At 40.5% G+C, this 144,179-nt stretch overlaps 1 protein-coding gene across 4 annotated transcripts; it reads left to right on the top strand.

The window, feature by feature from the left end:
- Positions 1 to 32,743: 32,743 nt before the first annotated feature.
- On the top strand, positions 32,744 to 133,195 carry ATG5 (autophagy related 5). Of its 4 annotated transcripts, none has more exons than XM_040983837.1 (8): positions 32,744 to 32,934; positions 43,396 to 43,561; positions 51,152 to 51,279; positions 63,119 to 63,197; positions 72,793 to 72,955; positions 88,982 to 89,076; positions 119,408 to 119,525; positions 132,457 to 133,195. In XM_040983837.1, the coding sequence occupies exons 2-8, from the start codon at positions 43,454 to 43,456 to the stop codon at positions 132,591 to 132,593; spliced, it is 828 nt and encodes a 275-aa protein (XP_040839771.1). In that variant the 5' UTR covers positions 32,744 to 32,934; positions 43,396 to 43,453; the 3' UTR covers positions 132,594 to 133,195. The 4 variants fall into 4 exon arrangements, with proteins under 4 accessions (XP_040839771.1, XP_040839772.1, XP_040839774.1 ...); XM_040983838.1 differs by lacking the exon at positions 32,744 to 32,934 and adding an exon at positions 33,546 to 33,568; XM_040983839.1 differs by lacking the exons at positions 32,744 to 32,934; positions 43,396 to 43,561 and adding an exon at positions 50,559 to 50,872.
- The last annotated feature ends 10,984 nt before the right edge of the window (positions 133,196 to 144,179 follow it).

Genomic DNA, 144,179 nt, shown 5'->3' with positions numbered 1-144,179 from the left:
TATCTTCCATCCACTGGTCCACTCCCTAAATTCCCACAACAACGGGAGCTACACAAGGCTGAAGCCAATACAAGGCAACACATTAGGAAGTCAGTGGGAATAAGTGAACTGGAAGATTCTTCCATAATTTCTGTCTCTGTGCTGTAACTCCATCCACCTGCACTTTCTCATCATACATCTAAGTTTCTGGCACTGGGAAACAGAAGATATTATGAGTGTATTTAAGCTGAACTCCACATGGAGATGCCAGCAAGCTCCCAGAATACTTTTTTTTTTAAAGATTTATTTTTATTATTTTTTTATTGGAAAGGCAGATATACAGAGAGGAAAGACAGAGAGGAAGACCTTTCGTCTGATGATTCACTCCCCAAGTGAGCGCAACGGCCGATACTATGCCGGTACGAAGCCAGGAGCCTCTTCCGGGTCTCCCATGCGGGTGCAGGTTCCCAAAGCTTTGGGCTGTCCTCGACTGCTTTCCCAGGCCATAGGCAGGGAGCTGGAAGGGAAGCGGGGCTGGCGGGATTAGAACCGGTGCCCATATGGGATCCCGGGCGTGCAAGGCGAGGACCTTTAACCACTTGCGCCACCGCGCCGGGCCCGCCCAGAACACTTCATACACACCAAGCCCTGCCCAAATTCCCATCTGATGGTACATTCACATATGGTTCCACATGCTGCACATGGGAGCACTCCTTCTTTTTGGCCTTCCTACTCTTTCCTTCTCCCATTTCTCTCCTTGTAGGCAGCACTTTGGCCCTCCAATGGCAGGCATGTCTCCTTTAGGGTTTCCTGCACTCATGTGTGAGTGTGTATTTACTCTCACTTTAATTGCTTCTCAGCCTTTTGACTAAGATCAAGTTTGTGTACTCCCACTTTAAATAAATCAAGAGCTGAGACTTGAACACAGTTACTGGGCATAGGACATACATATCCCAAATGACACCTTAAATACTAAACAGAATATCTGCCCTATTTTTTCTTTCCACAAGTCCTTTACAGGTATTTGATTTACGGATGAGATTGGAAATTATCTGCCTGAAAAACATTCTCTTCTGCAATTTTCCATGCCATGCTCATTTTCCTTATTAATGGCCAAATCCATTGGCTCTCATTCTGAGTTGCTCAGCTATTGAATGCCTTTAAGATGTAAACCAATGAGCCTCTATTTGATTTCTGGAATTGTTGGAACTACACAAAGATAGGTTGACACACACAGACAGGCAACCAGAAAACTTCTAAGGGAAGTGAATAGATAGATCAATTCCTGTGGAGCATTTTTTATAGTGGGAAAGGGCATGATGATGCAGAATATTTGCTCTGCATCTTTGGCGGTTGTCTCCTAAACCCAGGACTGGCTGTCCCCTTATGAGATTAAACAAGCGAACAAAAACTCCATGGTTTTAACAAAAGCAAAGTGAGAGGAAAAAGTACAATTAAGTGCCAATGCTACATCAGCTAATAAGACTTTCAGATCAAAGACTTTAGATTAAGACTGCTTACAAGGCAAGATTAGGACAACCACAAAATGAAAATTGGCAAAAATCAAACCTCTGAGTTCAAGCCAGACATTCCGTCTTCTTTGGCTTTTATCTTGATTAAAATCCAAAGTCTCATTTTCGACCAGCTTGCTAAGACATGTTTTCTGACATACATGGAAAAGCCAATGTCCTGGTTTCAACCCAAAGCATGCTTCAATGAAGGACTGCTGGTCGATAACTGAGTCTACTTCAGACAAAACAGTTTCAGCTAGCCTAATACCCAAAGAGAATGACTTTGTAGTCTCACCCTTGCAGAAGCTATGCTTTCTTGTTTTGCAGATAGTATCAACCAGTTAGTTCATGGGAGCTGATCAGAAGGGAAGGAAGCCAATATTTGCAAGGCAATAGAGCCAAGAATGGTTGGCAAGATCTGCAGGCTCCACTGCACAGGCTTGAAAAGGGCCGTTTCTTAGGTCTGTATGAAACACATGTGCTGAAGGAGATGCTGCACAGCACAACCATCAACAGCTGCTTCAACTCTCCAATCGTTTTCTCATCACAGATGCAAAAACACAAATGCCAAAACAACCAAGCTGTGCCTTCCTAGAATGTATGTGAATCCACTGATATTATGAACACATTCAAGAGACAAATCATAAACAAAATATATGATGTGTCACAGTATCACTTCATCAAGGCAGCTCTTGAAGCAATATGGGACAATAAGGACAGCTTAATTTTTAAAAGTAATTTATTTGAAAAACAGATTTTTTTAAAAAAGCTTCAATTTAGCAGCTCACATTTCAAATCTGCTGAACTGCCAGGGGCCTGAAGCAAAGAGCTAGCAATTTAAGTTAGGACCTCTGCATGGGTGGACAGAATCAACCACTTGAGCCTCCATGGAGCTATACCAGTGGAAGCCAGTATCAGTAGCGAGAGCCAGGGACCCAAGCCAGGTATGCTGATATGATACATGTCAGTACCAGCCAGCATCTTAGCATCCATGACAAACACCCACATTTTTCTTCCTTTTTTCTCAAAAGTATGAGTTGTTTATGTATCTGCTCATTTTCAGGTGAGATACTGATTACAGTTGAAACCGTCTAAGTATTCAGTATGTCAGTAAGCCAACCACAATAAGTGATTAGTAACTCAGTGTAGGGATCAGACAGGCTTCAAGTTGTCAGCTTATGAAATGAGGGGAAGATTTCCCCGGGGAAAGCCACCAGCAGGTAAGATGAGTCAGTCTGTCTCTTGTCAGACGTGAGTACCAGCCAAGAGCAGAGGTATAATCTTCCATCCAAGAGAGCCCCACCAGAACAAGAAAGCAGAAGCAGAACTTCAGTTTTAATCCTGTTTCCTCCATCTGCAAGACAGTCTATGAACTTCAGGTTCCTTGTCCACAAAATGAGGGCCTTGGTCTGATGTAGAGTCATCCTGATCCTCAATTGGATAGAATAACAATGGTTTTTCATCCTTACAGTGTGAGGTCAACAAAAGGTGGAACCTTTACTCATTGACTCAGAGCCTCTGGCATCCTAAGAGTCTCTACCAGATGTTGAAGCAGGTCCTTGAGGGATCTAAGATCTGCACTCAGCTGAGTCACCCAGGTACCACAGACCTGTGCCTGATAGCCAGTGAGGAACAAGGGAGGCACAGCCTGCACCTGCCTCTTGCCTATGCTGCTTCCCCAAACTCAGGACCTAGACACGATACTTTCATTTACAACAAACATTTCAGAATTTCTATACTTTAAAATCATTTTTTGTCTTCCAATAGTTTAATGTACTCATTTTTCTACAGATTATGTATTTATATATTTTCTCTACAAATTTATATTTTTTTTATAAAAATGAATTTATAAATTACTTAACATCGGAATTGTCTGGTCCAAACACTAACTTGATTTCCTATATATATTTCACTTTCTGCTGATGGGAACTAGAACTCAATATAATTGTGGGAATATACAGAATGCAGCATTAACTGAAGAATTTGCTTGCAGAGATTAACCACTAACAAGGACTCGATACTACCACCTGGGAAATTCCATGCCTACTCCTTACAGATGAATTCTGCGACTTTGGCCAAGTTGTTATACCACTATATGCTTCATTGTTACTCAAAAAGGAAAAAATGACAGTACCTATCTTTCAGAATATTATTAACTATAGTGAGTGAATATTTTTTAATTCATTTTTTTTTATGTTAGAGGCAGAGTTACAGAGAGGAGGAGAGACAAAAAGAGGGAGATCTTCCATCCACTGATTCACTTCCTAAATAGCTGTAATAGAGCTGGGCCGGTCTAAAGCCAGGAGCCAGGAACTTCCTCTGGGTATTCCACATGATTGCAGGGGCTCAAGAACTTGGGCCATTGTTCACTGCTTTCCTAGGGAAATTAGCAAGAAGCTACATCGGAAGTGGAGCAGCTGAGACATGAACCAGTTATTCCTATGTGTTGCCGGGACCACAAACAAAGGCTCGGCCTACTAAATTGTGATGCCAGAATCATGAGTTAGTACTTTCAAGCACTTAGAACAATGTCTGATATTTGCAGTGAATGTCAAACTACATCTTTCAACCAAATCTTGATACAAAACAATGTTTCTCACAGACATGCTTTAAAACTGCTATCATAAACCAAATGCATTATTTTCTTATTTTACAAAAGGACACATGTTGCTCTTAGCTACAGTCTAACCATCAGATTAAGAACCACTCAACTACAGAACGCACCAAAGAAACGAGGAGCTGTTTCTGCTGTTTAGGTATTTCACGCATGGTGTCTTTATGTCAATGTTGGGTAAATCTCTTATATGAGCTGTTGACACTCACCCTAACCGATAGCACAACCCTAACTTTTCCCAAGCCAGACATGAAATGGGTCATCAGTTTGAAATGGCACCCAGCCATCTAATAACCACCACCACCATCACAGAATATTCTGCCAAGCTTTACACTTGCTTATTTTTACTCATCTACCTGCTATTTGTGGGAAGACAAAAAACAAAAGGCCCTTGTAGGCACTGTTTCACTTTGCTGTCAACCACTGGTGCGACCTGTTCTCACTGTGTCTAACTTGTTGGCAAAAGACACTGGGGTCACCACAGATGAACCTCCGTTCTCTGCCTCGCATGTATGTCCTTGGGGGTCAGTTGCTAGTGTGTCAGCATGATCCACTGCTTCTCAGGCTCTCTGTCATAACTTCCCTGCCACCAAATAGGCCAATTGAGCGGACACACAGGACTATAAAGACAGCACTAGAGTGCCCATTCTCATAAAGCTGAACTCAGAGAGGTATTCTGATGAGGATCTGGGTTAGCTCAATGCAGCTCTGTTTTAGGGGAGCTATAAAGGAGCTAATGAGACTCATAAACAATCCATGGTCTCTCTTACCAAACTCCCCACATGTCTAATATCCAGACATGCTGAGATATTTCAAAAAGTTCATAGAAAATAGAACTAAAAGCTAAGTCTTTTTGATGAAAAAAAAAATGTTGAAATCCAATCATATCTACTTTTCAGGAGAGGCATTTTTCTGTGAACTTTAGAAATTTTTTCTAAATGGATGGATTTAAAATTTTTGACACAAAAATAAACTTGTATTTTCATTCCATCTTCCATAAATACTTAAAGTACCCTGGCACTTTACCTTGAAAATTCATTTTTAGATGAGACATTAAATTTCGGGCCCAGGATTCACTTTTCTGAAGTGAATATATGAAAAGACATTTGTTGGAAGTTTCAGGCATTCTGAGTGGCATTTACTGCTAGGAGGGCAAGCAGTTGTGGTGGTGGCTAAGGTGCTAAGTAGGATCCTGTCTGCATCCATGCTCTGGTTCCTGGGCTCCAGGCCTGGCTCCACTCTCCACTCTCCATCCCAGCTTCTTACCAGTGTGCACCTCGGGAGACGGCAAGTGATGACACGGGCAGTTGGATCCCTGACATTCATGTAGGAGACCCAGAAGGAGCTCCGTCTGCTGGCTTCAGTCGGCCTACACACTATAGCAGGCATCTGAGGAATAGACCAGTGGGTGAAAACAAAATCTCCCTCTGTCTCTGTCAAATTAAAAAGAACAAACACAGGCCACTCTGAAAGGAAGAATGCTCTATTTTGAGACCATGGACAATGTCAAACTGTCCTTGAGAAACACTGAAAGAATCATTTCAACAGAGACTGAGCCATCACTTTAGCCTTGTGCCCTTGACATAACCATCTTCAGGTCCACACATCTACTGGGAGGAAAAGTCTAAACTCATTTTCAGTGAATGTTTCTGGCTTTAACATCATGTTTACCTATAATTCCCTTCAAAGTTTTCAAATCCACGTGTTACAATCCAAACCCAATCTTCATTCTGAGGTGTAAACTACAAAAGAAATAGCTGACTAATTACGATCTTAGGCTCTTAGAAATTATTTATGCATAATCTGAAACAGATTGCTCTCTTGGTTTTAAATACCACTGTGAAAATAAAACGTTTCCATGAGCTATCCTTTGGTCTGGTAATTGATACAGCATAAAACAATCATAACCTCAAGATTGGGAGTCTTTGATGATTTCCAGGTTGGAGGAAACCTCATCAATTACCCAACATAAAGAAGCCTTCTTCACAAGAGGAAATAGTTCCTGCTTCTTCAAAGTAACCTGTCTTCTAACCTCAGTGCCTTTGAGTGAGTCTTCTGTTTCTATACCTAACGTCTTATTCTGTGTTCATTTTCATCCATGTGCTCCACTAGGCTACAAGTTTTCTTAGTAGCAGAGATCGCCTGTGCATTCGCTGTTGTATTTCACAATGTCTGATACTTCAGTGCTCAGTGTTTCCTGAATATTAAGAAGCTTTGCTTCAGAATTGATTCCATCAATCTGTCACCTTTACAGCAAGATATAAAAGGAATCTATCAGAGAAAATCCTCTGCTAATCCTAGAAAATGTTTCCAAAGATGAGATTGCATTGTTTTTCATGAACAGGAGCTCTGAGTTACCTACACAATAAGCAGAGGGATGAATGAAGTATTTGGTGACTTATTCAACACAGACAGAAAAGCACACAATTCAAGCTTCAAATGACCTTCTCATGTCAACCAGACACAGATTTTAAGATAAACACATCACTTCTACAGGGACATCCCTGAAACCCAACTGACCCTTAGATGCACTAACCTTCAAGATAGGTCCATGTTTTTAAGTCCATTGTGATGTGGGCATTTGGAATGAGTATCAGCACTTGAAAGAGAATTCAATATCTAACACAGTTACCATATTAATTAACTCATAGGTAAATAATAAAGCAATCATCTGTGGTCCCATCTTACAAGCAAGATTTATAATCAAAGGCTGAAGAAGAAAGCAGTGAAACTAAGTCCTGAAGATCGTATAAGCCTCACAAAAGCGCTTACATCACTTATCACCACTTGTATATGAAATAGATGACGACTGAAAGTGTAGAGAGGGTAGAGATTGATAAACGCACAAGAAGTATCCAATGCTAAGACTTAAAATCTTTTCCAGAGAAACTATTACAATATAACAAGTGAAGTGTATGGGTGACCCTGGCTTCCCAGATAGACATACTAAGACTTCTGAGTCCTGAGAGCATGAAGGGCATCCCTGTTCTAGACTGACATGAACATCGGACACTCAATGCTACTTCATGGCCTGGCAGACCTGGTGCCTTCTTCCAGGTCCCATTCTTGTTTGAGTCCACTTACAAAGTAACAGTATATACTTTTAAAGATTTATTTATTTGTATTGGAAGGTCAGATTTACAGAGATTTATAACTCTCAAAACACAGCTAAGAAATCTGTCAGAAACCCTAAATATGAAGCTTGAGCAGTAAACTCCTACAGGGCTACTAAGCAACAGAGCTAAAATTAAATTCGGAGCTTTGGAGCCAACGTGTAGCAGGTTTTAAGCTAAGGTATGCAAATCTGACATCCCACAGGAACAGCAGTTCAAGTTCCAGCTGCTCTACTTGTAATCCTGAAGGAGAGACGTGCCTTCCAAATAACAACCATTCATCCTCCCAGCATTCTGAGCCCACAGAGAGGACGTTGTTTCCCTTAACGGAAGGAAGACATCCATTCAGGTACTGAAAAACCAAGGGACTATCCGCAGCCTAGGAAACCTGAGTCGGCTCACACCGTCTCCAGGAGACTCTGCACCTGCCCAGGGAGGATGCTCTGCCCTCCAGTGCTGGCTGCACTTTCCTGGACACTGAAACGAGGTCCTGCCCCCTCCAGAGGATTGCAAGGCTCACTCACCACAGGAGTACGTGGCTCCAGTATAGAACATGAATGCTCATTTCGAGGTTGGGATTTGATTTTATTTCAAAGCACTTTGAACTCAATACATCAGATCTTTCACTCTAATGGAAACAGCACAGGGCGACTAAGAGAGAACAGACAGACAGCAAGTACTGTTTTTGTCCAATGGCAGAAAAACATAGGATGGCTACCCACTCCCCGCCCCAAAGGAGGTACAAGCAGGGTGTGAGCAAGAAACCACCTCCACAGAGTGAGCCACTGTTTTGAGTACTTGCTGAGTGCTAACCTGTTTATTTTCATTACTCATTGCTCCCATTTTGTGGATGAGGAAATGGAGGCACAAAGAGATTAATCCGCTGCCCAAGATGACAGAAGTAGGTGTCAGAGCAAGCAGAAGACCTGGGATTTAAACTTGAGCACAGAATCCACCCTCTGAATCCACCCTCTGAATGAGCATAATTGGCAATGTGAAAACCGATGGTCCCACTAATGGCTGCTTAGAGACTGGTCCTGGGTCACACAGCCCTCTCCACCACTGGGCCCCACAGCAACAGGCTAATGTCATGTACAGGAGCCAGCCTGAAGCAGGGGCCAGCAGCTCCATTTCTAGAAAAAATGGCATCATAGTAACATGCATACCAAAATCAAGCTGGGAACAACTGTAAGAGCAAACTTTAGGAAGCAAGATGACGATGCTCAAATGACTTTGCACAAAGATACGCCTAGCGTGGCCCCTCTCAAAGTCACAAACACTGGCAGAATGCAAAAACAAGATTCTTAGTGACTCTACGTTTGGTAGAGTGAGTTTTTCTAGCAACAGAAGTGATTACCCCCTTCTTCCATCAGATCTTCTTTGACAATGAGGAAGATGACGTCATGATGCTCCTGATGATGATGCTGATGACGGCTTCACGTTGACTGGCCTTCTACTTTGTGCTCAACTTTAATGTCTATGGCTGCCCTTCAGCATCAGTGTTACTATGGTCTCCACTTTGTAAATGAGGAAACAGGGAGGTGAAGCCACACAGCCAGGACATACTCATTTGTGTCTGATCTGAAAGCATAATACTGATCATGCAGACTCAGCAGACCAGTTGCCCACCACCCCCCCAGCGTGGCTCCCTCAGTGAGTGCTGCCCTTGCCAGTCACGCGTCCCCACCTCTAGTACCTGGACAGACATGAAGGTCATGGGCAGATGGCTCAAGACAGCTATAGCAACCCAAGGCTGACCAAAACAATACGTGTGCTTCTGCCACTGTCTTTTACTAGAAACAGGTCCACTCGAAGTACATATTTATGACGATGATCTAACCAGAGAAACATCCTGAAGGCAGACCAGTGCCTGTAATCATCAGAACACTGGTGAGGGCAAAGTTCATTATAGATCTGAAGGAAAGAAGGAAGGGCTTCTGGACTGAACCAAGATACAGGAAGCTCAAGGAGAGGAGGAGAGCTGTTACTCCAAGTTTCACATGGAAACATACTTGCAGTTGACTAAATTCTCCACAGCTGCACATCACGACATTGGGCTAGAAGGTAAATGACGGGACAAGGTCAGGTAAAAGAAAACCACAGCGTGCTTTAACATGGCAACGTCTGAAACACCTAGAGGTAATGGGAAAGGTGCTTCAGTGCTGAGTACCTCATGGCTGGGTTATGCATGTTGTTAGAAAGTTCCATCCACAAGGAGGCACACTAAGTGTCCAGAGGAAGAACATGTTCAGCTCCAGCTGATCACCGCTGGGGACTGGAGGACACATGAGAAAAACACACAGCATGTGTCGCAGCACTCCTTCCCCTGTCCCTCTCACAAACCCTGCCTAGAACGCCTCTCTCCTCCCTCCCGTGGGCAACCCATCCTCTTCCACGACAGCTCCTCCCAGCAGCCTCCCCAGACCCACCCCTCACGCTGCCAGCCAACCAGCATTTATCCCACTGTTCACATTTCGGTCTCCACCAGAAAGCAGGAATTCCTTAATGACTGAGAATTCTTATTGTGTTTTAGTATCCTAGCACTTAGTTAAGGGGCCCAATAGAATGTTGGTCGAATGGATAAAAACTGGTTGCAGGAACAGGTGTTTGTAATGAAGACGCCTGCATCCTGGGCCTGGCACTGTGGAGTAGAGGCTTAAACTGCTGGCTCCAGTGTTGGCATCCTGTGTAGACACAGGTTCAGGTCCCTAGGTGCGCCACCTGCAATCTAGCGTTCCTGCTAATGAGTTGGGAAAGCAGCATAGGATGGTCCAAGTATTTGAGTCCCAACATTTATGTGGGAGATGAAACTCCTGGCTCCCGGTGTTGAATCAGCCTAACTGTGCCTGTTGAAGCCATTTTGGTAGTAAAACAGTGGATGGATGTTCTCTGTCTCCGTTCCCCAGCCCCTTCTCTGTAACTCTGCCTTTCAAATGAATAAAATAAATATTATTTTTAAAAGACACTTGTATTGCATCCTGACTCCTCTCCTGATAGCTTCCAGCTTCATGCTAATGTGTACCCTGTCAGGTGGCAGTGATGGTTCAAGTACGTGGTTCCCTGCTACCTGTGTGGGAGACCAAGGTTGAATTCCATTTCTGCCCTGGCCCACTCTCAACTATCATGGGCTTTTGGGAAGTGAACCAGGGGTTGGGTAAACTCTTTCTCTGTTTCCTTTGCTTCTCAAATAAGAAACAATAATAACAAAGGATTGCAACATTAGAACCATTTTTAGAGATAAAAGGAAAATAGCTAACATGTAAACTTTGGGCAAAAATATTATGCTAGCCCCTATTATATATTGTATTTGAAACACAGTTAACAAGAGTCTATTGGATATTGTCATTCATTCATCGCAAAAAGTACTTCACACCTCCAAAGCACATAATCAATCCTGGAGAATACAACTGAGTAATCAACTAAGTAGAATAAAACTACCACACAAGACAAAATGGAAAAGCTTGTCTATGGCGGTTACAGACAATAAATTGTTCCTTGCTGTTCTGTTACTGACCCCCAACGCGGACAAGCCTTTGTGGTCTGGGTTGCTCACTCCTACAGTACCAGTCACCCCCGCCTGTCGCAACCCCGTCCGGGGCACCTGAGCCCGGTTATGGCGCTCTCTTCAGACACCAAAGCAGACCCTGCACTTCTACCCTCCCGCTCTCCACAGTGGCTGGCCCTGGAGACTCCGGCGCAAAATACAGGCCACCTGCGCAGGCACGAGCTCCACTTGCCGGTGCTAGGTCCGACAAGGGCTGCGGCCGGCACCGCATCCGCCTCCACCCGCGAACCCCGAGCCTGCCCCCGGTCCGCCTCGCCCTGCTCCTCGGGGCGTCGTGGGAGGACCGGGGCCAGGGCCCTTAAGGGTCGGCGCTTCCCAGCCTGGGGGAAAGAAGGGTGCGCTGCCCAGTATCCCGGGCCAAGAGGCTTGCTTACCTGTCCTCGCCGACAGGCGCGGGGGCCGGGTGCGGGACGAACACCCCACAGCCCAAAGGCGAAGGAGGCTGTTGCTTCTTTTTAGTGCGCCAGATGTGGAACGTGGCGTACTTCTTAGGAGCCTTGAACTGGCTGGACTCCCTGGGGTCGCCTGGCTGGGGCGGTGATAGCGGCATCTTCTGGCCGGCCTCCGCCTCCTCCTCCTCCGACGGCTCGGACGCTGCCTTGCTGGTCGGTCGGCCCTTGTGGAAGAACATACCTGGGCGCCACCTCGCCCTCGCGCGCCTCTCCCACTCAGCGCGCCGTCGGACCCGCCCCCTCCGCGCGGCTGCTTGGGGACCGCGGACGGTTAAAGGGTAGGGCCGAATGCACTGCGGCCGGTTCCGCAGCCCGAGCTCTTGGGGCGGTGGGCGGAGACCCCGTGGCCGCTGCGCACCCTGGAGCAGCGCACAGCGAGCTCAGGTGAGGAGGCGCGCACCTGCGTGCCCAGGTGAGCAGGACAAGCCCGCGTCCTGGCCGCCGGGCAGCGACACCTGCCGGAAGCCCTGGGAATCGCGTCTTCCCTCTGCTCTGGGTTATGAGTTCAGCAGCCTGGTGCGTGCTTTGCCGTGGCTAACACATCACCCACGTCCTGTCCCAGGCTGGTGAGTGAGTAATATTGAGGCACAAACCCCGCCTGGATCAAGAAGGGAGCTGTACATCCGTGGCTTTTAGTCTATTTGGGCTCTTCTCCTGTGACCCTCGGGTGTCTCGGGCAATACCAGATGCTAGATGGTTGCCAGCTCCTACCCTCTTCTGAGAAGAAGAGTTCAATTTTGTTTACAATCGTAAAATGCAAAAGGGTATTAAAAAAAAAAAGAGGGTGCTAGCCATAGCCCCTAGTTCCAAAAGGAATTATCAGATCCCTCATTGTGCCTTAATCTGCTTGCTTGCTAATGACTAATTTTTCTAAAATTCATGATCAATGTCAAGGCAATTATGTAAGAACAAGCATCCTGAGCAGCATCAGATTGTTACGATGTGAAGAAAAAACCAGTACTTGAAAAGGCAATGCAGTGCAGATCCTTCCTGTGCGGTACTATCTTTCTCTCTGAAGACCCATCTCATTTGTTCATTCACAGCTTCATTCCAGAAACACTGATGTTTATTGTTTTTAATTTACATTTTACAGAGGTCTAAGCTAATAGCACTTGAGAACCCACAAATTCAAAATTTGGCCTAGTTATATGGTTGCCAACATCTTTTTTTAAATGAAAGTTGATAGTGTCCTAGAAAATCCTTCTGTGTATGCATTTTTAAAGGTTTATTTATTTAATTATTTTTTATTGCAAAGGCAGATATACAGAGAGGAGGAGAGACAGAGAGGAAGATCTTCCGTCTGATAATTCTTCCCCAACTGGCCATAATGGCTGGAGCTGAGTCGATCCAAAGCCAGAAGCCAGAAGCCTCTTTTCTTCCATGTTGGCACAGGGTCCCAAGGCTTTGGGCCATCCTCTACTGCTTTCCCAGACCACAAGCAGGGAGCTGGATGGGAAGTGGGGCTGCCAGGATTAGAACTGGCACCCATATGGGATTCCGGCGAGTACACGGTGAGGAATTAAACTGCTAGGTTACCACGCCGGGCCCTGTATGTACATTTTAAATATACCATTCTATAAATATAAAGTATCTCTAAAACTTCAAAAATAGCTGTCCTCTTCCAGGGCTTGGCTCCTCTCTCCTGTAAAAATCACCCGTTATTTTAGCACCTTTCACCAGACTAGTTTTACCTCTTTTTGAACTTCACTTCACTATAATAACATACCTGGTGCATTTAAGTATAACAACAATAATTCTTAAGTATATGACAAATTTTCCTTAATATTAGTCTATGAAAATAATCCATGTTGCAGCTTAGACTTCTATATTTTAAAAAGTGTTGCATACTGTTCCATGATGTCAATGCAACACATATCATTTACCCATTTTATGAGTGGACATGTAAGGTTATTTTTTTTTTTTTGGCATTTGGGATATATTATAAATAAAGAGGATGTAATTGTAAACATAAGAATTTGTTTCTATTGCGGATGCACATGGCACCATACACATAGAAATGTGTCTACCCAGGATTTCAATCTCTTGGTAGTAGAGTAAGTATAATTTCCACTTTGGTGAATTCTGCCACCAGTTTTCACAAAGGGTAGAACTATTATTCTTTCAGCAAAATTTGAAATTTTTGGGTTTTAAAGAACATGATTGTCAACTCTTTGCAGAAGTATGGTTGTATATCATTGCAGGTTTAATTTCTGTTTCCTCTAGAAACATTTGTTGAATATTCCAAGGACTTGTCATGTGCCAGCTCCTGGCTGGATGGGAAGCCCTGGCCACTACAGAGGTGAATACACCAAAGGCTAAGAGAGTTGGCAGAGGTTTATACAGGTCATGGGAGGAGATTAGAAAAGTTCCTAACTCTACCTGGTAAATCAAGGGGGAGACAGGGGAGTGGTCAGTAAAGACGGCCTGGGCCCAGTGCAGTAGCCTAGCAACTAAAGTTCTTGCCTTGAATGCACCAGGACCCCACATGGGCACCTGTTCTAATTCTGGCCTGCCCTGCTTCCCATCCAGCTCCCTGCTTGTGGCCTGGGAAAGCAGGAGAGGACGGCCCAAGGTCTTGCGATCTTGCACGTGCTTGGGAGACCCATAAGAAGCTCCTGGTTCATGGATTTGGATCGGCTCAGATCTGGCCATTGCTGTCACTTGGGGAGTGAATCATCAGATGGAAGATCTTCCTGTCTGTCTCTCCTCCTCTCTGTATATCTGCCTTTCCAATAGAAATAAATAAATAAACAAATAAGCAAGCCAGCCAGCCCTGGAGTGGGAGTGCAAAGGGCCAAAGGACTAGGCAGAGCAGCAAAGGGAAGGGAAAAAGAGAACACATCTACACGTGGCTCTCAGACCTCCCCCTCAGTAAGGCTTCCTCCCTGCCGTTTCTCTCAGCAGGCTCTTATTCCACTCCTTCTTGGTGCCGCTAGTGTGTCAAAAACTTTATTTCTACAATCACACTTTTCATGTTGCATTAAACTGTGGTGGGCAGGGGGTGGAGAATAAGGGCATTGTTGTGGCATAGTGGACAAAACCAATGCCTGCAACATTGACATCCCATATTGGCTCTAGTTTAAGTGCTGACTGCTCCACTTTCAATCCAGGTCCCTGCTAATGCACCTGGAAAAGCAGCAGAAAGTGGCCTGAGTGCTTGGGTCACTCTACCCATGTGAGAGACCTGGGTGAAGCTCTCCTGGCTCCTGCCTGTGTCCTAGCCCAGCCCTGGTCATTGTGGCCATTTAGGGAGTGAACCAAGAGAGCTGAAAAGACAGAATCTGAAACATTTATGACTGCCCCCAAAAGCTTGTCAGGCCAACCTCAGTCTCATCAACGCTGGGCACCAGGGGTGACATACCAGCCACACTGCACTTGTTCAGATCAATTTTGCCAGAACAATCTTCTGCTTCACCTCCCTGGCACACATATTGCCCACATCTAAAAGGAAAAAAAAAAATTTTAGAAGCTTTATACAGACACCACTGACCGGAAGAATCAGGGCCATGTATCTGACTCCCAGCAGTAAAGAGAATTCCAGAAGCCACACATTTGCCAACATACTATAGGTTTACAAAAGAGCCTAAGCATCCAGAAGTAGAAACACAGATCATTGCCTCAGGAAAGGGCAAAAGGCTACAGGAACACAACGCAAGTGACTAACTCGGCATGGAAGATCAGGGAAGTTGTCAGAAGGGAGATGACAGATTTATGAGCTCTAGGTGATGAGTAAGAGTTTAGCAGATGGAGAAGTGAGGACAGACACCCCAAGAAGAGTAAACAATGCGGGGTAAGGCCCGGGATTATACACAGGCATGTGTTGTGGCTGGGGAATAATTAGAAACTGGGTGATGCTGGAGAAGAGAGAGGTGGGGTGAGCCCAAGTGGCAGGAAATGACATAAGTAAAGGAAGGCAGAGCCAGATTGCTCAGCACTTGCTCAGTCATGCTTCTAAGGAGTTTAAATCCATCTTTATGGGCGCTCACAACCTGGTTTATGCATTTTAGAAGAATGACAGAAATAAATTTGAGTTTTATAAAGTTTGGGGTGGGGTAAACTACGGCAAAACCAGTAAAGTGAAGCTGTGCATATCTGAGCACCAGTGCCTTAGTGTAGTGGGCTACTCCCCTGCAACAACAGCATCCCCTGGCTGCTCCACTTCCGATTCAGCGCCCTCTAATGGTGCGTGGAGGCCCCAGCAGCCTTGGAGGAAGCTCCTGGCTCCTGGCTTCCGACCTGCCCAACTCTGAAGGTTGCGGCCACTAAGGAGTGAATTAACAAATAGATCTCTTTCTGTGTCTCGGCCACTAAGGAGTGAATTAACAAATAGATCTCTTTCTGTGTCTCTCCTTCTCTTTAATTTTGACTTTCAAATAAAATATAAATTTTTTTTTAAAAAAGGAATCATTTGTATTTATTGGAAAGTCAGATTTAAAGAGAAAAGGAAAGACAGAGAAAGATCTTCTATCTGCTCATTCACTAAGTAGCCACAATTGCTGGAGCTGAGTCAATCTGAAGCCAGGAGCCAGGAACCAGGACACAGGAGCTTTTTTCAGGTCTTGTATGCAGATGCAGGGTCCCAAGACTTTGGGCCATCCTCTAGTGCTTTTCCAGACCACAATCAGGGATCTGGAAGCAAAGTTGAGCAGCCAGGATGCAAAACCGTACTAGTATGGGATCCTGGCACATGTGAGGTGGAGGAATTTAGCCACTAGGCTACCATGCCAGGCCCCTAAATCTTTTTTTTTTAATGCAATGACTAGCATAAAGTCATTAAACAACATAGTCAGTTTTGAACAACTGCTGCATCAACCAGAGAGATTATAATAAATAGAAACAATGGAAAATCCTGAAGTATAATATAAAGATGTAACTAGGTTCAAGCTACTCGAGAAAAGAAAACACATCTTAACTCAAATTAGTCAAAAACTGTTTTCCTGGGTTAGATGAATTAAAATGTATTTTAAAATTATTTCCATAGAGACAGCGTTGTAGTGAAGTCAGTTGAGCTGTCACCTGTGACACACATATCCCATTTAGGTATCCATTGCCAAGCTAGCTCCCTGCTGACATCTCTGGGAAAGCAATGGAAGATGGCCCAAGTGCTTTGTTTTTGGCCACTGAAGAAGGATACCAGATGGAGCTGTAGGCCTCGGCCATCAGCCTGGCCCACTCTGTCCACTACAGCCATGTGTGGGTTGAGCCAGTGTATGAAAACAAATATCTCTCTTTTTTCTCTCTCTCAAACAAATAATTTTGCCTTTCAGATCAGTAAATAAATCTTTAAAACAAAAGCCAAGGGCCCAGTGTGGTAGCCCAGTGGTCAAAGTCCTCACCTTGCATGTGCAGAGATCCCATATGGTCACAGGTTCTAATCCCAGCAGCCCCGCTTCCCATCCAGCTCCCAGCTTATGGCCTGGGAAAGCAACGGAGGATGGTCCAAAGCCTTGGGATCCTGCACCCATGTAGGAAACCCAGAAGAGATTTCTGGCTCCTGGCTTTGGATCAGCATAGCTCCAGCCGTTGCAGCCACTTGGGGAGTGAATCATCAGACAGAAGGTCTTTTCTGTCTCTCCCCCTCTCTGTGTATCTGACTATTCAATGAAAATAAAATAAGTCTTAAAAACAAAACTAAAATCTTGTTTTAATAGATAAAGCATGGAATTCTTGAGCTGGTCTTAATGTCAGAAACGTGTCAATAGTCCTCTGGCTCTGTATTAGGAGCACAGTGTTCAGTCAGACCACTGAAATGTGGGTGATTATTAGGTACTGGTAAAAAGGCACACACAGATACTAGAGGATTAGAATTTCTTCCTTTTCCACTGTATTACTGTTAACTAGCATCGTAGAAGTCACCAAAGTGCAAATTGCTTGTACTTTGTAAGTTAAAATTTTTAAATATTTATTTATTTTTATCGCAAAGTCAGAAATACAGAGAGGAGGAGAGACAGAGAGGAAGATCTTCCATCTGATGATTCACTCCCCAAGTGACTGCAATGGCCAGAGCTGAACCAATCCAAATCCATGAATAGGAGCTTCTATGGTTCTCTTCATTAGCATATCGTTAATATTAGTGATATGCAAACTTTGAAATGTGTGCAGTGATTCGTGATTTAATTATAGACAGTCCTCACTACATAATTAAGACCTGAGTATGTAATAAGCAATTTCTCAATATAAAGATTTAATATATTGCAATAATCTTATATTTGTTTTAGTACATTTAAGAATTGCAAAATTTGTTCTTTATGGGTAGTTTTTTTTAAAGCAGAACCAAAAATTACTTACAGACAGATATAGGGAATAAAATAGAAAATCTAACACGCACAGTGTTTTTGAGTGAGCATTGTGCCTACATTTGTAAACTAGTGTGAATTATTTCTCTGATTTATTTCTTTAACTGACTCTAAAGACAGTCATAAAAAACTTTCTTGATATTTTCAGTAATTATTGTGTAACAAGTGTGTGAGCTTCTGCAGTTCTAACTTTGACAAAGAACAATATATTTTATGTTGCATTGTATTTGCTCAGCAGTAAGTCACCTAGCTTTATGAAAAGTTAATTCATAAAATCAACTCAAGGAATTCACTGGAAAATTCCAAACAGTGAAATTTTCAGGTTAATGTGACACCCATAACACTTTTGGTGAATTTTTAGATATAGTTAGATACAAAGGACTAATAAATGTCAAATGGATAGAGGATAAAATTTAAAAGTTGCTGTTTTAATATGAAATTTTGTCATTTACCATTTGCTAAGTCTAGTACACAAAAACGAATCATGCATGCTGTTTTCGTCACATTTTTTGGCCACACTTTGGTTCCTGTTACTCGTCCTCTCATCCTTGCTTGGCCTAGATAACTAAAGAGGCAACACCCACACCTGATTTCTTACGACATTTGCATAGCTTGGATGAAGTCCTATGCTGAAACTAACATGTGACCATTCCCATACCACACAGGTTAAGCATTGCCTACCCATTGCAAATTAAAGACATTATATAAATTCTTCTAGATGAGTGAGGATTTTGCAAGAGAGGATATTAGATGAAGAAATAAAAACACCAATCTTTCTTCTCATTTGCAATGTTCATTAAGTTGTGTGGGTTATTTATTATTGGATCGTTTATTCATATTCATGTTCCGAAAAGGTACTTCAAGTTGATTATTGAAGACAAATCGTGCAGAAGCATCTTTGTGGGATTATGTCCTTCCCCAGAAGCATAGAGTATATGTCACACAGTGAGGTACTACCATCGTGAAGGTAGCTTAGGTGTAAGCAGTCAGCTGCAGACACTGCTCTACCTAATCAAATAAATCCTACGCTGATGCAAAAGGGGATGAAAGGGATGTGGTTTAGTCCAGGAATAAAAGGGCAAAGAGAAGTGACATTAAAAAATGCAGGAATTCAGGTGTAATTCATGATGAATATCTTTACCCTGTGAGTGCCTCAGTAGCTTGTATGAGTGTCAGAAACTAAACATCATGAAGGGAATAGGAATGGCAGGAAATGGGCCAGGAAAAAGCAAACTACACACCGCTCTTCAGAACCCCTTCATTACCAAGCGCAGTTTATAACACTGGAGTTGCATTTAAACTGATGCGTGAGGGCTTTCAAAAATTTACATTATAAAAAAACTGAATGTTGATGTCAGAATTTTTCACCAAAATAAACTTATCTTTTAATTTTAACCTCCAGGAGCTTTTTGAACGTGTCTCTCTCTCTCTCTTTCCTTCCCTGTCTCGCTCTCTCTCTCACACACACACACACAAGATTTAATTTATTTGAATTAATTTTTTTTCAAAGGTAGAGTAAGAGAAACAGAGATTTTTCAGCCACTAGTTCACTTCCCAAATGGCCACAATGACCAAAGCTGTGTCAAGCCTAAGCTAGGAAAACTGCCCCATTCAGGTCTCATGATGCCAGAAGGCCAAGTACTTGGACCATCATTTGCTGCCTTCCCAGGAGGAAATGAGATCAGAAGTGAAGCAGTGTGATTCAAACCAGCACTGTAAATGGGAAGTCAGTGTTGCAAGTGGCAGCTTCATCCACTGAGCCATAACTCCAGGCTCTCTATATCTAGTAAAACACAGTGAATATGAGTGTTTACCCATTAATGTGTGGGTAGGGCTCCATGAGACCACCAGAGACCACCACTGGGAATGAGAACAACTGACCAAGGGTCTAGCAGATGTGCTCTGAAATCCTCCCTTCCGGGTGCAGCTCTTTACTAGTGACTGAGTGTAGCAGAGACTCCAAGGCAGAACTTCCTGCTAAACGTGGAGTTCATCTGACTGATGACTTTGGCTTGGGGATTCCTCAGAATTTCTTACTGCCTTTCCATAGACCACAGCCATGTCCATATACCTGCGATTTGTCTCTTCATGACACTGACTGTTGGCTGTCCCAACCCTTGCCCCCATTGCTCTCCCATGTTCTATCATACAGGTTTCTCCTACTGAGGTCTTTGCATGTTGAATTCCATCCTGGGGCCTGCATCCGGAAGGCCTCTGACTAACACAAGTGATACAGGATTCCATATGACAATGCCTCTTGTCCACAGTTGCATCTTTGACGACAGATGACTTGAACTGTAACCATCAAATTCCACACAAGGAATCTGCACAGGTACTTTTCTGATTACTTTTTTTGGAAATAGTCTGTTTTTCTAGAGCAGTCTAAAATTGAACAGAAGGTGTTGAGGGGTCCCTTAAGTCCACAGTCCATGTCACACATACACAGCACCTCTGTTATCAACATCACCACGAGAGTGGCACATTTTAGTGAATTAACCTACATTTACACATCATTGCCCATAGTTGACATCAGGGTTCTGTCTTGGTTTTGGAAAGGGCGAGTTTGGACAAGTGTGTATTGACATGTGTGTATCAAGATAATGTCATACACAAAGTTTCACTGCCTTCAAACCCCTCTGTGTTCTCTCTCTTCACCCTTCCAGCTTCTCGTCCACTCATCTTTTTTTCCTGGCTTCATAGTTTTGCCTTTTCGAGGATGTCATATGCATTTCAGATAGGCTTCTTTCACTTATTATTATGCATTTATTTCTCTATTCCCTTACTGAAGGACATATCTTAACTGCTTCCCAGCTTGGGAAATTGTGAATAAAGCAGCTACATCATTTGCTTGCATGGGTGCATATTGTGAATTCCCTTGGGTAAACACCGAAGAGTATGACCACTGGGTCATATGGCAAGTCTGTGTGCAGTTTTATAAGGAAGTGATAAAGTGTCTTCAAGTTGCTGTACTGCTTTGCATTCCTGCCATCAACGAATGGTCATTCCTGCTGTTCCACATTCTGACCAGCGTTTGATGCTGTCAGCAGATAGGCTCCCTTTTTTGCATACCTCGGCTTTGGTTAACCAATAAAACATTTCAACTCTCATAAACCTTTTCATTCAACCCCCCAGGAGTCACTGATAGCTTGAAATATTCCCCCAACCCATGCTCTCCTTTCCATGCCACCACCTTTGCTTTTCTCATCATTTCCTACTTGACTGCAGTAGCTACTCAGTTGCTCCAATAGATTCTAGAGACATTGCTGATCAAAAATACCTATCACACTCTCATCTGAAAAATACTTGCAAAACCACAGTCTGAGCATATCACGTTCTTACCTGTCACACCAATGCCTTTCTGTGGGATGAGCAGTAGCTTTGGAACTTTCTGACATGACACTCCCCCAGGAAGAAATACATTCTACATCACAAATTGATACACACAAATTAGTGTACAAAGTTATTCAAGGATGTGCATATGTAGGCATAATATGTGTAGCTGAAATCAAAGTTTTATGAAACAAATGTATCTTTGTTACTTGTGATGCACACTTCTATCTCTTATTCTGTTCTAGAAAATTTTAATTCACATAAGAAACAATGGCAAATTACTAAGTTAAAATCACAGTTCAGGAAGAGATCATCATTTACGATTTGAAAAACGGGCCTAGAGGATGAAGTTTGAAGTCTGGTTTCCAACCCCTTGGCTGTTGGAACCCCAGGTAATAATTCTGGCTTCACTCATTTATTTGTCTCACCAATAAATAGTCACCGAGTGACTACAACGCATCAGTCACTGCACAAAGAATGACAGTGGAGTGAAGTTTCAGCACCCACCAGAGAAAAAGAATGCAGCATTTTGTGGAATGCAAAGTAACAAAAGTCGATAACCACTCAATGACAAGGCAGAAGTAAATGCAGAGTCAGGGCAGCACCAAGGAGTTTAACTCAGGCCATTTTAGTTGTCTAAGGTGGGAATTTATCAGCAAGAAGCAGGCCTGAGAGGAGGCCCCTTAGGCAGAGGAAATAACTTGTGTGTCAGTCCAGAGACAAAAGAGGACCTGACAAGGTAAGAAGTGAACAATGGGTTCTGGCAGCTGGAGGCACAAGAACTGTTGAACATAATGGAGGATACTGGCCACCAGAACTGGGGTTTCAGATTAACTGTCAGGATCCAGGGGCTCCTTGGGGACTGTATGGAGAGGGAAAGCAAAGACCAAGGTGATCCAGCTCTCCTTCTAGCCATCAACCTGAGCAGCAGTGGCAAAGCCATCAAAAAGCATTTGGGAGAAGTGTGAACGATGAACTGCAGGGGAGCCAGACTGACAGATTTCTCAAATAGAGACCAGTAGCAGTAAGGCAGTAACAGCAGGGCAGTAGACTTTAGACAGGAGACAGAAAACACCACTGATGAACACTTACTTGGGTCTCTCAGTGCTTAGAAACCCAGGTAAGTTCATCCTGAGCTGAGCTCACATGATGTTTAACTTCATCACACCCCTAATCTTGTGTTTGTGTGACTTTTGTGCCTGTTTTCTGAAGAGGACCTCTCACGTTACATGAGCTGCTGGCCAACTTTGGGTAGACTATCCAAGAGAGCATTTCAGTTATGACTTCTGACTTTTCTGAAATTTGATGATGACTCTGTTGTCCCTTGGCCACTCCCACTTGGTACTATTGCTGACTCTTGTATAAGGCCTTGTTATCCAGTCCAGCTTGTAAGAGTGTGTAGATGGCAGAACTGTGACTCAGGTGCCCCTGCATCCCTGCAGTCCCAAGGAGGGGGCATTTCTGGTGGAAGGAATGGGGCAAGCAGAGGCCCAGGGATGCCAGCACCAACTGAGAGAGACATGGGCCTCAGGCAGGCGATGAGACAGGAGGTTGGAAAACTGAATTCAGTGAGACTGGGTACTTCAGGTTTACTCTTTAGGCAGGGGTGGGCTGAAGTCACTGCTTGGAATGCCTGCATCCCATTTATTTTTTTTTATTTTTTTTTTATTGTCCAGATAAATTTATTTATTTATTTATTTATTTATTTTTTATTACATTGCATCATGAGACACAGTTTTACAGGCACTGGGATTCCCCCCTCCCCTCCCCAAAACCCGCTCCCCCCCCCCATGGTGGATTCTTCCATCTTGTTTAGAGCCTTACAATTTTACAATTCTTTGATGTAGATCAGAAGCAGTCTACTCATATCGATTATTGATTCCTTGATTACTTCACAATATCTTATTGCATGAGATACAGGTTGTTTGGGGTTGAAATAATATTACTGTTTCAGATTGACATCAATTTATAACAACCACATCAACAACAACACTAACAACATCGACAACAAAGTATATCACCCTGAAAAAAAGTAACACCACTGAATAGCCAACACATGCATGACAAAAAGAAAACACAGAAGTCTCTCGGGAAAAATGGTACCATCATATACTTCATAAGCACATGATGAATTCTACTAGAGAATGAAGATTATTTGGAAGCAACCAAACTGAAGTAAAAACATCAAAAAAACCAGCATAGATTGGACTGTTGGAGTTACCCTTTCCATGTTGGCTTCCTTATATGAGAGAGAATATATGGTATTTGTTCTTTTGTGATTGACTCATTTCACTCAGCATAATGGTTTCTAGTTGGGACCACCTGGTTGTAAATAGAATAATTTTGTTTTTCTTAATAGCTGCATAATATTCCATGGAGTAGATATACCACAGTTTCTTTAACCACTCTTCCTTGGACGCACATCTGGTTTGCTTCCACGTCTTTGCTATTGTAGATTGTGCTGCTATAAATATAGAATTACAGATCCCCTTCTCACAGGCAGATTTCACACCTTTTGGGTATATTCCTAGGAGCGGGATAGCTGGGTCATATGGCAGGTTTATTTGCAATTTTCCCAGCACTCTCCATACTAATTTCCATAGTGGTTGTACTAGCCTACACTCCCACCAGCAGTGAAGGAGGGTACCTTTCTCCCCACATCCACGCCAGCAGGTGTTGTTATTCGAGTTCTGGGTGTAGGCCAGCCTCACTGGAGTTAGGTGGTACCTCAACGTGGTTTTCATTTGTATCTCTCTGATGGCTAGGGAGCCTGAGCATCTTTTCATATGCCTGTTAGCCATTTGAACCTGTTCTTCTGAGAAATGTCTGTTCATTTCTTTTGCCCATTTTGTTACAGGGTTGTTGGTTCTGCTGTCCCTGGGTTTCTGAAGCTCTTTGTAGATCTTGGATATTAGTCCCCTATCACTTGTGTAGTATGCAAAAATTTTCTCCCATTCTGTTGGTTGCTTCTTCACTTTATTAATTGTTTCCTTTGCTGTACAGAAGCTTTTTAGTTTGATGTAGTCCCATTTGTTCATTTTGGATTTAATTGCCTTTGCTTTGGGTGTCTTTTCTAAGAAGTCTTTCCCTGTTCCAATATCTTGGAGTGTGTTTCCTATATTTTCCTTTAATAGTTTGATGGTTTCTGTGTGTAAATTTAGGTCCTTGAGCCAGTTAGAGCTGATTTTTGTATAATGCGACAGGTGTGGGTCTTGCTTCTTTATTCTGCAAGCTGCTATCCAGTTGTCCCAACAGCATTTGTTGAATACACCAGGTATTTTACCTGGATTATTTTCAGTTTTCTTGTCAAAGATTAGGTGAGTATACATGTGTGGATTCCCTCCTGGCGTTTCTATTCTGTTCCACTGATCTTCTTCTCTGTTCCTGTACCAGTACCAGACTGTTTTGATAACCACTGCTCTGTAGTATGTCTTGAGGTCTGGAATTGTGAGTCCTCCAGTTTGATTTCTATTTTTCAGGATAGCTTTAGCTATTCGTGGTCTTTTGTGATTCCAAATGAACTTTTGTATCATCTTTTCTATTTCCGAGAAGAATGTTGTTGGGATTTTGATTGGGATTGCATTGAATCTGTATATTGCTTTTGGTAATATGGTCATTTTGATAATGTTGATCCTGCCAATCCAAGAACATGGTAATGTTCTCCATTTTTCAAGGTCTGCTTCTATTTCCTTCTTAAATGATTTATAGTTTTCATCATAGAGGTCTTTCACATCTTTAGTTAGCTTAATTCCTAGGTATTTAAGATTCCTCTCCTCTATTTTAAAGGGGACAGTACTTACAATTTCCTGCTCAGCCGTGGAATTATTTGCGTACACTAGCGCCATCGATTTGTGTTCATTAATTTTGTATCCTGCCACTCTGCCAAAGTCTCTTATGAGTTCCAATAGTCTCTTGACTGAGTCTTTTGGCTCCCCTATGTAGAGAATCATGTCATCTGCGAATAGTGATAATTTCAATTCTTCATTTCCAATTTCTATACCTTTAATTGCTTTGTCTTGCCTAATAGCTCTGGCTAGGACTTCCAAAACTATATTGAAGAGTAGCGGTGACAGTGGACATCCCTGTCTAGTTCCAGAATTTAGCGGAAAAGCTTCCAATCTTTCCCCATTTAGTATGATGCTGGCATTGGGTTTTTCGTAAATTGCTTCGATTATGTTGTAGAATGTTCCTTCTATGCCTATCTTGCTTAGGGTTTTTAACATGAAGTGGTGTTGGATTTTATCAAATGCCTTCTCTGCATCTATAGAGAGGATCATATGGTTTTTATTTTTCAATTTATTGATGTGGTGTATCACATTTATTGTTTTGCGAATGTTGAACCATCCCTGCATGCCTGGGATGAATCCCACCTGGTCCGGGTGAATGATCTGCCTGATGTGTTGTTGGATCCTATTGGCTAGTATTTTATTAAGGATCTTTGCATCTATGTTCATCAAGGATATTGGTCTGTAGTTCTCTTTTTCTGTTGTTTCTCTCTCTGGCTTTGGTATTAAGGTGATATTAGCTTCATAGAAAGAGCTTGGGAGGATTGCCTCTTTTTCTATTGCTTGAAAAAGCTTGTGTAAGATCGGGGTAAGTTCCTCTTGAACCTGCATCCCATTTTTAAGTGCCTGGTTCAAGTCCTGACGATTCTGCTTCCAATCCAGCTTCTTGCATGCCTTGGTAGGTAGGCAACAGATGGCTCATGGACCTGCATCCCTGCCAACCCATGTGGGAGACCTGGATGAAATGCTGGGCTCCTGAATTCAGCCTGGCCAAGGCTTGACTGTTGTAGGACTTTAGGGGGTGAACCAGCAGAGAGGGCTCTCTGTCTTTTCATATAAAATGAAAATAAATAGTCAACTTGAAGGTCAAAAAAACCCAGGTCTATTAGTGCATTTACTGTTTCTGTAATAGAGTATCTGAGGCAGCGTTTCCTCTAAAGAAGCTTATTTAGCTTGCAATTTTGAAAGTTCAAGTCCAAGGCTAGGTAGGCCCCTCTGCTGAGCTGTGCTTAGGGCCTTGTGTTACAGCACAATGGCAGGAGGGCATGCAGAAATATCATAGGAAGCCAGGCATTGGAGCAGTGGGGAAGATACTACTTGGCATGTACCTCCCATATGGGGTACCTGGGTTTGAGTCTTGGCTCCACATCCAATTCTAACTTCCTGTTCATGTGACTCAGAAGCTTGAATACTATGGGAGACCCAGACTGAGTCCTGGATCATGATGTTAGCTGACCAGCCCTGGTGTTAATAAAAAAACTAGGGAATGAATCAGCTAGATCTGAGATTTCTCACTGTTTCTGTATCTCTCTCTCTCTTTCTGCTTTGTCTCCTTGTCTTTCAAATAAATACAAATAAAAAAGAAATAGAAAGAAAGGAAGAAAGGATGTGGGAGATCGCCCCTGGGTCTCTGCCTGGTGGGCATGGCTCACAGCTTACCTGCCCGTGACCTGAAGCACAGCTTCCAGCCCTGTATGTAGAATGTGACCTCTGACATGACTGGAGGGTCTCAGGGAAATAGACATGTGGATGCAGATTCCCAAGGCTTTGGGCCATGCCATCCTCGGCAGTTTTCCCAGGCCACGAGCATGGAGCTGGAATGGAAGTGAGGCAGCCATATGGAATGCCCACATGGGATCCCGGTGCATGCAAGACAAGAACTTCAGCCACTAGGCTACTGCACCAGTCCTTGTTATGAGAATTTGTTAAGGGTTTCATAAGAGGTTTTTGCTATGGTCTTAGGCAGCTAGTTCAGGGTCATGGTCGCAAGCCACACCTCCCTCACCTAGATAATCCTTTCTTCCCACCCACAAGTCAAGTAATGCTCACCTATCATCACCTAGAACTTAAAAGGTGGGGGGTATTCAGTTCTGTCACAGCCACTCTCCTTGCAAACCCCCGTAAGGGCCCATGCTGGGGTCCGTGCAGTAGGTGTGGATTGCATGAAGGTGTGAAGAGAACAGCTCCCCTGCTTGGCAGGGCCTGGGGGAGATTCCAGCTGTTTGGCAGGGCCCAGCGGATTTCTCTCTGACCACCTTGACGCAGTCTCACCACCTTTTTGCATGGACACCCAAGCACCCCACTAAGAATTCTGTAATCTATTGAGGCATTGTTTGTTCCTGTGAGATGGCTTTTGCCACCAATGTGAGCTTGAGAGTTAATGTTACTGATAATGTCTTGGTGAGTGGGCCTTTAACTGTGCACAGGAGTACAATTAAACCCATGCCATTTCTGAACATCTTATTCTGTACCTACCCATTGCTCTGAAATCGGGCCCAGACATATAGCATGCCTCCTGGGAACTGGCTTAATAAGAATTTTACAAAGAAATAAAAGTGATGGGAGTGAGAGCTGAAACTGCTATGGCAATAAATACAGTTATTGTTATCTCAAAGGCTAGCTTGTCTTTGCAATTTTTAGGAGTGTAGGAAATGTAATTGTTTTAGCTGCTTTTATAATTTTTAGCTAGAGGAATTAAGGATGCTTTTATTAAAGAAAAATGCTTTTGATTATTGCCTTGTTTATGGGGTTGTAGGAGTCTATAGCTGTAGGGAGATTTAATACTTGAAATTTTTGTTTTAGATTTTAGGTTTTTCCCTTATAACCTATTTTCCCATTAAACGATGGGTAAATTGTAGAAATAGAAATGTGGTAGGAATGTACTACTGATTAGCAGGTTATCTCATGTGCCTTGGCCTTGGAGTCCTGGCTGTTGCTCCATGGTTACTGTTGAAGAATGGCTTGCTTTGAAGAATATGAATACAATATTTTGCAGGATTATCTTTAGGGGCACCTGCTTAGCCCTGAAGTGCAGACAGAGTGACCAAATGTCTGTACATGCCCACTTAGTCTTGAAGTAAAAACAGAAAAATTAGTTGCTTGTGCAGAAGCTTGTGAGGTGTTTTGAGTAAATAAAAAAGACAGCTTTTTCTTGAGCTGTGGTGAGAATGCACCAAGTGTCTGTGTCTTTCTTTATCGCTGACTCCATGCACCCTTCCCGAGCTCCGAACTCGACTGGAGCTGGACTTGGGCAGGCCCATGACAGGGAGGCGCTCTCTGAGCCTTGTGCTTTCAGCACTCTAACACTCTGACTCTTGGCCTTCCCCTGCCTGCTCTCTGGCTTCCCACAGACTCTGAGGACAGGTACACAGGTAGCTCCTGAGCATGGCCCTGTGTGTCTGTATTCCTCACCCTCTGTTCACTGCTTGGGCAAGCCAATGAAGATGCAAATGCTAAAATGCTTTGTATTTCTAATTTATGTACTTTCAAGAGTTCCAGGAGAGGAGAGGCATAGCAGTGATGGAATGTGGACAAAGAAGCCAGGAAGAGGTGAATGTTTATAGCTTTGTAAGTGTGTCCAGGTTGTTTGCCTCACGTTTCTTAGGATAACTTACATTGCTGGGGAAGCTGGAACATATGTCTTTAGTGTAAGTAATGGATTTCATGGTAATAACCATATTCCTCTCACGGTTTCGATTTACACTGGATTGCCGCATCACTTACCATTTACTATTTTCTAGTGGGCTCTGACGTCACAAAGCTTGGTTAATAAAGACTCCTTAGTACATCTAGACTTGTCTGGCATGATCTCTCTTGCACCCTGCAATAATTTTCTGCTGGCAACACCACCTATGACATCATTGAGGGTGCCCTTCACTGGCCTTGCTTCATGGGAACAGGCACCTCAGACCTGACATACTGTGCCACCTGCTGGCAATGATCTGTTACTGCAAGGATTTTGCAGGGGTTCGGGCAGAAGTGGGTTGGTACTTTCATTTTCTAAAGACTTGTACTTTTTACATGGCCTAGTTTATTTTTATTTCAATATTCATTAAAAAAATCAAAAATGTTCTTGAATTATTTATCTTAGTTTATAACAGAAGTGTTTTAGAGAAAACTTCATATGGGAACAAAAGTCTGAGTCACAGATTCTTTTTTTTTTTAAATTGTATTGGAAAGGTAGGTGTAACAGAGACAGAGAAAGACCTCCCATCCACTGGTTCACTCCAAAGTGGAGCTGAGCTGATTCGACATCAGAAGCCAGGAACTTGTTCTGGATTTCCCATGCTGGTGCAGGGTCCCAAGGACTTGAGCCATCCTGTACTGTTTTCTCAGGTCACAAACTGGGAGCTTAAAAGGAAGTGGAGCAGCCGGGACACAAACTGGTGCCCATATGGGATCCCAGTGCATGCAAGGCAAGGATTTAGCCTCTTGGCTGCTGAGCTGGGCCCTGATTCAAAGATACTTTTAGAATAACTTTAATGAAAAATTATGACTCACTTTCTCTGGTCCTTACTTAGTTCCAACTTTGGATCCCCACCCTCTCTTGCAATAACCATCAGGGTTGCTCCGGAGCCCTCCCCCCCCCACCAACACACACACACACACACACACACACACACACACACACACACACATTAGAATAGATAGACAGAGAACAACAAGGAAAGCTTAGAACCAGACAGGAAATGGTCAGCGTGGACTCACACATACCTTACTAGGTAGGACACAAAGATTAGTTACTCCTCACTAAGGTATTGAAGATTTCTCTGCACACCCCTCCTAAAACTGTTCTGCACCTCAATTGTTGACATATGCCTCGTTAGAGTTATAACCCAGTTTAGACTATCCTAGAATCTGCCAAGTTCAGCAAAATTATGCTTCAACACTATAAACTGCTAAATACTAAAATGAAAATAGACACGAAACAACAGAATAGTAACCTATAGCCATTTTAAGGTGAATAGAAGCCGGTAGTATATAAACTAAAACTGAAATGTCAATGAAGTAGTCACAGGATGTGGTGAAAAACTTGCACGTTTTTAACATATTGGTTACTCAATACCATGTCAATTAATTCCATAATGTTGTAAATTGTCGTTGATGTTATGTTGTGGCTTTAAATTGATCAGGATGATATTCTGCCAGCTCTGCCTTCAGACCAGAGAAGGTCTCCCCAAGAAACTGTTGAATTTACCTGTACAATAAGATGCTGGACTCTGCTTGGTATACTCTTGCAATGAGAGAATCTTGACTGAATTTGAAATGTAATACAGCAACAAGGTGGAGGAATCCACCATGGGGGGAGGGTATGGGGAGGGGTTGGGGGAATCCCAGAGCCTATGAAACTGTGTCACATAATGCAATGTAATTAATAAAAAAAATTATATATATATAAAGGAAAATCATGACTCAAACATAAAACAGTTCTGAACATACAAAACTCCTTTTTATCTGGGAAATATGATCCAAAATCCTCAGTGGTAGCCTGAAGCCATGGCTGGGACTGAATTTCAGACACAATATATATGCTATAGTTTAATTTACAAATTAGACTCAATGAGATATTAACAATAATAAAATACAAATTAAAATGCAAAATAATAAAATATAAACATTTTAATAATATACTACATATATATATCTTTCTCAAAACATCTTATTGTACTTTTACCTTTTGTCTTAAAGGATGCACTTGTTATCTTTCCTTTGCCCTAATTGCCAATATCACCACACTTGTACTTTGGATAAAATGTGAAGATTAACATCAGCACCACAATAGCATTATTTAATGAAGTAAAGGTAAGTTGATTACTTCATTCCACACATCAGCACTGCAATATCATGGCAGTTGATCTGATAGCCAAGAAAAGGGAGAAAGAGGCAGCAGGGAGGAAGGTAATAGAGCATGGGACCCTTAGCAAAACAGTAACTGGGTCCAGGCAGCAGTTGGAGTCCTCACCTTGCATACACTAGGATCCCATATGGACGCTGGCTCTAATCCCGGCAGCCCACTTCCCATCCAGCTCCCTGCTTGTGGCCTGGGGAAGCAGTCCAGGATGGCTCAAAACCTTGAGATCCTGCACTTGCGTGGGAGACCCGGAAGAAGCTCCTGGCTCCTGGCTTCGGATTGGTACAGCTCTGGCTATTGTGGCTGCTTAAGGAGTGAATCATTGGATGGAAGTTTTTCCTCTCAGCCTCTCCTCCTATTAAGTAAATCTTTAAAACAAAAATGAAAGCAAAATAGTAACTGTTCCAGGCAGCACAGAGCTGGATAGCTCAACATTCTATCATACCATTTAGAATGAGAGTGAATTTTACAACTTATAAATTGCTCATTTCTGAACATTTACATTTCATAATTTCAGGCTATAGTTAACCAGGGATAACTCAAGCCACAAAAAGCAAAACTGGATATGAGAGACTACCATAAATATTTCTCCAAAGAATATTTGACTCATTAGATCAGAACTGTGGGATCCTGCCTCCAATACCGGCATTCCATATGGAATCCCAGCTGCTCACTTTTGACCCAGCTCCCTAACATGCTTGACGAAGTAGCAGATGGTCCAAGCACCAGCAGTTTCTTCCCATTCTTGCACATGTGCAGAGGCCCAGGGACTTGTGCCATTCTTTGCTGCTTTCACAAGGTGCTGGATGGGAAGTGAAGCAACCCAGATTTGAGCTGGGTTTCTGGCACTGCAAGATGGGGCTTAATTCACTACACCATAGCACCAGGCTTCCAAGAGCTATTGTTTTTTAAATTTTGGAATGATTCTTATTTTTACTAGTTATTTAGAAATGATTATTTATTTGCGAGGCTGGGAGAGAGAGAGAGGAAAAGAGAGAGGGACAGAGAATCTTTTACTGGCTTGTTAACTCCCCGCTTAGCGGGACTGGGGCAGGAAGCCAGCAATGCAAGCCAGGTTGACATTCGATTCTGACAACTTTTTGCCCCCTGTCTTACCCAGTATATATCATGTATGTGTACTGAAGTGAAAATTCCAGGAAACAAGATTTATCCTTTGCACATGTGAAATATACTGAAACTGTTCATTTCATTAAAAACACTATTCATTCTTCATTAACTGGATATGATGGCCCACTAACGGATTGTAATTCGCTTTGGAAAATCACCTTTTGAGCTGTGGACTGGGACACCTGTATTCCATGTCAGAAAGGCCAGAGTTCCCTCCAGTCTACTCGGCTTCCCATCAGCTTCCCACTAAAGCTGACCCTGGCAAGCAGCAGGTGATGGCTCCAGAACTCTAGTTCCCCAACTGCACCCAGCTCCTGGCGTCAGTCTACCTCAGTCCTGAATGTCGCTGCATTTACGGAGCGACCCAGCTAATGAACGGCCTCTCCATTGCTTTCCCTCTTGGGATGGGTAAGTCTTTGGGTTACTAGGACTTGTCCCACCCTCCCAGGGACCCAGAAGCTCTTTTGAGTGCCAGTACAGCACTTCCTTAGCAAGCATGGACTGCTGGCCTGCGTCGTAGCGGGGCAATCTTTGAATGCATGGTAGACTCAATCCAAACATGCTTCAGATTGAACTTCCTTATGGCTTGTTACTTTCAAAAACGGGAAGAGGAAAACACCCACTCTTGGATATAGGGGAGGCTTCAGTTCTCCTGTAGGCTTCTGCCAACAGCCCTTAACGCCTGCTCGGCTTGTAAGAGAGAAGAGTATCAAACGAGAAAATGGAGGTGAAAGACACTTTGAAAACTCATGTTTTATTGATACTGTCAACATGACGCTACAAAGCTACACTGCCATTAAGCTATAGCGAGGCAACGTCTCGTTATTTTTTAAATTCTCTTTTCTTTTGGTACCGTTTCTTTCATCTCCCCAGACACCAATGGCTAGGTCTTGGCCAGAGCTTGTCCTATTATCTACAAGTAGAAGTTACGAACTTGGACTGGCTTCCAAGCGCGCCGCTCAGTCTGCGCATGCCCGAGAAGACGCTCCACGCACCTCGCAGGTTGGGCAGAAGCCGGAGGGCGGGCCGTGACGTCATCTCCGGGCGCCGAGGGTGACTCGACTCGAGGTGGGTTTGCTGGGCTCCGCGGCGGCGCTCGCCGGATCCGGGAGAGGCGGAAGTGCAGCCGGGCGGCGCTGCGACCCGGTGTCGGTGCCGTCTGCGGCTGCGCGGGATCTGGGCGAGCGTCCAGTCCCGGCTGCTGTGCCGGAGCGAGCGTCGGACGGGCAGGCTGTTGTGCTGGCCGCTCGAGCTCGGCTGTCCGAGTGCGGACGCCGCGGGGGAAGCCGGAGGAGCAGCCCGGCGCTTCGGTAGGGCCCCTCCGCCGCCCTGTGGGGAAGCGCCTGGAGCCGGAGGGCTGGCAGCGGCGCCGGGGAGGTGTGGTGAGGAGGGAGAGAGCGGCTGGCAGGGGCAGCGCTGTCCGGGCGGCGATGGCGGTGAAGGTGGCGAGACGCCGCCCCGGGAGCCCTGCGGCCGGCCTGTGCAGTCTTTTGCGGAATACGTCCTTTTTCTTGCCAAGATGGGACATCTAGGATGTAATTGCTGGCTCCGGAGTTAGGGATGGCACTTGACGCTTTCTGTGGAACAGTTCATTGAAAACGTCACTGTTTTCCCAGGGCGGTTCGATTCTGTCCGATTTGGGTACTTCCTGCAGTTTATCTTTTCAGCGTCATTGCTCAAGTCCTCGTTTGAATACAAAGCCGTGTGCTGTGGATCAAGCACTTCGGCATACTTGGGTTACACTTTGAGTTATTTTTACGTATACTTGAACTTGAGAAACCTGAGAAACCAGATTGCTTCTAGATTTTTCGGAAGAGGCAGCAGAGCCTGTCTTTAGTTATCAAAGCTCACAGGCTTATCAAACAGCTGCTGAACTCGCAGGCCTGCCAGCTCACTTGGTAAATCTGAAGCCTTGCAGTCTGAAAGCTGGGATCTGACCTAGGAGTAAGTGACATTTCGTGAATTGTCTGCTCCAACGTTGCTAGTCAGCAGAAGCATGTTGGATCGAGGGGAGCAATTGGGAGAAATTTTAAATTGTATGCCAGATTTAAACAGGTGCTTTGATCTTCAGAGTTGCTGCTAGAGGGCAACATGAACGGACTGTGTGAATGTGGGCTTGACGAGTGTGCCCACTTCTGGTTTGGGTTCATTGGGTTAGTTTCACAAATGCTGAATACCCGGCTTCGTGCCAGACACTGGACAAAACAGTCAGTCAAATGAAAGAGCAGAGGAGAAAACGCTACAAACCTCTATGTCACTTTGGGGGTGGGAGAAGATGTTAATGCAGAAACAAACCTGGCCCGTGTTTAAAAGGGAAATAAAAAAGTAAAGCAATGAAGGGGAATGAGAAAGGTTGGCGGTGTGGGTAGGAGGTCGCTGTGGGGGCCATAGAAAAGACGGTCTTTTCTAAAAGGAGAGTGAAGAGGAGGAAGCCTTCTCAGTCAGTGCCCCAGGGCTCTGGCGCTGAAGGATGCCAGTAGTTTGCTGGAAAAGAACTACTGGTGGAGTTGAGCAGTGCTCACTCGCGTGGGAATGCGGCCGTGTAAGTGTTTAAATGCAGAGTTTTCCTTTGAATGATTTTTTTTTGAAGTGTTTCTTTGGAAGAGCTGTGGAGACATCTTCCTTTGCTGGTTCACACCCCAGGTGGCTGGGGCTGGGCCAGGCTGATGCCAGGAGCCAAGGGGTTTTATCCAGGTCTCCCTCTCAGGTGGCAGGAGCCCAAAACGCGGGCCATCTTCTGCTGCCTTCGCAGATAGCAGGGAGCTGGATCAGAAGAGGGAGCAGCCGGAAAACAAAGCAGCCTGCATGTGAGGTGGCAGCATTGCTGGCTGTGACTTTATCCGGTGTGCCACAGTGTTAGCCCTGTGATGAGTATTGAGTAAGGGGCAATAAAGTGGATCTAATTTGAGTCTTAAAAAAAGACTTGGTTTTGGGGTGGGGCTGGAGTTGTGGCAGAGTGAACAAAGCCTTCACCTGCCCCATATGGGTGCTGGTTTTGCTCCACTTCGATTTCTGCTCAACTTGGATCTAGATCTCTGCTTATGTGCTTGGGAAAGAACTGGAAGATAGCCCAAGAATTTGGATCCCTGTTCTCCCGTGGGGAACCCAAATGAAGCTTCTGATTTGGACTGTCCCAGCTGGCCATTGCGTTATTTGGGGAATGAACTTGTAGATGAAAGACCTCTCTCTGAGGCTGCCTGCCAAGTAAATAAAGATACTGATTTCTGTGTTGACTGTATACAAGCCAGACTGAAGTAGAACTGCTACAGTCTGTTTTCCTTACGGGGGTTGGGGGGAGGGTAGAGGATTAGAGATCAAGGTGACTTTGGATCTGGTTAGTAATCGTGAGGTGGTGAGAAATAACCAGATTTTAGATAATGTTTCTAAACTAGAGCAGTGAGATGGCTAAGACTGGTTAAGGTTGACTCCAAGGTGATTAGAGGGTAGAATTACCACTTAGTGAACTAAGGAGCATCAAGAGTAAGAGAAGATGAAGCAAGATCTAAAATCACTTTCAATTTTGCATATGTTCAGTTTGCAACTGGAAATGTCAGTATGCAGTAAAATATATTAAATGAGTTCAGAAGAGAAGTCTAGGTAATCGTGTGTTAATTATGAATAATGGTGTTTAAACCAACAGATTTCCAAAGGGGTGGCTTAAGGACTGAGCCCTGGGCGTTGCAACAGTTAGAGACTCTTCCCACCCTTCTCACTCTGCCAGGGTGGGGCACCTCACTAAAATCTCTTTTGAGAAACATTGATCCATAGTAAAAGGGCCAGAAGAAATGCAAAGCAAGCTCTTTAGCTGAGAGAAAGGATCGAGTTGTGAAAACTCCAGGGAAGGGAAAGGCATGAGGTAGGAAGGTGGGAGCATAAATGCTTTAGGAAATGTAGGGATGTTGGGCAGTACTCAGTGCCTGTATTTGAGGCTAATGCTCTTAAATGTAAAGGGAGAGCGACTAGCGTAATTCTTTTAGTTTGTTTTCTCTTGAAAGAGGGGGATGAGGAAATGGAGACATAAAGGGCAGCTTGGAGAGATCTGCTACCCACTTCCATCGCTTAAGTGCCTGTCACACCTGGGGCCAAGCTGGCAGCCTGTATCTCAGCTGTTTCCCACATAGGAAACTGGGATTGAGTTCTTGAGCCATCATCTGCTCTCTCCCAGGATGTACACTTGCAGGAAGCTGGACTCAAAAGCAGAACTGGGGCCCTATCCCAGGCACTGCAGTGTGAAATGCCAGCATCCCAAATGACAGCCTAACCATGGCACTCAATTCCTTTTAGATGTTTGCAAACTTACTCTAGTAGATGTTAGATACATTACTTTTTTTTTTTATTGGAAAGGCAGATTTACAGGGAGAAGGAGAGACAGGAAAATCTTCCGTGTTCACTCCTCAAGTGGCTGCAACAGCTGGATAGGAGCCAGGAGTCTCGTGCCTCCTCCGGGTCTCCCACGTGGGAGGTAGAGACAAATACTTGAGCCATCATCTGCTGCCTTTCCAGTTATACTCGGAGGAAAGTGGATCCGAAGCTGAGTAGATGAGACTTAAAGCAGGCACACTGGTGCAGGTGTTCCCCGGTGTTGGTTTAACTGTAAGGTCTCCCGTGATAGTGCATGCTATCAAAGAAGTAATTAGGCTGATAGTAAGCTGACTCGAAGAAAGAGGAATAAGTGCTTGGTCAGAGGGTCTGGAAACGTGAGAGAACTATTAAATATATCCAACATTTATTGAGTGGCTACCAGGTGCTAAAAACCTAGCAACCCTGTGAGAATTGAAATTGTATTCATGTACAGAGAGCAGGTTCAGAGAGGTTGAGTTTGTTGTCCAAGGACATGCAATCAATAGGTGGGAGTCAGGATTTAAACCATGTCAGTCTGATGTCAAAGCCTCTTAACTACTTAACTGTATTGCCTGCTGTCAATTTCCTGTCCTTGTTCTTTTCAAAGGTTTATGTTTATCTATTTAATTTGTTTGAAAGGTGGGGATAGACATAGTGAGCTCCTGTTTGCTCATTCCACAGATGCCTGTAACTGCACAGGCTGAGACAGCCAAAGTCAGGAGTCGGGAAGTGAATGCCTGCCTTGCAGGATGCACAGGGCAGGAAGGAAGTTAGGAAAGAGCTGGAACTTGAACTGGTGCCCTCCAGCATCCCAAATAGTGTTTTAAATTGCTGCACTAGATGCTCTCCTCATCCTTGCTCTTTATCCCACAATCCTTTTGTTCATCCTTCTTTGGAAAGAGTCTGTCTTTCACTGATTGACTGCAGCCGTTCTAAGTTAAGCACTTGTGCCTTAGTTGATGCAATTTCTTCCTGCTTTAGCCTCTCTGACTCAGCTCTTCTGTGCACTGCCACGAAATAATTGTTTTTGTTTTGCTGCTATACAACATCATGAGCTCTTGACCTCCTAGATGAAATGGAGGCCCCAAAAGCTTCCATTTTATATGCTTCTTGCTTTAGTCTTATTTTACATTTATAGATAGGATATTAAAGGCATGGTGATTGCTTACATTTGTAGCGTGTACCATGTGTCCATTACTTGGCAGTATTAATTCCATTTCATAAATGAGGAAATTGGGGCTCAACGCGATAGCATAATGGTTAAGGTCCTCGCTTTGAATGCACTGGGGTCCCATATGGGTGCCGGTTCTAATCCCTGCAGCTCCACTTCCCATCCAGCTCCCTGCTTGTGGCCTGAGAAAAGCAGTGGTGGACCGCCCAAAGCCTTGGGACCCTGCACCCACATGGGAGACCAGGAAAGAAGTTCCTGGCTCCTGGCTTCGGATCGGCATGGCTCCAGCCGTTGCGCCCACTTGGGGAGTGAACCATTGGACAGAAGATCTTCCTCTCTGTCTCTCTTCCTCTCTCTAGAGCTGCCTTTTCAATAAAATAAATAAATCTTTTTTTAAAAAAATGAGGAAATTGAGGTTTAGTGGAGTGAATTTCCTGGGATTACGTGTCCTATTAAAACATGTTACAATGTCAGTTCTTGGCATGAACAAGTCTGGAGAGGGAGGTGGCGCACAATTAGGAAATAAGAAAAGAGACAGTCACAAGATTTAAGATTATGAAAATGTGTGGCCAGGGATTTCTCCTCTTCAGAACAGAGGAACCTGGCAAGCGCTTGCCACATCAGCTTTTTATTGAATTGCTTAGGGAATCAAATTAGAATTGATGCAGCATAAACTTTAATAGCCACACTCCGTGTTCATGTTAACCAGCTAATACTTAATCAGAAAGCAACAAAGTGACCCAAGTGCAGAAGTCAGAATATGACTAGCTAAAGAGTAAGTCTTAAAGCATACAGTTCTGTGGTTTTGGACCGTTGCATGTCAGTCTGCAGACCAGTGCCTGTAGGCCTCAATCTTGGTCCCAGACCGTTGTCCACTGCAGACCGTTGGCTGCCAGCTTTCACCTTGGTCTCCAGTGCCAGCAGTCCAAGATTCCAGACGCAGCCTTCCTGCTCTTCCTTATCAACCACAGCTGACTTGTAATCTGCCTGAGGCAGTCTGCTGCTTCCAACACAATATATCCTGAAAAGTCGATGCATATTTTGCTCTTTACCCTCGTCCTGCTTTTCCTGGTGAAATTTACCTTGCTTGGAATATTTGTCTTCCTCTCCTTGCCTGTCTGTATTCTAGTAATTCTACATTGTCTGAAACTTTTCTTTGCACACTAGTGTATGTTAACAAACACCTGCTCCTTCCTCTGAAAACCCTCACAATGACGTTTACTCTTACTGTGCACATGGATGTTCTGAAGTGGGAAGGGTCATTGGTAATCAGTCTGGTGTTATGCCAAGAACCTGAGATTGGCAGGCTGGAAAGGGTGTGGCATCTGTTGGGTGCTCTGTCCTGTATTAGGCACTAATGATTTATGTCTTCCATTTCAAATTCAGTGTAAAATAGGAACATCCAGGATTGTGTTAAGTATGAATAAGTAAAGTGTATAGTGTTTTTGGAAATTAGAATAACGCATAACCTACTCATCTAATTTTGATTGTCTCACCTGATCTGCTCACATCATGTTTTGGGATTCTGTTTGGTTCTGTGATTCTGTACTCATGTACTGTCTTTCCAACAAACTGAGGTTTAGTAAACAAGTTTTGAGCACCTGTCACAGTCCTGACAAATACCAGAGGTGAGAAGTGAAGTGGAATCTTCTTCCCCAAAGGATTACATCAAAGTCCTCTGGGGGAAAGGCACATATAAATATATCTGCTTGGTGTCAATCAATGTTGTGTAGCAAAAGAGAAGTAAAGATGGAGTGAGAGGGCCAGGAAGACTGCCCGCATCCCATGAAGCAGAAAGACAATTTTTTAACTGCGGCCTGTAAACTAAGGTCAAAGATAAGGTAGTAAAGGGCTGGGGACCCAGTAGCATTAGCAGTAGATGTGGGAAGAAGTGGAAAGTGCATGGCACATCTAGTGGGTGTGGAGATTGGGATGCAAGTGGTGGTGGAGATTTTGGGGAGTTTGCTCTTGCTATTTTATATTCCTACAGCACTTTCTGCAGAGCTGAGCGTTGCTTGCAAAGGTCAAATATTTGTTGATTCTATATTGAATGTCGTTACTAGTTTTGTGCTAATATTTTCCTTTATTAATAATTCCTGTTTTGTTACATAATGCTTTCAATTAGATGTTGAAGTTTTAAATAAAATGTTTGCTTTTATTTATTGAAAAAGTAGAGAGAAGGAAATAGGGAGGAAGATCTGTCTGCTGGTTCACTCCCTAAATGTCTGCAACAGCCAGGGTTGGGCCAGGCTAATAAGTACTCAATCCAAGTCTTCTCACATAGATGGTAGGAAACCTGCCCACTGCCTCCTCTCAGGGTGCAGGAGGCTGAGGCAAACTAAGAATTCTAGTATGGGATATGAATAGCCCATGTGGTATCTTAATGCTGTCTCAAATGCCTGTGTCAATCTTAAACAATTTTTAAGATAAGCTATTGATTCTGTGAATTATTTTTTAAGATTTGTTTATTTTTATTGATAAGGCAGATATACAGAAAGAAGAGACACATCTTCCATCTGCTGGTTCACTCCTCAAATGGCCACAGTGACTGTAGCTGAGCTGATCCAAAGCCAGGAGCCAGGAGCTACTTGCAGGTCTCCCATGTGGGTGTAGAATCCCAAGGCTTTTGACTGTCCTCTGCTGCTTTCCCAGGCCTCAAGCAGGGAGCTGGAAGGGAAGTGGAGCAGCTGGCACACAAACTGGCACCTCTGTGGGATCTTGGCACCTGAAGGGAGAGGATTTAGCCATTGAGCCATCAAGTTCGGCCCTATATATTCAATTCTATATGAAGTGTTAAGTGCTGTTTTCTACTTTATATGAGAAAAACGGAGAAACTTAAGAAGAGTTGAGTTTATCATTGTTAGTGGTAAAGTTTCGTTTTTAAATCCAAGCGTCCTGGCACTTTTAACCACTATGCTACAGTGACTCTCAAAGTAAAAAAAAAAAAAAAATCTGTTTATAAAGAATTATTGAAAACTCATTAATTTTATCTATGCATCACCAATTTTTTTGCACATTTTTATTGCTCACATATATTCACTAGACTAGAGACATGGGTTCTTATGTAATTTATTGTATGTGAACTTGTGCTAATTTTGAAAGAGTAGAGGTTAACCCGCCGCCTACAATGTCAGCTGTCTTATGAGCACTGTTTGGAGTACTGGCTACTCCACCTCTGATCCTGCGCCCTTCAGTGGTGGAGGATGGCTGATGTCCTTGGGTTCCGGCCACCCTGAGGGAGATTGGCTCCCGGCTTCTGCCTGGCCCAGCCCTGAGCATTGTGACCATTGAAAAAGTGAACCAGCGGATAGATCTCTCTCTGGTTTTCCTTCTCTTTCTGTAACTCTGCCTTTCAAATAAGATAAATCATATCTGTTTTAAAAAGGATGAACTATTTAAGATTCTTTAAACTGCATATTTTGAAACAGTAGGTAGTTTTAATAAATCTATTTTGTAGAGTTTTGGTTTTGCAAGATTTCTAACAATTACATTATGTTACATCTTTGACTGCCCTGGCTCTTGGTAAATTCTTCCCTTGAGGTCCACCAGGAGAAAAATGTTAGAAATAATGACATGGGAAATAAAGTATTGATTTATCCTCCACTGGCTTTATACCTAAAATTTACCTGTAGAACTTGTATAAGTTTGACCGAAATACAAGACCTTAATAAAAAGCAAGCCTTGTGTTTGGCACAGCAGTTAAGTTGCTGCCAGAGAGGCCCACACCATTTCAGAATGCCTGCTAATGCTGGCCCTGCTCCCATCAGCTTGCTAATAATGCACGCTCTGGGAGGCGGCAAGTGTTTGGGTCCTTGCCACCCATAAGGGAGACCCAGATTGAGTTTCTGACACCTGGCAGGGTCCAGCTGTAACTGTTCTGGGTAACTGGGGAGTGAACCAGCATATGGCAGATAAATTTCTCTGGATTTCAAAATAAGTGAATAAAATACAAGCCTATATTTTGCATGCTTCTCTCACCTTTGGAATGGGACTCAGAAACTGAAGGCTAAGAAACTAATGTTGCTGTTCCTGACACATGGAAGCAGCAGAAGGAAATGCCGCGAGAGGAAGGCCTGAAGGTCAGGTGTTGCCATTCGAGAGGGAGAAGAGGAGCCACACTTAACACGAAGGGTATTTTGGTCTCCAGTGATCCCTATCTATTAATAAACAGGGCTCGGGTGATGTTCTGGAAGCCAACCAATTAGACTCATTCTTTGGAAGGTCAGGGCTTGGAGAGAAAAACCAGTTAAGATGTCTTTCCTTAGGTGGCCATTCCCACTTTAATTTTGAATAGTTTTGAATTATGTTGTCTGGCTGACTTCTAGAAAAAAAATATTCAATGAAACTATTGATAGTGGCTTTCTAATTTTAAAGATCATAATTTTTCCTAAATGCTGTTAGTAAAGTCGCTGTGTCTCACATTGTTTCTGCCTCTGGAGCAGGGTGGAGATCTTGAAAGTAGCTCTTGGTTAAGCTGATGTATTTTTATGGAAACAACTGCTTAACACCTTTATCAGATTCAGTCTTTAGATTTATTTGCTGTAAACTAGATTTCATTAATTCCTATCACCAGTAAATCCAATGATTTCATATATTTGATCAGAAAGTAGTAAGACCTTTGTTTTTAGTGACTTAATTTTGTATGATTTGTTAACTTGGGATTTTTCTACTGAGTACAGAAATTCAGCATTTGAATTTGAAGCTTGTCAAAATAGAACTATATGAAGTCTACATTTATATATATATGTATTTCAAGATTTGTTTATTTTTATTGGAAAGGCAGATTTACACAGAGGAGGAGAGCTGTCTGATGGTTCATTCCCCAAGTGGCCACAATGGCTGGAGCTATGCCCATCTGGAGCCAGGAACCAGGAGTTTCTTCTTCTGGGTCTCCCACGTGGGTGCAGGGTCCCAAGGCTTTGGCCACCCTCTGCTTTCCCAGGCTCCAAGCAGGGAGCTGGATGAGAAATGGAGCAGCTGGGACACCAGCCTGGAAGCCCATGTGAGATCCCAGTGCTTGCAAGGCAAGGGTTAGCCTTTGAGCCATTGTTCCTGTCCCTTTGTGCCATCTCTTTCAGTTTTTTACCTGAAGATGATACTGTGTCTGACTGACTTTCATCTTTTACTCTCTAATTAATTTGTGTCAATTTTAATGTGCTTATTATTGGTCAGTGGAAGAAAGCAGAAAAGAAAGAGGTTTCTTGAATAATTCGGTGATATTGATTGTATTTGGCAAAATTCATCATTTTAGAATACTTAATAGTGAATGTTAAGATAAATTATAAGTTATTGTCTGGAAAATGAGGAATGTGTGAGTGTATATATTGAGTTTTAAGTAGGTGCTACCTGTTTAGTTATTGTCAGCATTTGTTATCAACAGTACTTATTTCAGCATTTAACCGTGTAGTGTATTGTGTTGAATAGCTGTAGAACATTAGCACTGGAAGACACTTCGTTAATACAAGTAATATTCTTTATCTCCATTTTTTAAATTTATAGATTTAGTACTATATTTATGGTTTAGAATAATAAGCTAGGAGTTGAGATTAGAAGCATTTATTCATTTCCTGGAGCCAGGGAGTGTAAGCCTAGTGTGGACTAGATGAGAGAAGCACACACCGGGCCAGGAGAGGGATGGAGGGGGAACGCGAGGCACAGGGCTTGGGGCAGCACTTGCTAGAGGGTTTATAAAATATATTAGAGTAAATATTGATGGGAGCTAGGAGTGGAAAGGAAAAATTAGAATGAGGAATGAGTTTATGTAAAGATTCTTCCAGAATAAGAGAACATACTTGAAAGAAGAAAGGAGGGATTATCTAGAGAAGGAGGAGGTGACTGTTTTAAATATGTTAATGATTTGAATGTGGCAGTTGTAAGAATGGTGCTTTGGAGTTGAGTTACCAGGGGTCACAGCACATGGGTGTAGCATTCTTTTAGATAAGTGAGCCACTCTTGTGGGCTTAAGGATATTCTAAGAATACATTTGTTTGGACTGGAGTTCATTACTTGAATTTGTAATGAACGATACATATGCAATTTTGAGTTGTGTGATGTTTAAATAAATAGGCACTCTAAGGCTTGGAATGATTTTTAATTTTAATTTTTTTAAACTAAATCAAAGAATCCTGATTACACACAGGGTTTTGTTTTGTTTCTAAGTAAATTATCTTTATTGCATTTTTTGGCCATTTCTTTTATTCCATAGCAGATTCATTCATCCTACTAAGAATCTAACTAACGTTCTTCATTTTATTTTCAGTTTGGCTTTGGTTGGAAAAGGAACTTAGCCTATATGTACTATTTTAACCACTGGAAGAATGACAGATGACAAAGATGTGCTTCGAGATGTGTGGTTTGGACGGATTCCAACTTGCTTCACTCTGGGCCAGGATGAAATAACTGAAAGGGAGGCTGAACCATACTATGTAAGTATGTTGGTCGTGGCAGGCGGGATACTTATCTTCATCCAGTTTTGTAAATAAAGCTCTGAGAATATGTTAGAGGTCTGTAAAGGCTCTTAACTGAGATTTTGGTACAATTAATCCATGCTGTTTTGAGGGAGAAAACAAAAGAAAAACAAATATGCAAAAAAAAAAAAAGGAAATAAAAATCATTCTGAATCCTGTCACCCAGAGGATGTTAACTGGTTGACATGACGACGATTTTTTTTTTCTGTAAGCAGATATAATGTAGGATAATGGAATCACAATATGTGTGCTGTGTTTTTTTTTTTTAAAACGAAACTATTGTGAAAATGGATTCAGACTGGATTTTTAATGTGAGGTGGAGCAGCTGTTTAGCCAAAGGTATTTTCATAGTTCATGAGCATATACACTTTTATACGATTGCTGAGCCACCATGTTATATATGAGCTGATATGAAACTATTTTTAGTTTTTATTTCTTTGGCCAAGTTTATTTGAAAGGTGAGGAAATCAGAGAAACACATTCACAGAGTGGGCAGAGACGAGGAAGGTGGGAGAGAGCCATTTCTACTTTGTTCTTGTGTCCTTGGAGAGAGGGTGCCCAAATTTGCTACCTGCCTGTCCCATTTCATTCCCTACTCACATTTCTGACCCCTGTTCCTAAGAGTTGTGAACAGTGTACTTCCATCCTGTCGTCTGTGGCTATTTCCTGCTGCTGATGGGTATAAGCCTCACGTATCCCAGGTTTGGAAATGTATGCCAGTCTCATCTAATAGATCCACCTCAGTGACTGCGTTTGCTGCATCATCAGCATCACTCCGAGAATCCACAGGTTTCTGCTGGTCCACAGGGGCAGGCTGACTCATGCATTTGGACATAACTCTCTTCTCTGCACAGGATGTGATGTTCTGATATTGGGATCCATGACCCTGTCTCTCGGCCCTGAGACTGTAGGTCATTTTGCATCGGGACATGACAGCCTGCATTTCTTGGGAGTGCCGAATGCTGTCACTGTGATTTGCCCCCAGGACCCTATTCTCAGGGCCGAGCCTGGTATGGTTTCAACCACATAGAACCCACCAGGTTCCTGTCCTGCTTTCCCTAGAACAGCACACTATCATGCAGCAGCTGTGGCCTGCCCAGGGCTTGTCAGGTATCTGGACTGCCAGAAGCCATCAGGGGGCATCCCTGTCTTCACCCTTCTCCTCCTTCCCAGTCTGAACCCCTTAGCCAAGCTCAGTAATACACTGCAGGTGTGACCTGCCTTGGGCCTCAATGTCAGATGTCTGGTCCGCCACTCCCATCCCTGCGTTGTGGTGTACAGCAGGACCCCTAAGGCTCCTGGCCTGCTCGCTCCCAGGCTGGTGCTTTGGTGTGCTTAGGGTTCCACTTCCCAATTATCCATGAGGCCTCTAGTCGGCCTGCTTCCAGCTCATTGCTTTGGCTTGCCATGGTCTGGCATGCTTAGGACTCCAGAATCAAGCTTCTGGCTGGCTCATCCCAGACCAACATGATGGCATGCCACAGGTGCAGCCTGCCCAGGACCCTTAAGCTCTGGCTTAAGGCCTCTTCTAGGGTGCGACTAGACGCAGGCCTGTTCCACTCCCTCCCCCCAAACCCCACCTGTCAACATCTTGAGCTGCCATATCTCAGAACTGTGTAGCTCTGGCCTCAGACCCCATCCAAGGACCCTTGTGCAGTGTGACTCAAGTTGTACGCCATCTCCCAAGCCCTCAGGAAATGAAGGGAACAGAAGAGGAAGATTATGTATTTAGTAATATATATTCTAGATTTTTCTTTTTTCTTCTTCTTTTTTTAATTGGAAAGAGATTTACAGAGAGGAGGAGACACAGAAAAATCTTCCATTCACTGGTTCACTCTCCAAGTGGCTACAATGGCCGGAACTGAGCTGATCCAAAGCCAGGAGCTACGAGCTTCCTCTGGATGTCCCACTCGGGTGCAGGGTCCCAGGACTTTGGGCCCAACTCTACTGCTTTCCCAGGCGACAAGCAGAGAGTTGCTAGAGAAGTGGGACATCCAGTTGGGATCTTCTCCTTGAGGTGTGCCCCTTCCCCACCCTTTCCAAGTACTTGTGTCAGACAGGTTTTTGCATCTGTTAATTAGGTGGTATCCTTTCTTCTTACTGAGTAGTCCTTTTTAGGTGAAGACATTTTCAGTTGTTCTAGTTGTTTCTTTTTCTCATCCGCACACACTGAGATCTACCAGGAGTGGATAATGGTAAGGGGGCAGTGTCGTGATGATGGATGGCTGCTTCCGTTTGGCCTCCCCTTTGCTTTCCTCCATGTCTTCTGTACACAGGGCAGTGGCGCTGCTAGAGGAAGCTGCCTAGGGAACCCGTCCACTCTTTTCACTTTTTATGGTTAAGAACTTCCTCAGCTTCCTAGAGGGCCTGTAGCCGTAGAAACGAAATATGGAAGACCTCCTAGCCTCATGTTTGAAATTTATTTGAAATTATCTGTTTGGATTCTCTTAGTAGCCATGATGACTTTTAGATATTGGGTAGTCTTATTACTGATACTTAAGGTTAAATACATCTGAGTAACTTTAAAAAAATCTCCACAATATTCTCTCTTTAGAAAAACTTCCACAGGTCTAAGTGTGGTCACAATATATTGTTCAATGTATTTTTTCTGTTTTGCTGTAGTATGGGTTAAGATTCCACTTACGTTTTGTTTCTGAATGAATTTTTGTGGTTTTAATTAAAGCTTTTAAATTGGTTAGCTTTATAGAACAGTGCATAACAAAGGAGTATACGTGTGTAGTTGGGTAAAATTGTAAAACTGAGAAATATATAATTGAATTCTATTTGCTTTCCAATCAGGTTTGCATTTGATGTGTTTCCTAGAGTTAGAAATTCAATGTTTTTTTTTCATATTTGAATTTGTTTAAATCTTGTGAGAAATGGGATGTAAGTAGCTTTCTAATCAAATTGGAAATGATAAAAACTCTTGAGGATAACTGTAGAAGAGAGAGGATTATTCTGCCTTATTGGTAGTTCTTTCTAATTAATTCTTTCTAATTGTTCACCCAAAGAAAATTTTACATAGTTCTGCCTTGTATTTTTTAAGAGTATGGATGCTAGTAATTTAGTATATAAATAATAACAAGTAGCAGCAAGGGGGCCTGGTGCACTGATATAACAGATTAATCCTCTGCCAGAAGTGCTAGCATCCCATATGGGCACCGATTCATGTACCGGCTGTTCCACCTCTTGTCTGACTCTCTGCTTATGGCCTAGGAGAGCAATTGAGGATAGCTCAAGGCTTTGGGCCCTTGCACCCACATGGAATGCTGGGAGAAATTTTTAGCTGCCAAGTTTGGATCAGCTCAGCTCAGCTCTGACCATGGCAATCATTTGAGGAGTAAACCAGCAGATGGAAGACCTCTTTCTCTCTCTATGAAAAAACCTGCCTTTTAAGTGAAAATAATTTGTTTTAATTAGGGGTTGAACCTTGTAGTCCAGTCTAAATTTAGGTTTTAAAATGCATATATATGTAAATATATGATAATTCATACCAGAAAGAAATACATTAAAATATTAGCTGTATTAGAATCATAGGTGAACATTTTAGCAACAGTGTAGCTGTTTTGGATATGTTCGATTATGTATTATACTTGAAAATATTTCTAATATTTACCAATAGTTCTATTTTTTCTCCATTTTGATTTGTTGCTTTTGCATGCATGTTGTTTAAATTATTAAGGATTATGTTTATTTTGCAGAGAAGTATTAGGAAGGAAGCTGTTAAGAAGCTAAATAACTTCAGTTTTGGTGTTTCTGTTAAATCCATTTAAAATATTGCTTTTCATTTAGAATGTCAAGTTGTTTTTTAAAATTTATTTTTATGTTTACAGAGAGAGGGAAGACAAAGAGACATGCTATCCATTGGTTTATTCCCTGATTGGTCCTAGCATTTGAATGTAGGAGCATCCTGTGGGTCTCTCGTGTGGGTGCAGGCTGCTGCTTTCTCAGACACATTAGCAGGGAATTGGATAAGATGTAAAGCTGCTAAGATTTGAACCAGCGTCCATATGGATTGTCAGCTCCTTAGGCGGAGGCATAGCCTACTATACCATTGAATGGATAGTTAAAAAATATATAATTTGCATTTTTAAAAGATTTACTTATTTTTATTGGAAAGTTAGATATACAGAGAGGAGGAGAGACAGAGAGGAAGATCTTCATCCAATGTTTCATTCCCCAAGTGGCCACAATAGATGGAGCTGAACCAATAAAATACCAGGAGCTAGGAACTTCTTCCAGGTCTCCCACGTGGGTGTAGGGTCCCAAGGCTTTGGGCTGTCCTCAACTGCCCCCTCCCAACTTCCAGGCCACAAGCAGAGAGCTGAATGGCTTTTATTGGAAGAGAAGATCACATTTATAGAGAGAAGGCGAGACAGAGAGAAAGGTCTTCGTCTTCCACATTCTCATCCTTTGATATTTCCTTCTCCCATACCCCTAACTTTTGATCCATAATTTAGTTCAGCTGATTTTGTATTCAGTACCTCTCAGGCTTGGCTGATTGCTTTCATTCCCCTGCTACAGTTTAATCCAGACCACCATTTAAAAGCTGCTGAATTGCATAGCGATAACCAGTGTTTCTGCTTTCAGTTTTTTCTTCTCTGCATTTTTATTTTGCAGCTAGTATTGATCTTTTGAAAACACAGCTTGTTATTGTCACTTGCCTGCTTATTGGCTTTTTATTATCACCAGGAACTTTAATGTAGTTTAAAAGGTTCTCCATGATCTTCAGTATTAGTTTATCAGAATGCTTTTTCTTCCTTCATATCTTGGCTTTAGTAACAACCGCATGTTGTATGCAATATGAGTTTAATAAATAAGTTGATCTATTGTTCAAAGATGTTTTGCCCATTAAAATGTACTTTATATCTGTTAAATGAATGAAGAGAACTATTTGCTGTTTGGTAAGCAGTGTACTGTTGGGCAGAAAGGCACAGCAAATCCAAACCCTGAAATACAGGCATGATTAGTAACCACTGCTTGTATTCCACCCAAAATGGCCAGCTGTTTGTGACTCCTCCTCGTGGTAACTCTAGTGGACCATACGCTGTGAACCTGTTGGTGTTCTGTCCTGACAGGGCTCTGTTGGAAATCAGCTCTTCACTTCATGTCACGTTCGGCTTCCTAAGAGTTTACTCAGATGTGCCCATTTGTGTGTGTTCTTTCTTTGCCTTAGATGAGTATGTTTTTAATTTTATAATTGACCATTGTTTGATAGAGTAAGACTTGTCATGATTAAGTATGTTATAGCACCTTTTTCAGAGATTAAAACATTTGGTGTAATTGTATAAAATATGTATCCCTTTTAAGCTGTATAGAAGCAGAATGAATCAGTTTCACTATACTAAGTGCTCTATCCCACTGCTAAATGAAGACTGACAACAACAGATTCTGTTGTAGCTGACAAAACCCCAACAGGGCTAATCATTTTCATCCTGCAAGAATAAAAAAAAAAATTTTAAGACATTTTGCTATCTGAAATACACCAGAGGCAAAAGAAGAGGTATTATACGGTGCCACTTACTTAGTGTGCCTAGATAGTCGAACCCATGAAGACAAAACATAGAGTGGTAGCTACCAGGTGCTAGGGAAGGTGGGGTCTGAGCAGTTATTGTTGAATAGCTGTGGTTTTCCTTTGGAGCAGTGCTGCTGAGTTGCAGAGAGGGAGGGAGGTGATGGCTGCATGACATTGTGAACATGCTTGTCTCCCCGAACTGTACAATTACAGGTGGTTAAAATGGATGTTTTTGTGAGGTGTATTTTACCTGAAGAAGATCATAAGGTAAACCAATGAGCTAGAGCTAACATTCAGTGAGGATAGTCTGGAGATAAAAGGCAAGGTGATACCACTGTGCTGTTCTTTGTGTTTTTTACTTTCTAAGTATTTCCTCAATAAATTGTGACTGTGTACTGTCTTGTAGACCTTCTTCAGTTTTAGATATTTTAGTGTTACCATGTCTCTTCCCAGTGGTTATAGATTACACCCAGAAATCAAATTGGAGCAGAAAATTGTAACAGTAATACATTCTAGAGGGTATTCTGCTTTAGAAAAGCATTTTCATTTTTAATGATCATTTTTGGCTCTTTGCCCAGTTAACCTTTCGCACCTCTGATTCACTCAGCAAATATGTACTGCTCACCTGCCATAAAGCAGCCACTGTTGGGGACTGTGGGAATGTGGCCTTGAATAAAACAGTCCTACATTCCTGTCTTATTGGACATTTCACTCCAATATTCTACATTCCTGCTGTGAAGAAATTTCTGTTTCACAAAAATTCGTTTGTGAAACAGACTTCTTTAGCAATTTTGAATGTTGTGCATTGTACATGTTGTGCAGCACTGAGAGTTGTGCTCATTAGCCATAGTGTGTCTTCCCCCTTTACATGGCTATGAAACAGATTACTGTCAAGTGACCAGTAGTCATTAAAGAATAAACTTCTGAATTTACAAATATAGATTGTAATAGGCGAATTGATTGTAATAGTTTATTTTTAAATTGCTAATTTACTATTCTGTTTGGTTTCTCAGAAACTCCGTGTCATTTGTATTGATTTCTGCCTTTTTGAAAGAATCCAATGCATGTATTCTCTGCTCTTTATTTAATAACATGATTTTGACTGGTTTTTTAAACTGTAAAACAGGTTTGTTAAAGAAGCCATTATTTTTTCTTATGTAAATATTGGTTTCCTTTTGTTCCTAGTTAGTAATTTATTTTCTTTAAAGATTTACTTATTTATTTGAAAGAGTTACAGAAAGAGAGGCAGAGACAAAGAAAAAAAATTATTTTTGGCCACGATGGCCAGGACCAAGCCAGGCCAATGTCAGGTGCCAGGAGCTTAATCTGAGTGTCCCATAAGGGTATCTGGGGTCCAGACACTTTCCAGGCCATTAGCAAGGAACTGGATGGGAAGCAGATGGAACAACTGGAACACAAACTCTCACCCTTTTGGGGTGCTGGCATTGCTGACTGTGGCTTAACCCACAAAACTGGCCTTTTGTCATTTCTTTATGAAGGAAGTTATTCTGTCAATCCATAGTATTGGTCCTATCAGATAGCTTCTTTGTACAGTGTTTAGTGCGTTTTATTCCAAACTCGACTTCATCAGCTCTCATATGACTGAATCACTGTTATGTCACTCCACCGAGAGGCTTTACCTAGTGCTGTATTCTCTTCCAGTCTTCAAAACCTGGTGGACTAAGAAGTCCCGATTCAGAAGTCTCCCTGTGTGTTAGGATTGAGCTGATGAACTTCTCAGCACTGTAACTCTGGTGAATTTTACTTTGATTTTGAAGTTAAATTTGGTAGAAATAGTCAATTTCCTATTTGAGGTGATACCTATATTTAAAATCGTTCATTTACAGAAAGATTATAGATTTGTTTCAATAATTCCAGATGTTTATGCTAAAATGTAAGCAGTTAACTTTGTGTGGATACTTGACATAGTGAAGAACATGGCTGTTTTTCCTTAAAATTAAATAAACCTGTTGTATATAGTTTTGGAAAAAATAACTAGTAAGTAAATGTGGTTTTACAAATTTTCATTTCAGTTGCTATTGCCAAGAGTAAGTTATTTGACGTTGGTAACTGACAAAGTGAAAAAGCACTTTCAGAAGGTTATGAGACAAGAAGACATTAGTGAGATATGGTTTGAATATGAAGGCACACCACTGAAATGGTGAGTGAACTCTTTCTGCATTACTGAGCATTACGTTTAGGCCAGCATTGAGAAGGTCCAGTGCCCAGAAGTACCTGTAACAAAGTCTCTACGGAAAAAAATCACTAGTCTGAAGTTTAAATAATGATTAGAATATTTTATTGAAAATATTTTCCTTCCATGTGAATGTGTGAATGACTAGACAAGTTCAAACTTTCAGCAGTGGGTTTTTATGCTACAATAGTGTTTGCTTATGGTTTTTGTTTTTTAAAGAATGTGTTTGAGACTACCTCATGAGCAAGTCATCCCTGGGGTACTGTTCAACATTTTCTTCATCTTCCAACTATGTATATGTACATGATTACCTTCAAAGTGGTATGGCCACATTTAGTTGACCATAATATCCTAATTGCATCTTGGCTAGGCTTGGAGGAGAGTGTTTAAAATATAGATTACCTTTTTATATGATATGAAGAATAATTCTAGTATTATGGCATTTTTAAAGATACTGAAAATAAATCCCAAATCTGGATATACAGGTCTTTTTCATGCTTCTTCTCTTTTTATTTTTTATTTTTTTTGTGTGTGTTTCTTCTGTTATTAGGAGTTTTGTTCATTGCACTTCATAAAAATATTTAATGAAAAGAGAAATTAAAAAGAGCAGACTATGAGGGTGATAGCTTTGAGTATGCTGGAGTGTAGATATTGAAGTACTGCCATTTGTGGGCAGTTCAGTGAAAGAAGATACAGACTAAGTCAAGAAAATAAATAAAAATAGGCTAAAGATGGACTAGCAAGTTGCCTTATTGTAGCATTCTTTTTGTATAATCAAAACATAATGCTTAGCTTCAGGACCATATGTTAGATGCGTTATGCCTCTTGAATACTTACAGACTTCCAGCAGTATCAGTATAGCAGCGTTTCTGTTGCTTTTTATTTCTGTGGAGAAATGGAGGTTTGGGACATTAAAGTGCTTCAAAGATTTGTGAAGATAAGTGATCAGGAACGCAGAGGGAGAGAAAGGAGGGGAAGGATTGTGGGTGGCTGGTAGCAGGATACATCTGTGTTCAGTGGTGCTGTCTGTATTGTAGTTGGATGTTTAAACTGTACTGCTTTCCATGTGTTACAGATTGCCAAGAATTTCTTTGACTGCTAGGACTTTTCAGTTGCAAGGCAGTTTCTCAGCAGGGTCACTGCTGACATTTTGTATTAAATAGTTCTCTATCGGGAGGAACCTTCCTGGTATAGTCTAGGCCATTCAGCAGCAGTCCTGGTCAAGCGCCAAAGCTGGTAGTACTGTCTCCAGTCCTAATCACAGATGTTGATAAATGTCTCCTGCTTTGGGTAGAACCACTCCCAGTTGGCAAACCCTTGACATTCTGCAAAACTTGTTTACTTTGTAACACTCAAGTGATTGCTAAGCCATTTCCTTTCAGTGGCTATTTTATCCTGTGGGATCATTCTTTTGTGTCTAATGTATTGCTTTGTATTCCAGTCATGCCATCAATAAATGTTTGGATTCATTTCTCCCTGGTTCTGTAAAAATATCGTTTTGGCCTAAATGCACCATGTATCCTTCTGAAAATCTTGGGATTGTCGTAGTAGCATGGGAGGCTATTTCTCTACCTGCAGTACCAGCGACACATGGGGCTGATTTGAGGCCTGGCTGCTCACCCTCCAGTCAGATTCTGCTGTGATCTGGGGATGCAGTGGAGGGATGCCCAGGTCCTTAGGCCCTGCACCCACAGGTGGGAGATCTGGAAGAAGCACCTGGCTCCCAGTTTTGGATCAGTTGAGCTTTGGCTGTTGTGACAATTTTGTACTGAACCAGTGGATGCCAGACTCTGTAAGATCTGCCTATCAAATAAAAATAAATAAATCTAATATAAAAAAGGAAAGGATAGCATAAACCTGTGATTCCCTACCACTAAAGCATTGTGATATTTGGGCTGCTGAGATCACATAGGTGTCTGAAAGAGTGTAGAGCATTTATCTGAGTAGGACAAGAGCAATGTTCCTAGATTTGGTTCTTTGGAGTTAAATTTAAGACAACATGGGTTTAGATAATCCGTAACCAAAAGAAGGAAGAGCACAAACTGATATTCCTTCTCCCTTTGCAAACTCATCACTAGTTCTGTTCCCTAATTTGGTGAGTTCAGGTTGTCTTTTCATGTGAGGTGGAAGGTCTTAATTGTGGTAAAACGCAACCAGAAGTCCCAGACAAAATCAGGCCATTTAATGGTAGAAAGTTGACTATCTTTTTTAGGTGGGACATAGAGTATGAGCACTGGGGCCGTGGTTTTCAAAGGAGATGCCTAGTTTTGAAGATTAGTTTTAAAGGAAAATATGTGGGGGCCTGGCGCGATCGCGCAGTGGTTAAGGTCCTCGCCTTGCACGCCCGGGATCCCATATGGGTGCTGGTTCTAATCCCGGCAGCCCCGCTTCCCATCCAGCTCCCTGCCTGTGGCCCAGGAAAGTTGTTGAGGACTACCCAAAGCTTTGGGACCCTGCACCCGCGTGGCAGACCCGGAAGAGGCTCTTAGCTTCGGATTGGCTCAGCTCCAGGCATTGCAGCCGCCTGGGGAGTGAACCATCGGACGGAAGATCTTCCTCTCTGTCTCTCCTCTCTGTATATCCACCTTTCCAATAAAAATTAAAAAAAAAAAAAAAAGGAAAGTATATGAAGTTGAATTAGTAACAGGTAATAGCAGAAGGGAGTGCTCTTAAACCAGGCTGTGTTTCCACTTTACTGTTAATGGTTTGTTATTATCCTTTATTCTCTGTGACTAAAAGATTATGTGAGAAGGGAAGAAATGAAATAGGGCAGAGTGTATATGAAGTACAATTTGTCTGAAGTTTGAGCTTTTTCGTAGTGTGTACAGTTGAGTAACTGCCTTTAAAATGAAAGTAATAGCATATTCTGTTATCTCACAAAGGTCATATGATTCCTTTGTGATCCTTTTGGTAAGTCCTTTTACGCTACCCTCAGCTCCTGGCTCATTTCTTTTAAGCTGATTACAAAATGGCATGCAAATCAAATCATGTCATTAATTTGTATCTGGCATTTTGGGCTCAGATAATGGTTTTGAGACTCATCCTTTTGCATGCGTGTGTGTATCAGTGTTTTTAATGCTGAATATTACTTCATGTATGGCCAGACCCCCACATGTTTATCTGTTCTTTAGTTGGTAGATGTGGGTTGTTTCTTTCAGGGGCTTTTATGCATTTGTTTTTTAAAATGTTACTGCGGACAAATTTGCCACAGCTCTATGTGTGGAGTGGATAAATGCCAATCAATGGATTTAAAAAGAGAAATATTTAGTTTTGGTTTCTGTATGTTGATTATTTTCAGAAATATGGTTGCTTTTCATGTTCTAGGAACTCAGTGAACTATTCATGTTCTAAGAGGGCTTTGTTTGCTTTTTGCTTTACATCCCTTGGGATTTTTCTGTGAGTATAAGTGGCTTTTCTTTCTTTTCAATCTTTAGACTTTTGTTTCTCTTTCCTGTGTTTCTTCCTGGAGTGCACTGTATGGAATATGTTCTGAAAAGCGGGCAGCATCTTTTGTAAGAGGGAAAATACTAGTTTTTCACAGTTAAATATGTTCTTAGCTGTAGGGTCTTTTGGTAGATGATTTTTTTTTAATCAAAGTTAAGTAATTTTCTTCATAAGTTGCTAAGAAATTCTGCTTGTGTGTTAGGCTGTGTCAGCTATGGGTGTTTTTTTTTTTTTTTTTTTTTGACTCATTACAGATTGAGTATCCCTTATCTGAAATACTTGGGTCCAGAAATAAATCTCTGTTTTTGGATTATTTGCCTGTACAGGAGATGTCTTTGGCACAAAATTCCTGTATGATGTGCTATGTACAGCTAGTACGCATAGATTGGAGATGGTTCATGGTGCTTTCTGTGTGTACATCTGTTTGACGTGGCAGGCCCATCAAGTGAGATCAGGTGTGGAATTGTCTACTTGCAACATGCATTCAAAGAGTTGCAGATTTTGTAGGGTTTTTTTCTAATATTTGGAATGCTCAGAGCAGAACATTTGAATATGACTTAGTGTGTTGCTACAATAGTATGTTCACATGGTTTTGGTGTTAGACTGGTCTTGAATAGCTTTTGTAAAACTTACTTGGTCATAGTATGTAATTTTATACAGTGATTCTGTTTAATGTTATTTAATTGAGGATTTTTATTTCTTAATTTTTTAATGATTTATTTTTATTGGAAAAACAGATTTACTAAGAGATAAGTAGAGAAAAACCTTCCATCTCTGCTGGTTTACCCCTGAAATGGCCACTATGGCTGGAGCTAAGCTGATCCAAAGCCTGGAGGCAGGAGCCTCTTTCAGGTCTTCCATGTGGGTGCAGGGTTCCAAGGCTTGGGGCATTCCCTGCTGCTTTCCAAGGCCACAGGCAGGGAGCTGAATAGAAAGTGGAGCAGCTGGGACACTAACTGATACTTGTTTGGGATCCTGGTACCTGAAGGCGGGGGATTAGCCAGCTGAGCCATTGCGGCAGGCCCTATTTCTTAATCTTGTGATGAGATATTTTTTGTGCTGCCTTTGACTGTCATAATGCTGCCCTGAAAAAAATGGGTAGGGAAGTATTCTGGCTTTGTGTTTTTCTGGGAAAGACTGTATTAAAATGGTATACATTCGTCATTAAATGCTTGGTGGAAATCTCAATTGAAGTTTTCTGTTCCTGGAGGTTCATTTTTGGGGGAACATTTTCTAGCAAATTTAATTTGATGTATTTGACATGCATGCTTTCGAGTTTTTTTGTAATAAAGTATACTTTTAAAATATTTTCTCCTTTTTTTTGGTAAAGATTTATTTATTTATTTATTTTTGCAAAATCAGATATACAGAGAGGAGGAGAGACAGAGAGGAAGATCTTCTCTCTGATGATTCACTCCCCAAGTGGCAGCAACAGCCAGTCTGAGCCATTCCAAAGCCAGGAGCCAGGAACCTCCTCCAGGTCTCCTCTGTGGGGACAGGGTCCCAAGGCTTTGGACCGTCTTTGATTGCTCCTCACCCCCCACCCCCGACCACAAGCAGGGAGCTGGATGGGAAGCGGGAGCTGCTGGGACTAGAACCTGCACCCATATTGGATCCCAGTGCGTTCAAGACGAGGACTTTAGCTGCTAGACCACCATGCCGTGCCCCTGAAGTATTCTCTTAAATGTATTTAAGAATTTACTTCATGGACTTTTTAAGGACTTTTTTAAAAAAATATTTTGTGGGAAATTATCCCGAGGTGTCTGCCTACTACCTGGTGTGTGTGACCTAGAGCTTTCTGCCCTGATCTAGGGTGTGGCTCCAAACCCTGCAAATAGAATGTGACCTCTGATATGATTGCGAGGTCAACAGGATTGGGTGTGCCTTTCATCCAATCACAGTGTCATTGTTGGGTGAAGGGACTACCTGAAAACACCAGATGGCGCTGATGTGAGATCTTTTCTTAGACCTTTATAAACCTGGAACTTGGGCTGAATAGACATTCCTCAACAGCTTGTCTCCGGTGTTTCTTGTGACCAAAGAGCACCATCACCTCACTCTCAGTGACCCTAGGTGCTGCTGGCAGGACTAAACCCCGAGAACTGACGCCTGAACAAAGACACCTTGATGTCTGGGCCTTGCTGGTGGGATAAAAACCCGAGAATATATATTTTTTTAATTTTTATTGGGAAGTCAGATGTACAGAAAGGAGAGACCGAAAGATCTTCCATCTGCTGGTTCACTCCCCAAGTAGTCACAATGGCCAGATTTGAGCCAATTCCAAAACTAGGAGCCAGAAGCCAGGATCTTCTTTGGGGTCTCCCACACAGTTGTAGGGTCCCAAGGTTTTGGGTTGTCCTCGACTGCTTTCTCAGGACACAGAAAGAGATTAAAGGGAAGTGGAGCAGCCGGGACACCAGATGGCGTACATATGAGATCCTGGATGTTCAAGACAAGGACTTTAGCCACTAGACTACCATGTCGGGCCCCGAAATACTTTTATAAGTATATTTAGTACATCTATCTTATCTTGGTTGAATATTAATTGATTGTAATTTTTCAGAAGTTGGTCATTTCTTCTCAGTTGAATTTATGAATGCAAAGCTTACGTAGCACAAATAGCTCAAATATATGAAATAACTTCTCAAGCTCAGGGATGTAGGTTTTCAGAGCTCTTGATACCACACCTGCTTACATTCTGTTTTGTAATCCCCTGTTTTAATTACAGATGTTGACTTGTCCAGATTGGAGTAGAAAAATCTTAACGTCAGTGGTGTACACATAATGAATGTTTGATAAACACATTGTTATTAATTTAGAGAGAGCTTTATATCTGAAACTTTAGAGTTACCTGGCAAGTGGTAAGGCAGCCCTAACTGAAAGTAAGCTTCTGCTTTTTGAAGAATGATTCGATCCGTCAGCAGAGGGTGCTCTAACATTACATTTTAAGGGAGAGGCCTCAGCTCAACCTTAGTGTCACTTTCATGTTAGGGTGCTTTTGAGAAAACAGTCTTCTATTGAATACACTGTTAACATCTGTATGAGTATCCAGGTACAAAATTTAGAAACTGATTTCTTTGTATCAAATATGAAGCAAATGTATGTAGTGAGAAATTCGTTTTGCCGAAATTGGCTTTTTCAGGATGAATTGTGAAAATAATCTGGAACTACCTTTTACTTTTTAGATTTATTTATTTGAAAGGCAAAATTACAGAGGGAGGGAGTTCTTTTCAAGACTACTCTTTGATTTGAAAACAGAAAGGAAATATTAAGGATGGCATTGTCATCGTGGGGTGAGCCACCTGCTTGCTCTCCATTCCCTGCTACTGCCAGGGAAAGCAGTAGAGACAGATCAAGTACAAGGGATGGTGGCCCATGGGAGACCTGAGTGGAGCTGGAGTTCCTGGCTCTTGGTCTTGGCCTTGCCCAGCTTAAACCTTTGTGTGCATTTGAGAAGTGAAATGGTGAATGTTAGCTTTCTCCTTTGAACTCTGCCTTTTAAATAAAAAGTATTTTTTTTTCCTTCTGTAAAAGCAAATGTTGAGGATCATGACTATAATAAAGAGACTTAGACTTTAATATTAAAATTGAGTTTAGGGACTGTCACGATGGCCTGACGGCAAAATTCCTCACCTTGAATGTGCCAAGATCCCATATAAGTGCCGGTTCTGATCCCAGCCGCCCCCACTTCCCATCCAGCTCCCTGCTTGTGGCCATGGGTGAGGGGTTGAGGGACAATCGAGGATGGCCCAAAGCCTTGGGACCCTGCGCCTGCGTGGGAGACCTGGGGTAAGTTCCTGGCTCCTGGCTTCAGATTAGCACAGACTGACCATTGCTGTCACTTGGGGAGTGAGTCATCAGACAGAAGATCTTCCCCTCTGTCTTTCCTTCTCTCTGTATATCTGACTTTGCAATAAAAATAAAAATAAAAAAGGAAGTAACTCAGCAAAATTCAAAAGAAAAAACTGAGTTCAGTAAATTTTGTTTATAATTCTTCCTTTAAAAATCAAATAATGTTTAAATGAAATCTTATATGGGTCTTTCCCTTGTTTCCAGTCATACGTATTTTTTTGTTATGTTGTGATTTACTGGACTTACATATTCTGTAAAATAATGTTCAGTTTTGAGTTATATCGCATTTTATGTGTAGGTTATCTCTGGTTATTTTTGTTTTTTCATATGTAGGAGTATGCATAGAAAGTCATGAAAACATTGCTGCTCCACCTGCTGTGGCACATAGTGAGGCAAACAGGATTATAATCATTAAGTTGCTTTGTTATGCCTTTGTAAGTATTCTGGTTTTTTTAAACTCAGTGAAATGAAATCCTGTTGCCAGTGAATCACCACTAAGGTAGCAAATTTCAGAATAGGATGCTTGTTTCAGTGGAGTGGACTGAGAGCAGTGCTGGTGGCTGGTACAGATACTTTCAATGGTGAAACATGCAGTCCCTAGTATGCCTCCTAAAGAGAGCCGTGTCAACTGGAGTTTGCTTCCTTCTGAGCCTGTCCATGTTAGCGGCACTGAGCCACCACTTGCAAATCAATATATATGAGCAACTGGAAAAAGACAAACAAGGAAAAAATTTTAAATTACGTTAGTCTTAGCAGCTAAGTTTAGGAAATACTAGAACAGTGTACAAAGAGAAAGAAAAGTGTGAAAATAGATATAGTACAACAGTTTTATAGAATAATCGAGAAAATTTTGGTAGACTGAACCTTTAATTCATAGGGTCCTCCTCTCCTGGGATATACACATATTTCTGCATTTCCTTTTCTATTAAACTTACATTAGATTGCAGAAATAGCAGCCTATAAGCCAAATGACTACATTATAATTTACTTATAGTTATGGTTTATGTGGTTTCTGTGTTGTGGGTTAGGGGCCTGACAAAACTATGTACTGCTGTATGAATTAGTACTTTTGAAATCCTTGACGTAAGTCAGATTACAATGTGTATATTTTTGTCAGTCACATTTTCTTATAGATTTTTTTTTAATGTTAATAGGTCAGTCAGAAATTGTGGAACCAGCTAATTCAGACGAGATCTTTGTGCATAGAAATTCTGACAAACATCTGCGTTGAATCACAAGAGAATTACAGAATTTGATAATAGATATGTTATCCTCAGTTTTGTGCATCAGTTTTTTTCAATATTGCATCATAATCATTAGCCAATGTTTGTGATGGTACTTTATATATATGTGTAATTTAAATTTTTAAAAATTTATTTGAAAGCCAGAATTACAGAGAAGAGGAAGAGACAGAGCGTGCAAGATACATAGTCCATCTGCTACTTCACTGCCCAGATAGTCACTGTGTCCAGGGCTAGGCCAGGCTAGGGACAGGACTCAGAAACTTCACCGTGTCCAGGACTAGTAGGCCATGTTGGGGACAGGACTCAGAAACTTTACAGTATCCTGGGCTAGGCCATGCTAGGGACAGGACTCAGACACCTCTGGTCTCACATGTGTGTTGGCAGGGGATCAGAACCTGAACCATCCTCTGCTGCTTTTCCCAGTCTTTTAGCAGGGGGCTGCATTGGAAAGTGGAACATCTGGACGTGAACCAGTGCCCAGATGATATGCCAGGGTAGAAGCTTAACCCACTATACCACAAAATTGACCTTGTATTTTCATTTAAATATAAATTTATACCTGGTCCCTTTATAGGTGATAGGATCCCATCTTCTTGGGCTGTTTTCTGGGGCTTCCTAAGCTTGTTAAGAGAAAACTGACTTGCAAGTGAAGTAACCAGGACTGCAAGTGACACTTCAGCATGGGAGGTGGGTGTCACAACAGTGGCTGACTACTGGTTTGTTTTAAGGATTTGCTTTTGAGGTGTGGGAGACCTGCATGAAACTCCTGCCTCCTGATTCCAGCCTGGCCCGGCCAGGCCTGGCTTTGGCCATGTGGTCATTGAAATGGCTTCAGTAATGAACAAAATCCTTCAAGTAGGTGACTGAATTTTTATTTTCTGTTTTTAAAACCATTAAATTGTCATGTCTACGTCTTTTAGCTTCTCTTAAAAAAAGTACAAGTCATGATTCACAAGTAGCAGCATTTCAAGGAAATAACATAAACCAAGCGGTAAAAATTGGACGTTAGAGGCATAATGCCAGTTCTTTGTAAGTGGAAGAAACACTTGCCCTTTAAGAGAACCAGAAGGTGCAGTTTTTTGTGCTCTGAGATGTTATATGTACAAGTACAAATACAAGGCCGTAAGCAAATCATCTGTACTGACAATAACTTGGATATTTTCTCTCCTCCTGTTTTCTTTCTCATGTGAACCAGTAGGATTATGTTAATTCATACTTTGTTTTTACTTAAGATATTATTAAATCCTTTTAAAAATACTGAAAGAAACACATGCAAGACTTAAGCTTTCCCATCTTGCTGATTTATTTTTATCAATAGGGCATTAATCTTAAACTAACTGTAAGTAAGCACATGACCTGAGCCTGGGGTTGTGGTGCTGTGGTCTAACCTGGCATACCACGTGATCACCAGTTGAGTTCTACCTGCTTCACTTCCAGTTCAGCTCCCTGCCAACGCACTTGGGAAAGCAGCAGAAGATGGGACAAGTTTTTGGGCCCTCTGCCACCCACATGGAAGACCTGGATGGAATTCCAGGCTCCTCCTTACTGGGCAGTAAACCCGCAGTTGGAAGATATCACTCTCTCTCTCTTCCTTTCTATCTCTGTAACTCAATAATGTGAAAAGAAAACAAAACAAAGGTTACAATACGGTGTAACTGATGCATTTTGTAGGGTTACGTTATATAGAATTAAGGCAACATAAATATTAGCTTACATCTTTTGTTTTCAAAGGATATGTGGAAAACAGGTGGTACCAAAAAATATGGGTAAAGCTCAAAATAAACACAGCTTTATTTTAAACATAGCTTTTAATTCCATTTCTCCATAAACTTTTGGAGAAACCTTTATGTTTGAACGTTGATCAGGTGTTTCATTGTGGTTGCAATTAAGAGTTGTTTCTGGACTTTGCAGCTCTTACATCTAAAAGTCAGTCAATAATAGATACAGTTAAAAACCAGATGGTATGTAATACTATATATGCTTCCTTTTTTCTTTTCATTTGTTAAATCATTTACTTTCTGTTCCCTTAACAATCACAGACTTAACCCTCCATTGGGTAAAAAATTCAACAAATAGCAAATAGAAAAAAAAGCACTTCCTCCAGAGTACAGAGGAAGACTGTAAACAATAAATTTCAAAATGCCAATTGCACTCCTATAGAGTACATATTTTTGTCTTTTGTATTTTAGGTAGCCCACATCAGGGACAACATGATGGTTGTATTTCTAGGACTGGTTTATTTCACTAAGCATAATGGTTTCTAGTTGCATCCATTTCAATGGAAAAGACACTCCTTTTTATGTCTGAATAGTATTCTGTAGTATGAATATAGCATGCTTTATCCAGTCATCAATTGATAGATATATTATTCATTTTTATTTCGAAGTAATTTGTTTCAGCATCAGTTAATGTTGTTAGGAAGTATTCACTTGTTTGGGAAGGCCAAAATTTATTTCTTACAAATAACATAAAGGGGGGGCACTAGGCTTCGTGGATAAAACTGCTGCCCATGACACAAGCAGCTCCTGTGGGCACTGCTGACTGTCCTGGCTGCTCTGCTTTTGATCTGGTTCTCTGCTAATGGCCTGGGAAAAGCCTCAGAAGACAGCCCAGGTCCATGGGCCCCTGCTTCCATCTGGGAGACCTGGAAGAAGCTCGTGGCTCCTGGCTTGGGCCTAACTCAGCCATGATTCACACTCTTTTCTTCTTCCTGTCTCTCTCCTGACTCTTTAATTCTGTAAAATTTAGGTTTCAAAATAATAGTCAATAACTTGGAATGTTGATGTTTTAATTTTGTGTACAGAAAAAAGAGCAGATTTTATTAGATGTAAGGAATATTCCTGAGCCATGTTTAGATATATATGCAGACAGAAGGCTATACATTTATACTCGGTAATATTAGTATTAACTACAGTCTATGTAATTGACATGGTTTTGAGGTGCTTGTTTTATTCTTAAAATTTTTGAAAATTGTAAATTCATTTAAAAGCAAAGTTAATTTCAAGAAAAACAATTATTTTAAGGCTAAAATGGTAATTAGATGCTACATCATGGAGAAATAACAATGTAACTGACAAATTTTTTTGTGGACAATTTTGTAGGTAAGGAAACTAATGACTGCACAGGGTTTCATGTTAACTTGGGCCTTGTAATTTGTGATATGGTTAATGATATTTAGTGTTAGAACATGGGCTGAAAATTTATTCTGGAGTTATAGTTAAAATTTTTGCATATTTTTTTCTGTTAAAATGTACTCTCATTTTTAGGCATTACCCAATCGGTTTGCTGTTTGATCTTCTTGCATCAAGTTCAGCTCTTCCCTGGAACATCACAGTGCATTTTAAGGTATAGTTTAATAGCATTTCTGATTTGTCCCACTTGTGCTGCATAGGTAGTGTAGACCATTATTAAAAAATTGAAGTTAATGTTTTTCTAATGATACAGTTGTATTTGCTAAGCTTCACTATCTATTAAATGTTTTTGAATTTTAACCTAATTCTTAGATTTTAGGTTTGCTTTCTCATAATGGGTACCATCCAAAGGCTGTCCACCTGCTTTTCCTTTGATGCTTCTTCATTTACTGTACTTTTGCACTACTACAAGTAAATACTGTTCCAGTATTTACACAGAGAAGAGAAATAGATCTTCTGTCTGCTGGTTCACTCCCCAAGAGGTCACGGTGGCTGAGCTGGGTTGGTCTGAAGCCAGGAACCTGGCTCATCCTCTGGGTTTCCTGCATGGGTGCGGAGGATCAGGGACTTGGGCCATCCTCTGCTGCTTTCCCAAGCCATCTCCAAGGAGCTAGATTGGAAGCCGAACACCTGGGACTCAGTGCCCATATGGGATGCCGGCACTACAATTGGAAGCTTAAGCTAATATGCCGTAGTGCTGGACCCCTATAAACAATTTAAACTTAATGTGGCTTAAAGATAAAACCATCTCAAGCATATTGAGGATATTGTTTAACAAGTCTTTTATGTTAGCTTCAGAAAATAATAAAATAGTTACAATAGATAGTTTATTTATGTTTGTGAGACACAGATTCTGAAAAAGGCTGAAATTTGGATTAGAACTTATTGTAGTTTTCCATCCATCCATATGTTCTTGTTGGTTCTTGATTCTGTGTGTCAGTAAGGCCGTTGAAGAAGCTCGGCATGTATTTTACTTGCTTCTACTACTGTGCTCCCTTTGTAACTATACATATTTGTGGCTAATTGGTTATCTATTTTTGTGGATAAGTTGCTGCAAATGTAGCAGCTTAAAGGAGTTTAGATTGATTCTCAGTTTCTCTGGATTGGGAGTTTGGGCACGGTTTATGTAGGTTTTGTCTGCTTGGAGTCTCCTGAGTCTGCAGTGAAAGGTGTGGGTGTATGTGACTACATTCTTGAGGATTGATCTGTCTCTTTCCCCCCTCTGACTCTGATTTTCCAGTAAATCATTTTCTGGAAAAAAAATCCTAATTTTTTAACAGGAGAAAAACTGTTTAAAGCTAAAAAAATATGAGGGATCTTTAAAAAGTTAATAAAAATACACATTTTAACATGTTATTTATTTTAAAAGCAGAGAGAGAAATATCCCATCCACTGAATGATTCTCCAGATGCCCACAGTTCCTGGAGTTGAGCTAGGCTAACGTTGAGAGCCAAGAAGGGTTTTTTTTTTCCTTTTTTCCCTTTCTTTCTTTATTTAAAATATTTAGAAGAAATCTTCCACTTGCTGGTGGCTACAATGGCTAGGGCTAGGAAGAAGCCAAGAGCTTCTTCTGCTTCTGTAGGGGTGCAGGGACTCAACAAATTGGACAGTCTTCTGCTGCTTTCCTGAGTGCATTAGCAGGAAGCTGGATGAGAAAGGGAACATCTGGGACTCGAACCAGTACCCATATGAGATACTAGCACTCCAGGCAACAGCTTAACTCACCGTGCTACAGCCCTGGCCCAAGGAACTAGTAACTTAATCCAGATCTTTATGGCAAGATACTCTGGTACTGAGCTGGTTATCTACTACTCAGTAGGAACAGAGCTAGCAGAAAACTGGAATCAGGTGCGAGCTGGAATTCAAACCTAGACACTCCAGTATGGGATTCAGGTATCCATGCAGCGTCAATTGCCTACTCTTGCTTTCTTTTTATTCAATTTTTTTAATGAGTGTTTCAAAGCACGTTTACTGTGAGTCTCTCATAGTATAGGTAAGGACTGTAATTATCCAAAGGATGGCTAATTCTGGAGTGCCTCAGTTATCCTTGGATTAGAAACTTGATTGAGGAAATTAAAAATATTTCAAAGAATTGTAGGATTCACCTAAAATAATGCTTAGAGGGAATGAGACTGTTTTATATCCTGTGATTGAAAACACAATTTGCTTAGGACAGAAAGATAGTAAATTACAGTTAATACCGTGGCTATTAAAAGAATAACAGGGAATATGAGTGGTCTTCATTAATGGAAAATCTGTACTTTGAAAAAACATACACATGTATTTCTTATTTCTTTTTTGGTACCAGGGTAAAAATTTTTAGTACCAATTACTGTAGTATGTCTTGCTTGAGGCACTAAGAAGGATACTAGATTAAGGAATCCCTACCAGAGTAACATAATTTCTGCTAAATTTGAAGCAAAAAGACATTCAAATGATGAGGAAGATAGGGGAAGATAGGTAAAATCATTGGTATTTTGCAAAATGGATTATAGGGACAGTGACCCAAAGAAATAATAAGTTTACAAATGGATAACTTGCTTTAAGAAAGGACGTGATAGTGTTGAAGATGAAGTTTGTAGTGACAGACCATCCATCAGTTTGTGAAGATACAATGAACTTCATTCATGTTCAAATTTAAAAGGGTCAGTAATTAGCATTAGAACTAGTAGTTGATACTGTGAAACATTGCAGTGGAGCTGGCTTCCTACTCTGAGAGTGCTAAAACTGTCAGGTCAATATCAGCTGCAGATTAAGAGCAGAACTTTCTGTAGAAATTTGAAGCAGATGCAATCAAGACTAGCAAGAGGTGGAAGTGGTGCTGGCAATGCAAATGCAGAACAGTCAGGAGCAAAGATCATAGCTGCGGGTTTGTGGGGTTCGTCAGGCCAGTTTGCCTGTCGACTTTCTGCTTATTAGGGTTTTGAAAAACTGAGCCAAAACTTTAGCAGAATATGTAGGAAAGCATCAGGGAGTCCTTTTCCACAGTAACAATGTTCCTGCTCACATCTCACCCAACAATTTTGTAAGAATTTTGGTGGGAAATCATTACACATTTGACTTGGTTTTTTGTGTCTTTTTCAATTGTAATTAAGAACTTTTTCAAGGACACCTTTTTCCCCCTAGTTATTACATTGAAAAGACTACATTGATAAGATTAATTTTCCCATAGGAATGGATATTTAAGTTTGGTGTTAGCACTTACAAAATTTTCTGTGGTTTATGTTGAGAAATAAAAATCTTATTTTTTTGTCTTTTAGCTTCATCTTCCACAAACTTTTCCATGAACTTTGTGAAGTCACCTTGTATTATGAATAACTTTATTGGCAATTCTTGGTCAACAAATTTGACACATAGACAAATTCATGGAAAGTATACTTTATCAACACTGATGCAAGAATAACAGAATTGAATAGTGTTTTTCTATAAAGAAGTTGAATTTGTACTGTGAAACTTCTCAAATAAGTAGACTTTTGTGGTGAATTGTATAACATTTAAGGAATAGCTTTTATTTGTCTTTTTACAGTTTTTTTCCAGAAAAGAGAAGGGAGGCAAGCAAGCACTTCCTTGTTCGAACATGGAACTTGAACTTGTTTTACAAGCTGTACTGTAGTGCTAAGACCTACTAACTTCTTTAAAAGGGAAGTGCAAGCTAATATCCCTTATGAGCACTGACAGTAAAGTATGGATATTTCCATACTGAGTCCGTCAGGATAGAAAAAGGACAGTACACACCACGACTCAGCTGAGTTTACACTAGGAATGCTGTATTGATTCAGTTACCAGTCAGCATAATTCACTGAGTAAGCAGAAAATAGAAAAATTGTATAATAAAATCCATAGAATCAGGAAAAACCATAATTGGAATTCAGTACCCATTTATCATTAGAACTGTCTGCAAGCTTGAGAATGGAGGGGAATTTCATCTATCTGACAAATGCTGCAATTGAATGGTGGTTTACTGACTTATTTTACCCTAAGGACAAAACAAATATATCGGTTATTGTTCCCATTCCATCTGTTGATATTTCTGCTCTAATGTATCATACATTGTTGAAAATCATTGTTACTAAAAATGTTCTGAAGAGAAAAACCATTGGATGTATAACAAAAGGGGAGCAGAGTATTAAAAACTTGCAGTGACAGAAATAATGCAGGGGTATGTTGAAAACCATTATCACAGATTTATCCATATTAAATGGTTAAGGAAAATATAAATGTTATAATAAATGTGATGCTTCATATTGAAAAAGCCCAGAAATTTATTAAAGTGCATTGGAAGAGTGGTAGCTTCTCAGTTGTAAAATAATGGAAGCTGGGTTATCCTACAATCAGAAAATTGTAGCATCTTAACTGGTATATGTGAAATTCCTCTTACTGAATTTATTTACTAGTCTGTTTTGTAGGTGTGTAACTGGGTACAGTCTTTGAATTAAACTCCCGTTTCTAGTTGACAGTATGCTAGTAAACCCAGAAGTTTACTTTAGGTTCTATTTATTTCCTAACAAATTTATTGTTTTGGAAAAAATACAGAAGATTGCAGTGGACAGTAAGCACCTGTAAAGGGCTTAGCCTCACTAGGCACCAGAGACATGTAAATTAAAAATCACAATTACGTATTGGTCTCATGCAATCACTAAGGCGAGAAAGAACTTAAATACATTTGTTAGAATATTCATTTATTTTTATTAGAATGTCAGATATACAGAGAGGAGGAGAGACAAAGAAGATCTTCCATCTGCTGGTTCACTCCCCAAGTGGCCACATGTGGCCACAATGGCTGGAGCTGAACTGATCTGAAGCCAGGAGCTTGTTGCAGGTCTCCCAATGCTTTGGGTCATCCTCCACTGCTTTCCCAGGCCTCAAGCAGGGAGCTGGATGCGAAGTGGGGCCACCGGGACATGAACTGTCGCACAAATGGGATCCTGGTGCATGCAAGGGAAGGACTCCAGCCACTAGGCTACCATGCCAGGCCCACTTGTGTAAATCTTATATGAAAGGTAGAAATTGCATTAACCATTTTGAAAAATTTGCAGCTAGTTTTTGAGGTATGCTTATTTATTAGAAAGAAAGATGTAGAAAGAGCAGGTCGCTATCCCAGTTGCTGATTAACTTTCCAAATGCCCACATTGGAAGTTGGGTCAGCTGACAGGCAAGAACCTAGAATTCAGGCTAAATCTCTAATGTGTGTGATAGGAACTCAAGTATTTGTGCCTTCACCTGCTGCCTGTCAGTATTTTCAGTAAGATGGAGTTAGGAGTACACCAGGACTTGAGACCCATGTGAAATCTTCGTAGATAGGTATGAGCTTGAAGGTAATGAGAAGGATCTTGTTGGGAGACAGATAATGAGGCCCAGTCCATACATGCTAAGCAAGAAGGTAAGGATGATAAAATAGAAAACTGGAAACCAGAACAATCACAATATATAAAGAGGAAGAAGCAAAATAAGGAAGAGCAATTGGAGGGAAATGTAAAGTGTGATGACTCAGACCTGTGGGTGACTGCTTCCTAGAGGGTAGCGATGTTTGGTTAAGTCTTAAAACAAAAGAATTGAAAGGTATCACTGCTGGTGTTGAAAAGAGAATTTGCAATGGGATGATGAGTGTGATAGGCTGCAGGGAGCCGAAAGTTTGGTAGTTGTCTGTGAAGAGGAGATGAGGTGGCACTACAGAGACAGGAGTTAGGCTAGTAGAAAGGCCCATGATTGCTTGGTTGGTTCATTTTGATTGTTGTTGTTTTAATATGGGAGAAAGCTGATGGAAAATAGTAATGAGAAAATTGGTAAAGATACTGTTGCAGGAAGAGACGGGAGTAATTAACTGAGCCGTATTCCAAAGATTAAGCAAATGGCATTTAGGTAGCAGGATGGCAGAGATCCGTCAGGTTGTAAAAGGAATGAATGCAATGATTGCAGATTTTTTGATTGTATCTTGTTAGAATTAGAAAATTTAAGAGAGTTGAGCAAGATAGCAGGTTTTAGCTTTAGTGTTGAGTCAGTTTATTTCTTTAAGCTTCTTTTTTATAGCATGCTTCCTTGTATCCTGAAAATGATACTTTGGGAGAAATACTTGAAAATTTTCTCTTGTTCTAGTCTAACTTGTACATATAAGTGAACATTTAGATGTTGTATAAAAGCAAGCTATTTAACTCTTTTTATTTTCTGTAAAGTGTAGAGTGCACTTACCAGAGGTGATTCAGTAATGAAATAACATTGCTGTGACAACTTCTGCATGTTTAATCGGTTGTTGAATTCTCTATGGGTCATATGGAAAAGATGTTTATAGCTCTGCTCTTTTATCGTGCCCTAACCTTTCAGTATTGCTGACAGATTATCCAAAATTACTGTTTTCACTTAGTTGTAAATGTGTGTTAGATTAGAAGAGTAATGAAGCAGAATCTAGCATGATTTTGTAGGGAAGGTCTTTAAAGAATGCTGTCCTACTCCCACCTTCCAGCCCTTGGTGATGTGAAGAGCACTGCAGGGACAGGAGCTGGGCTGGCGTTCAGTGGCTGACACGGCGGTCCCTTTCCTCACGGCCACATGGTTCAGGCCACATGGTGATTGCTCTCTCCTTGTGTTGCGTCTGAACTGTCACTGAAGATTTCCCCTGCTCAACCTAGGCTTTCTCTGTTGTCATTACCTGCTGTCTTGTGACCCCTTATACCCCAAACCAGTCGTCTGTAGCTGGCTGTCAGTTATGGATGTCAGGATTTTTTAATCTTAGGAACATGTGGAGCAACGTGCATGAAGCAAATGCACCAAATCATCATTTTCTTCAAATTCCTCAAGACAATTTACACTGATTGATACTCTTTTCCCCTGCCGTTAGGGTTTGCAATAGTTTTTAAAAATTTGAACAGAACCTAAGTTAAATAATTAAAAATTCAAGCTCTTTATGTTTTCTTTGGAGCATGAGCATTTGTATTTACAGCTACTCATTCCTATCTAAACAGTATCTAAAAAACCCTTTTAGATTTTCTTGATGAATAAAAATTATGTAAAAGTCTGTTGTGATCATTTCTTGATTTTTTTTAAATTTACATCTCTAGAGGGCTGGTACTGTGATAGAGCAGATGAAGTAGCTGCTTGCAACAGAAGAGAAAGAATAACATTGAAATATGTCACTATTCCTAATTTTAAAAAAAGAGATTTATTTATTTCTATTGAAAAGATGGATTTACAGAAAGAAGGGGGGACAGAGAGAGAAAGATTGTCGAACAGCTGGTTCATTTGCCAAGTTGCCGCAAGCTTCTTTTGCGTCTCCCATGCGGGTGCAGTGTCCCACGGTCTTGGGTTATCCTCAACTGCTTTCCCAGGCTGCAAGCAGAGAACTGGATGGGAAGTGGAGCAACCAGGATACGAATTGGTGCCCATATGGGATCCTGACGCATGGAAGGCGAGGACTTGAGCAACTAGGCTACATGCCAGGCCCTATTCCTAATTTTTCAGTCATATGGTAGAAGTGATCGTTGTTTGGGGGTTCAAAGTTGAGAGGCACACTAATCTCAAATCCTATCTCTGCTACTTGCAAATTCGGGAAGTCTTTAGAATCTGGTCATCATTCTCTGAGCTACAATCTTTTTTTTTTTTTTTTAATAGAAAGGAAGTTTCCATTTACTTCATAGATACAGTTTTTTTTTTTTAAGATTTATTTATTTTTATTGCAAAGTCAGATATACAGAGAGGAGGAGAGACAGAGAGGAAGATCTTCTGTCCGATGGTTCACTCCCCAATTAGCTGCAATGGCTGGAGCTATGCCAATCCGAAGCCAGGAGCCAGGAGCTCTTCCAGGTCTCCCATGCAGGTGTAGGAGGCTCTTGGACCATCCTCAACTGCTTTCCCAAGCCACAAGCAGGGAGCTGGATGGGAAGCTGGGCTGCTGGGAATAAAACCCGTGCCCATATTGAGATCCCAGCGTGTTCAAGGCAAGGACCTTAGCCATTAGGCCACCATGCCAGGCCCCTACAATCGTGTGTGTGTGTGTGTGTGTGTGTGTGTGTGTGAAATAGCAGTAATTTATCTAGCATTTTTGTGAGGAACGAACTGAATGATCAATATAAAAAATAATAGTAAATTGTGTTCATGTATTCAGTAAGTGTTAGCTCTTGGTTTCTGTGGAAAAGCTCATTAGTCATCTCATTTCCATAACTTCTTATCTCTGCAGTCATTGCTTCAGCTGTCTTAAAAGATTCTGAGAAGTTATGGGACAAAATTTTAGCTTTCTGACTTTCAAAGCTACTTTTCCACCTCACCAGTATATTTTATTCTTGAATTTTATATTAGTATAGGAATAAAGATTGTCCACTAATGAAATATTATAAGTAAATTTAAATGTGCAATATAACAGATTGGGTAACTACAACACCTGATACTTATTTTATACTAGTGTGGATAAACTAGTAATTTTCAGAAAGACTAAGCTCCCTGATTTTTATTTATAAACATTATAATTATAAAGAATAATAAAACCTAACCCAAATAAACATGCTCTTAAAGATATAAAGATAAAGAGCAAATCCCACAGAGATAAAAAAATACAAGAAACTGGGCCCGGCGGGATGGCACAGTGGTTAAGGTCCTCACCTTGCATGCCCGGGATCCCATATGGGCGCCAGTTCTAATCCCGCCAGCCCCGCTTCCCATCCAGCTCCCTGCCTGTGGCCCAGGAGAGCAGTCGAGGATGGCCCGAAGCTTTGGGACCCTACACCCGCGTGGGAGACCCGGAAGAGGCTCCTGGCTTCAGATTGGCATAGCATCGGCCGTTGTGCTCACTTGGGGAGTGAATCATCGGATGGAAGATCTTCCTCTCTGTCTCTCCTCTCTGTATATCCGCCTTTCCAATAAAAATTAAAGAATAAATCTTTTTAAAAAATTTTTTAAAAATACAAGAAACTGAAGCCTGGAGATGTCTGTGTAACAATTCTTGGGAATTTTTAGTTAATAAAAAATTTGGATTTAGGTTTTAAAGCCCATGTAGAGTTGGGAGATGAGGTTAAAAGCTACTTTCTGACAGCTCAATGACTTCTGATTGACTTAAACTATGCAGATTCGAAGTGTATGCTTTAGTAAGTTTATACCATAATGTATTTATCCATAAATTTATGTATTTTATGTATGAATTATGTCTGAATGCACAATTTCTGTGTTCAAGTGTATGTTTCTTATTTCTGACTGTTTAATAATAGGGTGGTTGTGAATATTTGTGTACAAGTCTATACATAGACAGAAGAGCTGAATGCTTACTTGTAGAATAGCTGGACCCTGTGGCAGGTGTGTGTTTATCTCTTTAAAAAGCAACTGCCACAATGTTTCCCAAAGTGGTCATACATTTCTACATTCCCATCAGCAGTATGTGCCAATTATGTTTCATATTTTTGATGGTTCTTAGTATGGGCAGTTAAATGAAGAGGGTATTTCAAAGTCCATGGAAAAATGGAATTAAAAGACAAATTTATTTTGTTTAAGAAAACTCTGAAAGTTCATGCATATGTTTCCATAATACATATTTCCTATGAATTTTTAAAGATTTCTCATATTTTGAATTTTTTTTACTGTTTTATTCTATGTTGTAAAACATCATGTGAGATTATTTGAGAAAAGCATAGTACATCGAAGTGGGCAGTTGTTTTCAAGAACCATTTACATTTGTAGTAGTGGCTATAGATGATTGATGATAAGACTACAGTTCTTTAATAGCTAATTTTACAATGTGTCTACCTATTTTATATGTGTTTTTTCTTTGATAGAGTTTTCCAGAAAAGGACCTTCTCCACTGTCCGTCTAAGGATGCAATCGAAGCTCATTTTATGTCTTGTATGAAAGAAGCTGATGCTTTAAAGCATAAAAGTCAAGTAATTAATGAAATGCAGAAAAAAGATCACAAGCAGCTCTGGATGGGATTACAAAATGGTAACTATAGCAGTTTTTTATTTCATTTTACTACTTCAGGAAATGCAACATAACCATATCCCTGTGAGTCATTGACACATTGTAGAATTGGTAATATGAACTTTTTGTCATTCTTCCCGTTAGACTTTCCAGCATTCCTGTGTTGGTGAATTTTCTAGCATTTGACTGATTGCTTAGCCATAGCATGTCATAGGATACATTTTGAGTTTAGCATTTTGAAGGAAATGCTATTACTAATAGTTCTTGTTCTTCAGGCATGTCCCTTATGGGGCCACAACTGAAAACCCTGGATGTATAGCAAAACAACTGTGCTTGGTCAGGACTTAAACTCCAACCTCTATTTTCTTAGAACAGTAGACTTTGCTTGGTCTTTGGATCTGCTTTTTCTTGTGATTTGGAAAGTACCCCAAAGAAAGAAGCTTAGGAGACCAGGGAACTTGTCTGGTGTATTTGATAATCCTCATCCTTAATGTATTCTTCACTGATTGCTTTAAAATGCTTCAGGCAGTTGTTGAATACACAGAGTCCTCTCGTGGTATTTCTAGTATGCATGTGTTTATTTTTTACCATGGCTTAGGTAAGTATCATGAGTTGCCCAAATATGAGTTTCAAATTTAAGTTATTATGTTTACTGTAAATAATCAGATATAATATAAATTTGCTAGCCTTTCACTTTAGAAATCATCACATAATAACAAATATGCTTATGATCAGTGACAAATCAGCAAATGGTGTCATTCATTCAGTGTCTGCTGCTCTTTGGTCATGATACATCTGTTGCTTATTTCACCCTTGCAGCAAAACATGTGGTTGTATTATTCTGTGTCTTCTGAAATAAGCCCTGGATCATGGTATAAAAATGGGTCATTGAAAAGGGTAATTGATCAAAAAATATGGATGAAAACCAAAACACAAACATACACACACAGGCCAGTTGATGATATGGAAAATGAAATTTGGCGATAAGGTCATGTAGAAATAATGACTTTGGGAATATTAGCATGGCTGCCTTGCAAGAGACTAGAAATGTAGCCAGTAAAACAGTGTGAAGGTAAACTGACATAATTAAGGAAGAAAGCTGTGACAAAAAGGACACAAATGTCTTGGAGGAAGTTGATGCTATAAAACACAATTCGTATTCAGAAAAGTTTCAAATATCTCATGACATTGAAAGCACGAACAATAAAATGTGGGAAATTGATTAAAACATAATTCTTTTAGTTCATTAATGCATGAGAAAGATTATTGTCGTGGGTTACACACTGAGAGAAAGCCAGCACTCGTAGGTGATAGTTAAGTTTACTGCAAAGACATAAAACACACTAGTTCTTATGTTTATAATACTTTAAATTATTTCTTTTGTATTTTGAGATTTATTTTTTGCTCGAATGTCAGAGTTAGGAGAAACAGAGATCTTCCATCTGCTGATTCACTCCCCTAATGGCCACAGTGGCCTGTGCTAGGTTAGTCCAAATGTTGGAGCCAGGAACTTCTGGGTCTCTCACTTTGGTGATAGAACCAAGGATGTGGGTCATCTTACACTACTTTCTCAAACTATTAACGGGGAGCTTGATCAGAAGCAGAGCATCTGGGACTCAAGTCACCCACGTGGAATTACCAATGTCACAGGCTTAGGGTTAGCTTGCTATACCATGGTGCCAGGTCCTAATGTTTTGCATTTCTGGGTACTCAGTATTGTTTTATTTTTATTTTTCTTCCTTTTTAAAATAAAATTTATTTATTTTTATTGGAAAATTAGATTTACAGAGAGAAAGACAGAGAAGAGGAAGATCTTCCATTTGCTGGTTTACTCTCAAGTGGCCACAATGTCTGGGGCTGAGCTGATCTGAAGTCAGGAGCCAGGAGCTTCCTCTGGGTCTCCCACCTGGGTGTAGGGTCCTAAGACTTTTGGCCATTCTCTGCTGATTTCCCAGACCGCAAGCAGGGAGCTGCATGGGAAATACAGCATACACACACACACACACACGTACACAGATATATGTACATGTACATATATGTACATAGAAACATGTGTGTATATACATGTGTATACATATATGTTTGTTTATAATCAAATAGTAATTGGGTAAAATTTTTGTAAGGGTCATGAAACCATCATCATTTTTCCCATCAATACAGGCCATATTTCAGTTTTAACTTCTATGGTCTCTTTTCTGCCATCCCAAACTACAGCATTCTGTGTTTTATTTACATTTGATAATTTTTTTGCTGGGAAGTTAAAGCACAATAAGTTCTGTTATTTCAGTGACTAGAATAAAATAGAAAAGCCCCAGTCTCCTAAAACATAATTTTTCACAATTGTGAATCAGTTTTAGTTTTAAACTATATTATTAGAGAGGTAACTATAATTTAATACAGAGTAAATTTCATTAAGAATAATTCAGGGCCCAATGTCAAGTAAGGAACATAATTCATAATAGCCTGTAATATAAATTTTATCAACTCATTTATTATTTCTTTTTTTTAATAAGTTATACAAAGTTGGTGCTTAGTTTGAAAGTCCAGTGTTTCTCGGCACCTCACAATCATTTGGTCATTTATATTATTGAGCCCAAAACTATTGCTGTGATGAAAGTAACTGTCACCTCCTTGAAAAGGTCCCCTTCCCTTCTTTTGCTTGCTATCTGGAGATTATGTATTTGGTGATATGGGAATAATAAAACAGTTTAAAAAAAGAGGATTCAGGAGGGGGAAAGCATTTAAGAATAATTTGACTTAAGAATTGAAATAAATGATGTGAATGGAAAACAAAACAAAAGAAAGTGTTCTTGAAGTCTCTTGTGGACTTGGTAAATCTTCCCTAAAATCACAGAGATTACTTTTTACAGGGGATTCTAAAATTGAAATGTTTCTGTTGGGACATTAGAAGATTTGGGTGTGAAGGAGAATAAATGGTTATGGAAGGAACAAAGGCTCATTTTTTTAATGCTCAGCTTTACTAGCAATAGTTCAAGTCACACAATTCATTAATCTTTTTTTTTTCCAAACAACAAGAGAGTACTTGCCTTAATGGTGTCTGCAAAGACTGTAATGAAACACTGAGATAGCTCATGTGAAAGTGTTTGAAAGGAAGTAAAACTGTCTTAATGAAAGAATTACTGGAGAGTCTCAGTGAGTCTCTAGGATGTGGATAGTAAACTGTGGTTGTGGGTTAGCCACCTGTTTTTATGAAGATTGGCAGAAATTCAGCCACCTTAACTGCATTTATATGTTGTCCGCGATGCTGTCATGCCATGCAACAGTCATATAGTGGTGATAGGGAACATGTGGTCCAAAAGCCCCCAAAAATTATTACCTTGTCATTTCAGACAACGTTTACCAAACCCAAGACTGAATGTCACTCAAAATGTTAGGTATCTAGGGCAGACATTTTCCTAGATGGTAAAATGCTTCTTAAGATAACAACATCCCATGTGCCTGGCGTGGTAGCCTGATGGCTAAAGCCCTTGCCTTGTATGCACCGGGATTCCTTATGGGTACCAGTTTGTATCCCGGCTGCTCCACTTTCCTTCCAGCTCCCTGCTTGTGGCCTGGGAAAGCAGTAAAAGATGGCTCAGATCTGTGGGACCCCGCACTCAATGTGGGAAACCGGGAAGAAGCCCCTGGCTCCTGGCTTTGGATTGTCTTGGCTCCGACCATTGTGGCCACTTGGGGAATGAACCAGTGGATGGACAATCTTTTTTCTGTATCTCCTCTTTATAAAATCTTTCCAATAAAAAAAAAAAAAACACCAGCATCATAGGTCTGAGTGCTGGCTCCTGTTTCCAGGTGTTTAATATTCTGTATTCTGGTCAAATGCAAGGTATAGCTCTAGTGTTTGGGTCCCTGCCAATCCTGGAAGAGACCCAGGTTGAGTTCATGGCTTCCTGCTTCTTGCTGACACAGCCTCTGCTGTCACAAGCATTTGGGGAACAAGCTATTTATTGGGATCTCCCTCTTATTAAAGTTCTAGCTAAAATGCCTTTTCCCTCCATAGTTATCCATTTAATTGCAACTCATTAAAAAAAAAAAAACCTGTTTTATTTGCAAAGTGCAGAAAGAAAAAGGAAAAACTCCCATCTACTGGTTCATTCCTCAAGCCTTTGTATACCAGACTAGACCAGGTTGAAGCCAACAGCCAGGAACTTAGCCTGGGCCTCTGGGTGAGTGGCAGGGACCCAACTCGTTGAGTCACCACCTGCTGACTCCTAAGGTATACATTGGAAAGAAGCTGAAATTGGGAGTAGAGCCAAGACTCAAACCCCAGGTACTTTGATAATGGGTGTGAATGTCCCAGTGGTGTCTTAACCATTGTGGCATATGCCTGCCAACATCTCCTGTGCTTCTAATGCCTGCTTCTTTCCACTTTCTGTGTGAAGTCTTCCTTTATATGATTAGTTTGCAAATATTTATAGAATACTCAACATGTGCCTGACACCGTGTGAAAGGCTGCTGAACTTCCAGCGCTGATTGACTGCACAAGCACAGTCTCTTCCTGGAGCTCGCAGACCCATGTTGTGGTTATTGCTGTTCCCATTTGTATCCGTTTTGCTCTTGTATTTGAGCACACTCTGGTATGGTTATGTGGTTTATGTGTTCTGCTAGCCTAGCACTCCTTCTTGGAGAATATCTTAGATTTTTAAATTCCTCACCACCTACTATGGTTGTAGGCAGAGAGCAGAGAAAATAATCACTGAATGCCTTCTTTATTGTATTTCTAACATCACTAGGAAGTGATAGAGCTTTCCAGGAGTTTAAGAAAAGTATAAAATGGAGCAATGCTTTAGTTCAGTTTTTTCATGAAAGTAGATTTTTTTGTTTAAAAATTTTTATATGTGAAAGATGATGCTATCGGTTTGTGAAGTCAGTAGTTCACCTTGTTAGTGTAATTATAAATTTGTCAAAATAGTGACAAAGCAGATGACAAATTTCATTCAGAGTTGCACCTGTAGTGGAACTAAAGATTTAAGCAATTTTTGAATGCTTTCAAATGCTAATTTTAATTTTGCAGGCCTCTGTGAAAGAGAAATAAGAAAAGCTTATGAAACCAAGAAAACTCATTTAAGACATACTGTGCCTTTCAGTATTTTTTATGGATTTTCATTTTAGGTACAGAAACATCTCACCTCCCTGTGAAACAAGATTATTACCACAAAAACGAAAAGAAAGTCATTTAATTTGTGAAGAGTTGTCACTACATGTACTGGCTGATTTCTGTTGAATGTCAAACCTTTTTTTTTATAAGCTGGAGAGTTGCAGAAATCTGTATTTGACATGATTTAATTTTCATTCTTGCTCTTCTGAGAATACTAGGATGCTTGAAATTAAAGCAAGGCCATTTACATTCCATGTATCTTCAATTAAAGCCAGGTCTAAAATATACATCCTTTCTAAACTGGTCATTCTTTTGTAGATGATTAAAATAAATTAGTTGACAATGTGATATTTTAGCTTAAAACTGCTTTGTAAAAAAGAAGATGTAATTAGCCAATGATTGAAACAAGAAGACTATTTTACAGATACTTCTGTTTGGTAGATAATATGAAAGATAGTTGTACTGGTTCTAGCTCTTTGGAATGAGACAGGTGGGTTGAATTGGCCTTGTTTTTGTTACATGTTGTCAAATATTAAACTGAGTATTGGTCTCAGGTAAAGCAGCACACGCACCTACCAGTGCATGAACATGGTAAATCTCTTTTATCTCTAAGTTGGAATGTCTTTTTAAAGATTTATTGATTTTTATTGGAAAGTCAACTCAACAGAGAAAGGAGAAACAGAGAGAAAGATCTTATACCTGCTGGTTCACTCCCCAAGTGGCTACAACAGTTGGAGCTGAGCCTGTCCGAAGCCGCGAGCCAGGAGCTTTTTCTGGGCCTCCATCATGAGTGCAGGTTCCCAAGGCTTTAGGCTGTCTTCCACTGCCTTCCCAGGCCACAAGCAGGGAGCTGGAGGGGAAGTGGAGCAGCCAGGATATGAACTGGTCCCCATATGTGATCACGGTGTGTGCAAGGCAAGGACTTTAGCCACTAGGCTACCGCACCTTTTTTTTTTTTTTTTAAGGAAAAAATGTTTTATTTATTTTAAAGAGATAATATAGATAATAGATAGTTACATTTCACCCACTGGTTCAGTCTATTTCCCAAATGACCACACTAGCTGGGTTTGGAGCAGACTGAAGCCAGGAGTGTGGGACCAAATTCAGGTCTCTTGTGTAATAGAAAAAAACTGCAACACTAAAGCCATCACTAGCAGCCCCTTGGGATGTGCAGTATCAGGAACCTGGAATTGGGAGCTGACCAAGAAACCAGATCTAGGTGTTTCAGTATTCGGTTTTAATATCCCAAACCTGTTAACTTTTTTTTTCAAAAGATTTATTTATTTTTATTGGAAGGACAAATTTACTGAGAGGAAATACTGTGATATCTTAGCAAGGCTACAAAAGCAAAGACAGGTTTTAATCCCATTGAAGCCATTGTCTATGTGTGCACCTGGAAGTTTTGATTTTCGTGATTTTGTTACTGTATAAGGTGCTATTTTAGGTGTTGGTAGTGTAAGATTTCTAGAAGTACAGTAGTCAGAAAGTGTAAGTAGTCTTCTTGTGCCTTTTATCTTCAATGAAAGGCTCTTATTTGATAGCCTTCCTTTTATGATATCTTTAGATACGAAAAAATTTGCCGGACATGAGATCAATTAGGGTTGTATTATATAAATAAGAGCAGAAAAAGTATAGTGACAATCAACATCAGTAGGTACTAGTATTGCTGGTCTTTAATCTGCGTTCCTGGAAATTTTTATTCTTCCATCGATACAAATATTGGTCACAGATTTATATTATTTGCATTTTTATGTTAATCAAATCTTTTTTTTTTTTTAAGATTTATTTTTATTATTTTTTCATTGGAAAGGCGGATATACAGAGAGAGGAGAGACAGAGAGGAAGATCTTCCATCCGATGATTCACTCCCCAAGTGAGCGCAACGGGCCGATACTTTGCCGATCCGAAGCCAGGAGCCTCTTCCGGGTCTCCCACGCGGGTGCAGGTTCCCAAAGCTTTGGGCCGTCCTCGACTGCTTTCCCAGGCCACAGGCAGGGAGCTGGAAGGGAAGCGGGGCTGCCGGGATTAGAACCGGCGCCCATATGGGATCCCGGGCGTGCAAGGCGAGGACCTTTAACCACTTGCGCCACCGCGCCGGGCCCGTTAATCAAATCTTGAGAGCTGCATTCATTGGTTCCCATCTTCATGGTGATGAATTGAGTCTTCACTATAGGAATGTCGTGTGCAGAATATGGTACTATGGGTTGGCTGGAATATACCATGTGCCAAATTCTGTGCAAGGAACAGGATATTCTTTGGTGAATGACACTCATGACCTCTTCCTTCACTGTAGTAGGAGAAACAAATAGCCTTTACATAATTATTACATTGAAAACTGAGGCTATAAAGAAAGAAGAAAGGGGTAGAAAACAGGTGGTTTTCATGAAAGTATTTTAAGTTAAGGGAGTGATCTGGACTGCTCTCACAAGCAGAATTTAAATTCTGGGAACCAAAAAATGTCATCCTTTTTTCCTTTAAAAAATTTTTGTGTGTTTTTAATGGACAGAGTTTTTTGTTTAGTTTAGTTTTTTTTAACCCTTTGGTTCACTTTCCAGTTGGCCACATTGGGCTGGGCCAAGCTTAAATTAGGAACTCCCATTTGGGATTCCTGCAAAGGTACAGGGGGCCCAAAGGCTTCGAACATCCTCTACTGTTTGCCAAACACATTAGCAGAGAGCTAAGTTTGAAGAGGAGCAGCCACATCTTGGACTAGTACCCATATGGAGTGCAAGCATCACAGGTAGAGGCTAAGCTTATTACTGTACAGCTTCAGCCCCAGCACTTGATCATTCATATGAATAATCATTGGCAACACAATGGCAATCAAAAAATTGATTCACAGTGCAAAATGGAGATCATACTATTTGTGGAATTTCTATTCCATCAGAACTTGGTAACTAGTACTTCTAGTTGTTGCACTGACTCATTTTCCTATGCTTGGAACTGTATTTTTTTTTTTAAGCAAAAAGGAATTTGGCGTGTAAACAAAATTGTTACTCTAACTGGATATTGCTCATAGACAAACTTTTTATAAACATAACCATAATTGTTCATGAACAAAAAGCAATTAGTAGTGATGAGGCAGCCAAGTATGAATTGGTAAATTTATCAGGCCTGCATAATGTGGATGTTTTGTTTATTGCCACTGTTGGTCAGCCTAATCTTCTTACCTACTTTTCAGTGAGGTGTCTGAGCTGTTGTCAATCTCTGCCATTTGAGGAAATAGGGTTGGGTTGGTGGAGGGTACTTGAACTATCAAGTGTTCCTAGTACAAATAAAGGACTAGGCTAATAATTTTTATTAGATAGTGTGATTGCTTTATATTTCAGTTTGGCTTTGCCGGCTACATATTAAGTGAATGAAGAAGTTAGTTTTGTGCTTGAGTTTTTCATTCTCTGTAGCTCCTCATATTCATTTGGGTTCTTAATAGGAACAAATAGTTGGATAGATTTTACTCTACACAAATTCTTAAAATAAAAACTTGATTAAGCATGCTTTTTCCTTCTGAGTGCCTAGAGTTAAGGTATAGTATTGTAATACGAGTGTTTTCAATTTGGGAACTCCTTCTAAAGGGATGTTTTCTGTGTAGCCATTATAGAAAAATGAAATGGGTTTGATATAGAAAATAATTTACTTAGGGCTTACTAAATTTACTGAACACCGAATATATTCTCACTTCAATAATTCCTCACAGGAATTAGCTAAGTATTATCACAAGAATTAGCTAAGTATGATCAGCTTTGCAGATGAGAAAAATTAGCTTCTAGGATTAATAGGTGGAACTGGATTTGAATTAGATCTCTCATACTGAAGTGAATATATTTTCCATTACACTTCGCAGTTGCTGCCTTGGGCTACATGTTAGGGTCCTCTGGAGAACGTTCAGCAAGTCTCAGTGTAGGGCATGAGGACATTGGTCTGTGCAGACCTCTGCTTTTGTGTATTGTTCCTCAGTTGATCCTGGTGAGCTGCCAAAGTTGGGAAATGGTGCTGTATATACTGCAGTGCCAGCTACCATTGGGGGCACCTTGGGAGGGAAGCTTTTTCACTTGCCAGTAGTCATGGATAGTTTTTCCTGATTTATGGTTAAAATATAGTGATTGAATCCAACTTAAAAATTTGAATTCCCTGGGTTTGAGTCTCAGCTCTGCATTTGATTCCAGGTTCCTGCAGGTACACAAGCAGGGAGGCAGAAAGATCGGGTCGTTAGGTATTATAAAGCATTACAGCTGAGTGGTGTTAGAGCTCTCAGTCTCACCACTAGTTGCACAGTATCAAAGGCTGCTCAGTCATGTAACTATAGCAGGCAGCATTCTTGCAGATATTGTCATTTCGCAATCCCAAGCCAAACACCATGGGTATGAGGTTTGAGACAGGACTTTGGTCCTGGCAGTGCATTGACTAACCATGTGAAATCTTGAAGCTTGCTCAGGCAAACTAGAGAGAAATGATAAGGCAAACGCTGCTGTAGATAATACTTACTTTGTGTTGGACATGCTTGAAATAACTTCGTATGTATCCTCTCCTTTTAATTTTTTTTTTGATTTGTTCTATTCATATCTTCACTTGATAAAAGAAGAAGCGGAAATGTGGAATTTTATGTGTATTGTTCAATGTTACCTACCCTTAAACTGGTAAAGGTGAGCTATACACTACCACCATTTGGCTTCAATGGAATGCATGCTTTTTTCCACCATGCCACATGTGATACTACATTTGCACTTCCTTCTTTTGGTTGTCTTCATTTGCCTATATTCATGGTTTTTTTAAATCGCTAAAAAAAAACTTTAAAATAAAATTTTATTACAACGTTGAAGGGGTTCCAGACCCATATGGCCCTCCAGTTCCAATTAGGATGGAGAAGGTGGAAGTGCCTATATTCATGTTTCACTTCATTATTTAGTCATTAGCAAACATTTGTTGAGTAGATACTGTGTGCTTTGGTTCTCACTCTCGTAGAACTTGATATGTTAATTGAGGGAGAGACAACTAAATAATAAAATGTGTCAATAGGCATATTCAAATAAGTGTCTAGGCTCTCAGGTTTTGAGGAATGAGTGCAGAGTGGGGCTTGTTAGCTAGGTGACGTAGGCAATCTGCCAAGGAGATGCACCTCCCGAGGAGGCTTGACATCCGAGGAGGAAGATGCTGTGTGATGATCAGGGGCTCCAGGTGGCTGAAGCCATGAGCTTGGCATTCTCTAGGGCTCAAAAGTTGTTGTCCTGGGAACCGGGTAAGGCAGTAAGGTAGGAAGTTGGTAAGTTAGTAAGTTGGGCAGGCTGGAACCATAGAATTCCTGGGGATGGATGGTGCATTGGTTAATAGAAGCGTGTGCTTGTACAGGCACAGCATGCTTGATTATGGACATGCTGGCTGCTTGCCATGCTGAGTTAGGGCAGGGATTGTGAGCCCAGTGGTAAGCAGAAGTGTGCTAGAAAATATTCATCTTTATGACCATTGGAAAATAGTTGGAAATTTACTCATTAGTGATGTATTAATGAGTTTTGAAAGACTGTATAAGAAGCCATGGTGTGATTCATATGAGAGATGACTTAGATGAATGTGCAGCAGTGACCATGGGGGGAAGTAACTGCACTCTAAATATCTTTATATGTATTGGCTTCTCTCCAGATGGGAGCACTTACATACTAGGGCAAGAGAATAAATGCTTCCATTTCTTCTTCACAGTCCAGGTCAAGGATGTCCTGGGATCTAAGTTTTTATTGTTCAATCAAGCCAGAAAATTCCCCTGTGCACAGTCTCATTTGACCTAGGAGTGTGTAAGTCCAGGCTTAGGACGGCTTTCTGCAGGACCAGCACTCCTCAGCCTTGATGCAGAGGCCTGTCCACTTCTGTGCTCCCTGGAACTTCCAGGGCCCTTGGAGCCTTTTCAGGGGCACTCTGCTTTGCTTAGAAACTCTCCATCAGATATGTGTCAGAAGTATTTGATCCCAAGCAGTGGCTCTAATTCTCTGCCAAGGCAAAAAGCTACCTTGGGGATTTAGAATTGTTTGAAATTACCTTCAGGCAGACAACAAATGGTCCAGAAGGTACAGGTTTGTTACTTAACATCTGCTTTAAGCAGTCTACTAATCATTACTGTTCTTTCTTTTTTCCTGCTGTTTTGTCTCACAAAGATGTATAAGTATTGTGTATGAAAAAAATTAATTCACACAGGTCTATATTTAGATATGTTTTCCGTTACATATCTTGAAAGCCTCTGGTTAAAACAGTACATATATTACACGGCAACTTGTAGTATTGATTTGAATATTGTTCTTGATCAGTGTGAAGTCTTGTGTGGTTCTCTTAGTAGTGGCTTTTAGCCGTTTGCTTTGCTTCAGAGACTGGGGTGTACTTGGGGTACTGTAAATTAACTGCTTGTGGATGGTGTGTGCACTCCCCTTTGCTGGTATTTGAGGGCCCAACCAGTTGACTTGGTTCTAAAGTTACCACTCTGTTGTTTTTCCATGTCAGGATCAAAGGATGCAAGTTTCAGGTACGTAGTACAGTGTACATCCACAAAATCAAAATGTTCTTCCTGGATTTTAGAAAATGTCCAGGAGCAATATTAATTTTAACAAGTTTAACTGAATAAGAGAGGAAAAAATGGGGGCCACTTAGGTTTGGAGAAACTGTCTTTGAACTAGTTCATTTCTGGCCCAGCGCAGTAAGGCCTAGTGGCTAAAGTCCTCACCTTGCATGTGCGGGGACCCCATATAGCCACTGGTTCTAATCCTGGAACCCACCTCCCATCCTGTTCCCTTCTTGTGGCCTGGAAAAGCAGTATAGGACGGCCCAAGACCTCGGGACCCTGCACCCACATGGGAGACCCAGAAGAGGCTACGAGCTCCAGAAGCCTTTGTGGCCACTTGGGGAGTGAATCAGCAGACAGAAGATCTTTATCTCTACTCTCCTCCTCTCTGTATATTTGCTTTTCCAGTAAAAATTAAAAATACATCTTTAACAACAAAAGGGCCTGGCAGTGTGGCCTAGCGGCTAAAGTCCTCCCCTGGAACACACCGGGATCCCATATGGGCACCATTTTTAATCCCGGCAGCCCAGTTTCCCATCCAGCTCCCTGCCTGTGGCCTGGAAAAGCAGTTGAGGATGGCCCAAAGCTTTGGGACCCTGCACCCGCGTGGGAGACCCAGAAGAGGCTCCTGGCTTCAGATCAACCAAGCACCGGATGTTGTGCTCACTTGGGGAGTGAATCATCGGACAGAAGATGTTTCTCTCTGTGTCTTCTCCTCTCTGTATATCTGACTTTGCAATAAAATAAATAAATAAATAAATCTTTAAAAAAAAACCAAATTTTTTTTTTCTTAAATATGCACTGAATATTTTTCCAAGAACGGCGCTTCAGTTTTTAAAATCAAATCCTTGATTTGGTAATGACTTTTTTAAAGGTTTATTTGAAGGGAAGAATTATAGTTTATAATACAGGAAAGAGACAGAGATCTTCATCTGCTATTCCACTCCCCATATGCCTGCAGTGTCCATTGCTGGGCCGGTCTGAAGTCAGGAGCCAGGAACTTCATCTGAGTCTCCTACATGGATAGGTACAGGAGCTTGTGGAGTTAGGCCATCCCTTGCTGCTTTCCCATGAGCATTAGTGGGGAGCTGGATTAGAAGTGGGCCGGCATTTCGGCAGGAGCTTTACCTCACTGTTGTTTGGTAATCTTTTTACACAGCTATTAAGTTTTACTAAAGGAAAACTACTTATCATGTGTGCTACTGGTAGCTCTGGCAGGAAGGATTTGCATTCTCTTCCATTGTCCCTTGGAGTTTACTGGTTGCTACATTTAATGTTGTTCTACTTAGCTCTTAGTTTTCTTTTGCTTTCAAATTCAAAATTAGAAAATTTTGAAAATTATGTGCATTAATCATTATATACATTTGTGTATAATTGTATACTGCTCTGCAAATGAACAGTGACCATTATGCTTCTGTTACTTGTAAGTGCTGTTCTCCGTGACTGATAAAAGCCTGATTTTTATGACTCATTTAGTAACTAACAGCACAGTCACAGTATTTAAAGTATTGTTTGAAAACAGATAAGTATGTTCTTGTTTCAATAATATTCAGGAAGCTAGTATCTTCACCATGCACACGACAAGATCCCGTATGGATTCTGGTTTGTGTCCTGGTGCTCCAACTCCTTGGGACCTGTTCATAATGTAAATAATGTCCATCTGTACTTGGTAGCTGGAGCTGATCAGTAACCTCTGGGCCTCAGAGCAGATACTCAGCAAGAGGAACGTACGGACCAGGTGTGGCAGTATGGCAAAGTGTATAAAAGCTACCCATGTGGGCTACCAGACGTAACAGGCATGGCTTCATCTGCCTTCTGTGTTTGTTGAGGCAGCAGACCTTCAGAGTGCCGGGTTCCGTGTGGAGAACACAGTTGTTTTAAGGGCAGAGCTGGCAGCACCTGAGAACCTGTGTTGCTGACCCCGCGTGCAGCATTAGGAAACTATAGATGATTGCTCTGTTCCCACGTTCTGCTTGAAGTGCCCTACTGGAAAAGCTCACCGTGGTCATCCCAGTCAGGTCCATCCCAGTTGGAAGTGAACAGAGTGAAGGGTAAATTTAAAGCTGAGTCACAAAATTGATAGCTCCCTTTCCTAGTTGACTTTCTTTCCATTCAGCTATGCAAAACCCACTCTGATGACCTTTCTGTGCTTATTGTTTGTGATTGTTCTGCTTCCTTTGCCCTTTGACATTTTGAGTCTGATCGTTGTTTTGAGAAGCTGTCCTTTGCAGCCTAGTGTGTTTAGCCATGTCTCTGCTTTGTCCCGTGTATACTAGTAGCACCCACGAATGTCCTTAGGCATTAGACTAGCTGACCCCTAGAAAGCAGGTCTTTTCTGAGTGAGCATCACTGCTTTAATCTCTTCTTCCCCCTCTCCTTTATTTTGTTTGTGTGTGAATGATGTACAAATTTTCCAGAGATTTTGTTTCTAGTCACCTTGGTATTTAGTTGCAGGGGGTAAGGTTTGTTTTAATTGAAAAGTTGTTTTAAAAGTATGTAGTGTAGTGTAGTGATAATTCTTTGATTCAAGAGTGCATGCCATACAAGTATCGTAGTGCAGAAGATGTCATTAGAAAGCAATGAGTAAAATTTCAAGTTTATGTAGAGTTGTCTTTATTTTACTCTCACTTGAAGTCTTATTATTTGATAGACATTCTTAGAAAGTACTGAAGTATGCTTCATGTCTGGAAGGATGATGTCAGGGGAGTCACTATCATTGTGTCTATTATCCTCTGTCACAGAAAAAGCTACCTTGCAAAACTTTTGAAATCAAAATATAACATCCATGAACTTTCTCAAAAATCTCATGCATGTTAGCAATCGTTGGAACTGGAGGAAAAGATGAATAGGAGTAATGCTGGCTACATATTTCTTTTTGGATGATGACAATGTCCTGAACTTTGAACATGCTAAAATATATTAGTTTTATACTTTCATTAGGTAAATTTAAAGGTACGCAGAATATACCGGTAATTTTTTCATTGAAACAAAGATTAAAGAAGGATTAAAAATAGTTGCACATTTTTTTTATTTGTTCATTTATTTTCAATGTTTGTTATATAGGTGAGGAGATTTGTAGACCCTTGTGGGTCTCCAAGTAAAATGGGAAAGGGAGGAGTGGAGGGGAAGGTGAGAGAGGGAAGGCCTCCACCCTGCCTTCTCTAACCACAGTGGGAAATTGGGGTAGGAGTGGGGCTCAGGGAAATGTTAACCCTGCTGCACCAGTTGAGGGAGACAGAATGGGAGGAGGATGTCCATGGGAGGAGAATGTCCTGAGGGTGTTTTTGTTCTAAGATGTTGTTGGTTTCCTTGGGGGGGGCGGGGTGGGGGGGGTGGGGGGGGAGGGAGTGAGATGCTACTTCCAATACCTGTTCTCTGCTCCTGTCTGTATCAGTGTGTCTGTGTTCTTAGGTGCTTGCTGGAGAAGTTGACCCGTAGTGTTGTTCAGCCTGGGTTCCTTTCCCTTTTTTGATGAGGTACTTGAGCTATTCTTTTGAATTAGAGAAGCTGCCTGCTTGGTCTTTTGTGTGCATACAGAAATCAGCAAGAGGTGGCCCAGGTCTGCAGCATGTTCTCTGAGGCTAGGCCACATGTACATGGGATTTTCCCTGAGGTTGAGATTGCATGGAGTAGTCTTGTTGGAGCAACTCTCAAGAACTACTTGTTGGGCTGGTCCCCAGACCTGCTATTGTGTGAGCGGGCAGGTGCAGTGGCCTGGCCTGGCATGGCCTATCCCCCATCCCAAGCCATGCACGCATCAATGGGTGATGGCCCAGCTAGGGAAACCCTGCAAGTAATCCTACCATTCCAGTTCCCCGACCCAGTTCTTAAGCACATGGAAGAGTGCTTGTGTCTGTGGGTGCTGCAGCCTCGTTGAGGAGACACCTGAGAGTCTGTAGGCCTACTGCTAGACAAGGCTCTCATGTGTCCCATGGCGTGCTCAGCCTAGTCTAGTCTAGCCCACCCTCAAACCTTTTTGATATCAGCAGGTGCTGCAGTCTGGCCCTGCCCACCCCCAGGCTTGGCCTTTCATATTCCTAACATAGGCTTTCTAAGCTGTATTCTTCATTTAATCTTTACTGAATTCAGTTTTTTACTTTGTTTCTGTATATAAAGTTTGATGACCAATTAAGTCTCTCAGAGTTCTGGCTGTATGCTTTGATAGGATGAGTAGGAGCAGGTGAGTGAAAACATCTGCCCCTGCTTGGTCTTTTTTGTTTTGATTATTATGTTTAGTCTGTCTTAATGAGAGAGAAAGTGACTGGGCAATAATGCAGAAAGCGTTAATGTTGTATGTGTAACCTTTCAGGAATATTCAGAAGGATGTTTGAAATATTCTGTTCATCTGAATTATTGTTATAATATTTATTCTAATAAAAATTTTATATGATTTCAGACAGATTTGACCAGTTTTGGGCCATCAATCGAAAACTCATGGAATATCCTGCTGAAGAAAATGGATTTCGTTATATCCCGTTTAGAATATATCAGGTAGGAAGTGCCATTTTAAAAATATTGAAAAGCCTCAGACATCTTGCTTCTTGAAACACACAAATCCAAAATGCTTATGTTTGCATACTAACTAAACAATTCATTAGGATTTTTTGGATCTGTGACTTTTAGTAGGAATAAGAGACTTCACTGAAATACTTACCTTGTTTAAGTTGATAGTTATATACAATCTGTTTTCAGATTTACCTACTTGCTGAAATTTGTGAGTCAAAGCCAGCACTAAGAACACTTTTTGTGGTCGTTGATAGGTGTATTTATGTAAATAGTTTGATTTACTCAACCCTCAGTTTTCAGCCAAAGCTGAGCAAAGTGACACTCTTTCTAATTGTTTCACCTCTCATGCTATGGATACATGTGATGCTGACAGTCTGTATTGTTGGTTTTCTCCTTTTGGTACCTTTTTCATGGTGATCTTACTATTTAAAAGGAGCCTCAGGAGTTGTCCTGATTTTAAACATTAACACACATAAAAAGTTATCTGTTCATAAGTTGATCAACACATTGTGACCAAAACTCACAAAATACAATCATTTATTTTCTTTAAGAGCAGTGGTAATTCCTGTTACTTAATTAAATATTTGTAGTATGAATAATGGAAATCAGCTGATCTTTTGATTCCACAGTATTATACAGTAAAATAGATAAGAAGCTCATGTGCCTTATATTTACATCAGGTAAAGAAAAGATACGTTTTTGTAGAGTACCTTTAAAATCCTATATTGTTACGACCGGTGTGATGGGCATAGCAAGTTTATCCTCCATTTGCAGTACTGGTATCCCTTGTGAGTGCCAGTTCTTATCCTGGCTGTTCCATTTCCCATCCAGCTCCTTGCTTATGACCCAGGAAAGTAATATAGGATGGCTCAAGTCCTTGGACCTCTGCCCATGGGAGGAATCTCTCAAATGCTCACCAACATGAACTGAAACCATGTGGGATACTGGCACAGCAGATGGACGATTAGCTTTGCAGCGCCATGGCATCAGCCCCATGTATCACAGTTTTATGTATAATTACTTCTGTAGTTATTTTACAGTCTTTTATAGAACTATCAGAACTGTTCAAAGAGAAAACCCAGTAAGAATGAGGGTTCTTTGTTTTGTTTGTTCAGACTTTTTTAAAAAAAAGATTATTTATTTGAAAAGCAGAATCACAAAGAGAGACGTAGAAGATATCTTCTGGTTCACTGCCCAAATAGCTACAATGACCAGAGCTGGACTCTTTTGAAGCTGGGAGCCAGGAGCTTCCTCTGGTTCTCCCACATGGGTAGCAGGGGCCCACACACTTGGGCCATCCTCCACTGTTTCCTCAGGCGTGTGAGTAAGGACCTGGATCAGAAGTGTAGCAGCCAGCATCTGGGTCAGCCCCGCCCCAAGTGGATCATTTCTGATTTTATGTTGCAGATAACAGTGTTCAAATGGTTCATGTTTTTCCAAATGCTAGATTACTTCTCATGCTGTATGGCCAATGTCTAGCAAAGTACTTGGCATATATATTTTGTTAATTTATTAAATCACTTACCATTCATTAATTCTGTTTTTTTATGTACCTGGAGCTCCATGGTGACGTATCACTAGTCATTCTCCCAGCCTGTCAGAGGATTTTAATGTAGAATTTAATTGAATAAAATATACCTATATACCATAGACTCTGAAGATATTACTGAAAGAATTCCAAAACTGTTTTAAAATTTATACTTCATCAGTTAGATTAAGTTCTGAATTGTGTATTCATATCATGATTTTGTTGTTGTAAATGCTTTTTTTTAAAGCTCCTTTTGGAGAAGTGCAATTTATTATTACTTTTCGTAGGAAAGAATTACTGTATGTGTTATGGAGAGGGAGTAAGGGTGGGGGGAAACAATGTGTTTCTTTTTTTCTTAAATCTATAATTAGTTAGAAAGTGGGAAGGTGGAGAATTCTCAAAATTTGCCTGACAAAGCCTGCCAGCCAGGTGGGGACAGTTTGAGGGCTGAGCTTCCTGCTTGGGCAGTTTGTTCTGAAACAGAAAGACGCAAGAGCCTCCAGGGCTTTTATTGGTTCTTACTGACCTGCAAGTCCATAACTTTCCTTTTAGTCTCAACATCTTTCCATCTTGATCCTCACTTGAATTTGATTTAAAATTTTGGAAGTGACATGTGTAATTGAATATGAAAGCTTCAGAGTTGTACTTCTTGCTGTCATTTTAATGGCTTCCTTCATTTCCCCATATGGTGTTTCTTAATCTGAAGGTGTGGCAGAGGCTTTGCTCTCTGTTCTGATTTAAAAATTATGTGATGTGATGGTAGTATCGTATTTCTGTTGTCAGGGATTTTACATCTGGTTAGTTTGTGTGGTAGTTGTTTCTGTGAGGTATATCTTTTACCTAGGAATCTCATTGGTTAGCACTGCCATTTCTTTAGATACAAAATCTCTGCCCTATTTGAGACCTTAAAATTAGTAAGAGGTCAACTTGGGGACACAGCAAGCTAACCATCCAGCTACAGTGTTAGAGTGTCATGAGTGCTGGTTTGTGTCCCAGCTACTTCAGTTCAACTCCAGCTCCCTGCTTGTGGCCTGGGAATGCACCATAGGCTGACCCAAGTCCTTGAGCTCCTGCACCCACGTGGGATCCCTGAAGAAGCTCCTGATCCTGGCTTTGGATAGGCTCAGCTCTGGCCATTTCAACCATTTGGGGAATGAAACAGCAGATGAAAGATTTTCTTTCTTTCTCTTCTCCCCACCCTTCTGATTCTGCCTTCAAATAAAAATAAATAAATCTAAAAGAGAAAGGAAAATACTTTTTTTTTAAGCCTGAACACTCTGGACTAGCAGTAGATAAGTGAAGAGCGTCAGTTTTGCTAACCTGGTTATGTTATGCTGCAGAATCCTGATAGAGTTCCTTTGTAGCCAGGGAGAAAGGAGCACTAGGCATACTTAAGCACAGCCTGTTCTATTTTGCTGAAACCTCAGCGTCATTCTAGGGTAGAGGAATCATTCATTGCTTTTACCTATGAGAAAACTGAAACTCAAGGATTCATTTCACTGTTTGGGGTCCCACAAATGAAAACTGTTTGAGTGCAAATCCAGACTTTAGTTTGATTCATGAAGATTTTTTTTCTTTCTTAGAAAAATTAAGCTTGCAATATTTTCAGAGCAAAAATCAAAGCCCCCTCCTTGACTAAATAAGTTGCTAGGATTCTAGTAAACCTGGACTAATGATGTTTTTAAAGTCTGACTTTTGTAAGCAATGTTGGAAAATTGTTTCTTTTCCGTTTATGCTGCATTTTTCGTGAGCTCCAAATGACTATAATCAAGTGACAAAATCTCAGTGGTAAAAGTTAAATTGGTCCAGGAGTTTTCTCTGAGATGTTGATACCAAAATGTGTCATTTCTGTCATTTACATAACAGTTTAGTTTGGTGTGTGGGTTTCAGGTTTGTGTTCCTGAAATCCAGGTGCTTCATATTAGCTGGTATTCTAGAGATGAGGTTAATGGCAGGAAATGTTTCAGAAATGTAACCAAAATGTTATCCAGAATAGCACGCATAAACAGATGGTGATTAATGAGCATATATGTCAGAAAGATTTGTAAAATGGCAGTGAAATCCTTAGGCGTTAGTATTTATGTTGTCTGTCAAAACTAGGTACATAGTTTTTATTTTTAAAGAAGCAATGGATTCATAGAGATTGTCTTGCCAATATACTTTGGGTAAGAAAAGTTTGTGTCAGTCATTCAGTTATCAAGTTTGTCCACTTAAAAATATTTACATGGCATGGACTCTGCTGTGTGAAGGGTATGCAAGTGGTGATTAATATCACATGTCACCCCACCAAGAAGCCTGTATTCTAAAGGTGGAAAGAAACTGAAGATACAGACTTAGACTTGGCAACTGTGAGTTCCATGAAAAAGAGGTCTGGAGTGAGTCTGTAGTCCAGTGTTCCTTGGGGTAGACTTACTTATGGGCTAATGTTGCATCCTGGGAGATCTGATGGCTGAAATTCAGGTTGGCAGTGGCTTATGAAAAGAGCCATATGGCCAAAAGGGACATTGTGAGTATGAGCTGACTGCACTGGGTGGGACAAACGGGTAGCTGGACTGCAAAGCTAAGAGTCAGCCCTTAATAAGGCGATTTCAACTTTCTAAAGAGAAGGAAATCCTAAGGGAGTTTTCATTATCTGAATAGCCATTGTTAGTTATTCAACCAAGATCGTTTAGTCAGCTGCATTATTCTGCATGTAATTCTTGAGTTTATAGATAAAATTAGAGCATCTTTTCAGGAAACACCTAACGTTTTCAGTTGCAAAAACATGGAGCTTGTAAGTAGTTTCTATCTCTAGCAAAGTTAAAATGGTTCCTACTTGTCTTTGGAAGAGGTTATTTATGTGTCATAAAATAATACAATTGAATAGAATTTAGCTTAGTTTTATTTTTCAAAATCCCCAGGATTTTGCTGCTTTCCCTAGTTATCATTTCAATATAGAATCCTTCATTTATGTCACTAAAACCGTACTAATATTTCCGTTTTCTATTTAGGTTAGTAGGCATTTTACTTAGCTTCTGTTGAAAGTTCTGAGAATGCTTAAGAATCTAGGTGCTTAGAAGTGTTAAAGAGAAAAGAATACATTTTTCTAATGGAAACTAGGGTGTCAGGGATTCATTTAGCATTTGAAACCCAAATAAGGATCCCAGTGGTTTTCCAGAATGTTGATTTATGAAATTTGTAAATTGTGAGCCATGGGAGTGTGTGGCACATTATTGTCCTGTGTGTTAGGATTCCTCATCCTCGGTTACAGCAATGTCAATGAGAAATTATAGTTCTGTTCTTCCATTCTTTTCCACTTTAGTCAATATCCTGAAATTATATCTAGCAGAAAAACCAGAGACCAAAAAGTGGGGCTTTATGGTTACTAAAGTGAATACTGCTGCTTTTAATTTTGTATCAGTCTTTTTGAAAGATACACTGGGACAGGCTCTGTGACAAAGTTAGGATGTCTCTTGGGAAATATCCTTGGTTGGAGGGCCTGGCTCCCTCTGCCCCATCCAGCAGGAGCAGCAGGCCTTGGGTCCCTGGGAAACCAGCATGGAGTTTTCCTTTGTAGTGTAATGAGCTATTTTTTTGTTAGGCAAGCCTTTTCTCACTGTGTATCATATGAAACAGGGAACCCGCTTTTGTTTTCTTCCAGATGGTAACTCACTATTGAATAAACGAAGGGCTAGATGGCTTTTTTTTTTCCCTGAAAGGGCCAGTCAGTAAATATTTTCAGATTTGCAGATACTTACTCACTGTTGCAGGAGAGCAACCTTAGACAGTTTGCAAATGATGGGCATTGCTGGGGTCTTGCCACACTCCCTTTATATAAACAGCCAAGGGCAAATTTTGGTACGTATACCTTTTTCTTCTGGATAATAATGGCACCCCTACTTCTTATGCCCGTATTATTTTCCTATTTTTAATATTTTGATATCTGCTGGAGTAGTCCATTCCTTTCCTTTTTTCTCATAGCTTTTTTGGTGTCAGCCATTTTATTCAAGTCCACCATAGTGTTCTGTGTAAAATGCAGACTAGCTTAATTTCAATTTTAATTTTAGTTATTAAGTTTTCTAAGAGAAGAATATATGTATTTTTAGATATCTTATTTTATGGTTTTTGTTGTTCAATAGATTGTGTGCCTTTATTCCTAAATATCTTCTAGATTATATTTCCTTACTATTTGTTTATATTTATGGTATGAATAAGACAAATTTAGAAACCCTTAATGCTTTTTTTTTTAGTAATCACTTTTTCCTTGATTTATTGCATTTCTGATATGACATTGCTAAGAACATATTATTTTTGAATGATCATCCCAATGGGCATTTGTTTGGTTTCTTTTTGATACTGTTTTACTAGCTGTCATTTTAGAATAATAGCATAGTCTTCAGCAGATTGGTGTAATCTTCTTTGACCATTGTTATCTAGGACTGGATGCTAAGCTGTTTTCAATTTGAAGGTACTATTTCCCCTCTTTTTTTTTTTTTTTTGGTACTGATTTGTTTTCATTCCATTAGTTTTCCTTTTTCTGAAGCTCATAATTATGCTAATATTAAGACTGTGTGTTATTCACCAAGACACTACGTTGTTGTACTACTAAAATGACAGCTTTAAAATACTTTTCCCTCTCTGTGCTTCTTGAGTCTTCCATTTTATAGAGAGATTTGAAATGCTTGTAATTGTGGTACCCTGATTTTTCTTTGTAGATTGTGCTCCCATTTCAAGAATATGTATGTGTGTCTCTAGTGCTCTGTTTGTATCCAAAATGTCAGTATCTGCCACAGGTTTGGAAGAAGTTTCTTGTTCCCTGTCCTTCTTTCTCTGCCTCCCTCTAGGATAGAAAAGAATGGGTGCCTTTTCTGGCAACCCAAAGACTGGCTGTCACTTCAGCTTGTGTCCACCCAGCAAGAAATTGTGTCTGTCTTGTGTTGGCCTTAGCTGGTGCTGCTTAGCCCAGTAGAAAAGAGATGAAATTGGAAAAAACGGGGAGGGATCCAGGAATTAGACCCTTGTACTCCATTTTAAGATGCAAGTGTCTTAACCACTAGACTAAACTCGCACTCCCCAGATCATGTATTATATTTTGTATTGCTGGTGATCTAGGATCAGTCTGAAGTTAATTACAATTTCTTCCCAAGTACTTGAACTTTCCTTGTTAAACTTACAAGCAAATATAATTTTAATAAGCATTAAAAAAGCTGAGCCTCAGCAACATAATTACTTCTTTTTCTTTTTCCCCAAGATTGATGGATTGATTGGGATGGGGAACTGATGAGGAGGGGGGAGAGAGAAATAATGTCTTAATATCACTGGCTTCCCAAATGCCTACGAAAGCCAGATCTGTATCAAAAGCAGAAGCTCGAAACCCCTCATCTTGCCTTGCACATGGATAGCAGGCACCTAAGCACTTGGGCCCTTCTAGGAGCATCAGTAGAAAGTTGGATCAGAGGTAGTACAGTGAGGACTGGAAAAGCACCCGAATATGCAATACCAGTGTGGTGAGCAACGGCTTAAGTCACTGTGTCATACCCTTGGCTCACGTGCTTACGATCCTTGTACTTCACATAATTGGAGCTTCATAAATGTATAAGCTTGTGAACAAATAAGGAAATCATAACCACCCATGAAAATGATAGTTATTCTTGTCGCATAATGTAATAATATTATAATTTCCATAAAGTTCTGGGCTGAATTTTACGTTAGGCAATAACCCTCATTTTCTTCAATTGCTGTATGGTTGTAATTGAATGTTGTGCATATGGTAAGATAGTAAGAAGTCGTATGTGTTTATGGCACTTTATGTTTCTGTAAAATAGCTTATTTGCCCTCCAAACACCTCTGTAGGGTAGACAAGACCCTCTGTGTTTCAAGCTTGAGGTTAGTGACCAAAGGACAAACAGCTAATGGCAGGAGAGCAGCGGTGAAACTGTAGAAAGATGTTTCTAGTGTATTTTACATGTGCATTGTATAAAATGTCTTTTTTTAAAAAAAGAATGATGAGCCTGTTTATTGAGGCTTTAAAAGTTGCTTGTGAGTGCTTTTTGGGTCACTCAGTGAAGATTTCTTTGAAGCATTGAGATTTAAGTTTAAAGGATTAAAAATATCAAGCCCAGTATTTTAATTGGTTAATTTTGACTTTTTTAAAGTTCTGTGGCAGTATATTACCAAGTAATTTTCAGATCATTTCCTGGTGGTAGAATCTCAATGATGGAAAAGTACAAATAGTAAAAATAATGGGGCTATTTCAGATAGCAGTGTATTTGGGTTATTATTATTAACTAGAATTTTTAAAATTCAAGGTTGGAGGATGACATTTTCTACAACAAGGTTAATACTCTAGATACCTGAGTCTAATATCGCAGTAGCTGAGTTGGAGTCCCTTCTAGGCCTCCATTTCCAGTTTCCTGTTAAATACATCCCCTGGGATGCAGCATTTATGGCTTAAATGCTTGAATTGCCTGGATTGAGTTCCAATCCCTTGGCTTTAACGTGATCTATCTTTGTTGTTATCGACCTTTGTGGAGTGAAGCAGCAGATAGAAGATCTCTCTGTCTTTCTGCCTTTCAAAGTAAGTAAATGAAAATGTTTCTTGAACATTAAATAAAGATGCCAGTGCTGTGGCATAGAAAGTTACGCAGCCACTCTGATGCCAGCATCCCATTGGGTGCTGGTTCATGTCTTGGTTGTTCCATTTCTGATCTAGCTCTCTGTTAATGGTTTGGGGAAAGTAGCAGAGGATGTCCCAAGTATTTGGACCCCTGCTACCTGTGAATGAAGCTCCTGGCTACGGCTTGACTTAGTCCTGACCATGTAGCCATCTAGAGAGAGAACCAACAGATGGAAGATCTCTCTTTATCTCTTTTTCTCTTTTTTTTCTCTCTCTTTTTCAAAAGATAAATAGAACTCTCTATTTAAAAATTAAATGAAACATCAAAAGCAGAACTGGATTCCTTAGATTGGTTTATATCATGGTTAATGGATATCAGTGTGTGTTAATTTAACAGCTATTTTACTGAATTTGCACTTCGGACAAGCACAACCGTGTTCTGATGATACTAATTAGTGAAACAGGCTTCATGTGGCTTGTGATAGTAGACTGGACAAGTGACACAGTTTTGATTTTGGAATCATTGAACATGGAAATACTTCCCTTTTGTTTAAATCCCTAGTTTGTTTCACCAGTGTTTTGACAGTTTCCTGATTTTCAGATCATAACATTTTTCTAAGTAATTTTTCTGTGTGTGTGATTCCATGGTGAATGAGTTAGCTTTGTCCTCTTAGTGATATGCAACTTTATTGAACTGAGTAGCTCTCAGATTTTTGTTGTTTTCTTGGAATTTTCTATGTAGGTCATACCTCTACACTTGGAAATAGTTTTTACTTCTTCCTAGTCTGAATGACTTCCTTGTCAAGGACCTCTAGTACAATATGAAAATAGAAGTAACAAAACAAGTGTTCTGGTATGTTTTTAATATTTAGGAATTAGTTATTCACATTAACAGCCATGTTGGTTTTTTAAAGATGTGTTTTATCAGTTGTCTGATGAGTATGTGAAGTTTTTTCTTTCTTTCTTTCTTCATTCATTTATTTTTCTTTCTTGCTTTAATTTGCTTTATTGAGCCTGTCTGCAATGCTGGTTCACTCCCCAAGTGCTCGCAGTGGCAAGGTTGGGCTCATGCCAAAACCAGGAGTTAGGAACTCAATCCACATCTCCCACATGGATTTTGGGAACCCAGCCCCTTGAGCTATAGAAGGATGGGGTCAAGATTGGTGCCAAGCATCTAACATAGATACCCAGTTTGAGAAAGAAGTATCTAGGCTCACCTTTGGTGTGTATGTGTGTGTGTGTGTGTATGTGTGAGAGAAAGAGAGAGAGGCAGAGAGAGAAAGAGAGTGAATGAGTATCAGATTTTGCCAAATGCTTTTCCCTTACCTGTACAAGTAATTGTATAGGTTCCCCCGCCCCCTTTATTAAAACATAGTGTGTTGATTCGTATCCTTTTTTGGATGGCCATAAATTCCTGGGGTAGAACACATTTGTTCTGAGTATATAATCTCTGTCTGTTGAAGGATTTTATTTACTTTGTTTTGTTGGGATTTTTATGTTTATAACTGAAATATTGTTTTCTAGTATTACAATGCTTTTGTCTGGTTTTACGATCAGGTTATGATACTGGACTTGAAATGAATTAGAAAATGTGCTCTCATCTCGCTTTTATATGAGTTTGTTGAAAGTCAACAGTGAAAACATTTGGTCCTGTGATTGTTCTTGGTCCAACATTGCTCATTTTGAATTACCTAGTCACTGTTTCTTGGTTGTCTTTTTAAGGTTTCTTTGTTTTTTGAGTTTTTCCTTTTTTAATTTTCTTATTTTTATTTTAACATGATCATAGTAATGACCCGTTTTTCGTCTTATATTTTATTTTTTTTAATTTATTTATTTGAAAGGCAGAGTGATAGAGACGAAGATCTTCATCCACATGTTCAGTCACCAAATGACCATAGCAGCCACAGCTGGATCAGGCTGAGGTCAGGGTCAGGGGTTCTACCAGGTAGCTTAGCAGCAAACTGGTTTAGCAGGGTAGCAGCCAGGTCTTGAAAACTGCCCTTTGGTGTGGGGTCCTGGTGGTGCATGCAGCGCTGCTTGACGTGCCACAGTGCTGGTGCCTCACCTCTAATCTTTTGTCCGAGTTATGCTGACTAATTTCTGCCAATGTGATTGGTATTTTCAAAAAGTTACTTTGGTTTTGTTGATTGTCTCTGGTTTTGTATTCACTAATTTTTTGTATGCATTCATCTGATGATGGATACCTTATCTGGTTAACCCAGGCCTTTACACTTACGTACACTATCTAGCACTACTTTAGCTTCGTTTTCATGCATATCGTTTCATTCCTGTCAAGGGATTTTTAAAGTTTTCCTTGTGATTTCTTCTTTATTCACTTGTTATTTTGTTCTTTGTCAAGTTTTTGTTTGTTTGTTTTTCATTTCTGATTTCTTCCACAACCAGGGTGTGATTGAATACTTTCATATTTACTGTGGTTAGTTTTATGGCCTATCCTAGAGTATCCTCAAGTGCACTTGAGGTGAACAATACATATTCTAGGGTTGTTAGGAAGTTACTCTGTTGCTGCTTGGAAAGTCTAGTTGGTAGGTAGTAGAGTCTAAATATTCTGGGGGTGGTGTTTTGGTCTTCTAATTCTTGTCATTGGAAAGCAGATACTGAAAATTCTCAGAATTATTCTTTAGGGTTTTTTTTTTCTTCAATTTTGTAGGGTTTTGCTTTGTAAATTTTTAGGTTCTAGTTTTAGTTTTCCTAGGATATGTTTTATAAATCGCTCAGCCACTCTTTGTTTTTTGATTGGAATGTTCAATTCATATGTGTTTATATTGTTTACTTATAAGATAGGTATATTTTCCTCCAATTTTTATATTTGTTTTTTTATCTGTCTTACATCTTTGTTTCCCTATTACTGTCTTATTATTTTTGACTTAGTAGATATTTTCTAATATAACATTATAATACTCTTCTCATTTCTTTTGCTATGGTATTTGAGGTAAAGTGGGGAGGGGGGTGTATGTGTGTGCACCTGGAGGTGCTAACTAAACAAGTGCCATATTCATCCCAGAAATATATAAAAATTTGTCTCCTTAAAGGTTCACTACATCTTTATACATGGCCTGTGTGTCCACACATAGGCTATAACTTGAGTTACAAACACATCTTCAGTGTCCTTTGCAATTACCTGTGCAGGCATTGGTACTCGATCTGCATGTAGCGTTAAGTGGCTGTGCAGTGTCACGCCGTTTTCAGATGAAAGACTTCCTTTAATATGACAGATAGAACACATCCTCACTTAAATGTCTTTGTTTTTGAAAGACACTTTTTCTAAATACAGAATTTTGGATTGAACTTTTATCTTTCAGCTGTGATTATGTTATCTTCTTGCTTGTTGATCTTCCTAATGTCTGATGAGAAGTATGCTGGTAACCTGAAACTCATGTGTGTGGTTTGTCCCTTGACTGAGGCATCTTTCTAGATTCTCTATTGTCTTTAGAAAACTGGCTATCATGTATCTAGGATGTGGATCTCTTTGAATTTATTTCTTAAATTTCTAGTTTTTAGAGTTAGAAGGAGCACTTAGATCTGCTGGTTCACTCCCTTGCTGCAGCAGCTGATGCCAGGCCAACAGTGGTAACTAAATCCATTGGTCTCCCATGTTAGTGACAGGAGTGTCACTACTAGAGCTGGAATGCATACTAGCATGAGGCTAAAATTGACAGCAGAGCCGGAACTCTTATATGACATGTGGACATCCCCATTGGCATTGCTTCTGGACATTTTTTTCTTTCTATCTATCTATCTTTCTTTCTTTCTTTCTTTCTTTCTTTCTTTCTTTCTTTCTATCTATCTATCTATCTATCTATCTATCTATCTATCTATCAGCATGGTGACTCTGAATATCAAGTCCTTCCCCCTTCAAGGGTTGGCTTCCATTCCTGTTGCTGCTGCTGTTTATTTTCCTACATAGCTTCTGTAAAGTTTTTATTCTTTGTCTTGCAAGGGCTCTGATCCTTCTGCTTGATTGCTCTAGCGGTCAAATGATGGTTAAGGAAGATTTGCCTACGTGCCCATTAGCTCTTCCAGCGCTTGCTAGGGGCAGTATGTGAGTGTTTTGGCCTGCTTTGAATGCAGAGGCAAGTTATAGTTGATTGTACAGAACCTCATGATTAGCCATGGTGCAATGTAGGACTTCACAGACCTTTTCTCTTTCTTGAGGGTTCCCTGCCCCTCTCCCCTGGCCTCTATCTAGTGCATACTGTAGCACAGAAGGTTGGCTTGCTGCTTGAGATGTCCACATCCCATATTGGCCTGCTGGTTTGAATGTCAGCTAGTTTGCACTTATGTTGCTAAATCCAGCTTCCAGTTAGTGTTCCTGAGAAGGCAGCAGATGAAGGCCCAAGTATCTGGGTCCCTAATCCCCACGTTAGAAACCAGATGGCATTCCTGGCTTCTGGCTCCTGGCTCAGGCCTGGATCTCTTGTGTGGGAACCTGAGCCATCATTTACTGCATCCCAGAGTGCACATTAAAGAAGGTTTGGAAGAGACATGTATGAGATGCAAGCCAGACACTGGTATGTGGGATGCGGTCAGTCCAAGCAGTGTCTTACCAATGCCTACTCCCACAGGTCTTGTCCAAGCAGAACTCTTTACATGTGTGTGGCCTTTTAGATTACCTGGAATATGTGGGAGCTTTTCAAAGACATACTGGATTTCTCACTTCCTAGATTTTCCTTATAAGTTCATTTTTTTGCCCCAGCTATTGTTGCTTCTGGGTGGCTGTGATGTTTAATGATAGCCATTGCTGGCTTTCTTCTTTTTTTGACAAATGTTCCTGGTGATGGATGGAGGTAAAGTTGTTTTCTTGAGTGAGTTTCAAATCAGATCAAATAAAGTTTTATGAGTAGGGTATTCTACAGAACTAACAAGCTAAGTAATGACAGTCTTGTGAGAGTGGAAGTTAGGAAAGCACTCCAGCCTGGTTCTGAACCCTCCGAGTTTCAGCAAGGCTGTTTTGAGTGGAGACTGTGTGTGTGTGTTGCTTAAGAAGATTTATTTATTTATGTGAATGAATTCTTATTCTTCTGAAAGAATTAGAGAGAGAATTATCTTCCATCTACTGTTTCAGTGTTGAAACAGCCGTCACACATAGGGCTGGGCCAGGCCAAAGCCAAGAGCTTCGTCTAGGTCTCTGATTTCGAATGTTGGGCTCAATCACTTTGGCCATCTTCCGCTGCTTCCCCAGGTGCTTTAGCAAGGAGTTGAATTGGAAGTAGAACAGCTGTTAGCGGCTGCTGAGCCTCAGTGCTGACCCCTATACTACAGGTTTTTTTTAAATCCACCATAAAGCTGGGTTGATGCAGTAGTATTCAGCCTAGTTAAGACACAAAGCATTTTATTATTAATATTATTTTGAATAAGTATCCCCCAGGTTATTGAAGGCTTTTTAGTTCAGAGTTGTGGTCCCACTCTCTTGTTCCTGATGACATCTCCACCTGTAATACACATTATACCCAGAACGTGATGCATAATTTGCAAATTATAGTTGAAACTATTATTAGATGTAAGTCATTGGTATTTTTTGCTGTGAGTTACTCTAACAGCAGTGATGATGGCTGGTCCTGCCTCTCTACCTGTATTTTTTCATCTTAGGACCAGGGAAATGTGTATCAAATAATAGCTCATTTTATTTATTGATATATTTCTAGAGCTAGTATAACTGTCTCTGGAAGATTCTAATTTATCCCCTAAATTTCTTCCAGTTATTGTCACATAATGTATCTCTTCTGTTTCCATTTTCTGTTTCCCGTTTCTTAACCGCTTTCTTTCAAATTATGAGGTTAATGTCTTGGTTACTATTTTGGTATTCCACATCTAATGTAACAGAACCATTTGCCTTTATCCCCCCTTTGTCATTTCCACTGACATCTCCTTAGTTCAAGTTCTCTGTCACCAGACTGAGCTGAATTTAATTGTTAGTGTGTTTTTCTGCTTCGTTTGCCCTGCAGTGTGTGGAATTTTGTACTGCTATTTCAGATTGACATTTCTAAAATAGGCCTTGCCTGACACCACCTCACAGCATGCGCAGCTCCCCCAAAGATCTTTGGTCTCATTTTCTTACTGTTTACTCTTCCTAGGAAGATGTCCTCCTTTAGTGTTTCTGAACTGAAATCAAATGGCACTTCCCTCAGGAAGTCTTTCTTGATTTCACCATAGGTGTCTCCACCTCCAGCTCTTTCATATCTTTGAGAAGTTACTTCTCTTTCTTTCCTTTGTTATAAAACATTTTTTCTACTTTTTCTGTAGCAGATGTAACTTTTGAACTTTTCGAAGCCATGGAAGCTGGAGAATCATTTAGTTTAACTTCCCTTATTTTGTAAATAAGACAGCTTGCACAAACCTGACTTGCCCAGTATTCAGTTGGCTATTTGATGGCAAAGCCAGCAGTAGAACTTGGATATTTGTTCTGATTATTTTTCTGTGTCAAGCATTATAGGGTAATACAAGCATATTCTGTATCCTAAGCCGTTCTTCATTGTCATGCCATGGTTCAGCTGAAGCATGTCTATGCAGTAGTCTGAATTCCTTGAAGTCAAGAATTATTTACATTCCTCTGTTTCTTTATAAATACTTCCCACACTCTTTTCTACTGTAATGAATTAATAAATAACGATCATTTATTGTAGTATTAATATTCATTAATTCAAAATCAAGCTAGAATCATGCACTTTTACAAGAAAATCACATTATCTTTAAAAGAAAAGGAACAACTTGCGGCCTGTAGGGGGCAGCCCAACACAGTAAGTTTTGATCGCTCTTGCTAAATCAGCTAGTATTCTGACATCTTTGCACTCAAGTTGCTTCCTATGTGGATTTTTGAAAAATGAAAGCAACTATTAATTGTAAGTTTATTTGGTGGTTAAAGTGTAAAATAACCATCATGTATAGGAATAAGAGCTATTTGGTACAGACAATTTGCTGTTTTGTTTTTAAAGCATTGGATGGAAACAAATGTTACTTATTAGAGCCTTTTTAAAAATTCACTTTACCAACTCCAGAATAACACTGATAATATGATAGCAAATGTTGTCGCTTATCTGTAAACTGAAGAAATTAAAACAGGCAACATTAACCATGTTATCCCAAAAATCTAGAAACCATTGGGTGGAGTCAGCATTTTCTCACTACTTAGATGCTTCACTCAGTTAGTCATTGTCTCAAGATTCAGTACTTTCAAGATTAAAGCAAATTACAGGTGAATAGTTGTATTATTAGTTATCATATATTGAGTATTTTCTTGACTGCCGCATACTGACTTATTTAAACCATACTGCTGTCTTCTGGTGCATTACTATGTGTTCATGTAGTAATGGAAATCAGACTGGTTGTTGAGGTTTGCCGAAAGTCATCCCCCAGGAAATAGAAGACTCAGGACTTGAATCCAAGCAATCTAGACTTACTTCAGATCCTGTACTTTTAAATTTTTGATAATATAGTTCCACAGGCATGGGGATTTTTCTTTTTATCCTTATCCCCTAACCCCTCCCCGCCCCCCCCACACACACATACACACTGATTTCCCCTATATTATTACAATGGCATAGTCCTTCAACAACAGTTACAAGTACATCATTCTTTTATTTAAGTAAATCATTTTAGGTATGGACGATGTTAAAAAGTGCAGCATCCTATTGTCAAGATATATTTAAGAGTTCCATCTGGAGTCCATCTTTTATTTGGGAGAAGAAATGCATACTGCAATGCATCATCCTTTCTCAGTAAATTAGTCTCCAAATGAATATGTGTACACACGCATGTTTACCTGTATATCTGTTGATTTTGTATTTTGCATGAATATTGCCTTAGAACACATGATATTGCTCTTTTTGGGATTGGCTTATTTCACTGAGTGTAATGGACTCTAGTTAGGTCCATTTTGTAGCAAATAGTAGAATTTCATTCTTTTTAGTGGCCGAGTAGTATTCCATAGAATACTACTACCACAGTTATTTATCTGTTCCTCTTTCAACAGGCATCTTGGTTGTTTACATTTCTTTGCTATTATAGATTGTGCTGCTGTAAATATAGGATTACAGATCACTTTCTCAAATGCAGATTTCATTTCCTTTCAATATATTCCCAGAAGTGGGGTAGCTGGGTCATCTGGTAAATCAATTCTTAGTTCTCTCCATACTGACTTCCATAGTGGCTGTATTAGCCTACACTCCCACCAACACCGAAGTGTAGGTACCTTTCTCCCCATATCCATGCCAGCAGATGTTGTTAGTAGAGTTCTGAACATAGCCAACCTCACTGGAGTTAGGTAGAATCTCAATTTGGGTTTTATTTATATTTCCCTGTTAGCTAGGGAGCCTGAGCATTTTTTCATTCATCTATTAGCCATTTGAATTTGTTCTTTTGAAAAATGTCTATTTATTCCTTTGCCATTTCTTCACAAGGTTCTTTGTTTTGCTATTGGTGAGTTTCTCACGTTTTTTGTAAATCTTCCATTTTAGTCTCCTATCTGCTATTTACTCTTAATCACTGTTCCCTTTCACCTGTTGCTAAATTGTTTCTTTTTTATTATAGTATCTTTCTCTTTGATACTGTTTTTCCAACTGCACACACTTGTGTTTTTTATTGCTTCTCCCTTTCTGCTGCTTCCTGCCTTCTGATAGAAATGCATGGAAGAAAGTAAAGACATACCACCCTCCACGCCATTGGTGTAAAAAGCTAGGAATAGCTAATACGATAGGCTTGCTTTTTTATTTATAAAAAAAAGTTATTTTATAAAAGCAGAGAGAGAGAGAGAGAAATCTTCCATCTGCTGGTTTACTCTCCAGATGGTTGTTATAGTCAGGGCTAAGCCAGTCCAAAGCCAGAAGCCAAGTGCTTCATCTAGGTCTCCCATGACGGTGGCAAGGGCTTAAGGACTTTGGCCATTTTTTGCTGCTTTCCCAAGTGCACTATCTGAGAGCTGGATTAGAAGTGGATCAGCTAGGCACAAACCAGTGCCAGATGGGGTGCCAGTGTAGCCTATGGCAGCTGTGCCACAACTCCAGCCTCAAAAATAAGGTGAATTTAGTTATTTCACTATACTTGGTTTTGCTAGCCATTTCTACAAAGAAATTCTTGGTTATGATGAGACACTTAGTTATTGTGCTATTTTAACATTTGAGGAAATTATTTACCTTACTGTCTCACCACTCAACAATCATTTTCAGTTCAACCAGTCAGACATAACAAAACTTTAATGATCAGCATCTCAAATAAACCATTGTTATATATGTCTCTTTTCATGAAATGACAATAGACTTACTGTAATAAGATTTCCTTTTCTTAATTTAACCTCTCCTTTATACTTTTATGAGAATATGAGTAAATATAGTGAAAACCAGTGAGGCTAGAATTGGTTGGTTTTACAATTGTGTTGAATATTGTTAAGTGTAGATGACTTACCATGTTAGAGTTGCTGGAACAGTGTTGTTCACAGCTGAGGAAGCTGTCACATTTACGTCATATACTATGATCTTATTGTGTAAGAAAAGTAATTTAAGATAAAATTTACTGGTTTTTACTGATACTGTTCCTTTTCGAGAGGCCTTAGATTTCAGTTTACAGTAGACCATGGTAACATGCCAACCATGACCTAGCTTCAGTATGATTAGCCAGGAGTCTTTGCAGCTGCCTTTCTGATTGAGTCCCTCTTCTGCGCAACCCCTTCTTGTTTAAGATCTCCCATATGGCAGATTCACTCCCTGTGTGGCCTGTAGTAGCTGTTGTGGGGAAGGAAAACCCAGGAGTGCAGTACTGAGCTGCCTCCCAGTGTGAACATTAGTAGGAAGCTGGAATCAAGAGCAGGTAAGGGCTTGAACCCTTAGGTATGAATGCATCTCAAGTGGTGTCTTAACAACAGACACTGTCCTCGTCCTGTGTTTTCACCAGCTGGTCAGAGCTTTAATTGCAATTGCAAATCTAAGCTGATTTCTTGCCAAAGAGTGTTCATTGCTTCATCCTTACTGTTCGTAAAGATAAGACCTAAATTGATTTCTATCACCATCACATTTTTCTTTCAGGTCCTATCTTTTTGTAATCCAGAGAATGCCAATATCCAAAGTAAGACTTAAGGAGAATTTTCAATGTCTTGACAGCCAAATGGTGTAGGAAAATCTGCTGAATCACTTATCTATCTATTCCAGTAGTGAAAACTGCCTTCCAGTTTTTTTCTGTTATTCTCATAAATGATTTTCATATACATGTCAGAACACCTGTCTGTCAAGAACTAAATTACTAGGCTTGGATTCTTAGTAGTGGTTCCTTCTTTGGGGTAAATATGAGAGTTGCCTTTGGTCTAATTACTCATGCTTTTAAAATAACAGCTTGAATAATTTCAAGTAGGTGATATGTAGGGTGATCATTTAGAAATATTGGAAGGCAAAACCAGTTTAAAAATATAAATACTAATACCCTGTTCATTGTTTCATACCCAAGCCCAAGTAATTTTGTTTTCTATTTGACTCGTAAACTACACAGAGCCTTGCTTTTTTGAATTATACCAAGGTTTTTTTTTTTAAGATTTGTTTATTTTTATTAGAAAATCAGATATACAGGGAGGAGGAGAGATAGAAAGGAAGATCTTTCATCCACTGATTTACTCCCCAAGTAGCTACAACAGCTAATGCTGAGCCGATCTGAAGCCAGAAGCCAGGAGCTTTTCCAGGTCTCCCATGCAGGTGCAGGGTCCCAAAGCTCTGGGCCATCCTCAACTGCTTTCCCAGGCTACAAGAAGGGAGCTGGATGGGAAGTGAAGGAGCCAGGATTAAAACTGGCTTCCATATTGGATCCTGGCACATGTAAGGTGAGGACTTTAGCCACTAGACAACTATATCTAATTTAAAATTTTGCTTTTGAACGTTCGGTGGGATTTATACAGTTTTGCTCTGTGAGTCATACAGACTGCCTGTATAAGTGCTAAGGAGATAATGTGAGTTCAGATGCACATGTAAATGAATGAATGTTTGCATTGCTTATGTTAATTTACATGCAGATGAAGACATTAATATGTCTACAGTTGATCCCCTCAGATCTTGAAGTTGGCAGTTTGAGAAGGACAAACACCTTTATTTATGTCCCATCTCTCCTCTGTCACAGAATCCTTCTTTTCTTTTTGTCACTGAACTGAAAGTATTTGTACTGCTAGCATAGTTAAGTATTTCCTACTGCAATTAAAAGTTTTGAAGTTTACTTTTTAAAGCAGGGTTTTGCTGAAGCAAAAATACCTCTGTTTGCTTACACTTAAAAAATTCTTTTCAACATGATGAGGGTAATTATGTTCCTTCTAAGAAATAGTTATACCTAAAGTCTGACTGCAAGCATGTTTAAAGTCACTTGGAATCAACTTGGGACATTCTGACATCGTCTGTGTAATGCAGCTGCCATGCTCTTCAGTAGGTGTCATTCAGCTACAGATGCTTCATATAAAACAGGGCAGACTAGCCTTCAAAAGGAGCTGCACATCAAAGTATTACTGCAATTCAGGTGTGCACACTGCCTGAGAAGTTCTTATGTGTATAAAAATAACAAAATTGTTCTTCCACCTAACACTGTCATTTTAAAGTTTCTAATTATTTTGATTTCTATGCCTTTCTAAGACATATCACATATTTAGTGAAAATTTTTTAATCTGAAGAAATTTATAACATTCACATGTTATTACAATTCACTTTTTGTGTGTAATAAGGAAGATTTCCTTTAAATGTGATTGATTCTGGAAAACAGGGATGCCATTTTTGGAGTCTTGTCAGAGCCTTCCAAAACATCACTATATTTTCCGCTACATTTGATACTTATTATCCTTTATAATGAAGGCATTGTGTCTATCTTAATAAGCCTTCCATGTGTATGTTACATAAATGTGTAATTTTTATTGGAAAGGCAGCAATATCTGTATCTATTATTTATTCACCAAATACTTGGGACAGCTAGGATTGGGCCAGGCCAGAGCTGGGAGCCAGGAACTCCATTTGGGTCTCTTGTGGCAGAGGCCCAAATGCTTGAGCCAACTCCTGCTGCCTCTTGAGGTTCATACACTTTAGCAAGATGCTAAAATGAGAAGCATAACCAGGATTCAAATTCAGAGACTCTTAATATGGACATAGATTGTATATCTTAATGCCAGTGCCAAATGCCCGCTTCCAAGCCTTCCTTTTTAAACTAGAATTTTGTAATGTCAAAAAATTTTAACTCCATTTTAAGTATCAGAACATGATTTCTGATAAATAATTAAGGCATTCAGAAACATTGATTTTTTTTTCACAGTAGTGATAATATTCTGCTTTTTAATGTATTGTTCAGCACTGTACATTGATAGTGAAATCTTGAAAACACAAGTATTCTTATTTGCTATTTATAAAAAGTTCATATACCCTTTTATGATATTTCACTGGGAGAAATTTTCAAATTATCTGTGTCTGAAACTGCCTCGTGAATGTTTCCATGTCACTAACTTGAACACTCACTGTAAAACCCCTAAACTATGGTTGGTGAGGTGAGGTTTTGTGTAGAGCCTCATTAGTTCCTAGCCAAGGTTTGGAACCATAAGTCTCCTGTGTAAGACACTTGAATGGCATCAAAATGATTTTCATTGCTGAGATCAACACAGCTGCTTTTACCCAGACAGTTCCTGGGGATTTCTCTGCTTGTAGAAATTAGAAGTTCTTCATAACTATTTTATGAAAGGATGCCATTAAGACTAGAAAACATTCATGTATTCAAAATTTGCCCTTTAATTCTCAAGAAGAAAATAATTTGTTAATTACATTATTCTTGTAAAGCAGTTTAGCTTTTTGATGTGCCTCCTGGATGAAAGTAGCAAGGATAATGTCAAAGCCGTGATGATACCTAAGCAGTGATTCTCTTGGTAGATTTTGAATTCTTCTAGAAGTCACATCTTACTAATAAAAACTTCAGTTCTGGACCCGACACGGTAGCCTTATTGGCTAAAGTCCTCACCCAACATGAGATACCTGGAAAGAAGTTCCTGGTTCCTGGCTTCGGATCGGCTCAGCTCCAACCATTGCGGAGTGAATCATGCATCGGACGAAAGAGCCACCTCTCTGTCTCTCTTCCTCTCTTGTATATCTGACTTTCCAATTAAAAAAAAAATCTTTAAAAAAATCAGTCTGAACTTATAAATGAAGCTTTTTTTGGCTAGGATTCTGACTTTCAGATGCAAAATTTGAAATAAAATAAACTTACTCCATAAATAAAACAGTGTCAAAGTGATGCCATTTGAAAGGTGTCCCATTTTATTCAGTGAAATGACTATGAGGATACACCTCTTGGCTCTATGAAAGAAATTGCCTTAACTGTTTGTATGACAGAACAGACATGGCATTGTCTAGACAGAATTATAATGAATCTAATAATTTAAATAAGACAAAACATAGACTTCAAACCAGATGTATGGCTGTAATTGTGATGAGTACTTTCGTTTAATCATAGTCTCGATTAAAACAATGCAGCTTTGGGGATTAAGTGTCCCTGTCTATAATAATCACAGCTTTTCAAATGTTAATTATTATTTTTTAGTCTTGTCAGTAATATTAGAAGTGGACTTCAGACTTTCATAGCATAACTATAGAAAATTCTAATTTTCAAGTGTCCTGTTTTCCTACATAAAAGATAAGACTAGTGTGGTTAAGTGGCATAGATGCCTCTTCCCGGTCCCCTCCCATTTCCTCAACTCCCCAACACCAAAAGCCTGTTGACTGTGAAAGTGTAAAAGCATTTTAAATGGTATTCTTTTTATTTAATGAGGTATTGCAAGTGTGTGTATTCTTAAGCTAATTTTAATATGAGCCTTCTTCTGAAAGCATGTGATACAGAATTTGACATGCATGAATATTTCTTAAGCCAAATAGGCATGTGACAGTTGCAGCAAAGTTGCGTGTCGTTGTTGGTAAAGTCTGGCAGCATATCCTGTGTAAACCCCTGTTTTCTTTCTCTTTGTGCCAAAAATGTTCATTCTAATTAATGCTTAACAGGAAACTCAAAGATAAATGTGAGTTTTTTGTTGTCTGTGTGATTGGTTCTATGGCAAGTAAACACCGTTAGCATTCCCTGCTACCTTGCAGCTGTTGTGTAGAACAGGAATGTACACAGCTAATTCCTCACCCCTCTCCCCATCTCATCTCATTTAGCTATTAAAGCAATCATTCAGACAAATGAATTTTCTCTGTTCTTGAGATTGATCAACAGGGTCCCCAAGGTTTACCTAATTTGCATTGGTTCCCCGGTCAGCTCTGTTTGGTGTGCAGGTCCCGCTGCATTTGACATCCTGATTTCTGTATTTTGTGAACCTTAGTCCACCTTTACTGCCAGGTACCATTATATTCCAGCAGGCATCTGAATACATTAAAAAATATGTTAGCTGTTTCAAGTTGAAAGCTTGATGACCTTAACTCTCCTTTAAAATCCTCTAGGGTTTCAGTGTTTTACATTCTATCACTATTAGCATAGTTTGCTTTTTACTGGTGTATCTTCTTTTCTTTGAAAATAAAATTATGTAATTGGTATGATTTTATTTATTCCTGCCTTTAACTCTTGCTGTTTGAAAGTGTAGGGTTAAGTTGTGTGCTTAGGTTTTGTCATTTTCTCCTGTAACACTTTGTATACCAGTTATTTACGTATTGTTCGTCTCCAGTGCTTGGTAAATGTTGAATGAAGGAGGAATGCTGACAGAATTTATTCTTGCCCTCTGGACAGTAGTCAGAGATACCGGACCTAGCTCTATTGTGTCATAATTTTATTCAAGCTACGTACCTAGTTTTACTATTAGTATTACTTTGCTATAACTGTGTCAAAGTTTTCTTTTTCAAAAAATTGAAAATAAATCCGGTAGTCTTCATTGCTGTTTGTTCATATCCATACTGTTGTAATACCTGTTAATAGAATATTAGCAACTGCATTATTCTCTGCAGTTATATATTAGGTTGTGGTTTTTATTAAGGATTTACAAGGAGAGTTTTATTGATTTTCAGCATTGTCAGCATTTCACTGTTAACTGTGGAAAGTTTTACAAATTATAAGAATTTTGAGTCAATTGAAAATATACTGATGAGTAACTGATAATTTTAACTTTGGAAAGTGTGGTTTCTTAGGAAACCTAGTTTTTCTTAAATTGGATTTATTTACTTATAAGTGAAGTGATTTTTTGTTAAAATTAAAAGCATTTACCTGTAATCTGTAGCTTTTTGCAGTTTAATTCATTTCCCAGCTCTGCACTGTTTTATTGATTCCACTGCAGAGAAGCTGTATACATACAGTATAGATTTAGCATGCTCACCCTGTTGCCTTTTAAGCTGTTGAGACTGTTTACTTAATACTTGCTTTGATGTTTACAATTTTAAAAAATATTTTATTATTTTTTGAGGTAACATTTTAAATTTCCATTATAGTCAAAAATATATTTGGCTTCACTAGATAAAATAGATCATAGTCAAGCAGGAAAATAGGCATGAGCTCTGTATACAATAAACTGAGGAAAAGTTGCTGAATTGCATTCATCTAAATTTTAAAATAGTCACAAAATCATGAAAGCTGATACACCCAGACATTTCTTTTTTAAATATTAGCTCCCACAGATAAGGGACAACATGCAGTATTTTGTTTCCTATGGCTGGTTTATTTCATTCAGAATGATGGCCTCTGTTTCTAGCCATTTTTCTGCAAATGATAGAATTCGATTCTTTTTATACCTCAATAATATTCCATTGCAGTTAACATCATGTCTTCTGTATCCGTTCATCTGATGGTTCATACCCTGGTTGAGTTGATACTTGGGCTACTGTGGAGATTGCTGTTCTAGACATGAAGGAATGGATAACTCTTCCAGTGACTTAATGTCTTTGGGTGTATGCTCAGTAGTGCAATTGTCGGATCATATGGCAGGTCACTTTCTTGCTTTTTAAGAGTGCTCCATACTGTTTTGCACAGGGGCATTTACATTCCTACCAGAGAGCAGTGAGTGTTTCCCCTTTGCGACTTCTTGCCAGTGTTTCTCAGCCTCTGTCTTTCGGATACTCACCTTCCCCAGAGGGGTGAGTTGGTAACTCACTGTAGCTTGGGTTTGCATTTCCCTCATCTCTGATGATCTTAAGAATTTTTTTCATAAATTTGTTAGTCACTAACATCTATTGTGAAACTGCCTGGTGAGGTCCTTTGCCCATTTCTTGACTGGGTTGATTGGTAGTTTGTTGAGTTTTTTGAGTTGCTGATACTATCTGGATGTCAATCCCCTGTCACATAAGAAGCTTTAGATCTCCCTATATTGTTCGTTTCCTTTGCTGTACAGGTGATTCTGAAGCTGGCACAATCCCATTGTCTAGTTTCACTTTGTTGCCTGATTACTTTTTGTTTCTTAACACACAGCACTACTCACATTTCAGCAAATGTAATCAAATTCCTGATTCATTAATAGAAGTTGATATTTTTCAAATACCTGTAAATCTAACATTTGAAATTCAGAAGACTTGGGCAGAATGCAGACACACATGAAGCAGCCACTAATATCAAAATTTGCTGATGACACATGGGAAAATACAACATACACAACTTCAAAATACCAAATGTAGTTTGTTTCTTCCACACAATCAAGAAGCTTAAAACATCCTTAGCTAAGATTCACCAGAGTCAATGATGTGTGGCTTTGGTTTAGTGACTGAGAGAGCCTGGCAGTGGGTTATACTACTAGGACAGTCCTGTCCTTGCTTTGTTTTAATAAATTGCTTCCCTTCTCATCATTGACTTCTGCCTGCTTTGCCAGTAGGAGACCTCACTCACACCTTCTTTCCTGCCTGTCTTTTAATTGAAGCCATTGCTGAGATTTGCAACCCAATACATCATGCATCTGTTGAGCATCTGTTAACTTTTACCTTTCTGGTGTTTCATGTTATTGATAATTTTCATAACTTTTCTTTAGTTCCAGGCAGCAGAATCTATTCTCTGATCGGATTTGTCCCCCTTCTTTACAGCCATCGATTGGATCCATGGTCCAGTGCACCAGCATCAGACCCTTGGAGTTATCAATTCTTACTTTGAACAAACCAGACATGACTATTTTACTTTTACATACCCACAATATAAATGAACCAAACAACAAAATTAATACTAATGCTACCATAATAACAGGATTCACTGTTACAATCATCTTTCTTTTAAGACTCACTGCAAAAATACGTACTAGTATTCAGTAAAGACCTATCTAATCTCACTTTTAGTAAGAGCAAATACAGCACTTACTAAGCATTTAGTATGTACTAGACGTACTAAATGCTCTACCAAGGCCTTTGTGGCACATACAGTTAATATTCTCATTTTACAGATGAAGTAACTAAGTCCCAAGGTTTTAGCACTTCCCCAGATACACACAGGCAACAACTGACAGGTTGGGTTTTGACCGGTAAGCTGAAGCTTACCAAGCACACCAACTAGGGCTAGCACTTGTGTCTTTGGAATTTGTTTTTGATACTCTTAAGAATGTATTACTATAGATTATTTGAAATATACAGGGTCTGGGCCCAGCTGAGCAGTAGCTCAGCTGCTAAAGTCCTCCCCTCATACACTCCGGGATCCCATATGGGTACCGGTTTTAAACCCGGCAGCCCCGCTTCCCATCCTGCTCCCTGCTTGTGGCCTGGGAAAGCAGTCCAGGACAGCTCAAAGCCTTGGGACCCTGCACTCGCGTGGGAGACCCAAAAGAGGCTCCAGGCCCCTGCCTTCGGATCAGCTCAGCTCTGGCTGTTGTGCTCACTTGGGGAGTGAATCATCGTCGAAAGATCTTCCTCTGACTTTACCATAAAAAAAGAAAAAAGAAAAAAAATATATATATATACAGGGCCAGCTTTGGAAATGCAGGTTTGTGACTACAAGATATCATGGGGCATTGAAAGAGTCTAAAGTAGATCTATTGATGTAACTGCCCTGTGTAGTGGCTACTTTGTTTTCATTTCCAGACTACTTAAATGATTTGAATTTAGTGATTTTTAATTCAGATTCATTTTTGGTATTTTGAACTGGTAGTAACACTTTGGGTCAATTAGGAATGTTTTATGTATTTTAAAAATCTCAGCTGTTACAAACATTTAGTATTGATTTACTTAAAGACAGAGGGTGAGATCCCATCACCTAGTTTGCTTCCTAGATGGGGACCAGGTCAGGTCAAAGCCTTCCCACAGAGGTGACAGGGACCCAGTGTTTTAGCTGCCATCAGCTGCCTCCCGAGGTGCACATTGCTAGCAGGCTGGTTTAGCAGCCATGTAGCTGCAATTCAAATAGTCAGTCCCATGTAGAATTCAGGCCTTGTCCTACCCTCCTCCCCCTTCCCCCCCGTTACTCTGAAAGCCTGTGTGTTGCCTGGTTTTCAACTTGTCAGTATTTCTTGTTTTCCACCATAGATATCAGTTAACCTACTTGGCAGTATTTGAAATGGATTTTTTCAAGGCGAAGTGCTTCTCTGAGATAGCAATTGGAAATACTGTAACTAGCCAGCAGTTTACACTATAGCTGTAACATGCTGCATTTTTAGGCACTTGTTTTACTGACTCAACCATTTAATGTGTAAGATTCATTAAATTCTATAAAATATTTTACAAGTTTTGAGTTTTCTACTTCTGTTTAATGTATTTGAGATTATTCAAGAGTGTCTCTTTTCCATATGCAATAAAGTTATGATTGCATTGTTGAAAGGTAGTGGAGGACAACTAGGGAGTAGCTAGCATGAAGCCCCTCGGTTTGATGTTCTACTAATGTATTTAAGAAATGACTAATGTTGATATTTCAAAAAGCAGCGAGGACAGATTCTAAGATGACTTTATCAAGTCATGTTATTTCGAGGACAGATTCTAAGATGACTTTATCAAGTCATGTTATTTCTCATGAAAGAGCAACATTATTTCTTGGAAGTTACTGAAGTAGTTTGCATATTTACAAATATGTGGCTACATCGCATATTAAGCTTCATATTTGTGGCTTTCTGTATATTTTTTGAAATTCTTACTGTATTTAAGTCAGGTCACTTTTCAGTACTTGTTAATATAATTTAGTTTTTGCTGAGCTGTTGCATAAGGTCAGTAAGATCTGTTAATAATATTAGTAATATCTGTTGAGAAATTTGCAGGGACTTGCTGTGATTCTCATGAACAGAAAATTCTGGGAGTCTTGTAATGCATGATCTGCCCATGGAGGCTTTGATTCTAAAGACAGTTGTGTTCATTTGAGTTAATTTGGGCTGCTAATAACAAAATGCCCCCAGAGTGGGTAAAATGACAGTGTGGACGCTTGGAGGTCCTGGAGTAGGCCCCAGCAGATGCAGTGTTTGGTGAGGACTTGGGGCTTCACTGTAAGCCCTCCTGTAGTAGAAGAGGATGCTATGTTCTCATATAGCAAAACGAGGAAAGGGCTTCCAAGCTTTCCAGTACCTCCAAGACCACCCCCTTCGTGCCACCAAGGTGGAGATTAAGGTCAGCATGAATTCTGAGCGGGGATGGGAAGGGCTACAAGCGTTCAGACCATAAGGCTGACTAACCTCCTGCATTGGTATTTGCCTTAAATTTTTATTTGACTTACTCAGGTGCTGTAGTGCTATTTGCCAGAAGAGCAAGTTTTAAAAAGCAAGAATAGCCACAGCATGCCAATAATAGTGGGGCTTTCTTCCCATGAACAGCAAGTATGTGATTATGAAAGATTGTTGAAGGTTTTACTTTTATGACAGTTCAGATGTGGGAGAGTGGAAAGGAGGAGGAGTAACAGAAACAATAGGGCATTTCTCCAGAAATGAAGTTAGGATTTCTTTCTTGGTTGGAACTAAAGCTTCCTGGTCTGCTGCATATTGTTTTCAGATCATTTGATTCTATTAAGTAAGCCACTTTACAGTTTTTCCACTAATTAGGTTGTGATTGAACTCTAACTTGTGAAAAATTCTGTTGTGAGATGTAACAGTAGGAAGTAATTTTGACTTTTGTCTTAAATGAGGGGTTCAGTCCTGCCCCCTTTCCACTGCCCCATGTCATGTTGTCACATAGGTTTGCTGGATCCTGCCAGGTTCTTATCGATCATCCTTATTATACCTCTTAACCAAATCATATTGCTTTCCATTAACCTTCAGGGATTAAAAAAAACTCATCACGTCACTGTCTTGAAATTCTTGAAATTCTCCTCATGGTCTGAGAATAGAAGATCCGGACTGGGTGTGGTTATTTTAAGTTTGAGCTATAGCTCCTTATTCATTTCTTCTCTGAGCTCTTAACCTTTAATGTTTTCATGTAGTAAGTAACTTGATTGGACATGATATTTTTTGTTTTCATGTGTGTAAAAAAGTATGAGCTTATAAAATTATTTCATAATTGTCACAGATACTCATTTATGTTACCCAGAATACCTTTTTTATTTTTACTTATTTTTACTTATTACTTATTTTTATTTATATTCACGAAACATACAGTGTAGATTTAGAAGAGGTAGTGTACATATTTACATGTTTATTTTTTCCTATATTAGTGTCCATCAGCAAAATCAGATTTTTAAAAACAAATTTGTGAAAAAAATTAAAAAATAAAAAATAAAACAAATTTGTGGGTTATATCAAAGAAGTTGTGATTAAAGATAAACAAAATGCCTGTTTTTAATGCACTCTTACATAGGACTTTACTGTTACTGTAAGTTTTAGTGATTTTTCACTCCACAGCTTTGAAAACTTAGCCATCTTGAAGTAATAATTAAGAAAAAGAAAAGGAGAGAAGAAATTATCTTCTTGGATTTTTATATGTTTACTTTGTGCTTGGTGCACATTCTTATTTATTCCCAGAAAAACTTAAGAGGTACAGAATGTCTCAGAATAACGGATAAAAGAAACTGCATGAAAGATCTTCGAGCTCATCGCCAAGAGATCTCTCCATACCCTGGCTAATTGCACAGCTGAGGAATCTGTTCTGATGAGGCCTCTGTCGCTGTTAAAGTTAATTTGTTTACTTACTTAAAAGTTGATAGAGAACTCAAACCTGGTGGTTCAATCCCCAAATCTCCCCAACAGCTTTAAGTGGGTCAAGCTGAAACCAGACTTTTTTTTTTCCCCAGGAACCTAGAATTCTATGAGTCTCCCACATGGGTGGCAGTAACTGAAGTACTTGAACTATCATCCACTGCTTTCTAGAGAGCAAATTAGACAGGAAGGTAGACATGGGTGCCCGGTGGGGACTTCAGCCCAGTCACTCTACAGTGCCAAGCAGCATCCTAAATAACAAGTGTGAGGGATCTGGTGAGGTAGCCTAATGGCTAAATTCTAGCCTTGAATGTGTAGGGATCTCATATAGGCACTGATTCATGTCCTGGCTACTCCACTTGCCATCCCGCTCCTTGCTTGTGGCCTCAGAAAGCACTAGACGATGATCCAAAGCCTTGGGACACTGCACCCGTTTGAGAGACCGGAGGGAAGCTTCTGGCTCCTGGCTTTAGATCAGCTGGGCTGTGGCTGTTGCAGCCACTTGAGGAGTGAACCAGTGGACAGAGTCTTTCTCTCTGTCTCTCCTCTGTAGAGCTGGCTTTCTAATAAAAATGAGCCTTGTGACTGTGGGTTAAATTATTGACTTGCTAACAATAAATTATGACGTGATCCTTGTAATAATTTTTGGTAGAAGAAATGGCTGCATCTGATGTTAGAAATTTCAAAACTAGTGAATTATAATGAATCACATCCGCAGTTTAGATTCACTAGTAGTTAACACCTGTCCATATTTGGTGTCTACACACACATAATCTTTTGGGTTTTTTTTTTTTTAACCATATGAGAGTAAGTTTTAGACATCATGGCATGTTGTCTCAAGACTCTTTCATTGGCAAATTTTTTTAAATTTCCCTTTTTAGTCCAGTATTCAAACCAGATTTATTTATTGTGGTTTTTTGTGTTGCTTAAGTTTTTGAACTTTTTTTGAGTTGTCCCAGCCGATTGCTTTTAGAATGCTTACCTTCTAGATTTGTGTGATTGCTTGCTGAGGAGTGCATTTATGTGAACTTACCATGCAAAATAGTTCTTGTTTATGCCACATCTGTGATATGGCATGCTTGATTCTACTATGTCAGAAGACATCTCATGGCAACATAAAATTTAAGATATCATTATTTTGTAATTATCCATACTGAAGACATTATTGCCTGAAATGATTATGGTTTTTTCTTTCTAATAGACAACGACTGAGCGGCCTTTCATTCAGAAGCTGTTTCGCCCTGTGGCTGCAGATGGACAGCTGCATACACTAGGTGACCTCCTCCGGGAAGTGTGTCCTGCTGCAGTTGCTTCCGAAGGTAATGCAATTGTCAGTGGGTTTTTGGGGGTTTTTTGGGTTTGTTTTGTTTTGTTTTGTTTTGTTTTGTTTCGTTTGGTTGAGTTTGTTTTTGTTTTGTTTTTTTCTGGCCCCAAGTAATTCATTTTTATTTTAAGATTTTTTTTTCTTTACTTTTGACAATCTTTACCTAGTTAATTGCGGCACAAAGGTTTAAGGGCTACAGGAAAGTGGGTAAGACTATTAGTTCCGTATTTTCTTTTTTTTTTTTTTTCCTGTATCTGGGGAAAAGGGGGAGATAAAGAGAGAAGCCCTACCGAGCCTCCCACCCATCCCAGGTCCCTGATGTGGGGCATGCCCCGAGGACACTGCTCAAGTGGTTTTAATAGTTCAACAGTTATGAATTGCTGCCAGTCTCACCATTCCAAGCACGGTGAGGTCGCTGCAGAGTCCACTGACTGACATAGTCTACCTTAGAGTCTCCACTTGCCCAGATTTTCACTGCCAACACTTGGCTGGGGTAGTTAATTGATTTGTTCTGTCCTCCATCCTCTGTTGTGGTGCCACGTATCCTCTGCAGGTTCCAATGGACTGCCATATCCTTCACGTGCACCTGGTTGTGCTGTCCACTGCTCTGTCTGAGTCTCTGAGGAGGCTCAGCTCTGCCACTTGCACTCAATGATAAGACCATGGAACCTGCAGTTCTCTTCATGGTTGCGGTTCTGAGTCCGGCAGTTCAGTTGGGGAGCTCCCCAAAGAAATTTTGTCTGAGGTGATCCCAGACCTGATTCTTGGGTGTACTTGCCAGTACAGGGTCCAGCACAGTCTGTTGCCTCAATCAACTGGTGGTTGCAATTGCTGAGTTGGTTGTGTTTCCAGCCATGTCTTCCATGTGCCCCATGGTTGTTGCAGTCCAACCTGATTCTGCCCAGCACACACTCAGCCCTCACACAAAGCAGTGGGAGCTCCAGCCTGGTTGGAGTGATCCATATTAGCCCCCAGCAGGCCCACCCCCTGTCCTGGTTCCCGTGCTTGCCAGCATGCACCACAGACTTGTTCAGTCTGTCCCATATCCCATTCAGCTCTCATACATGTCAATGGGCATTGAAGCCTAGTTCAACCCAACCAGCCCCACTGTCCAGCCCACATACATGCTGTTGGGTGCCGTTCTGTCTAGTCACCTCTGCCCCAGTCCTGGTTTTCTTGCTCCTCAGTGGGAGTGGTAACCCAAGAGGGAGGTGCCCACTGTTTCCCTCCTAGGCCCTGATCATGCGCTTTCCGGATGATTCTGTAGTTTAACTTGACAGAATTAACCATCGCTGCCAGCATCTGCTATCTGATGCTGCAGCAAAGCCCAGCCAACTCTCACCCGTTCTGCTTTATGTTTGTACCAGTAGGAATAGTCAACCCAGCCTGGCTCTTCCCTGATCTGGCTCACATGAGGCCCCAGGTGTTGTATCCCTGCCTGGTCTAATCTGCCCCCATCCCAACTCATGCATTTATAAGTTACATCGAATCAGGTATTTTGGAAAGATCTTTCGTTATTTTGTAGGGAAAAAAAAATGTTGACATAGAAACAGAAATCTGTTCTCATAATTCCTTAGCTCACAGACACCACCACCCAACCCCCTCACCCACCCTGCTTACTCATGTTTGCTTGCTCACTCTCGTTCTCTCTTACACATACACACACACACACACACACACACACACACACTTGAATCAAATGATTGATATCTGTTTGGGGGGGCAATATGTGCATTTAAATAATGGTGTCTTCAGAATTAATGGTCCCTAATTCTGAAAAATTCATAGCCTGAAGGAAATTTTATGCCTTATTTTCAGTGATCATGGATTTTGGTAGTGAGCTGTCATGATATGTTGTGGAATTTTTGATTTCCCACTTGTTCACCCTGAGAAGTTTTTGGTTTGGGAACTGTTCAGATATTTGGATCAAGGTTACTCAACCTGTAGCAGTAGGTAACTACTGCATCATAAGGTTCATTTCAGTGTCACAATGCTATATGTTTGTTATTGCATAGAAAGCTACTTGTTACATATGGGAAAACATGTAAAAACTACTGTAAATCCTAGATCAGAAGAATTGGAAGGTGTTAGTAAATAAGGAGTTAGTAGTTCAGTAGATAATGCTGTTTTTCTTATGACCATATTCTAAATTAGGGAGAGAATTATTTACATGATTTCTAACTATACACACACACATATATAACTATACATGAGAAAGCCTGTAGAATATAAGAAAATAATTTGTCTAAGAAATAGTCCAGACTTGGGAGGAATGTTAATTATCCCACCTAAATGACTAAAATATCTTGGAGCCTGCAATATGTGTCATTGGTTCTGTGAATAAATGGTTTTTCTTAGTATGATGTGCTTGCCTGTATTTGCATTGTGTGTGCTTCTGCCATGCTTGTGGTGAGCAGAGGCTCTTAGAAAGGAAAGAGAAGGGCTTCTAATATACCATCGGACACAGCACTTGAAGGAACAGAGTGCTGGCAAGTGCCCCAAATAACAGTAGTCCAACAATTGTTGAAAAGACTCATTTGTTGAAAGAGTTTATAAATAGGCCCTTGATACTACTAGACTGCAAGGTTTCTGATGATGTCTTACTTCCTCCTCTCTGTCGCTAGGGCCAGTGATTCTGAATGTTCCTATTATTGCATTTTTTTCTTTGTATCATTATTATTGTGAAGCATATTACTTATCATTAAATTATGGAGTAAGTATCAATGAGTTGCCTATGATATTGTCCTCAAACCCCACTTCAACTTTATTACTATATAATTTAGTTTTCAGCTAAAACTTTTTTTTGACAATTTAGCAATTTTTAATAAATTTTTTGAGTTGTGCAGCCATCACCACAGTTTGGTTTTGGTGTATTTCTCTCACCTCAATATTCTGCCCTTGCCTCTGCTCATAGAACACCTAGCTACTTTTGTCTCTATAATTTGCCCCTTTATTAGGCTATTTCACATAAATAGAATTGTGTAAATCTTGCAACTCAACTTGGTTTTTTGGGTTTTTTTTGTTTGGTTGGTTTTTTATTCATTTGGGCCAGCAATGTGACAGCAGTTTCACCGGCAAGTGTCGCTTGTTTTTTTCAGTACAGCCATCATGGTGGTTGAATAGTTGCATATCGAGTTAGCATTAATTTGCATTTCTCTAATGAGTCATGGTGTTGAACATGTTTTCATATACTTATTATTAACTTATAGGTATCTGATGGAATGTCTGTTCAAACTCTTTTCTGGTTTTTTTTTTAATGGTTTGTTATTACTAAGTTTTGGACATTATTTATGCTTGTGTATACTGAATATAAGTTCTTTTACCAGATAAATGAGTCATCGGTGTTTTCTCCTACTTCATGACTTGTCCTTTCATCTTCTTTTGAAGAAATAGTAATATAAGTTCTATCTTCTAGGCTTTATAAGCATTGTGCTCAGTTAACCGATTTAGAAAAATTTCTCATTGTCCAGCACACTGACATAATTCCAAAATAAAGGTGCGTGTAAGGGAATGCAGTAGCAGCACTGTCTCCCACTGCCAGCAAAGTTTTCCCTGGAGAGCAGCAATGCTGCCATTTCCCTCTGCCTCTGAACTTATTTCTTTATATTTAAATTCAGGTTTACAGAAGGCAACTTTCATGGATTTAGAAGTAATCTTTACTGTTCTAGTTCATTTTTCCATGTTGCAATGTTGTTGTTTTTGTCTGTTAAATTTCTATTTGTAGTATTTTTCAAGGTTACAGTAGAGACCAGGGTTTTCCTTAGAAGTACAAGAGGTAGCTAATTTCCATTGCTGCCCTAGCTGGGCTGCAGCTCTGTCCTCCCCATTGATTTTTTAGTTACTTGTGCTCTGCTCTGATTTTTTTCTTATTACTCTGTACTATTTTGAAGAACATTGAAGGTTTTTTTTTAATCAAGTGTAAGACAAATGAATGACATAACACTTTTTCCCCTTGTCTTTTGACAGTGTACTTTCCCCCCAAAAAAATGTTATTTTAAATTTACTTTTTTAAGATACTGTGTTATGATCTGGCCTCAGTTTTGGTTTGGCCAGACTTGGCTATTGAGCCATTTATAGCATGAATCAGCAAGTGGAAGATTTTTCTCTCTGTCTGCACATGCATGCATATGTGTGTACATGTCCTCTGTCACTCTTGAATTCCAAATGATGAATAATAGATCTTGAAACAAAAAAGGGGGACAGGATACATCTACTTGTTCCGTGTGTCATTCTACAGCCAGATCACAGCAGTGCACTGAAAATTAACATGAGCCTTCCTAAAAATCCTCCAGGCTATTAATTCTTTTAAGGACTATTGTTCTCTCCTACATTTGTAGCCTGTCCTTTCCTGGAAAATCCACAGTGTGACTTCTCTTTTGAGTTTTTTGAAGAGAGGGACAGTGAGGTGGCCACTCACAACTTTAATCCACTAAGCTGCCTGCCTCCTAGTCAATTTCAAATGCTCTAGGTGAGGATATTTGTGCAACAGACTGCTTTCCACCCAAACTGTCACATACTTTGAGAGACACATGCCTCATTGAAATGACGTAGTTATTTGATATTGTCTTTGATACCAGGAGGAGGCCATACCTCCAATGCCAATATTTTGTGTTTTAGAAATGTTTTTATCTTGGTGCCTCTTTCTTGGAAGGAAGGCGTCATAGTTGGAAAATAACTGCCATTTGAAAGTCCATAGAGTATCTGATGCATCGAGTGTCAGTTTCATTAAAGGTCTGTTTACTGTACAGGTCAGTACACCTGTGTTATTTGCAAAGGTAAACATTTTAACACACCTGCTCTCAACTTAAGTTGAAAGCGAAAGACTTTAAGATTGGGCGGTTGTGGATAAAACTTGGCTGTCATCATATAAAAAGAGAAAGTACATCATAAAAGTTATGTGGCATCATTGTCTCCTGCTCCCCACCGTGAGTGATTCAGACTTCAAGGAATTCTCTCCTATTTCATCATAAGAAGATAGAATGTACTAATATTTATGAAGTCGTGCTTTCAGTCATTGTTCTCCTGAATAATTACTGATGAGCTGCTTTATGTGCTTCTTGTTTTTGTTTTTAAGTGGCTAGGTGTGTTAGCTAAGCCAGAGGGAACAGGAAATAAGCAAAGGTGAGCTCAGGTAAATTGTTTTGTGGTTTCAGCTGTAGTTCAAGTGACTCAGAGAGCTAAACTTGTGTACCAGACCTGGAGTGAAATGCCTCTCTGTGAGCTCATTAAAAACAGCCTACACAAAAATACCAACAACAAAGATGTAAAATTCTTTTTGCTTTGGATAATATAAAACATTTGCAAGCATTGCCCAAGTCTTTTTCATCTCTCAGTCCTCTAATGTAAAAACCTGGGCTTATGAGAATAAAACTGGTGATTTTCATCTTTAGGAGTGTGTTTTCAGGTTCCATTGAACCCCCCTCTCTTAGAATTGAGCTATTTATACACTGAGTTCACCTCTGATACTGTGCAGAAGGAGCACATGTGCAAGGAAAGGCTTGTGTTCCATGGCAGATGAGTAAAAGCTTCACTGCTTCTCCACCAGCAGCAAATAGCAACCCTGGAGCCACTTGCCATTTTCCCATTTCACTTCTGCCTGCTTCCGGAGAATTTATTTACTCCTTTGCACTGTTCCCAACTACCACTTCACTTTTTCTGTTTGTTTTCATTTTACTTCTCATTCATTTCCTTTGCATTAAACTGTCCTTGGGGAGATTAAACTGTCTTTGGGGGAGATTTAATCCTTGTACTCAAGAAATATATGCTCTAATAAGAGTGGGCAAAAAGGTACAGTTATAATATGTACTGGAGGTGAGATAGTCAAGGAATTGCTGCCTTTTCCATCCTAGAAAAAAGAATGAAGACTAAGCTAAGTTTAAATCAAAAGAGCATAGAAATTAGACTGATGAAAGGAAAAATCAGACTACATGATGAAGGAGTGTTTTTCCACCCGAAGTCTTCATTCAGGTCAGAATGAATGATGAAGTAACAGACTGAGCTTGATTTCATATTTGCTTGTTCAGTGCCTTGAAAGATGTCTTTAACAAGTCAGTATCGAAAAGACAGAATACCCCAGGCTCAGTTGAAGCTTGCTGTAATTGTATTTTCTTTTCTTAAATGTCTCATTACCAATTTCTAGGTTTAAGTAAATCTGATTCTTTGCCTTGATTGCTTTATTCTCTCTCCATTCTCTACTTTGTCTTGATTCATGGGTGACATTGACAAATCTTGAGAATATAGCAACTCTTAATGTGACATGCGTTGTTACATGTACCTTTTTTGACATCAGAGACATAGTACTGATTACTTCCATTCTCCATTTATGCAGATTAGGAGATTCCCTTATAGGAGAGTCCTCTGATTTCTCCTAATTAAACATTGTTTTCCTAAGTCTCTGGAAGTTAAATGAATTAATGCTTGGAAAACAGACTGTGTACTACTGATGATTTCATCTTTAGCACTAGACTACAAAATTTTCTTACAAAAATGTGTAGACAATTGAAAATAATTATCTAATTCATTAATACAAGTTCTGTGAAACTTCACCTGGTCTTGCCTGGGCAATAAAGTCGTTGTTTATATTTTAAGTAAGTCAAGTTTGAATTGTTCTGTAATTTATACTTGGTAAATATTAATGGGCCTGATCAATACCTAGGTAGAATTATTGGATCTTTTTATAAAAGCAGATAAAAACATTTGAATCTGTGTTCTCAAAGCTTTTACTCATTTTTAACCTTATACTTTTATTGATTTTGTAGAGTTGATTGTCTGATCAATTCATATAATCTTTTCATTATTTGGGGTTTATTATTTTTACTTTTTGGGTTCTTTCCTCCTTACTAAGAAATAAAAAATGGTAGACAAAAGTCATTGAAAGAATTAATATGGACATGTTTTGAAATTATTTTGTATTTTAAAATCTAAGTTTCATAATTTGGAATTTGAGGACATAAATAATAAGATACAGAATATAAAATTTATATATGGGGCAAGATGTATATGTACACACACACACATTTATGTGTATATGTTGTGTGTATGTGTATATGTATATTAGCTGGGATATATGTTCATTAAGACCTGTAATACTAAATGAGTATGGATCCGGAAGAAGTTAATGTATTTTTAAATGCATTTATTTTTTTCCTGATAAACAGCACTCCCCTTCTGTTTGTGATCATAAGATAAAAGCGCTGTAAGCTTGTATATGTTCATTTTTACTGCTACATCATGTTGTGTGCTCTTAAGATTGAAATCTCATTCCCCAGGAAGCATTTCTGTCTAAGATTAATTGCCCTTTTAAAATCAGCGTTTGATGTATTCCTTTGGCTCTACCCTGGTTTGGTTTAACCCCCTTTGACCTGACCTCGGTGACTATTACTGCCGCGGCTGAGTCAGAATCCCTCAGCGTGATGCATGCACTTCAGATCTCAGCCTGTGCTTTTTCATGTCAGTGCATTCAATTAGTTGGCATTTTACTAATGAACGTATCAGAGGTTAAAGAGTTTGTCAGACAGAACCAAATTGTTCAGATTAGTGATAATCAAAAAAGTTCATCTCTTTATTTACAACTTTTTCAGAAGTATCGAGTATTTTTCAGAAGTAAATCAAGTTGTTTTCTGCTACATCATAAAACATAAAAATGAAGCCACATACAAAACACAATCGTTAGACTGTTGATCTTAAATTTCTGTTATGTCACATTTGTAAATATGAACTTTCCTAAGTTTTTCTCATTAAAACATATGTGGTGGATGCACTTGGCTCAACACTTCAGGCACTCCTTGGGATACCTGCATCTCATAGTGGAGTGCCTGAGTCCAGTCGGGGCTCCATCTCTACTTCCAGGTTCCTGCTACATGGGTCAGGGAACCAAACAGAATTCCTGCGCCTGCCTTCCTGCTGGCCTAGCCTTAACTGTTGCAGGCTTTTTTGAAGTAGGCAGGCAGATGAAAGATCTGGGCAGGTAAAATGACTAGGTACTATAGAATACTTATATTTGATCCTTAGCTGTTTTGTGCTAATGTGTGGCACAAGGGACCAAGTGCTTAGGCTATCTTCCTCTGTAGTCCCAGAAATGTAACTAGGAAACTGCAGCAGAAGCAGATTGGCCAAGTTCAAATTGGCATTCCAATATGGGATGCTGACATGGCAACCCAGCAGCTTAATTTACTGAGCCATAGGCCACGAGAAAATAGGGCTTATTTGATTTGTAGACGATGTGGTCTATTTAATGTATAGATAAGCACACAATGCAATTAATCCAGATAATGTCATTTTATTTGCATAATCATTGAGCACAGGATTTTATTACTGTCCTTAATTTTTAAAAAGTAAATAGAAGACACCATGTAGCATAAAAATAAGACTGAATAAACTTCTTAAAACCTTTGTCTGCCGATCACATAATTAAATGTGATTTTTACATATAATTAATCTATCCAGTACTTAAGGAATTAGTTTATTCCTTTAACTTCATGTGACTCTTTACGTAGTAAAACGTGATGCTTTTTAAAAAAAAACTGGTTTTCTGTGCTTTGTCTTTATGCTTAAGGTCTCATTTTGTTTCTGAAATAGATAATGTTTACTTCAATAAATACTTACTGCCTCAGTCACATTCCCCTCCCATCAGTGACCAGGGACTTCTCTTACAAAGGGCCAGTGACTCAATGGTTAGTTTCCTCCTTGTACGAGTCACCGAAAATGTAAAAACCAAGTCTTATTTTGTAGGCTCTACAAAAACAGACTGATGGCAGGTTTGGTGTGTGGCCATAGTTTGCCCATGCGTGCTTTCATCTTAAAATGTTTATAATGGGGAATGCATCTTCCTGCAGAGGAGACACAATTCCATACCTTATATTAGCACCAGTTGTTTATATTGAAAGGCATTAGCATCTTTATAAAATATGATTGTAATATGTCAGGATCTCTCTTTTCTTTGGCAGTCGAATCAGATCATCTGAGGAACATCCTGTAAGACTTCTGAGAGAGCACTTTGTGTATTCTAGTTTAGATAGTTCTCATGACATTGTTGTTTTTTAAACTAACAACTCGTGGATTTGAAGTTGTGCATTATGAGGTGTTGTAGACAATTTCAGCTCTCTTCCTTGGGCTGGTAAATTGACTTTTGCAGGACCTATAGTGATCCCAAGGCCATGCATATTTCTCAATAATGGTGACTGAAGGGTAGTCCCTTTCAGGAGGCAGCAGCAGCTGAACCAGAAAGAACACAGCCAAAGGAGAACTAGGTTCAGGTTAATGAGACAGAAAAGACTTGAGCTTCTTTGCGTTACAGCAGGATTCTTTGCCACAGGAGGAACTCTGTACTGGAGCCCAGGGGAGAGAAGCTGTCTCACTCAGCCTTCACTTTCGGTGATGTCATCATGTATATCAGAGGAGCTCACCAGTGCCGGTCTTTTATTCTTTGATTGAAGTCATTATAATAGATGCTGAGCTATATTCATCAAATCTCTGTCTTCCACTCAGTCTCCTATTAGAATATACAGGAAGTGTCGACTCTGTACTATTCATCGGGGCTGAAATGCCACTGAGTTCAACCAGCAAGAAGAGTAGTCATTCACATCATGTCTGTGATATATTAAAATTATCTTGGGGTCTGTGACCCTGCTGACAGGTGGCTCCCTAAACAGAGCTCTTCACTGGAGGTATTCAGCCACCGCAGGAGGCTTCAGTGTTTTTCTGCTTGACTCTCCTGTTTGTGAAGAAAAATCTCTTCCTCCTCCTCCTGTTTCAGCCACATAGAAGTGCAGCAAAAAGGCCGGCAGTCGGTGCCAGCACCTGCCTCACTTCTTGGAGAGACAGTTTTTGGTTCTTTAGCCATTATCTAACCTCAGATATCCAGTTATATAGCATTACAAGTGGACCAAGAAATATTTTCTCCAAAAAAAAAAAAGTAACCTGTGTGAAAGAAGATGTTAGAGAAGCTGTATGTCTGATGACAGTCTGAAAGCTTCAGACTAACTCTAAAATCCCAAGGTGAGCCACACAGGGTTTATTGTTACTTCTTCCTTTGCTCTGCCTGTTTCTCATCTCAAGCATCACATTCTGGATCCCCATTTTGACACAAAAATACAAATTCACCCAGAGCTTGGTTTACTTAACCAGTGTCATCTAATGTTTCCTTTCTACTGTTAGGAAAAAAAAAAAAAACTATTCTTAATATTTCACTGTTCCCTTTAATTAGTCCTGATAATGCTGTGGTGCCCAGTGATTCTTGATATTTACTGTTACCTCTTGACTTATCTGGAAACTTTTTAAATATTGTTTTTGTTTGAATAACCAAAGCAAGGCAATCTTACTGGTAGAGCTTGTCCATATAGTGTGACTTGCTGTCAGAAGCTGTCCTCTATCAGCAGCATAGCTGTCCAAGCTGCAGTAGCATTTCTTCACTTTGCTGTGTGATAGGCACCATGCTAAGACACAGGGGACACCATGATGAATAGGAGAGAAACTGCAGTTGCTAATTCAGAAAACTTCTGTCCCAATCTAAGAGTCCTTACAATTGTATTGTTGAAGGGAATTGGGAAACAAACAAAAAGTAGATAAATACAGGTGAAATAATTAGATAAATATTGGCAGCAGTAAAATAATAAGCCTAACACTGCAAACCATTCTGCTAAGGGGTGTATCAATCCTGACCATCTTTCCCACTGTGTGATTAAGTTAGTGACACTTTTAAAGTGTCCCCAACTTCTAAGCCAGAGAATCAGTGTTGCATATTCAGGGCTCTACTAACAGCATTTATGAGATTTTTTTTTCAAAGCGTCTAAGTAGTGCTCATATTCTCCAACTTCTGTTGCACAACTCATAAACCCTGGCAAGCCTGTGGTTAGAGCAGGGGCCGTGGCTTGCTTTCAGGAGCTCTGTGTCAGGGCGTTGTCTCCCCTACACTGAATTGGGGAGCAGTATTTGGGTGCGAGTCGTAAGCGATTTCTTAGGTTTCATCCAAAGGTGACTCTGTCTTAAGGAAAACTTCACAGATGAAATTTTCTATTGGTACACTTTCATTTTTGACTCAGTGATAAGTAGGAGGGAGATTCTGAGAATATAAAAGGTATTTCAAGGAAATATATAGGAATATGAGGAGAACTACAGTGGAAATATTTTCAAGTATTCGAAGAAAAGTTTAATACAGTAAAACGCTGATAATCAAGAATTTAACAAGGGATGAATCATTCCAGGTAGCTGAGGATTTAATTATTTGAATATGGAACATTTGAAAAAAGCATCCCCAAAATTTAAAACCATGTCTTCTACAGTATTCTGTTTGTAGATTGCTTTTTTTTTTTTAAATTCATGTTATTCATGCCAATACACTGAAAAGAAGTCAGTGTGTTAACCCTGTGGTCACAACTATGTTAAAAAGTATAGGGACAGGGCCTGGCCTAATGGTTAATATGCAGCTGGGGGTGTCCACATCCCCCATTTCAGAGGGCTCAGCTGTGCTCTAGCCCGGCTGCCTGCTAGCACGCACCCTGCGAGGAAGCAGGGGAGGGATCCCGCGGTTGGGTCCCGTTGGCCTGATGCAGCCCTGTGCGCATTTGAGAGCATGAACCAGCTCTGTCTCTGTCCCTCTTAGGTCTCTGTGCCTTTCAGATACATAAAAATGAGTAAAGGCTGGCAGAAAGCTCAAGCAACAAAAGCATCTTCGGGTTATTAATATTAGCTGATATTACAAGATCTGTTTCCACAATTGCTTTGAACCGCAGCACAGTGATTAGGGGTTTGTTTGGCACATTTTTTTTGGTGTGTGTGTGTCAGATTTTTGCTTCAGCATTCTTTATCACGACTAGTGTTTTTCTATCCTCTTTTCTGTCATCTCCCCCAGATTGTACTGCCTCTTACTAGGAAATCTGAATGTTTCTTGAGGGTTTCTAGTTTCACTGTTATCACCCTACATTGTTGGTTGGGTTTGCCCAGACCTTAGAGCACTAGAGATTCTAAAGTGGAGTACTTCCCACTGCTAGATTCCATGATTTCTCTGTTCCCTGTGATCGTCTGCCTCCAGGAAGCTGAGAGGATTACACATTGTTGTATTTCCTGGGGACATAAAAAATAAAGAATTCTGTTGATTCTTGCTAGTTACTTTATTTTGCAGAATTTGGTTTTGCTTTATTTCCCTATGATAATCAAGAGTGTTTCTGTTAAAGCTTGTTGTGCATCTTGTCAAAATCATGAAAAGGACAAAATTAGTCCTTAATTTATAATGAAGTTTGAATTTTAAAACAACATGATTCACAACACCTTTTTTTTTAACCTTAAGGTGTTGGGTCTTGGCAAAAATCAGGTTTCATGATTGTGAACCAGGATTCATTGGGACTGTTAGTTCTGTGATTTTAACTGCTGTTCTAAAGGGGGATCCCTGAAGCTTCTTGAATACAAAAATATAGCTGAAGGTGTCATTATAATCAACCAAAGCTCTTGTATATTTAAAAATCTCAAATCTTGATCTGTCTCTTAGTGGTTTGTAGCTAAATTTTCCTGTGTACTTTCAAGACACATTAGCTTGCTTCATATACTTGTCAATTTCTGGTAGCCATATTTTAAAGTATTTAGTGTGTAACTAAATTAAGTTTTGGTCAGTGGATATGATGGGCTGTTTTCTCCACTGTAAGTTTCATTAACGTCAATCTTAGGTAAGCACAGTAATTAAGAAAGAATGAATACTTTCACATGTAACAACATTTTTTTATCAGAGTTCCTATAACCTGGCCCTCAGGTTTCTGTTTGAGGTGATACATTTGCAGCATTTAAACTTTCTCCATGTCCATGTTTCCTATGTCGGGGATGGCACCAGCTTGCAAGTCCATTTAATACACTTAACCTCAAAAGACCAACAGATTGTGTTTTTTTCTCCATTTATCTTGGCCCTTATTAATTATTGCTGGTTTTCTTTCTTGGACTAGATGGGGGAAAAAAGAATCAAGTAATGATTCATGGAATTGAGCCAATGTTGGAAACTCCTCTCCAGTGGCTGAGTGAGCACCTGAGCTACCCGGATAACTTTCTTCATATTAGTATCATCCCTCAGCCGACAGATTGAAGGATCAGCTGTTTACCGGAATGGAATCATCCAAAGCTGACCGGGAGCGTGTCACCCCTGAGCTTCAGACAGTTCAGTGGAGGCACCCTGACCAGAAACACTTGGTTGCTGTGAGCCAAACAGGAAAAAGATTCCCTGTGAGATAAGGCACAGGGCCGAGCTGTCTGTGCATCAGCACTGCTTTCCTCCACTGCCGTCATGAAACCTCAGCTGCAACAGGACCACTGCAGGCCTTCTGTGTTCTGGAACCTTTGGCCTGAGAAGAAAGTGGAAATCTGTGCCACTCGGTGTGTATTTCTGATGAAGCAGTAAACAGGGTATTTCCTAAGGTGGCCATGGTTGAACTTTAGCTCCAGAGAGTGGAAACATTTGGTTCAATTTTCAAGAGAATTAGACTTAAGAAAGTAAAAGAGAAATTCTGTTGTCAATAACTTGCAGTAATTTTTTGTAAAAGATCGAATTACAGTAAACCCGTTTTTTCCTTAATGAAAATTTCCTATGTTTACAGTCTGTCAATTGGTATGCAAACAATCTTGTAACTTTGATAATGAACAGTGAGAGATTTTTAAATAAAGCCTCTAAATATGTTTTGTCATTTAATACCATAGGATTCTGTCACTTTTCAGCTGCTCTCTGACTCACGCACAGCAGATCACTCTTCTCTATGTTACCATGTTCCCAAGTCTGTCAGTGCGGGATGGATCCTGGGCATAGGAGAACGTGTCCCAGGAGCTGTCACACAACTTTCTGCTGCCAACTATAAAATCTGTGTCTTGACATGGTGGCAGTGTAAGCAGTGTAATTTTCTCTCCGTGCTGTGTTACTGCTGTAAATTTGTCAAGTCATGTCATGCTGAGCATCTGCCAAAGGCAATTTTGCAGTATGGAGGGAAACCCCATTGCTTTCCAAACCTGTGTCTTCATTGGCTCCAGGTCTTGTGTCACTGTGGTCCCCTGGCAGCCAGGCTTGAACACAGAGTCTCTGCCTCCTGACTAGAGTCACCAAAACTAGCCAGGAGTCACTAGCACTCTGACCCCAAGGAAGGGAGGACTGCTCCCTTTGCTCAAACTGAGCAGCTACAGTCCTGCTGACCAAACTCACCTGTGTGTCTGCTGTGCTTTCTCCTATGCTAAGCTTCACTGTCCATGTCGATTGTTGACCGCTTCGAGAATGCTAAAAGACCTATCATACAATGATTTTTAGATCCCATAATAAAAAGTAATGTTTTTCTTGCAATTATATGAATGTTGAAGTGAGAACCTGCTATAGTACTCATTGCTTCCTTTCTTTTTTCCTTTTTTGTGACTACTCATTTGTAGCAGATTTACCCACAGGATAAGAACAAGTAAGCCCAAGATGAAATATTCTTCAGTGGAAATCCAAAGAAATAACATGGGGTATCAGTTACAGAGAAATAGACATAAGCAGAGGGAAAAAAAATGGACCACATAAATAAAAGTGCCGTTTTAGTCAAGGCAGGAAAAAAATAGCAATGTTTGAGTTACGTAAGAAAAAAAAATCCATTGACTTGTATTTTTGCAAAAGAGGCTGGTCTGAATATGATTGCTCACATTAGAAGTGTTCATTCGTCTATTGGGTGGAGGGATTTTCCCGTTCTGTGTTTTGACAGACTCAAGTCAGCCTCAGCAGTGAGAAGGGTCAAAATGCCAGAGGGTGCTAAGCGGTGAGGGAGAACGTGTGGTCAGAGTGGCAAGCTGAGCCATTTGCAGGGACAACCCCAGGGGGAGAGCTTTACAGGGGGCTCGAGGGAGCTGCTGCGCTTTACCTCCAGATTGGAAAGTACTGCCTTGTTTTTCACTTACCTCTTCATTATTATACCAACATTGTAACTATTCTAATCCCAAGTAAGTCAAGTCCGCAGTAACCCAGAAGCTAAAAACCAGAAGTTTGTATTGGCTTAAAAATGTATCTATATTTTTGTTTCTTTTTACTTACATTTTTATGGTTTATTTTAAAAAGAAATAATGTTGTGTCTGTCTTGAGTTCTAGAGATTGGAGGTGGAATTCATATTTTTAAAACTACCTATTGGGGGAGATCATCAAGATGTCCTTCGTGTTAAACCTGTTACAAAAGTGACTGAGATGAAGGTGGGTGGGTGTTTGTCATAGCAATAGAAGGTGCTGGTTAATTGCCTGCGCCTCACCTCACCTGACTCCAGCTCCTGGCTCCAGCTTCCTGCTGCTCTGCAGCCTGAAAGTACAGTTACAGCTACGTGTGTTCCTGTGACCAATATGACTGACCTAGATTGAGTTCCCAGCTCCTGAGTCTGGCCCAGCCCAATCCCAGCCCTTGTAGGCATTTCTGAGGGAGTGAGCCCACAGAGATGCGAGCTCTGTTTATCTGGCTCTCAAAGAAAACAATATACGGAGGGTTCGGCGCTGTGACCTAGTTGCTCAAGTCTTTGCCTTGAATGCACCAGGATCCCAGATGGGCACCAGTTCTAACCCTGGCAGTCCCTCTTCCCATCCGGCTCCTTGCTTGTGACCTGGGAAAGCAACTGAGGACAGCCCAAAGCCTTGGGACCCTGCCACCTGTGTAGGAGACCTGAAGGAGGCTCCTGACTCCTGGCTTCCGATTGGCTCAGCTCCAACCATTGCGGTCACTTGGGGAGTGAATCAATAGATGGAAGATATTTCTCTCTGTCTCTCCTTCTCTCTGTATATCTAACTTTCCAATCTTGAAAAAAAAAATACAGAAAGGATGAAGAAGGCAGAAAGGAGAGCACCCACTCTCAGCATACTTGTTTAACTTATCCGGGAGACATAGTGATCCTCAAGAAAGTGAACATTGTCATTGTTAACCAAAAAGGAATAAATTCAGACTGGATAGAAGGAGTCATTGCTTTTCATTTAGGTGACCCCAAAGTGGGAAGAGCTGACTTGATGATAAGCCCCGTGGTTGCTGTTTTTGTCCTTGTAGACCTGCAGTAGCCTGTTCAGGATTCAACATAGTTAACATACCGGCATTTACATATAGGGTGATTATTCAGACCACAGTTGCACAGTGTGACAGTCTGTTCCATAGACTATTCTTGTTGTGTTTATCCTATTCACTGGAAAGTAGATTGATCATTTTGTAAGCGAACAATGCGTAAGACTTTACACTTGTCACAGTAACCTCCAGGGTGTGCAATTTTTTAATAGACTGAGTAATCCTTAAATTTCAGAAATTTTGTTCCTATTATATATAAGAGAATGATACTCTCATCTTTTATTTATAGTACTAAGCAAATTGTATTTCCTGTTCATAGTTATATACAAGCCAAAATCGTGGGAAAAGATAGGAAACAACATAACCACATTAAGGCATCTTTGGTCACTTTTTGGGATGGGTCATTCAGACACCCACTTGTCTCTTTTGAGTTCACTTATACAAGACCTTGAAAGAAATATTCACCTCCTGGTTTGAAAATATTCAAAATTACAAAGTAACAAGAGAATAGAAAGAGTTGCATCTTCTCAAAACATTGTAATTACAGTTAGTCCTTATTCTAATATTGTATGACTTATGATTTTTGTTATTATTTATTTGGTGGGGCAAATAGAATGTCTGGTTCACTCTTCAGGTGCCCACCCTGGTTGGGCATTTGAGACCTCTGGCTGAACCAGACCAAAGCCAAGACCCTAGAACTGTGTCCGTCTCCCAACCATGTGAAAGGAACTCAGCTACTTGGACCATCTCATCTCCTCCCTGGGTCTGCACTGGCATGAAGTGGGAATTCAAAACCATAGCTGGGGTTGGAACCCAGGCTGGATGTTAGGTGCAGGTGTCCTGCCTGGCATCTTAACTGCTAAATGAGATGCCTACCACTTTCTTGGAATCCCTGAACTTTATGATGACACAAAAGTAATCCAAGATACATTGATATCAAAGTTCTTTTGCTGTGTTGCCTCAGTAGATCATTTGCAAAAAGCACCCTTCCAGTGGTCACATGTGAGTTATAAATTGAGTCTCCACATTTATTAGCAAATACAGAGCCCGCTATTGAATCTGATGGGCCTTGAGTAATGACAGAGTGAGGAATTCAGATTTGAGATCCCAGAGATAGTTTATAAACTACCTGGATTTTCCAATGCTTAACTATATCTATTACAGAGAATATTTAAAGGGCAATGAGCTAGACATAGCTGAAGATTGCCTGCCAGTGGACTTTGACTTTTTTTTTCTTCAGGGGCTAGTGTTGATTGCTCTGCAAGTGATTAGCTTGTCTTTCTGCTTCATAGCTTCTCCACGCCCACAATACATTGTTTCCTATACATTGTTTTCAAGGAGTGTCTGGCATATAGTTGGTGCTTAGCAAATGTGTCCAAAATATCGTTTTTGTAATCAGTGATAGGGGCAAGGTTTTGGCCAACCATTGAAGACACTGGTTAAGATGTCTCTGTCCCATTGGCTTGATCTGTGCCTCTGGCTGCTGATTCTTCTTTCTAACGCAGCCCAGGGGGACACAGTGATGATGGCTCCAGTACTGAGTTCCTGCCACCCCTGGGGGAAACCTCAGTTGAGCTCCCAGCTTTAGCCCAAGCCGAGGTCTGTTTTGGACTTTTGCAGAATGAGCCAGCAACTGAGAGCTCACTGTCTCAAATACAAGCGGTGGTGCATTTTCCTGTTAAAAACACCAGCTGTAAAAATAGGAAGAACTTTGTCATTCAGAGATGAACCTACACAGTGCAGTTGGTACAGGTTGGCATCACTGATGAAGAGTTGCTTACTCAAATCTGCTACTTTCAGTAAGAACCACTGTGGACCAGATCCTTGCGTCAATCCACATTCATTTTAGTTGCAGTGTAGACCACAGGACAGATCTTGTTTCAACATCACTCTAATTTAGGCAGCCCCCAAAGCTGCAGCTATGCTCACCAAGCATCTGGAGGTATTTATTGACTCTGACCTTTTCATAAATGAGTGGTTTGTGCCTTGCTTTGGCTTCTAAGTCTTCTAAAATTTAGAACAATTCCATCGAACATTTCCCAAACTTTCTTGACTGTAGAAGCTTTTCCTCCCCTGGTATCACAACAGCTTACTGAACTGTAGCTTGAGGAAGGCTCCATGAAATGGTTAGGTCTAATGACCTGAAAATTCATAGCAGGAAACTTACTCCGAAGACTGGCTGCTTTGAAGAAGCTCTCAAGTGACTCCTCTCCAGACCAACTCCTGTCTGCTCCTTCCTTCCTCCAGACTGTCCATGCCCCTCGAGAAGCACACTCACCAAGTGTGTCGTACCTGCTGGCACATGTGCTGGGGGTGGGCATTGGGGAGTGTGGGAATTCAGTAGCATCTTAGCATTAGTACTGGCTGCAGAACCTGATGCTGTGCATCCAGACAGGTACTGGAAGGGCTGGGGAAATGAACTGCTGATCATCCTTCCAAATATAGAAGCTAAGTTAAATGCCCTGTGGATCCAGGAAAAATCCCTGTCCATGCTCTGAGATGAGCAGGAATAATACAAAGATGAACACTTGCTCTCCAGGGATTCCCCATAAGAACCACCAGAGCCAGGAGTGAGATGTGACAGAGCCCCAAGTGAAGCACAGCTGAGGGCAAGCAGAAAGGCCTTGGCTTCCCAAATGGCTGTTTCTGTGGTTCTGGCACTTGCTGGAGGTTCCAATTTTAGTATATGTGCTGCCGCAGCGAGCACTACTAGAGGCATTTCTGATCTCACTGGCTGCTCATAGCCCTGAGGTTGTGATGACTTTGACTTTTTATATTGCCCAGTGCATATTTTCCAAATGAGTTACATTGAGAGTTTGCAACTGAAAGTTGGGTTTTGGTATTTGTGTTCTCAAACTCTTAGTTGTTAGCTTTCTTTTACAGAGTAACTCATTGACCTATAAACAGTATTTCATCCACATGGCTTTGGGCAAGGCCAAGAAAAACATTGCATGCCTGACTACCAACTTTTCTGGATCTGCCATCTCAACCACAAGTCCCTGAAAAGTCTTCCTTATTCCTGGCACCTGCAGTTCCTTTTGTCTTTGTGTTTTAAAATGTACTGTGATGCAACATGGAATACCAGGTTACCTGAAGTTTCTGATAGAGACACTGATACTCAACTATGGCAAAGTTACTGATGTCCTCTGAAGATCTCACCAGTCCTGGCGCTAGCCTTGAAAAAGTGAGGGCACACCCTAGGAGGCAGCAGAGGCTAGCTCCAGTGGTTTGGTCCCTACTTGCCCTCTAGGAAAACCTGGACTGAGTTCTTGGCTACTGGCTTCATCTGTTCTGGATCCAGAAGTAAAGGCTGTTTGGGAAATGGATGGGCAGTCTCTGTGTTTTTCCTCAGTTCCCCAATTTAAAATGCAAGCCAAACAAACAAAACACTGGGAGCAAATCAGCCAAATGCTAAGTAGTTTTGAACTTGCACAATCATTCATATGGGCACTGTCATCCCATATGGGAACTGAATTGTGTCCCAGTTGGCCTACTTTTGGTATAGTTCCTTGCTCCTTCAAACAGAAGACAGCCCAATTGTTTGGGACCCTGACACCCATGTGAGAGAACCAGAGGAAGCTCCTGGCTTTGGCCTGGCCTGGCAACAGCCATTGCTGATGGGTGGAAGATCCATTGGCCCCTCCCTCTGTAACTCTTTCAAAATAAATATTTGAGAGGAAAAAAAAATTTAATTGCAAATTCTTTTAGATTTTATAGAATTCCATGTGATGTGTTTGTTCAAACATTTGTAAAGCACCTCTTAGGATATTGCATATTGTAGGAAGGTCGAGACCTGGTCTTTGACCTCTTGGAACCCACATAGGAGGAGAGAAGATACATGAATATACAGCATAACACCTGAAAGTGGCCAAAGGATGAATATAAACTCCATGAGAAAACAGACCTGGGAGATTGTCACTTGGTGATGCTGGGCTTGCCCTCTTAGCATTTGAAACACTTTCTTCAGTGGACACCACACCCTCCCCCTCCTCCCCTCTTTCAGTTTCCTTTGGGTTTAAGTATTGAAATGTCACAGAGCTTCAAGCTTTGGTCCTTTCTCGCTGCACGCAGTACATGAGCCCACCCATCCTGTGTCTTTTTTAAAACCACCATCCATGTGTTCTCTCTAGTACCAACCCGTCCCCTGACAGTCAAACCTAATCCCCTGCCAGCTGCTTGGCGTTCATTTCAGAGCTCTAATCTACATACCAATGTAATGAGGGAGGCAGTCAAAGCCAAACTCTAGACTCTTCCCTGGACTAGAACCCCTTCCATTCTTTCCACCTTAACACCTGCTGCCTAGTCCCCTCAGTGCTAAAATAATCATCTTTAATTCCTCTTCCCTTCTCACCATACAGTATTCATTAGTGAAATCTGAGACATCTACCTTACAATAGACCCGAACAAGTCTGCTCTTTCCAGGTAGCCACCAAGTCCTACCTGGGGTCTACAGTAGCCTCTTACCTGGTCTCCCCATTTCCATCTTATCCCCTTTCACTCTTTGAAAATGTAGTGTGTTTCCTGAAACAAACAACATGTCAGTTCCTTGATCAAAACTTTCCAGTACTTTCACCCCACCCAAAATGTGTATAATCTCCTTAGCAAATCTTACTCATCTTTCCACCACCCTGCATCCAACATCTGTCTCCCTCTGCCTGTGCCGGTATTGTTACTCCTGCTGAGGCTTCTTCACCCACTTTGTCTTTGAACATGGCAAGATTTTTCTTCCACCAGAAACTTGGCATCATCTCTCTCCGGAACTTTGTCTCACTCCCTTAGCCCATCCGGCTGTCTGCTAATGACTATGCCATCTTTTCATATGCCCACCTCCCCCTACTCCCAATCTAAGAGTAACTTCTCCAATTACAGCAGGATGGGTGATCTGCTCACAAGCTATCTGCCCATTTCTGTGCCCACTGAACCAGCTCCTGAAACTTCTGACCAGGGCTTCTGTGCTGCCCAAGCACCTGATTGGCCACCTCTTATCAGAACCAGTTAGTAGTAAGTGTGATGAATTTGTCTTACTTTTTTTTTACTTTTTTTTTTAAAGATCTATTTATTTTTATTGGAAAAGCAGATATAGAGAGAGGAGGAGAGACCGAGAGGAAGATCTTCCATCTGATGATTCACTCCTCAAGTGAAGTTGAGCCAATCCAAAGCCAGGAGCCAGGAGCTTCTTCTGGGTCTCCCACGCGGGTGCAGGGTCCCAAAGCTTTGGGCCATCCTCGACTGCTTTACCAGGCCACAAGCGGGGAGCTGGATGGGAAGAGGGGCCGCCGGGATTAGAACCGGCGCCCATATGGGATCCCAGGCGTGCAAGGCGAGGACCTTAACCACTGCGCCACCGCGCCGGGCCCCAAGTGTGATGCATTTGTAACTAGAAACAATGAAAGTGCTGAGGGTGGAAAGAGACATGGAAGAGAAAATAGAGGACGAATCAACGGAGTAGTATGGGAGTAAGAATCTAGCTGTGGAAAATGTGTTCAGTTTTGTTTTTTTTTTTTAATGTGTTCAGTTTTGAACCTGGATTGAGCACTCATACTTAAGTTGCTGAGGCACGCAGACACTGGGTCCCTGAGGTACATGCACATCCCTCCCACCTAGGGCGCATGGTGTTTCTTGCCTCTGCCGTTGGTTCACTCTGGGCAGGGACCTGGTACCAAGGTTTGCTTACAGTTCCACAAGTGATTCTCATTTGCATTCCCGGTGGCTGATTGGCTACTGAAGATCCTTGCAGTAGAATTCCCAGTAGGCCCTGCAGGCTCTAGCTGCCGTGCGAGATCAGGGCTGGAAATGAGTGTGATTAGTCATCCACCTGGAAGGTGAGTTAGAAACAAGAGTTTGGCATGCAGTGGAATCAGTTACCCTTGCCAGTGATTTCCCATGTCTCCACCACTTCCTGCTCTCTGCAAATCCTCTCTTCAAACCACAACCCACCTCTTCCTATTACAGTAGCCTCAGAACTGGACTTCCTACGCCCACTCCTGCACCATCCATCCCTTCCCACATCTGGCAGCCAGAATGGTTGTTTCTCCACTTCAAGTTAGGTCCACTTTCTCCTCTGTTTGGAATCTTTCCATGGCTTCCTGTTACCTTAAGGAAACAAAGGTCAGAATGCTTTCCACAGTACCAATTGGGCCATATCTGCCTTATCCCCACTAGATTTTTTTCCCATTCTAGTAGTTTGTTTTCTTTTCACCATTCTCCTTATTATCCTTTTACCAGATTCTCAAAGCATGAAACTCTCTCTTGTGATAAACTCTTGCCTTTCCACTAGTTCTTCTCCCTGGACTGTCTCTTCCTCTCCTACCATTCCCATTTGTGTGCTAGTTACTACTCATCCTTTCACTTCCTTCAGATTTCCTCTAACTGCCCAACCCTTCATGGTCAGGTTGCCAGATGTAGCAGAAAAAAATAAAAGACCCCCATTTAGCATTGCACTTCAGATTAAACAAGAAAGTTTTTTGTTAAGTCTTTTGCAATACTGAAAAAAAGTAACCTGTTTTTGAAAACTCACTATTGACTGATTGTTGTGTATTTTTTCCAGAAACTACTTTTGGAACTAGGTTTGGTCATGTCTCCTGCATTGTATTGTTTGCCCAGTATCTCTGTTTCCTGATTGGCTCTAAGTTCTGTGAGGGCAGGAACTGGGTCTACCTTGCTCACCAGTATTCCAGCACAGGGCAACAGCATGTCTTAGGCCCTCAGTATGTGTTTATTAAATGAAAACCTAAACAATGTGAGACTGCTGGAGCTCTAGAAAGACTGCGGAGACAGACACCATCTGGAGAGTTTTCTGCATGGAGATCACCAGTATAGCAGGTTCTAGGAGGACACAGCAAAGGTTTAGACTAGAAAGAGAAGACCTTGGGTTGCCTGAGGGCACTAACCTCGCCTGGGCATCAAGAAGAGGAAGAAAGGTAGAAGCTGGAGACAAGAGAGTGAAAGAAAGAGTTCATCTAGGGAAGTAACAGGCACCGAGCCTTTGAATTTGGCAAGCCAACACCTGGGATCTTCATGAGATACTTTGGGTCTTGTTATTTGTTGAGCACATTCAAGACATTTAGTGACATGGGGGAACAAAATAGGTAAGATTATAGTTGATACTGGACTGATGGAGGGAATCCGTGTGCGCACCTAGATGCATCAGAGGGAGCTGTCTCAGTGTGGTGGTTGGTGAAAGGGAGGGTACCAGTGGGAGAGGGGGTGATTATCATCCAGCGGAGGGGTAACAGATGGTCTGGAAAAAGAGAAGAGGCAGGAATGAGAGAAAGCCACAAGTGAGACAGAAGATAGGAATAATGATGGTCACTGCCATTACTGGTAAGTGTGATTCCAGGTAGTCTCAAAAAAAAGTCAGTCTGTACACATCGCTGAAGCTTGCACACGGCTTTCACAAAGAGCGTAATCTGGCCTTTGAACATAGTTAAACTTTTTCCCCCCAGAGTTTCTAAAGCTTGAACATGCACAGCAATCTACAATGGGCTCTTGCTAAAAGGCAGCATCTGATGGGGTGGACAGAGGCCAAGACCCCCTGTTTCCCACACTCTGAGTGCCACACCACTGTCAGTGGTGATAGGGCCCCCATTTTCATGTCAGTTCAGCCATTGTGGAGTTTGGGAGTGAACCAGCAGAGGGGAGCTCTTCTGTGTATCTGCCTCTGTCTCTCAAATGAGTGAAAGCTTAAAAGGATTAATTCCTAGCTTGAAATATATATCGTCTGTCTTGTCCAGCCCCTCCGAAGCCCTCATGAAGACAGGAGAAAGCGAGGGCTGGTCAGGCTGATTGGCCGAACCCATGCCAGAGCCCACAGCAAAGAAAGGGCTAGAAAGAATCCAAGCAGAAATTTTTGAAATTGAAAACAGAGTTCATAGTAACCTATAGGCAAAAGTAAAGTGTTTCTTCCTCTGAATCATTCTTTTTCACTCGTATTTTAGTTTCATATAGGTAATATGTGAACCAAATTCAAAGCTTCCAGGAACCAACAGTGAAAGTGTCTCTGTCTCTCTCTTCCCTTATCTTCCCGCCCCCCACCCACTCCCCTGGCTCCTGTGCCTTCTGTACAAAAGTCCCCTTGTGTTCTTCAATGTTTTACGTGTATTCAGAGAACCACCAGGCACTATAACGTGTGTGTGCCTACCTGTATAGCCCCCACAGAGAGCAGCGACATAGAATTCATTTTGTCACTCTTTATTTTGGAAGTTCTTTCATTTTAACACACATAGTTTACCCTGTTCTTTTTTATTCCCGTGATACAAGTCCATGGGCTCAAGAATTTCCCCTTCCATCCTCCCAATTTCCAGCCCCCCCCACCTTACTGTTTCCCCCATATTGTCACAATCGTATAGTCCTTCAATTACAGTCACAAATCCATCATTCTGCTATTTCAGTGTATCATGGCACTGTAGGTGTAGACTAAAGTAGAATCCAGCATCCTATTGTCAAGATGTATTTAACATTGCAGTGTGCATCTCTATTCCTGAATAAAAGGTCTGCCAATGAAACTGTTGGATGTATCTTGTCCTATTCTTCATAGCTGCATAATTGCTTACGATTGTCCATAGTTTTCCCCAAAGCTTGAAACTTCTTTATAAAAACTGTTATGTGCCAATGAATGTGCTTAGCATTTAGGA

The sequence above is a fragment of the Ochotona curzoniae genome, unplaced genomic scaffold, assembly GCF_017591425.1.
Source record: "Ochotona curzoniae isolate NIBS_2020 unplaced genomic scaffold, NIBS_Ocur_1.0 contig_3819, whole genome shotgun sequence".
Taxonomy (NCBI): domain Eukaryota; kingdom Metazoa; phylum Chordata; class Mammalia; order Lagomorpha; family Ochotonidae; genus Ochotona; species Ochotona curzoniae.
The sequence above is the reverse complement of the archived record's forward strand: the minus strand, read 5'-3'. Positions and strand labels throughout refer to the sequence as shown.

Coding starts and splice junctions, on each gene's coding strand:
- ATG5 (XM_040983837.1), top strand. CDS start 43,454: ATGACAGATGACAAAGATGTGCTTCGAGATGTGTGGTTTGGACGGATT. Junction 51,280..63,118: donor GAAGGCACACCACTGAAATG/GTGAGTGAACTC, acceptor TCTCATTTTTAG/GCATTACCCAATCGGTTTGC. Junction 89,077..119,407: donor TCCCGTTTAGAATATATCAG/GTAGGAAGTGCC, acceptor TCTTTCTAATAG/ACAACGACTGAGCGGCCTTT.